We start from the raw sequence: 144179 nt of genomic DNA on the forward strand, positions 1-144179 counted from the left end.
GCTGTTCTGCTACACAATGGCAATGTTTACCATTCAGTACCTGTTGGCTATGTAGCACACATGAAAGAAACATATGATAATATGGAACTGTTGCTGAAGCATGTCCAGTATAGCAGGTACAACTGGAATATCTGTGGAGACCTTAAAGTCGTTGCTCTGTTCCTAGGACTGCAGCTCGGCTATACAAAGTACTGTTGTTTCATCTGTGAATGGGACAGCCATGCCAAAGAGTCGTACTATTCTTGACAGAACTGGCCACTCTGTAAAAAGTTAGTTCCAGGACAGAAAAATGGGGAACATGAATCTCTTGTCGACCCGGCAAAGATATTTTTGCCTCCTCTTCACATAATACTGGGACTCATGAAGAATTTCGTGAAAGCACTGAACAAGGAAGGCAAAGGTTTTCATTATTTAAGACAGATGTTCTCAAGAATAACTGACACCAAGATCAAAGAGGGCATTTTTGTTGGCCCCCAGATCAGACATGTTATGAGTGACAAGCAGTTTGATGATCTGTTAGATGGGTCGGAAAAAATTACCTGGAAAGCCTTCAAAGACGTTGTTGACAATTTTCTGGGCAATTACAAAGCCCCAAATTACATTAAGCTGGTAGACAAACTTCTCAAAACATACAAGACAATGAAGTGCAACATGTCACTCAAGATTCATTTCCTCCACTCACACTTGGACTTCTTCCCCACAAATCTCGGTGCTGTCAGTGACGAACAAGGTGAAAGGTTTCATAAGGACATTGCAACGATGGAGAAATGATACCAGGGCAACTGGAATCCTTCAGTGCTTGCTGACTATTGTTGGACACTGCAACATGATGCACCAGACGTTGAATACAAAAGAAAATCAGGAGCAAAACACTTTTAATTCTGTTGAGTTTAATAGCTTATGCGAAACATAAACGTGACTAACTACTTTATTTCTGTCTATTTCTCAGAGTTCCTATGTGATGCAATAAAACCAAAACTATACTTGTGCATACACAGTAGGTACCTGTCAAAATTGATACTGATTTTCAAAACAATTGTTGTGCAGTGAAGTGGGGTGAGGAGAAGGTGGAGTGAGGAATGGCTTGTGAGAACTGTGATACTTGTCATTTAACTGATTTCTGTTTAGTTTATGTAAGCATGGATGACCAGTCATAAAGTCAGACACCAAGAAAAGAGCAATGAATTATTAGGCCATACCCATTTCTTCATACAATGCTCCTAGCTTAACTTGATTTTCCATCTCATGTAGAATTTTTCTTTTAATTTGGATTTTTTTTCTGGTTCATATTTTACTTTTGCTATATGGAAAACTGTATGTTTGACTGCATTTGCAGGATAAGGTACATTTCTTGCCAGGGGTAATTTAATTTGCAGAACTTGATCTAACATTCAAATCACTTCATTAAAGTTAAGTTGAATATATTTTGGAATAAGGTGATGTCCATCCATCCATCCATCTATTATCCATTCCGCTATATGTCAGCTAATCCCGCACCTTTAGATTAGGTGATTCAAGGAATTCAACACATATAATTTAGGATCTAGCATACACCCCAGTAGCAGGCCAGGATGGAACCCTAGGACAGAAAGGGGCACTGCATGATAAGCAACAATCAAAAAAACATACTATGATTGGGCAGCAAATATTTTCTTTTTTCTTCACTTAACACTAGTGTGAACATAACTGTGAGAATAAAACTGAATAATAAAATAAAAAAAACACAAACTTTTCAAGCACCATAAATTTACACAGGCTGTTACAGACTCAAATCAAATGTATGTTTTTATTCTATAATAGTAACAATAAGACCAGCTCACTACTTAAATGGTAAATCTAGAAAACACTTGGAATCGAACTGGCAACCTCTTGATTATGTTGGCAGATCTTAACGCTGCACTACCCATGTGGTTGTGTCAGTGTCGTACTCTAATAGGATGTCTTTTTTTTAGTTATATTCTTAAACAAAAGCGCACTTGTTTTGATATACTTGTATCTTTTGTGAAAGTGTTTATTTGATATTTGGAGTTCAGTCTTCACACATTATACACTTTATGTCAAAATTTTTTCATTAGAACTACAACATGAAAAAAGTTTCTGTTTTAAATATATATTCAACATTTTCTTGCCTCGCATTTTCTGTCATCCTACATTTACCCAGGTCATTGTAGACACGGAACACACATGAAATGCATGTATTCCAAATAATGATATATTATTTACCCTATACACCTCCAGGCACCTCATACTCAGATAAAGAGTCTTGAGCTGGGACAACTTTTTTCCGAGTTGAGCTGAGGCGTTGGGCGAGAATGGGATAGCAGTCTGCCTGCTCCTGGTGCTGATCAACACATTTGCCAAACAAAAGACGCTAATGGACAGATGCAAAGGAATTTAAAGTGGCCTGGGATTACAACTTTTTTCATAGGCTTCAGAGATTCTAGTGTTAAACTTTGTTTTTTATCATAATAATAACATTGCCACACATTTTATGACTGATTTAACATTACCCAGAAATACATTTGTATGAAATAACAAATTTCTGTTAAGTTCTCAGGGGCACTGAACCAATTAAACCCTTCTCTTGCTGATGACTTTCCTGTTTATTGCCAAAATAAATATCTACAATTAAAATTTACATTTTACAGCCATCACTTGTGATGTTGCATCTGTCGATGATTGTACCAAAAAGGCGTATCAGGGCAGCCTTTGAATCACTTTCTTCTTACAAGAAAGTTCTAATGTAATTATGTAAGCATATGGTAAGACAATATCAGTTTTTCTATGCAGTTAGGGACAAAATTTTAATATTATAAGTGCACATCTGTTTTGAAGTGATGCAGAATGTAAAACAAAGGTACATACTAAATAGTTATGTATTGATTTATTTTTAATGATTTACATTTTCTAAACCTAAATGCAAAGTGTTAGTCTACATGTAATAAATGTTATTCATAAGACTGCCAAGATAGTACATTAGATACTATTATATTCACCCACATTTTGACAATAGAGATGTATATTCCAGGCCCCAATAAAGTGTTTAACATATACTGTACCTAATGTAATCAAACAGCCTAACCATTTGACCTTTACAGCATAGGTAAAGGAATATAAACAACTGTTTTAGTGCTTATTTGATGCTGTAAAAAATTCAAATTATCCATCCATCCATTTTCCAACCTGCTGAATTAGCTTCAGAAAAAAAAAATCAATACTTTATCATAAATACAGTGCAGTTTTATAAAACATAGTTTACAGTTACATGTTTAACCTCAGAATGCTCCTTATGCTATACAAAATGAAGATTTATTGTTTGCTTAATAGGGTATGAGATGTCAGGCACAGCAAATTATAAGAATTATAATGGCATGTTTGCTATCACTCATTTTACTTAAAATATTTTTTAATCTAATGAATCGCTTTTTCTGTAATATTTGTCATAAAGCTATAGGGATACTCATAATGGACACAGTGAAGCACTCATCAGATTTCTTTTTGGTAACTTTTCTAACTGAAGATACAGAGATCAATTTAATTATGGGTGAATGACAAAAGACTCAACAGCTCAGAAGAGAAAATAGAAGGGGCATTACATACATAGTGATTTAGTCTGTAATACCCACTTGTGAAGTATGAAGTGATCAACTTGTGCCACTCAGCAGTTTTTCTTACGGACTTTTTTGTTACATAGTTCAGGCTCCAATTAAGTGAAGGTTTGTGACGGTTGACTCGACAGCCCAGATGTAGATTTTTTTTTGCACATCCAAACATCAGTTTAATTAAGGTTCAGTGAGGTCAGAAGGACAGAACAAAGAATCAGAAAGTTCTATTAATGAGTTTTTCGATTACCTGGAGTACTGTAATATTGTTTGCCTTGTAAAGTGCCTTGTGATGCTGAATGTTTTTAATTGCACTGTATAAAACACTGGCTGATTATGAATTGTTTATGATTATAGGAAAGTGTCAAGGCTAGTGCTGATCTTAGTTAATGTTATGGTTTTCTAGAATTTATCAGCATACAAAATTTTAGTTTTGTTTGCCAAGGTTCCTCATTGAACATTATCCACTGAAAGCATGTTTAATAAGCCACACATTGACCATGTTATTTATTCGTTATTTTTAAGGTCTTCCATACGACCTAATCATTTTCAAAATAATTTTAATAAAATCCATAATAAGCCTGCTTATTACAGATTCACTGTAAAGAATCTGTACATTTTGGAAAAAGCTAAGAAAATTACAAAATTCATATAACTGAAACATTGTTAACTTTTTGAGTACACTCCTTTTTCTTAAATTCTGGCTGCACAAGACAATAAACTATTTTTAAAAAAGGTGAATCAATTAGTGGTCCTCTAGTTGAAAATTATATTACTTTTGTCCTGATTAGATAAATAGATAGATACTTTATTAATCCCAAGGGGAAATTCACATTATCCAACAGCAGTATACCGATACAAAAAACAATATTAAATTAAAGAGTAATAAAAATGCATGTAAAAGCAGACAATAACTTTGAGTAATGTTACCATTTACTCCCCTGGGTGGAATTGAAGAGTAGCATAGTGTGGGAGAGGAATGATCTCCTCAGTCTGTCAGTGGAGCAGGACAGTGACAGCAGTCTGTCACTGAAGCTACTCCTCTGCCTGGAGATGACACTGTTCAGTGGATGCAGTGAATTCTCCATGATTGACAGGAGTTTGCTTAGCGCCCGTTGCTCTGCTACAGATGTTAAACTGTCCAGCTTCATTCCTACAATAGAGCCTGCCTTCCTAACAAGTTTGTCCAGGCGTGATAAATCCTTTTTCTTTATGCTGCCTCCCCAGCACACCACCACGTAAAAAAGGGCACTCGCCACAACTGTCTGGTAGAACATCTGCAGCATCTTATTGCAGATGTTGAAGAACTCCAACCTTCTAAGGAAGTATAGTCGGCCCTGACCTTTCTTACACAGAGCATCAGTATTGGCAGTCCAGTTCAATTTGTCATCCAGCTGCACTCCAAGGTATTTATAGGTCTGTACCCCCTGCACACAGTCTCCTCTGATGATCACGGGGTCCATTAGGGGCCTGGGCCTCCTAAAATCCACCACCAGTTCCTTGGTCTTGCTGGTATTCAGGTGTAAGTGGTTTGAGCCACACATTTAACAAAGTCTTTGATTACCTTCCTATACTCCTCCTCTTGCCCACTCCTGATGCAGCCCACAATAGCAGTGTCGTCAGCGAACTTTTGCACGTGGCAGGACTCCGAATCGTATTGGAAGTCTGATGTATATAGGCTAAACAGGACCGGAGAAAGTACAGTCCCCTGCGGCGCTCCTGTGTTGCTGACCACAATGTCAGACCTGCAGTTCCCAAGACGCACATACTGAGGTATGTCTGTAAGATAGTCCACAATCCATGCCACCAAGTGTGAATCTACTCCCATTTCTGTCAGCATGTCCCTAAGGAGTAGAGGTTGGATGGTGTTGAAGGCACTAGAGAAGTCTAAAAACATAATTTTTACAGCACCACTGCCTCTGTCCAAGTGAAAGAGGAATCGATGTAGCATATAGATGATGGCATCCTCCGCTCCCACCTTCTTCTGGTATGCGAAATGCAGAGGGTCGAGAGTGTGTCGGACCTGTGGCCTCAGGTGGTGAAGCAGCAGCCACTCCATGGTCTTCATCACATGTGACGTCAGAGCAACAGGCCGGAAGTCATTCAGCTCACTAGGACGTGATACCTTTGGGACTGGGTTGATACAAGATGTTTTCCAAAGCCTCTGGACTCTCCCCTGTTCCAGGCTCAGGTTGAAGATGCGCTGTAGAGGACTCCCCAGTTCCTGTGCACAGGCCTTCAGCAGTCGTGGTGATACTCCATCTGGACCCGCTGCTTTGCTGGCACAAAGTCTTCTCAGCTCACCTGCTCTGTTGTAATTGTGGGTGGTGATGTCTCTCCTATGCTGGTATCAGCAGAAGGATGGTTGAAGGATGAAGTACTCCGAGGTGAGAGTGGATTCGGGTGGTCAAACCTGTTAAAGAAGTTGTTTATTTAGTTTGCTCTCTCCACGTCTCTCACGATGGTGGCACCCCGCTTCCAGCTGCAGCCAGTCATGATCTTCATCCCATCCCACACTTCCTTCATGCTGTTATTCTGCAACTTCTGCTCCAGCTTTCTCTTGTACTGCTCCTTCGCCGCCCTGAGCTGGACTCGGAGTTCCTTCTGTACACGCTTGAGCTCATGCTGATCACCGCCTTTAAAAGCCTGTTTCTTCTGGTTCAAAAGGCCCTTGATGTCACTTGTAATCCATGGCTTGTTGTTAGCATAGCAGCGTACTGTTCTTACTGGAACTACAATGTCCATACAGAAGTTGATGTAATCAGTTGTGCAGTCAACAGCCTCTACAATGTTCTCACTATGTGACCCCTGCAGTATATCCCAGTCTGTAGTTCCCAAGCAGTCTCTCAGAGCCTGCTCTGCCTCAGGGGACCACTTCCTGAATGAGCGTGTGGTTGTAGGTAGCTCCCTCACTTGGTTTGTAGTGAGGCTAAAGCAGAACCAGGTTATGATCTGCTTTCCCAAGCGCAGGCAGCGGGGTGGCGCTGTATGCGTCTTTAACATTTGCATACAGTAGGTCAATAGTCCTATATTCCTGGGTGTTACAATCCACATACTGGGAGAAGGCAGGTAATGTTTTGTCCAGCATTACATGGTTTAAAGTCTCCAGTGATTAGCACAAGCACCTCGGGGTGCTGTGTTTGTAACTTAGCAACCTTGGAATGGATGACGTCACTCGCTATCTCTGCATTCTTTCGAGGGGGGATGTAAACAATAACAACAATCACATGTCCAAACTCCCTGGGCAAGTAATAGGGACGCAAACTTACGGCCAACAGTTCGATGTCCCTGCAGCAAGTGAAGATTTTAACGTTTACATGTCCTGAGATCATACAAGTAGATCTACTATCTTTCGATTTCAACTTTTTTTGATTTTATAAGTGAAACAAGTCTGTAATTTAAATGTTAAAATTTCCAAACTGTATGGCATACTATACTGTATAACTTTAGTGCTCCTGGACAAAACTAGTGGACATCTGAAAACCAGGAGCAGTGTTTAAAAGGCTAAAACATCTTGACCAGTTACAGATTGACTCTTATCTGGATTACTTCTGTCTTCCTGATTTATGTCTAATGGTGACATTACCAACCATATCATTTTCATAGCCTGAGTCAATGACAAGTAACATATAAAGCATTAAATGGCCAAGGTCCGGCTTACTTGTCTGAAATTATTATGATTTACAAACCAGAGCGCACATTAAGTTCCCAAGATGCCGGTCTGTTTATGATCCCAAGGTATAATAAAATAACAGTGGGAGGTCGAGCTTTTAGTTATAGGGCCCCTAAACTGTGGAATGATCCGCCTTCTACTATAAGAGGTGCCCCTTTGGTCTCAGCTTTTAAATGCCAGCTGAAGACTCACTACTTCAGTTTAGCATATCCTGACTAGAGCTGCTGATTAACTGTACAGACTGAATCTCTGTTGTTAGTCATTAGCACTAAAACATAAGTAACATGATAGTTATAATTTTATACTAACCATCACCTATTCTGTTTCTCTTCTCGGTACTCAAATGTGGCACTTGGTGCCATGGCCCACCTGCCAACTTGTTTTGCCTGCCTACGGTAAAGTCATCCCTAATGGAGGATGCAGGAATCGTGGGAAAAAGGTGTCCTTTCATCGGATTAGTGCTATTTCAGCTGTGGAATGGTCAAATGGGGAAGGCAGCTTGATGAATGAGGTCTCCAGGATTCTAAACAAATCCAAGTCATATTATGTGATATCATCTACTGTTAAATTTTACTCTGTACTTCTAAAAATTTTATTTTATACTGTATTGAAGATTTGCTCTGTGCAAGGTATTGTATTGTATTGACTCCCTTCTTTTTGACACCCATTACACGGCCAACCTACCTGGAAAGGGGTCTCTCTTTGAACTGCCTTTCTGATGGTTTCTTCCATTTTTTTCCCCTACTGGGGTTTTTTTTTTGTCTTCTTAGAGAGTCAAGCCTGGGGGGCTGTCAAGAGGCAGGGCCCGTTAAAGCCCATTGCGGCACTTCTTGTATGATTTTTGGCTATACAAAAAATAAATTGTATTGTAGAGAGGGTAGAAAAATGCTATTGCATGGAACAGATAATCTTAAACGATAGGAAATCCAGTTTATTACTTAAGTGAATTGAATTTATTGCTATAGCTTTAAATTTACCACTACATATTTTTATATAGACTTGTTTTTTTCCAATATTTTAGAATTGATCTTAAACGACTTTACCATAGTAATAAATGCCTAATTCTACTTTAATAATAGGCTGACCAATTATCTGATAGAAAACTTACTGCAAGTATCTTTAATCATTTGCGTTTGTTCAACAGCAAGGACGGATTTGTTTTTACTAAAAAAAAGTTTACATTTGACACAAGAATCTTAGATCACAATGCACACTAAATATAATGAACTGCAAGGGTCACTTTTGAAGCAGTATATGCCTGTATTGATCTATGATTTCATGATCTGAACACTTTCTTTTGTGCGACACAGATGTTGGTACAATCATATATCCACAGAATGCATTTCCTATCAAAGTCATGAAAGTACAAACCTCTGCATATCGTATCAGAATCTGATACCATGTCAACTAAATGGATAAGATATTGGGATAAATTTTCAGCCTATTAGCAGTTTTTGTAAAAACTTAGAGGGAACATGCTAGTAAAAATATTGTCCTTACAATGTCAAACCTGGTCAGACATGCAAGGAAGAATTTCAGTTGTCTATATATTTACTTAAACTCTACGTGACAAGCAAATAATCTCAAGAATAATACAAGATTTTGCTCAGCTTTTCCCTATGTAAAGCACGTTTACAAATAATTTAATTCTGAATTTTATCAATGGGTGTGACAAAATTAATGCAGGGTTTTTGTGAAGATTTCATTTACCTAATGAAGTAAAATCACTTTAGTGTCTGCACTGTTTCTTCAAGACGCTTTTTACATAAACAGTTTGTGATTTTCATTCCTGTGCTAACCTGCAGTGTTCTAAAGTACATTGTATATGTTTATTAGTATATTTTGCAGTGTTCTCAGATCTTTCTCATTTTTCTGTCCATCTATCCTTTTCCCCTTTTCCAACACCAACTATTTCACGATCAAAGTCATGTCAAGTCAGAACAGTCAGACAAGGAATCATAAACAATGGACCATTTTGTAATTGACTAATTTGAAAATTTTAAGATATAATATTAAGATATATTATAATTCAATAGTGGCTTATTTAATCAAAATACATTTCTTCTCACATTAATCAAATGTATTTTTCAAGACCAAAAATCCAAACAACTGGATCAGATTTTTCCACAAAACTCTTCATATCGAATTCTAGTTCTTTTTCAAAGTTTACTTTAAACAATGCCTCAATAGACTTTAAAACAGTTAGGAACTGATTATTCATTTATTGTGCGGTCATTTTTAAGAAAGAAAATTAAACAGCAGTAGATATAAAAATGAACAATGGTAGAAGTACCTACTGAATACCATAGTCTTTTCAACGTCATAATCTTTTGTAATTGTTTAGTTTAGTCCTGCATTGTAATTGGTTCGGAAGGTTACAGCTTTGCTGTTTGTTAATATTTTGATATTCCTGGTTTTTATTCAGGAGATATGCAGTATATAGTATAAACAACATTTTTCCATAAATTTTAAAGTTGATTACAAATTTTCTAAATCAATCAAAACTGATAGTTTTTTGCGAAATATAATAACATTCTCAAACCAGCTTAAACCAATTTAGGACTTCTGAATGGAACTGGTATATATCCTGGACATACTGGGTCCAAATAAGTAGACAACCTTGGAAAAGTACAAATCTTTGTCAAGATCTTCTTGTGCACTCAGTCATAGAGGGATATGTTGGAATTAATCTAAGGGGAAGTTGGAGGAACCCACACAGGCACTGTGAGAATATACAAGATCCACATAGACAAGGACTGGGTATTGGATTTGAAGCTAGGATGCTGGATCTACAAGATAGCACTGGCTAACCACTGTACCACTGTGCTACCCAGGAAGTATTATTGATTTCAAAATGTTAAATGCCAGCCTGAGTACTGTTCTGTGTGCAGTTGGCACATTCTCTCTTTGTCCTGTTACCACATTTTCTCAGTTTCCTGCCAGTGAAACCAAAGTACCTGAAAATATTTAAAAACAAACACAGGGAGAACATGCAAAATCTACATAATGTCCTGGTCAAGATTTAAACCCCGGTGCCAAGTACTGAAAAGTTAAGCATTAGGCCACCATTCTGCCTGCACAGAATCTGACCAGAATAACATCATAATAATGTTAATAATCCATTTTTCTCCTTGAAAGCAGTATCATTTTATGACCATTACATGTGTCATTCATAAGTGGTCCCAAAAGTGAACTCTGTCTAGCTGACTCTTGGTCTATTCAATCTTGCTAGAGTTACTTCTGATAAAAATATTTGATGAATAGCTATCTCTTATACATTTACTCTCTATTCAGCATGATGCTTACTTGACATTTTGTCAATTTAGTGTTGGATGAATATGCATTTAATTTGTATTTCTATGTATAAACGTAGACTTGTTAAATGTGGTTAATATAAGGTATTCACTGTACGTCTTAATTGAAAATATAAGTAGATTACATAAATGTTAAATTTAACAAATATGCTGATATGACTGGTGAAACATTTTTAAAGTGCATAGACTCTTTTTGGATTTGACTGAAACTACCATCAAAATGATAGTGTTAAAGCTAAGAAAGTAAAACTAAAGAATTTAATTGACACAGTGGTGTCAGTTTTAGACATTCCTGTTAATTTAGTGCAGTGAAGTGCACTTAAAAATATGACATGGGTAGGGTCGGTACAGCAATTGACTCAAAAACAAAGAATTTTTTGGGATACCAACTGGGTCACCCCCTTTATTAGTCCAAGGACGAGAGGAAAAAAACTATGAAAATAAATAATGTAAAGAGTGTGTCTTTGTGTGTATCTCGTAACAGGAATTTGGTATATGCTTCTTAAGAAGGTCTAGATTTTAGAGAGTTTTGTCCTGCAGTTTGCTTGGGCCAAAAGTGATGCATCCTAATGGGACACCCAGGATTTATGTCGGCAGGACAGGAAGGGGCGGAGCTACTTGTCCTCACCAGGCAGTTTCTTAGCACTGCACAGGAAAAAAAAAAAAGAAGATAGCATTATTGGCAGCTCCCCCTCTCGCCCTGGCAGGTTATTACATACCTTGACATAGCCGATAAGGGAGTCCTCCAATGCAGTTTTGTGACATGGGACAAAACTGACTGAACATTTAATGTCGACAAACTATAAAGTTGAGGGATTTGCGTACAGCACCATTTCTCTCTAACAGGACACGTTCACTAGTATTTAAAAACTAAGAACATCTTTCAGAAACAGTAATATTGTTTGAAAATTTCACAAAATAGTAAAAAAAATCAAAAATGCAGTGTAAAGTGCAAGTTTTTGCATTTAACACTAGAATCACTAAAGCCTGTGAAAATGTCCATTGTCCCTGACCATCCTAATTTTCCTTACATACACAAGTAATCGTGTAGCTCCTTTTCACTGGGCCAGTTGCCCACTAATAAGTGCTTTTCTTTTGCAAATCTGTCAATTTGCAGATGGAACAAACTCGATCTTACATTATCTTCTGCACCCAAAATTGCTAATCCTTTATATAAACTGTATTGATTGTAATCGTATTATAACATTATTTAGAATACAAAAGGTGACCTGCAAGTACGGCTTAAGGAATATCTTTACTCTCAATGTATTGGGACACTCATAAATCAGGTGATTCTGTGGATTTTCCGGTGCCCTACATTGTCATTTAAATATAATTAAAAAATCTCTTTGAACCTACAGTAACTATTACCTAACTGGTAAAGCATGTCGCTGAGTTGTATTTCGTCAAGTTGTCTTTCACCGACTTGTCTTTTCGCCAGGTTGTCTTTCACCGAGTAGCCTTTTTGGCAGTTGCCATCGAACTGGTGGAAGGGTAATAATGTGGAATCAACTAAATTGTTACAGACGGACTTTGACTGTATAGAGGCTTGGCCAGATTTGTGGCAAAATGTAAAATATAAAATATTACACGTAGGAAGTAAAAATGTTAGATTTGAATACAAAATGCGAGGTCTAAAACTGAAAGTACACCTTATAAGAAGGAACTAGGAGTGATAGCGGACTTGTCACTATCTATTTTAAGACAGTATTATGCAGCAATCAAGAAAGCTAATAGGGTATTATATCAAGAGGTGTGAAGTACAAGACAAGGGAGGTTATGCTTAAGTTAGAGGGGACATGACTAAAGTGTTTAAAATTATAAAATAAATTACTACAGTGGATCCCATTTGTTACATTAAAATAAATTCTGCAACAAGAACATGAGGACATTTAGGGGTAGATATAACACAAATAGAACATTTTTCTTTATACAAACAACCACAGACATATGGAATAAATTAGCAAGTAGTGTGGTGGAGAGTAGGAATTTAGGCACCTTTAAGTCTCTAATTGATATTATGTTGGATAATCTAGCTCAGCGATTTTCAGCTGGTGTGAGAGGTTCACAGGTGTTTTTAAAACAAATTAAAGACTTCTTTAAAGAAATTTGACAATTTTTTTTACAATTATATATGATTTATATATCATTTTAATAATATACATATTTCATATGTGAATTATAAAGCAATAAATGTATATGCATTTATAACCAGTTTACATATTGCAACTTGTTAAAAATTACTTTGTGTAATCAATTTATTTGAAAATTTACTCCAGTAATATACATATTATGTTTATGTTGCATGCACGCTGTGCTGTGTAATTATTCCCATGAATGCATCCTATTGTCAAGCACATCTATTGTTCCAATTTATCCCCCACTACACTGTGGATGAATTTGATCATGCATACAAACATATAATAATAATAACTATTTACATTTATATAGCGCTTTTCTCACTATTCAAAGCACCTTGCAAAAAGCATGCAGGGAGGACATCAACCCATGTTCACCTAACTATGATCTGCTCATAACTGAAATAAAGCATTTGATCGGTCTTCTTTATTTTTCCTACATCCCTCACCGACCTTATCACAATATAGAAAGTTCCACTGTTAAGTTAAATGTAACTGCAACCTTAAAACACAAAGAACGTTCAAAGATTGAACTTGCAAATGTGTAATCATTGCATGAGTTATTGAAATGAACGATTTACCTGTGAAAAATGATCCTACACTATGGTGCTCTGGCTGTCAGGTCACTGCAAGCACTGGTAACTGAGTGGCTTACTGAGAAAGTACTCACTACTATCTCCAATAATACTGTAAAAAGAATGCGGCAGGGTGCACTATCATCTTGTTTACCTTTTAATAGAAGGTTACAGTGTAAATCTCCTATTTTTAACTCTTTATTATTTCTTTCTTACTTGAATAGTAATAATATGGTAGTTTCTGTCTGCAGACTCTTTAAAAGCCATATAGATTCAACCACTCACAAGATTCTCAGGTGGAGACAGCTTATACCAATTCTCATGCATATTTGCAAGCATCCCTTGGTTTGAGAAAGCCAGTAGGAGTCTCTTCTGTTCTCTTCTCACCAATGAGTGGTATTCAAGAAACTGGCCCCAAATCTCTGAGGGCCGCAGGGAGGGGACAAAGATGTCAGGGTCAACTGGCTAATCTGCATAAACCTTTAAAATGGTCATTAAACTATGATGATGATGATGAATGTTCATGTTTACATGTTTTAATTTCCTTTATGTTTCTAAAACGGTCTGAAAAGGCATTTTAAAATTTAGAAATTTTAAAATGTTGAATCCCACAGGATATATTATTATAAGGGGTAGAGCAACTCAGTGTTTAATACTTCCACTGAGCTTAATTTCATTTTATTATATTAAAAACAATCAAATACACAGTGGTGTAAGCATAAAAAAAATCAGATCAATTATAAATACAGTCAATGCAACATATCAAAGAAAAGGTTAAGAATCAGTAGCCACAATCTACAGCGCTAGGTCTGATTTCCATCCGGGTAAGTGCCTATTTTACTTCTTCTCATGAGGGTGGTCTTTGGATACTCTTAATGTTTCACTCTACATTTCCATAGTATGGTTATACCCTGCAGTGCATTGACTTCCCATCCAGAGTTGGTTTCAGCCTTGTGCCCAATGCTACCAGATAAGCCCTGGCATCCAGTGATGTTTTAATGCAAAAGTTTCACAAAATGGATGGATGGCTGGATAATATACTGATAACAATTTTAGCTTGTTTATCCAGTGTTAGTTAGTTTTCAAAACGCTGATCCTCTTAAGGTATAAAGTCACAATAAATTGTAACTATTTGCATTTTTTTTTCCTAAAATAAGTACAGTATTAAGGCAGATTTTGTTTGCTGTCTGCAGCTTGAGCATAGTTAATATAGAGCTCACATTGTTCATTCTGAAACATCCAATTATAGATACAAGCACAGTATTTACCCTTTTTAAATATTTAGTAGGCTTAAATGCCATAAATCAGTCATGACAATCTTTGTTGAAACAATCAATGCAGTGCAATAAATATTCTGTAATATTATATTGATATGAACATGAAACTGCATCTGCCTTCTCTGAAATTAGAAAAATGAGGCATCTTCTTTAAATCAATATTTTGCATTTTATGCCATTCATTACAGGATTATCAATAATACATAGCTTTAGCTAGGGTTATACCCATGAGAATATGATTGGTTTAATGAAACACCCATTTTGGATCTTTTATACATCACATTTTATTCTTCATCTAGTACCTTAATAGAGATTATAACAATAATAAAAAAATATTTACATTAAATAATAGTTTACTATTTGGAACTATTCTTCTACTTTATTACCAACATTAACTTTTTTGTCTAATGAAACAATATTGCAGAATCAGACAACATGTCAAATAAAAATATTTGTCCCATTTAATTATATATTAGATAGATAGAATAGAATTTATTGTACTTGTTTAGATTTTAAATACACTGATTTAAATTTGAAGTGATCGAGGCTTTTATCTAATTTGTAAGCAGTTAGCAATTACAATCATACATTTTTTAAATGCTCACAATTCCATCTCTGTCTAATATTAGCCTCGCTTTCAATGAAGCTTGGCTTGATCTAGATATTTCCTTGGCCTTTGGCATATTGATTCACTTCTGTCAAGAATGGATGAGTCTTTAGGTTACATTCTGCTTGAGAGCACTGCTAATGCAAATGCTTGCATACCTGCTGTGGGGGTTATTAGTCCACTCATTTATATGCAATAACTATTTAAACCCAGAATGTAAAGACTGAGAATGGCTGGCATTGAAAGTTTATAAAGTCTACAATTTAGAATGTTCCAATGTGTTCTTTAAAATTACATTAACCTTGGTATATATATTTAACAAATTGCTATATCATTAAAATATAGGTGTTTATTCAAAAGGATAATTCTGAAGTAGGCATAAAAACTCTGATGTAAAACAACATTTTAAAGCCTACTTAATCTAATTCAACCAGATCTGAGCAGCACTAACAAATTAAAAAAATATTTTTACATTCAGATACACACGGAGGAGTAAGTGTGACAAAGTGATGAGCAAAGCATTCCTTAAATCAGTAGGTTCGGGCATGAGAAAAAGCATAAAAATATAAAATATTCAAAGAATGTAACATGTCCGACAATATATTGTAGGTATATAAGTTGCAGGGAAGTAAATTAGAAAAATGCCTATATATATATATATATATATATATATATATATATATATATATATATACTAATAAAAGGCAAAGCCCTCACTGACTGACTCACTGACTGACTCACTCACTCACTGACTCATCACTAATTCTCCAACTTCCCGTGTAGGTAGAATGCTGAAATTTGGCAGACTTATTCCTTACAGCTTACTGACAAAAGTTAAGCAGGTTTCATTTCGAAATTCTACACATAACGGTCATAACGGTCGACAACGTCCGCCATGTTGAACTTTTTTATTTATGGCCCCATCTTCACGAAATTTAGTAGGCGACTTCCCTGCGCTAACCGAAACCGATGTGCGCACTTATTTCGATGGTATGATGCTACTGTCGCCCGCCATATTGAACTTTCCAACATCACTAATTTTCCAACTTCTCGTGTAGGTAGAAGGCTGACCCCATCTTCACGAAATTTGGTAGGTGGTTTCCCTGCACTAACCAAAACTGATGTACGTGCTTATTTCGGTGGTATGACGCCACTGTCAGCCACCATATTGAAATTTCCAAACGTCACTAATTCTCCAACTTCCCGTGTAGGTAGAAGGCTGAAATTTGGCAGGCTCATTCCTTACAGCTTACTTACAAAAGTTAAGCAGGTTTCATTTCAAAATTCTACGCATAACGGTCATAACGGTCAACAACATCCGCCATGTTGAACTTTCTTATTCATGGCCCCATCTTCACGAAATTTGGTAGGCGGCTTCCCTGCACTAACCGAAACCAATGTACATACTTATTTCGGTGGTATGATGCCACTGTCAGCCGCCATATTGAACTTTCCAACGTCACTAATTCTCCAACTTCCCATGTAGGTAGAAGGCTGAAATTTTGTACATATTTCAGTAGTATGATGCCACTGACGGCCGCCATATTGAACTTTTTAAACGTCTTTGTTACTTTTGGGCCCATCTTCAAGAAATTTGGTACGCGGGTTCCCAACACTAACTGAATCCTACTTGCGTACATATATACGTCCATAGCCTGCAGCTCAGTCACCGTGTGAGGCGGCATTGGCTCCCCCATCCCAACGCCTCCCACGTTGTTGGCTGCCTGCCTATATAAGGCCGTCCGTCGCTCCAGTCTCTATATTCCCTTCCTTGCTTTCCCCGGGATTCACGTCTCCCTGCTGATAACTACAGCATTTTTATTTAATCCACGGCTTCTGTGCTGTTTCATTGTTCATTTATTACGATTATAGTTATTGTGTAGGTATTTTAGACTTACTTTACATTGTTCAGGTACCCATTTCCTTTATCATTCCAACCGTACCCGCATTAACATGTCTATCGAGGTGATCACCATCGATCAAAGAACTGTCACTTACTGAGTGGTTTCCATGCCCGGAGATGGCACCTATCTTTTCAATTCTCTTTGTTACATATTGCACGGCCATATCAGGCTCACTCTTGATATCTGGAAAAACATTGTGTCTTATGTATTGAATGACTGGGATAGGTTCAAGGTGTGGACTGAAGAGGGTACAGGAGATAATTATACTACACAGGAGCACTATAAGAGTTAAATGCTTAAGCCCTTCACCTATGCATCTGCGTGTGAGTTGATGGCTGCCGCTGAATTGTTCGGTTGTCGCTTTCAAGTGTACTGAAATGGCCAAATATTTTACACCTTTGGACAACCGCCAATGCCTCTTTAACATCTTAGATTCACAGGTGACGATTTCAGTAGTGGACACTTTGATGTTTATGAATGTTTAAACTCTCAAAAGCTGGATGTCAAGTTATCGATCAAACTGGTTGTATACTTACAACGCTTGACAGATGCCGAATGTCACTTCAACACAAGTCCTGCAAATACTCTCGTAATTGAAACAAACCATGAAACTCAAACCGATTATGACAGCAACAATCCAACCTGTGAGATTTGAAACAAGATTACTGTTTGTACTATATATTGTTGGAGGCGCCCGGGACGGCATGGCGTCAAGAGAGGCCACGCAAAGGATGGTTCCTCGGTTGGACGAGTCCGGGGAGGTGAGTTCCCTGCCTATCGGCAGCCGGCCCGTGGGAGCTGGGCGTGTTTTCTCTTTTATAGGCAGGGACTTTCCGGATCCGCATCAGTGGCGGGCGCATACCGATCTGTGGGGCTCCGGCTGCATGGCGGCAGCCGTGAGGGCTGCGGAGGAGGAGATGCTGCAGCTCAAGAGGCGCCGGCAACAGCAAGGCTGCCAGCAAGCACGTCGCCGCCGCAGAAGGGGAGGCAAGATGGCCGTGAACCAAAAGTCCCTCCCCCTGACAGCCACGCGATTGGACGGTGTGTCTTGTGTGCCCGCCAATGACTGCAGAGAGGCGGGACCAAGGAATGTCCATCACGTGAAGGGGGAGACCCAATTGGGACAGAGGAGGAGGCCCACAGGAAGTTGCCGGCGTCGGAGGCTGACAGACAGGTAGGCTACGCGTCAGTTAACTTCCTGTCTTTGCCGGCTGCTCTGCTGGAGCTGGAGGCGTGCCTTCAGCCCATGGAGCAGCGTTTATTCCAGGTGCTACGTGCCCTCCAGGCAGAGATGCAGGTCCATAGAGGAGCTACGATCAGCGATCCGACGGCGCGGCACTGGATTCTCCAGCCGGAGCGGCACGGCGGGGAAGGTAGGTTTCGCCGTCCCCGTACAGCATGAGGGAGGGTTTGCTGAACATGGCTGTGATGCCAAAGATCAGCTTCAAGTAAGCAGCCCTCCGACAGTAGGTGCGGCGCAACGGGCTGTGCGCGCGGCGAGGGGGGAGTCCGTGAGGACACTGCCTGGACACGGGCTGCTGAGTGCCCTGGGTCCTAGCGCCCTCCACCCCGAGTCGGCTGCGGTCTTGCACCGCACTGTAGGGACGCAGACGGGAAAGAGGCTCTTTCTTTGTAATAGGGAGTCTCAAACCGTCAGGGCGTCCCAGAGTGACAAGAGGAATGGCAGGCTGAGTGCCGGTTCCTCCGATATGATGGGACGTGGTGCTGGGTGCACACGTCCGGGTGCTGGCCGCCATCTGCGGGGGCAGAGGGAGTCCCTGAGGCCGGTGGAGAGAGTGCAGGCGGTGCCGGCGGCTCCACCATCAGGAGGGATATGGAACCCACGGAGAGGGTACCGAACAGGCAAATGCCGGGGTGCCGAATGGAGGGGGGAACGCTGCCAGTGTATGGCACAGGAAGGGTGCCCAGGTAGCAGTTCTGCCCCTGTATTTCTCTTTCTTGCAGGGACGGACCCCAGACAAGCAGTAGGACCCCCTTTGTTGGGGACCTGCCCTCGGATGTCGGACCGTCTGTTGAGGGATCTCTCTGCTGGCGTGCGGGTGCCACCACGGCTGGAGGAGGCTGCAAGAGATAGAGTGGCTCAGAACAAAGGGGCACAGAGGCCTCAGAGGGGGTGCCGAACAAGGCGGCCCCGGGGTGCCAGTAAAAGGGGGGAGCGCAACCTGTGCGAGGCACAGGAGAGCACCGAGTGGAGGTGCTCAGGCCGCGTCTCCGCCCCTATCCCTGTTTGGAGAACGGGGCCAGACCTTGGTGGTCCTGATGTAGGACCCGCTTCGGGGATATGCTGCTCTCGCGGGACATGTCGCTCTTCCCGAGTGGTCTTTGCCTGCTGTGGGGCACTGTCAGGGATGCCAGGGGCAACGACCCGGCTGGGACGCCATGAGGGACCTGGATCACGTGGGGGCCACCTTCCTGGTTGCTCTGGGGGCCACGGGTTGAGGGCATGGAAGCCCCACCCTGTAGGGGCCCATGGTCACCGCCAGGAGGTGCCCCAATGCCTTGGGGACCTGTTCCCTTAGCACTTCCGCCACCAACACCAAGAAGTGCTTGGGGGAAGATTAGGAAGGACACCCGGAGAGCTGCCGAGAGAACAGCCGGCACTCCCAACGAGGGAATGCCAGGAACCACCTGGAGCTCATCCGGGAGAGAATAAAAGGGGCCGTCTCCCTTCATTTAGGGTTGGAGTCGGGTGGAAGACGGACAAGGCATGAGAGAGGTGTGGAAGCGGCCTGAAGAAAGGCGCTTGTGAGGCCAGGACTGTGTGTTTGGGGGTGTTTTGTGCACGGAACTAGGTCTGAGTGACCATAATATTGTAAATATTTGTAAATAAACACGTGTGGGGGTTGAAGAACAACATGTCTGCCTGTCTGTGTCCGGGTCGAGTCCACAATAGATATAGATACATATACTGTATATATAATGTGTGTGTGTGTGTATGTATGTATGTGTATATATATATATATATATATATATATATATATATATATATACTATATATATATGACAGCAACACTCATAACAGTGACAAAACAATTACATTGACTATCATGTTACGTTATTTTCAAGATGTTTCCTTTTCTTTTTCATTACTTCTTTAACACACTACTCTCCATGGCAGGTATTTTGCTAGTATATATATATATATATACAAGGGGAAGTCAAAAAGTAAAGGGGCATTTATTCTAATGATAGAAATGTGAAACATACCTTATTTTTCTACATAACCTCCCTGGACTTCAATGCACTTTTCCCAACGTTTCACAAGTTTTTTGATTCCGTCGGAAAAAAAGTTTTTCGGTTGCATTTGCAACCAATTTTGCAATCAACGACTATCACATTGTCCTCAGTGGTTGACGTTGATGGCCTGCCCAATCTTTCTTCATCACATAAAGAAGTTCTTCCCTGTTTGAAGTGCTTTATCCATTCGTAGATCTTGCTTCGCGATAAGCAGTTGTCACCATACTGTGCTTGCATTTGATGAATAATGTCTGCAGGTTTAACACCTTCCGCAAATAAAGTGAATCACTGCCCTCATTTCCTCCTTGGTGCAGATCGATAATGGAGCTGTCATGTTTAATGGTCTGCTACACTCCAACGAATAACGCGGGAATAAGAGTTACACGTTGTATAGAAGTGTTGGCGACTACACTCATTCAGCGCTGGGTTACCAAATTCAGTGTTACCAAACTCTGAAAAGAGAAATTAAAAAAATCCCTTTACTTTTTGACTTCCCCTCGTATATACAGTATATAATTAAACAAACAAACAAAAGAAAACAAAAAGCAGACTGAAGAAAACAGTCTGTTTAGAAAGCAAAGGTTAGTCGTTTAGGAAATATAGTACAGATGACAAGTGTTAAATGTTGCTTTGCGGACGAGGGATCTGATGGATTATTACAAAGCAAGCAACGACAACAGTCAGGCATCTAGAATCTTCAAAGGTTTGATAGAGATTTTAAATTGAAGACAATGAAATTAGCATTCATAGTATTTTGCATGGCAGTATCTAAACCACTTATTATCTACTAGCCACGTTACCTTTTGAAGATAGGTAATAGAATACATTTTTAAATATATGATATCTCTTGCCATAAGTGTACCTTCAGCAGCTTTCCTCTGGATCATTGTGTGCCTAAATCTCTCTTGATCAGCACTCATTCTCTCGAGTGTGTTACTGTAAAACCTGTTTCTCAGACTCATTTGTCATTTGGAGGTGTGTTTTTCATCACACATCACTACACATCACGTCCTACACCTTTACTCTGTCATGTGTCTCACACTTGCACTTCTTCTTTTGATCTCATCACCAAAGCCAAACTGACCAATCACATTGCTCTGAGGGACAGGACACACACATAGACCTTAGTGATTTATTATGTAGTAGAATAGCAGCACCACCTGGCATTGCCTGATTAAGTAATTTTAGGGCTATACTGTCATTAACTTTGTTCTCCATATAAACATGAAACGAAAAAATTTTCTTGGCCATGGTTACAACCAACATGGGGTAATTAACAGATTATTGTTTGGAGGGTGTATTCCTTTAAAATAAAAGTGCATACTATTAACAGAGGACCTATTGGATCAGGAATAATAAACAAAAAACAAAAAAAACTGTATCCTGGGTTCCACTCCTGTGCTGGGTAATCCAGGTTTCCTCCCACATGTCTAAAGATGTTGTAACAGTCCAGGTACACATAGGAATAGGGGCTGCATGAGAGGCAGACTGAAGTTGTAAACATGGAATCAGGCCACTGCACTTAAGAAGATATTCTGTCCACAGAGTGGAGAGAGTCCTCCCTTATGGCTCACTGAGTGTCCTTGTAGTGCAATTGTCTTCAGTTTGTAGTTGACGGGTGTTATTTACCCATGACACCACAGAGGAACTGAGACAGATATGCATGTTAGGTTGATAAGTTATTAAAAACTGACACTGTGTGAGTCTGGCTCTGTGTATGAGAGGACTATATAATGGACAGCTGCCCTATCAAGGAATGTTTCCTGTTTTTAGCCCAGTGCTGCAAGGATAGGTTCTGGATTCTAAATATAGGTGCAATATGTTTTTCTATTTAAAAATGTTGTTAATCTTTTACTGAATATAGTTTAAAGTACAAACTTCAAACTGGAAGTTCCAAATAATCTTCTCCTATTTTAAATCATAGGAAACACCATTAAGTAAGCAAGAAAAAAAATATTTGTGATTAGAGTGCTGAGTTTTACATCTTTATAACAAATTCACCATTTTTGTGTCACTGTACTGTCTTGTTGACTGAAAAACCTAAGGTTGCAGAGGCAAACCCAGTCATTCCTGTCCTGTACTTTTTTTAGATAACTATCTTAGTATAGGACAGTTTGCAATGGTATCTATGATTTTCTGTAACTGTATACTTATGCTGCTGCATGTCATGAATTATATTCAAGATTTCACACCACACTGTAAAAATGATACAATAAAACAAGAAGTCAAATATTTGTGGAGTAATATATAGAGACATTTCATCTTCCTTCACACTGTTGCTCAATTAGCATCAACATTTTACACGAATTGTGTATAAACAAACTACACCTCTTCATTATGTTAACACATCCACAGGGATTTTTGCACTACATAATGCAATGCATTTGCATGCTTTGTATAAATAAGAGCAATTTACAGAGTTGGCTGCTATACAATTGTATGCCACACTGTCACATACTTTATACATGCTACTGAATTCCAGATGGTCTAGGTCACATTATCAAAATTTTACAGAGAATCTACTGTTATCTCTGTCTTTCTGGCCTCCTGCCTAATGTTGTTTTTTCAGCATCCATATTCATAATGCCACGCAAGGGGAATGATAGTTAAGGTGATGTTCACTTGCTATCGCTCTATGTTGGTCTGGATTTATTTTCAGCCATTGTCGAGGTAAGGATGCACTGCTTTTGAATTTTTATTCTGAAGCAGAAGAAGAAAATGGTGTCATGTGGTATACTGCACACTTTCCCCATGACATTGAAATATTCATTTCAAGCTTCCATAACCAGTTAACATGTTTAACTTTGTCAGTCAGTTTGTTCTTCCAGGATGTACAAGAATTGGATCTTTCAAGTGCATTCATTTTTATTTTTTATTCTTCAACCCTTTGTTTTTTTTTTTCCAATCTGCTTGATAGTTTACAGTGGCACGGGGCCATAGAAGTATGAGGTAAAAGGCAGGAACCAACATACAGGGCTAATATAAATTTACCACTTAATCTAACATGCTTGTAGCTAAAATGTGGAATGAAAACATACAAAGTCACACAAAGTAAATCTGAAATTTAATAGACCAAAATTTTAAGTAATACATGTAAAAAAAAAAAAGTATAAATTTTTTCTGGAATAGTCAATTTTAAGTATCAGCAAAAATACTGATTTGTCAAAATAACCTTTTACATGGTGGGAGATAATCTGATGTTGCATAATAATTTCAGCTAAAATATACTCACAAAAATAAAAAAAAATCAAAAGGCGTGTTTTTATTAAAGAAAGTTATCTTGTAACCCTACCATCTTCGCCGTCACTTCCCCTACCTCTTCATATCTTAAATGATTCTTGAGGCAGGTGAAGACTTAAGTGCCAGCTTAAGTGAAAAATTAAAGAAAACATACTAAGTAATTGCAACACAAACACTTGATTTAATCAGTTTTAATGCGAAAAGATGCCGACGAAAGAAGGGAAGAAGCGGGCCGCTAGGGTGGAGAAATGAAGACCTGCTCAGAAAGCAGCAAGCATATCAACCTCTGAGCAAACGAATGATAAACGTACAGAGAAAGAGGATCAAAAGTCAAGTGTATTCACTTATCGCCGTTACTGGTCTTTCATATTTTGCATTCACTACTTTCATGTACAATTAGTCATTTTATTTATTTTAGTTATTTTTGTAACTGATAACTTCAGAGGAAAAAAAAAAAGAAGTTTTCATTCTTTTATGCATGTACTAATATCAAGATATCTTAAACACCTTTTTAAGATATCTTAATTATATTTGAAGATGTCTTAAAAAATTTCTGATCATTTCAAGATATCTTAGATTCATTTTGAGATATCTGAAATGAATTTTCAGATATCTCAAAATAAATTCCTGCCCATTTCAAGATATCGCAAAATATATTTCAAGGTATCTCAAAATAGCTTCCTGTGCATATCAAAATATCTCAAGTACATTTTAAAATATCTTGAAATTGCTTCTTGTGTATTTCAAAATATTTAAAAAATATCTTAAAATAGACAGGAAATCCCACTGAAAGAATAAGAAATTTTAAAGGAAGTGATTTCCAGATATCTCGAAAGGTATTTGAAATATCTTGAAATGCACAGATAGTTATTATGAAATATCTGAAAATGTATTTGAGTTATCTTGAAATGTGCATAAAGTCATTTTAAGATGTCTGAAAATATATTTCAGATATCTTACAATGCCTGTGGATGTATTTTGAGATATCTTGAAATGCATTTGAGATATCTCAAAATGTACAGCGCATCATTTCAAGATATCTTGAAATTTATTTGAGATATCACAAAATGCATTTCAGATATCTTGAAATATATGCATTTTCAGATGTCTTTACTTCATTTTGAAATATCTAAAATGCATTTACGGACATCTTAAAATGTATTTTGAGATATTTCTAAATGGCCTGCCATACAGCAGAGCACACTCACACAAGGCCAACTTAGTTGTGAAAAACAACCATGCACTTCTTTCGGGTGTAGAAGGAAAGCTGCACTATATGAGTTAAATTTAAAACTGGGCCATTATTCAAGCAAAGGGCTGTGGAACTATCAGGCAGCTGCAACGCTAACCAATGTGCATTAGGCTGCCCCATCATCCCTTTGTGATATCAATATTTTAAGTGGTCAACCTTAATACATTTGTTATGCAAATTATTAATGTGATTTAAAAAACAAGCTTGACATGATGCCATAGGATGACATGGCTCAGGAACGCCTTGAAACGTTTCCCTTAAATGCATGAAAGTGTGTCCATTTAAAGTTGCTAGAAAATAACAGCAGTGAATCTTTTGCCACACTGGTGAAAAAAACTAATGGCACTGCATGCACAGCAGCAGCTGGTTGGAATTTTCGATTTCAATGGGAAGTCTCTCACAAGGAAAAACAATGTACAGTATCTTCACCCTGAATTCTGCCAGGAAATGGAAAGACTGTAGTCAGAAAGTTTGGTAAATTGGACTTATGCCAGATAAACTGCAAGATACAGAGTGCAAGTAATTCATTGTGTTTTCTATATTGTAAGGGCAGGACTGGAAATGAGGAGATATCCTGTGACCAATTATTGTATTTTACCCTGAAGGAATCACAAAATGTAATTTAGTCAGTTTCATGGCAAATATGCTCTTGTATCATTCTTTTTACAAAGAAGGTTAATGTTTAATATGAATTCATAATGAATATTAAATATTATATTTGTGTAATATACAATGAAGTTACAGATGTATGTGTATTAGAGACAACTCTTTTTGTAATAATTAATATTATGTCATAACATAACATTCTTAAGTCTGCTTAATCCAATTTAGGGCAGCATTGGCCATCCAGAGTCCTTACTATTTGGGCAAGTCAGAATACAATGATTTGCACACCCAAATTGTGCCAATTTAGACATTTTTATATAATCATTTTTAAAATATGGGCAGAAAAACAAAGCAACCCAGAGTAAAATTCATGCAGACACAGCCAAATCAGACAAACTCTGCACAGACAGCAATCAGCCACGTAATCTGAGTACAGTGCATGTTATCTATAAGCCAACAATTGAATTTGTGATTGAACACTTGCATGTACAAGCCCAGCACTGATCAGTCCACTTTATTCATATTAAACAGTTCAATCTAGCCATGGAGTAATAATGTAAAAAGAGGTGTGTTGAAATTAGTGTAGGACAAACACTTCATTCATCACAAGTGCCAGTCGGTTTATTAGGATCACTCTGCTTCCCTGCCCAAATTTTACAAGTCAATGTGTTATATCTAGAGAGAGTTTTACCTCTGATGTCACATGCAAAACTGATTATTTTAGGAATATTCAGATCACTCTGTTGCATTTTTCTCCTTTTTTTCAGCTGATCTAAGAAATGTATTGTGTAATGTGATTTACAAACTTGTACAAAAGCATAAAAACTATGGTCAGTAAATCCTACCATGAACATATAATGTATAGATGAAACTTACACAATTTACATATCTTTAAATAATTTAATATCAAAATAATCTAAAAATATATTCCCAGTTCAAAATATTTGGTAAAATCTGTGCAATAACTGTGGCATGTAGTAAACTAATTATAAATTTAATAAGTGCAGGCAAGCATGGCATTGTGCTTTGAGTTGAACTAGTAACCCATTCAATGGCCACAGTTACCTTGAACCTTTCTGAAACCCTACAGTGCCAAAAGCATATTCAGTAAATGAATAGACATTTAGACTTTAAATAGTAAGTGCTGAAACACATTTAAAGAGAAAAGAGAAGCCAAGATGAATGAAAATTTCTTGTTTTTTCTAATAAAGCAGTTCAATGTGGCAATAACTGGAATGATTAATATATTTTCTGTTTGAGAAGAGTCAAAGTCAAAGTGAACTTTATTGTCATCTCAACCATATACAAGTATAGAGATAAATGAAATTGCGAAGCTCAGGGTCCACAGAGTAACAACATGATGTGCAAATAATAAATAAAAAATAGAATTAAAATTTAAAATTAAAACACAAACAAGGCAAGACATTGTGCAAAGACAAGACAAAGATGTAGCAGCAATATTGACGTGTAGTTAGCAATATGAACATTGATGTAATATATGGTATTTGCAATCTAGATACATAAATATAGTCAATAGATATGTAATATAATAAATAAATAATAGATATAGATAATACAGAAATGATCAGTGTATGATAATAGTTGTTTAAGACATGTGTAAACAATGACAGGTCAGAATGTTTCACAGCAGAAGGATATCAAGAGTGTCAAAATACTTAAAGGTCAGTATGAGACTTTCAGTTCTTTTCTACATGCACATTAGTCTTTGCAGGAAAGTTAAAAAAAAAAGTTCCCCTTCTAGAGGTGGTTGAAGCAGTGTGGAAGATCCCAGGGGCAGCATGGTGTTAAGGAATCTGACATCTTGGGGGTAAAAACTCTCCTGCAGCCTGGCAGATCTGTCTTTGATGACGCAGTATCTTTTCTTGGATGGCAGAAGTGTGAAAAGTCCATGTGAGGGGTGTAAGGGGTCCTGCACAATGCTGCACACTGCGTTTGTAAAATATGTCCTGTAGTGAAGGGAGAGGCACCCGAATAATGTTCTCTGCTGTCTTCACTATCCTTTGCAGTCGCTTGCGGTCAGATATGTTGCAGTTGCCATACCAGACAGTGATGCAGCTGGTCACCTTATGTGCACACCGAGGAACTTGGTACTCCTAACAGTCTCCACATCTAAACCGTTGATTCTGAGTGGGATGTGGACAGGATGTAATTTTCTGAAGTCCACGATTATCTCTTTTGTCTTGTCAACAGTGAAAGATAGTTTGTTGTCTACACACCATGCAGACAGCCGTTCTACCTCATCTCTGTATGCTGTTTCATCATCTCTGCTTATCAGTCCCAGCACCGTCATATCATCCACAGACTTGATGATTTGGTTGGTGTTGTGCGTGGATGTGCAGTCGTGAGTCAGCAGGGTGAACAGCAGTGGACTTCAGTGCTCAGTGTGATGTTGCTGGAGGTGTTGCAGCCTATCCAAACTGACGGGCCTCTCTGACAAGAAGTCCAGCATCCAATTGCAGAGGGTGGTGTTCAGGCCCAACCTGCTCAGTTTTACAACCAAATTTTGAGGGATGATTGTGTTGAAGGCAGAGGTAAAGTCTATGCATCCTGACATATGTGTCTTTTTTATCCAGCTGTATCAGAGAGAGGTGAAGGGCAGAGCGTATGGCATCCTCAGTTGACCTGTTTGAGCGATATGCAAACTGAAAAGGGTCAAGGAAGGCAGGGAGATTAACCTTTCAAAGCATTTCATTATGATTGGCGTGAGTGCAACTGGTCGGTATTCATTCAAGGATGTCACTGATGACTTCTTCAGTACTGGTATGATGGTGGTCGACTTGAAGCATGCTGGGACTGACGACTGGCTCAGAGATGTGTTGAAGATGTCTGTTAGGACACCAGACAGTTGACTGGCACATTCTTTGAGCACACAACCAGGTATGTTGTCAGGTCCTGCAGCCTTGCGTGGATTGACTCTGGATAGAGTCCTCTTGACGTCAGTTACGGAGAGACAGAGCAAAGAAATAGTTCAGCTTATCCAGAAGGGAGGCATCACCATCGCTGCTGTGTGGGTTGGGCTTGTAGTTTGTAATTGACTGAACGCCTTGCCACATACGGCATTTCTCTCTGGTGCTGCTGAATTGTTTGTTGATACTCTGCATGTATGCCCACTTAGCTTTCCTTATAGTGCGAGACAGGTTGGTTCTGGTCACCCTGAGGGTGGCCTTGTCTCCAGATCTGAAGGCTGCATTTCTAATCTTGAGAAGCTTGTGCACTTCTCTCATCATCCAGGGCTTTTGGTTGGCTCTTGTGGTAACATCCTTGGTACCAGTAACATCCTCTATGCATTTGGAGATGTAGCCAGTCACAGAGTATGTGTACTCCTCCAGATTGATGGAGTCACCATCCATAGCAGCCTACCTGAAAATATCCCAGTCTTTCAATTCGAAGCAGTCTTGGAGAGCTGAAACAGCACCAACCTGCCACACTCTGATGTTCTCGCAGGCTCGTTTAGTGTGCTTCAGCAGAGACTTGTATGCAGGAACCATAGAAATGCTGATATGGTCTGAGCAGCTGAGGTGGGGGCGGAGTAGGGCATTGTAGGCGTCAGGAGCGCTCGTGTAAACATTGCCCAGACCGCTTCCCCCTCTAGTAGCAAAGTTCACATTCTGGAAGAATTTTGGGAGAACTGACTTCAAGTTGGCATGATTGAAGTCTCCAGCAATAATGAAAAATGCCTTGGGGTGTGTCATTTGCAGTTTGCTGATGATCTCTTAGAGTTCCGCTAGTGCCTGGTTAGCATTTGCGCTAGGCGGGAGGTAGACAGCAACCACTAGCATGCAACTGTATTCCCTCGGCAGGTAGAAAAGCCGACACCTTACCGAAATACTGCATATGGTAAGGGTTTTAAAATATAACATTCGTTTTTAATTCATTTTAAAATATTTGAGTCTAGATTTTTAACATTACAAAAATTATGCATTTGGGTGTCATATTCATTTATTATTCTGTAAAGACATAATTTTATTTTTAGAGTTGGTGACAATTAACTTTAATGCCAAACTCAAATATTATAAAGTTGGAACTCTAAGAAAATGTATGTAAAATTTCTCAACAGTTATATTGCTAAGGTAATCCGATTTTTCAATTACATTATTTATTAATTATTAAACAATATTAAATTATGTGAAATTATGCACTGTTCTGCATACAATCCCTGCTTTATTATGTTACAGACTAATTTTAAATGTCATTGGTTGATGGTGAATGACTGTCCTAGGATGACAACTTTAATGTTTCAGGGACAACAGAAACCAAATGATATCAGATTGGTCGATTAGGATTAGCTGTACAATGTTCCTGTAAGACTGGATCTTGAAAAATGTGTGAAGCTTTCCTTATCACTAAAAAGTGCTAGAGAAAATCTACAGACAAGCTACTAGATTGATTCGAGAACTTTGGGGTTGTAGCTATGGGGAAGGAGCTGAGTTTAACATCCTTGGGCTCAGAATTCTGTTCAATTATGGTTAACCATGGGTCAAACTAAGGATAGTGTTTAATGATCTCCTTTACATCTTTAATAATATCCGGGAGAGCATTTTGTTGCCGTCTAGTGGATGAAACAATATCATGCTGTAAAAAATCTAGAATTTTTCTATGTATTTTGTACTCTAAGGTAACTCAGGTGTTGAGCTATACCTACAACAAAAAACACAACAGCAAACGAGAAGCCATAAAGACAGTTTTAGAATTAACTGAAACTAAACTATTGCTCAGATCCAGAGATAGTGATGAAAGCAGTATGTGATGTGATAAGTGAAAATGATGCATGCTTTACTACTATAAAACCAAACCACTGTGATATGCCTAGTGAATTCAGTAATGTGAAACTTCAGCATGATGCAAAAACTACAGTACTGTGTAACAAAAAGGCAAAAGAATTCAGATTGAGTGCAAGGACAAGCAAAATGTTAAACCCCCCAGCACTGTTCACAAAGCACCAACTATCAATGTTCATATCAGGTGAAATGTGGAGGTCACTAACACTTGTGCTGGGATGGATAGAGGGAAAAAGACAAATAACAGAAAATTCAGCAGAAAGAGAACAGATTTAGAACAGTTAATTTTAAAGTCAGACAAGTTCTAGAGAGAGAGGGGGGATCAGTGGGAGCTTTCCAAAGAAAATTCAAGGTATCATACACATCTGATGAAATGAAATGATAGGAGCCATAAGCAGTAAAAGGACTGATCAACTCAAGACACAAACAGTGATGGTGAGAGATTCAAGTGAGAGACTGAAAAGTAAGAGGAATAGAGGAGTACCTTCTCTCACACTTTTCTGAATTTTGAAAGACTGTGAGTTGGTTGAGTTGGTGAGCATTACTGCAACATTGGAGGACTAGACCATTTTAATCATGTTAATATAATCTCTCCAAAATACATTAAATACAAAACCTCTTTAAGAAAAATTTAGTTTATGGGGTCAAGTCTTTTATATTCATCTAGAGACACTAGTGCTGTAAGGTCTGGACTACACCCATAATAATCAGGAGACAATAGATGTTATTTACTGCATGGCAAGAAAGAATGAAAGTGGTCTGGTCTGGATAAATTAGTTTATCAATGACCGCTTCTTATTAGTATTCAAAAATATTTAGCTGTAGTACAGTCTGATGGTTCTTCCCTTTGTTTTAAAAGGAGGGTGACCAGGGCCAAATTAACTGAAGAGTTTGATTTGCTTGAGGAGACAACTGACATCAACATCTGTATAAACTGGAAGTGCTAATGTATTTCACAAAATGACTTTGGAGGTAGCTCATTATAACCAAATGTTTTTTTTTCATTGATCAAAAATTTTAGGTCCTGTTTAAGCTCAGACAATGTACTGTAACTGAGGAATCCAACATGGCAGTATCTGCCACAGAAAGTCTGCAAAGTATGGAGGAAAATTTAGACACAATTTAATAATTTAAAAAATATGTACATAAATGAATGCATTGTGAAATGTGACAATAAATAAATAATAACACAATGATATGTAGGCATAAATAATTAATTGTGCCACAAAATATACATTCTTTATTTACTGTTTTTATTTCTTTGCCTGTCAAAGTTGAGAAGGTTAGGTTTAGTGAGCACTTTTTATTTTGAGTAGTGAATCGTCAGTAGAGTGGACATAAATCTTCAAGTGTCAGATCTACAGCAGACACTTCAGATGTGGACACCTGCGAGTATGATAAATTCAGAGGTTCTTGATTTAAAGTAGCTACTTTGTGCAGTAAATCGGGGCACTTTTGCACTGAAATCCAACATAGATAAAAGCGCATGCTAAAAGGTGGATATCCACTCTACAGATGATTTACTGTAAAATATGTGACTCTGAAGTTGGATATTAGTGTGTCAGAATTGCAGGCAACTGAGAGAAGTCTTAGAGTCAAGTTAATGAATGAACAAGTACGGTGTAGCTGTGGTTAGTTGAATTAGAAGACTTACAACAGTTTAGATGGGCAACAGCACCGCCACAGATGTTCAGTGTACCATAGTTTCCCCATTTAAAGCTTTATTCAGCAGAGACCAAATACTTTTATCAGAGATCATCGATATACTGTAGTCTTGTTGCTCTCATGGGCAACGGCAAAATGTGAATATTATTCATGCAGACTATGCCAATTTACAGAGATTTCTGCATGGATTTGGGGCTGTCTTTCAGAAGCAGAACCAGAATTAGAATCAATTTCATTTGCTAGTACTTAATGTACAGGAATCTAATTTGGTCGATTTGGAGCTGCTTATAACATAACACAACATCACATGTGAATAACATAAATAAGTTAACAACATTCATCATAAACAGTTCCAGATTAGTGCAAATATAAAGTAGATGTGCAAATGATGTGAAAATTAATATGTGTTGTATACAGTGTGTTTGGACATGCACACACATTATTGTACATATACTGTACATATATACGCACTCATGCTTTCATACAGTATAACATACTAAATTACTGGTTTGTGAGGACTATGGCTCTGGGAAGGAAACTAAACTTTAATTGACCTAAAATGTTTACCAGTTTTCTCATATGTGATGACCTGGGTGAGATGAGTCATTGGTTATTCTTTTAACATGGTGTAATGGGCGTGACGCCAACAGAGTGGAACTACCAGGGGAGATGGCATTGGTGAGGCAATACCTCCTCTGGGACACTGGAGGGCAGCCCTCCTGGGTAGCTGTGGCACCACAAATTCCCACAGGGCATGCAGGGAGCTGGAGTTTGGTGAAGCCGTGTTGGGCTCCGTGGGAGCCACCAGGGGGAGCTGCAGAGCCCTATAGAGGACCTCCAGCATACCTGGGAGTGATTCCAGTTAATACTAATGAGCTACCTGGAAAACTCCCGGGACCTGAATAAGAGGAGCCGCCCCACTCCATTGAATGGCCAGAGTTGGGAGGAAGAAGACAAAGCCTGTGGAGGAGTGGAGGCAGATGGACTGGCGGCAAGAAGGGACTGTGTATTGGTGTGTTGGTGTTTTGTGCATGTTAAGCTGTAAATAAACAGGGTGTTGTGTTGAACCTGTGTCCTGCCTGTGTGTTTCCGGGTTAGGGTGGTTGTATGCCCCCTGGTGGCTTCACAATGGTTTATGACACAAGATGCATATGTCTCCAACAGAGTTAAGAGCACAGGGAATTATTTTTGTCAGCAGACCTTACAATATGCTGTCATTTTTTTTGGAGTCGACCAGAAAATAATGGAGGATGTGATCACACTTTCCATTATGACTTTGTAGAATTGTACTAGAATGGGGTAGGAAATATTTAATTTGTTAGCATAAACATGTACCTCTGCTGCTGAGCCTTCTTATTGATGGAAGTCATATTAATGTCCCAGCCTAGCATATTTGTGATAGTTGTGTCCAAAAATCTGGATGATTCCACCATTTTGACTGGAGAATCATTCACTTTTTGAGGAAGAGGTTGTAACTGTTGTTTGCAAAATTCAGTTACCATTTCCACAGTCTGGGTGATATTGAATACCAGGTTACAAGTAACACACAAAGACAGAAGACAAGTCAACTTCTTTCATTTTCATTAGCAATTTGTCCAATGATGGTGGTGTCATCAGTTAACTTAAATGATTTTTACTGTAGTGTCAGTCAGTAGGCCTACAGTCATTGATATAAAAGAAATGGAGTAGGTGGGGCATGTACATAGCCTAGAGGGGTACCTGTGTTGATATACAGACAGTCTGGGAAGTCGAAGTCGATCCAAACATACTGCTTTTTGTTTGTCAAAAAATTATAATTCAGTTTAGAGATGGAAGCATTCAGTTCAATTTGTAGAAGTTTAGTTAACAAAAATTCAGGGACAATAGTGTTAAATGCTTAACTGAAGTCTACAAACAATATTCTTGAGGAAGTTACTCAACAGTGTAGTTCCATGTTTACGGTAGCATCCACAGATTTATGTGCCCTAAATGCAAACTTAGACGAGACAAAGTAACAGTCTTAAGTTGGATTAGAACTCTCCATTCAGACATTTTCATTAGAACTGATGTAAGTGCAGCAGGCCTGTAATCACTGAGGCAGCAAATGGAACAGTACCTGTACAAGAAACTAGGTAAAGATGAAGTGAGGAGAGGAGCAAGCTGGATTGCGTAGTGTTTGTTGTGGTTGAGACTGAATCAGGACTGGCAGACTTTCTGCAGTTCCTTCTTGCAAACGGCTTTCAGGCATTGTCTTCCTTCATGGTAAAGGAAGAAGAGGATTGAGGCTTTTGAAGTGTTAGAACAACTTCATACTGGGGGAGAGGGGAGAAGTGGTTGATATTCAGCTCCTTGTTGATCGAATCTGCTGTAAAACATATTAAGTTCACTGGGGGGAATGAATCAGAGTGAGTACTGGGAGATATACTATATATACAGGGAATATATATTGTAAGGGACGCCCGCGATGGAAGAAATGGGAAAGGCAGATTTTCATGGATACTGCTTAGATGGCAGCTACCCTGGAGTGTAACGGTGCCCCGGATTCCTACAGGGCATCTTGGGAATTGGAGTTCAGTTTCTCAGCCCTGTTGGGTACCTTGGGTGCTCCCAGGAGGAGCTGTGAGAGGACCAGAGGAGCCATGCCTCATCCATAGCTCGGAAATACTACCAAGTCACGAGGACCGGAGCCCTGAAGTACTTCCAGGCTGAATTAAGAATTTTTTTTTTAATTTTATTAATTTTATTGCAATCATTCCAAACAAATCAATCAATATTTACAAAAAGTAGGATTGAGAACAAGTCGATCCCCACCCCTGAGAGAGAGAGCATGGCCAACGGAGTAAAACTTAAGGCTTGTAAACATACCTAAATTGATGAGTTTGATAAGCCAATAGAGATGAATGGAGAAGAAAAAGAAATACAGAAATAATTGCTTCCTCTGTGCTTTAAGAGCTTATTCTAAAATATTACTGATTAGATCCTGCCATGTTTTGAAAGAAATCTGTACAGATCCTCTAACTGAGTATTTGATTTTTTCCAATTTCAAATAGTATAAAACATCAGTTTCCCACTGACTTAAAAGAGGAGAGTTAGGATTCTTCCAGTTTAGCAAAATAAGTCTGCGTGCCAAAAGTGTAGTGAATGCAATCACAGTTTGTTTGTCCTTCTCCACTTTAAACCCATCTGGAAGAACCCCAAACACAGCTGTTAATGGGTTAGGAGGGATTGTGAGACCAAGGCTGTCTGAAAGGTAATTAAAATTTTGGTCCAGAATGATGTTAATTTGGTGCAGGCCCAAAACATGTGACCCAGTGAGGCTGGGACTTGATTGCAGCGTTCGCAGGTTGGATCATGCCCTGGAAACATTTTGAAGAGTTTTAGGTGAGACAGATGTGCTTGATATATAATTTTGAGTTGTATAATTGTATGCTTTGCGCATATGGAGCTCGAGTGAATTCTCTGCATTGCTATTTTCCACTCCTTTTCTGATATATTAATTGAGAGATCTTTTTCCCAGTGTCCTCTTGGATCTTTGAAAGGGAGGGACTGTAAAAAATTTTATATATTGCAGAGATGGTGTCTGAGTCCTTGAAATTGAGCAATATTTTTCCAGCATGGATGAGGGTGCAAGATGAGGAAAATCGGAAGGTTCTGTTTAACAAAGTTCCTAATTTGAAGATAGTGAAAGAAATGTGTAGCTGGAATGTTAAATTTGGAATGTAATTGTTCATAGGATGCAAAGACGTTGTCTATATAAAGATCTCTAAGCAAGTTAATCCCAAATTTTTCCAGATATTAAAACTGCATATGTTTGTGAAGGTTGAAAGAGGTGGTTCTCTTGCAGAGGTGCCACAGATAAAAGCTTCTCCATCTTAAAATGCTTTCTACATTGGTTCCATATTCTGAGTGAGTGAAGCACAATTGGGTTATTAGTATATTGCCGATAACTTGCATTTATTGGGGCACAGAGCAGGGAATATAAAGAAGTACTGCAGGATTTTACTTCTATTGCGGACCAGGCCTGTGTATGTTCATCTATTTGTGTCCAGGTTTTTATAGCTTGTATGTTTGCTGCCCAGTAATAAAACTGGAAGTTAGGTAGAGCCATGCCACCTTCTGCCTTTTGTCTTTGTAGGGTCGCTCTTTGGATACGTGGATGTTTTGAGTTCCAAATAAATGAGGTTATTGTTGAATCTAATTGCTTAAAAATGATTTATTAATGTATATTGGAATGTTTTGAAATAAAAAAAGGAGCTTAGGAAGAATATTCATCTTAACAGTGTTAATTCTTCCAGCTAGAGTGAGATGAAGGGTTGACCATCTATGCAAGTCTTGCTTAATTTTTTCCATGCAGACGGCAAATTTTGTTGATAAAGAGCTTTATGTTTACTTGTGATGTTTACCCTAGGTATTTAAACTGTTCTGCAATGATAAAAGGTAGGGTGTCTAATCTAATATTATATGCTTGAGAATTCACTGGAAAGAGTACACTTTTATTCAGATTAATTCTGAGACCAGAGATCTTTTGAAATTCTGTGAGTGCTGTTAAGACTGCAGGCACAGAATTTTGTGGGTCTGATATATACAGTACCATATCATCTGCATATAGAGAAATTTTCTGTTCCAGTCCTTCTCTGATAATCCCCTTTATCTGATCAGCATTTCAACAGTGTATTGCCAGTGGTTCAATAGCAATTGCAAACAAGCAGCGGTGACAAGGGGCATCCTAGTCTGGTACCACGTTCTAGTTTAAAGTAGTCTGAAGAAATGTTGTTGATACAAACTGAAGCTTCTGGATTGGTATACAGTAGTTTGATCCATGCACAAATGTTCGGGCCAAACCCAAATTTCTCCAATGTAGTAAAAGGTATTTCCATTCAATCATGTCAAATGCTTTTCTGCATCCAATGATAATAATATTTCTGGGGTGTTTGACTTAGTTGGTGAGTATATTACATTAAACAGGCGTCAAAGATTTGAAGATGAGTGTCGACCCTTGATAAATCCAGTTTGATTTTGTGATATTACGAGGAGCACTTTCTCCATCCTTCTAGCTATGATTTTTGAGAGTATTTTAACGTCATTATTCAAAAGTGAAATTGGTCTGTATGATGCACATTGTAATAAGTCCTTATTTTGTTTAGGAAAAGGTGATTAATGCTTGGCGAAAAGTTTGAGGAAGAGTTTGATTGTCTCTGGCTTCTGTAAATGTTGCTAATAGGAGGGGCTAGCTGAGCAGAATTTCTTATAAAATTCTGCAGGGTAGCCATCAGGGACTGCTGCTTTCCCGCCTTGAAGTGACTTTATAGCATCTAGTAATTCTAATAACGCCAGAGGTTTAATAAATTCCTCCGCACTAAAAGTGTCATGCATTAGATTGTGTGTTGTCTTCTTTAAACTCAGTAGAATATAAGGATTTATAGTAGTCTCTAAATGTGTGCATTATATTTTTGTGGTCGATGATTTTGTCTCCGTTTGTGTTGGTGATTACTGGGATTGCGTTGCGGACTTCTTGCTTGTGAATTTGTTGAGCTAAAAGCTTATTAGCTTTCTCTCCATGTTCATAGTAATGATGTCTGGATTTATAAATTAGTTGTTCAGTTTCTTTAGTTGTCAAGAGGTTTAGTTCTGAATGCAGAGCCTGCCTTTTCCTATGTAGAGCCTCGCTTGGAAGCCTGGCATGTTCTTCATCTATTCTAGTAATTTCGCTTTTTAGCTCTGCTACTTTTTTGGTTTCTGATTTATTTCTGTGGGAAAGATATGAGATAATCTGTCCTCTTAAGAAGGCCTTAAGAGTTTCCCAGAGTATTCCTGCAGAAATCTCTGAGGATGTATTTGTCTCTAGGAAGAAACTGATTTGTTTGGATATAAATTCTGTACAATTCTCATCTGCTAATAGAAGCGGTTGAGACGCCATCTGCTGAGGTGAGTGTGTGGGGCATAGTGACTTTAGCTCCAAGATCAGAGGTGCATGGTCAGAAATAACAATAGCATCGTATTTGCAAGATTTAATCGTAGGCAATAAATTATTATCTATAAAGAAATAATCAATTCTTGAGTAGCAATGATGTACTGGTGAGTAGAAAGAATATGTTCTTGAGTTTGGGTTTAAAACCTCCAGGGTCTGATAAGTTGTGATCAGTTATAAACTTTGTAATTATCTTTGCAGTGTTAGATGTCATCCCCTGTGATAGAAGTCCTATCTAAGAGTGGATTTAAAACACAATTAAAGTCCCAGCCATTATAATTTTATAAGTGTTCACATTGGGAATGGATGCAAATAAATTTTGTATAAATTCCTTATCATCAACATTAGGTGCATAAGCATTTATCAAAATCATTTTACAGTTAGATAAGTTTCCCATGACCATCACATATCTCCCTTCAGGATCCAATACTACATCTGATGCTACAAATGAGACTGTTCTATGTATGAGAATTCCCACACCTCTAGTTTTCTTTGTAAAGCTAGAATGGAACATTTGGCCAGTCCAGTCCTTTTGCAGCCAGAACTGATCCTTGCTTAGTAAGTGGGTCTCCTGTAAAAATACTATTTTAGCATTTAAACCTGTTAGGTGAGAGAGTACTTTCTTTCTCTTTAATTGTGATTCAGGCCTTTAACATTCCAGCTCACAAAGTTAACTGTCCCATCATGGAGACATTGATTCTGAATTTTTGATGTCATTTTATAGTCTTAACTGGAAGTTTGACAGCTTTAAACTTAATTTCCTATTTCCCCAAGAGTTATTGCCATGCAGCCTATTGTTACGTTGGTAGTTATAATTATAAAGATTAAAAGGATTGATTAGAAATAGATATAGCCTGCTCTCTTTCTCTCCCCCCTTAACCCCCCACCCTCCCATTTTGCCTCCCCACATGAGGCTGGACACCACTTTATGCAGTCCCGGTCCTCTGACATACCCAGAGACAGGGCATGTCCAAAGCAAAACAAGCCCCCATGCAGCGGCATTTTAGGATTAAAAAATAGAGATATCTATTGCCAATATAGTCTAAATACTATATGCCTAAAATATAATCATTAACAAACTATGAACTTAAAATATATATAATCTTCAGCAATCTTAATGTATTAAGATAATAAACCCAGGGAATGGTGTTAGAAAGTGGTCCAGAATAAGCATAGTAAGTCTTAATGCAATAATAACAATAACAATAAACCAAGGGTATGATGTTAAACAGTCTCCTTTAGGGTAGAGAAAAAAAAAATTATAAAACGTCTATAACTGTAATTAAAACATAAACAGATAGCGTCCAAGTAATAAAGAAGATATATAATTATAAAAAATCATATCTTAACAAATAGAGTTCAAACAGTAGGTTAATTATCCTTGCCATGTCATGACAGGCTATGACTCACTATTGTGTTTCAGAATAGTGTCGGATCAGCTTTCTTAATTCCTTTTCTGCTTCTTCCTTGCTGGTGAATACATAGAATTGATCATGCAATTCCACTTTCAGTTTGGCACGACACAAGAGGATGTATTTGATATTGGCTTGCCGTGACTGCTATTTCATGTTGTAAAAGGCTGCACGTTTAGTAGCTGTTGCTGGAGAGAAATCAGGGAAGATACGAATGTGGTTATTTTCATATATAATCTCTTGCTTGTGTCTGAGGAGGGCCATCACCTCTAGCTTAAATAATAATCTCTCCAAGCGAATAACAAAAGATCTAGGTCTAATGGTATTTGATCCGCATACGCGATAAGCCGCTGCTATCTCAGAATCTGCTTTAAAGTCCTCTCCAATTATTTTAGAAAATAGTTCAGCTGCGAATTTCACTGGGTTTGGACTTTCTCAATTCTCAGTTAGACCTTCAATTCTAGTATTATTCCTTCTGCTTCCATCTTCCAAAGCAGCAAGTCTGTCTCAAGTGTTTTTTGCATTCGGAGTTGGCATTTGTTGCTTTTTCTTCAGCACTGGCAGCTAGATTTTCGGCTGTTTCAATCCGAGTCATGAATGTCTCCTTGACATCCTCCAGTTGATCAGCAAGTGTGCTCAGTTTAGACGAGGTTTCCTGAATGTGCTCTTCAATTTTACCCAGCATATCTTTAAAGGCTGTCTCAAAGCGAATACATATGCGTTTCTCTAAGTCTTTATTATCCTGCTGCCGCAGCTTCTCATTTGCCTTTCTCTTTGCCTTCTCATTTGCCTTCTTGCTTTACTTTATCTTTTGCTTGAGCTCAGCGATCATCACCTTCAGTTCAGACAGATCATTTCTGCTTTTGTGCACCATAGGTAAGGTGGTGGGCTCTATTGCAGCCGGTGTTCCTTGCTCGCGTGGAGTAGTTGAAAGCGCGGACTGCAAGGCCTTTTCCAGTTTCAGATGATCTTCTCCAATCGGCGAGCTTTCGTGACCTACATCACTCATGCTCGTACACTCGCTCCCCATATCGCTGTCAGCCAGAGACGATGTAGTGGACCGTGGTCCCGAGGAGTCTGGGCTTTCGCCCATCTGATCCAAGTCAGTCTCTGAAAGGCTGTATCTTGAGCTTGAACTTGCCGATCTGAGCTTGGATGTAGCTTTAGTTTCGATTCTTTCTGAACCCCTTTCTTGTTAGCCATGTCTATATATGCCTGCATATACTGTAGTAGTGCCCTCAGGTTGGATAAATACAGGATATCTCAGGATAATAAGAAGATAATATGAAAAATGACACCGCTGCTAGCGGAGCTCCGCTTCAGATGTCCATCTCTCGCAACAGACAAGACCAATTCTGAATTAAGAACTTTGATTCTCTGTCTGACCCGGAAGTGCTAGCAAATCACATGGACGGAAGAGTGGAAGCACTTCTGGGTCAAGGACTATTTAAAGGACTGTTGGAGACCCAGCAAGTGAGCCAGAGTTGGGAGGTAGAGGACAGAGCTTGCTCGGAGGTGTGGAGTAGAGATTTTGAGAATTAAATATTATTGTGTTTATTTATTTATTGTGGTGGAGGTGCTTTGGGCACTATTTATTTAAAGAGAAGAAATTAAACAGCTTATTAGTGTTTTGAAAATGTGTTGTCAGTGTCTATGTGTCAGGTTAAGCACTGGTATAGCGCCATCTAGTGTTACTGTACACATATATACAGTATATATACAGTATATATATACAGTACAGGCCAAAAGTTTGGACACACCTCCTCATTCAATGTGTTTTCTTTATTTTCATGACCATTTACATTGGTAGATTCTCACTGAAGGCATCAAAACTATGAATGAACACATGTGAAGTTATGTACTTAACAAAAAAAGGTGAAATAACTGAAAACATGTTTTATATTCTAGTTTCTTCAAAATAGCCACCCTTTGCTCTGATTACTGCTTTTCACACTCTTGGCATTCTCTCGATGAGCTTCAACAGGTAGTCACCTGAAATAAAACCATTGAATGAGGAGGTGTGTCCAAACTTTTGGCCTATACTGTATATATTAGTAAAATACCTACTAGTGGAGAAGTAGTATGTTAAAGAAGTTATGAAAAAGAAAAGGAAACATTTAAAAAATAACATAACATGATTGTCAATGTAATTGTTTTGTGACTGTTTTGAGTGTTGCTGTCATCAAGGATTTGATTATCATTATTTCTTTCAATCAAGTTCGTATTTGGATGATGTGTTGTGTTCAAGTTACATTCCGAGTTTGTCAACCGTTGTAAAGATAACAGGTTTCATTCATCGAAGTGTTCACTACCCAAATCGGTACTCGTGGATCTAAGATGTTTAACAGGCATTCCTGGTATTAAGTTGTGGATTTGCCTAAGAATATTTAGCGGCAGCATGTCTATGAACATAATTTAAACTTAGGCTTTACACCTTGCTTTCCTATTGATATGTCTACAAAGGCTTGTTCAGCTTCAGAGGGTTGTTCCTTTCTTACTGCATCAATAAACAGCTCGTCTTCCTCTTTATCTGAGACATCACACACTGCATGCACGGGTTTACCTTTCCCAGTCCTACAAACTTTAGCGAAGTGGTTCAATTTACCACAATTTTTACCCTGCCTTTCTTTAGCTAGACATTGACTTTTTCCACCGTGTGCTTTGTTTCCGCAGTAGCTGCACTTATGAATATGCTTGTATGCGTCACTCACTTCATATTCTTTTGCTGCCTTCTCAATTGTGTAATGCGTTTTTTGTTCAGTGCTCTTTGGAGCTCTTGCTTGGTGTCTGTGTACTGCGTTCACAGTTCACGTGAGCCGCTCGGAGTACATGCATCGAAGGTCCTCAGCTGTGCTTGTGCTATCTCGTGCGATCTTGCGATGTCCACGGCTTTATTTAATGTTAGCTAAGACCCGGCACTTAAAAGTTTCTCTCGCACTTTCGGTGAGTTTGTGCCAAACACTAGTCTATCCCTGACCATCTCATCTTCGTTTGCATATGCACAGTCCTTCACCAGCAATTTTAACTGTGTTACAAAGTGATCAAAAGTCTCGTTTATACCCTGCGTCTTCTCATTAAACTTGTATCTCGCGAATATCGTATTCGTCTTAGGCATGACAAATGCCTCAAAACGGTCATAATAAGTTTTCAGTACCTTGGCTTTCTCCTGAGTGAGAGTCCATGTGTTAAAAATGTCTCTTCCTTTTTCCCCAGTCCACAGGAGCAGGTAGCTGCATTTCTCACTCTCGTCTTTGCCTTTTAGCGGGCCAGAAAACATCAGCTCCACGTATTGTTTGAACTTTTTCCATTCTCTCGGCAGGTTAAGAGAATCCCAGTCAATTCGTGGCGATGGAACTCAAACAAAATCCATGACTGTCCTCTATTCTGACACCATGTCTTGTTTTCACAAATTGTGAAAAATGAAATGATGACGAGACTTTCTTTTAAAGTATTCAGGGGGATTTTATTTATTACAGCTCTTACATTCACAGCATCCATTCTCTAAATTAACTTCCATAATAGTAACCCTGTGGTCCCTTTTTCTGGTGCCTTCCTGATGACATAGGTGCCTAAACCATGCCTGATAATAATACATTTAATGACATATAAATATTACAGTGATCACCTCGAACAGACATCTCACCACCCAAATCCATATTCGTGAATCTAAGATGTTTAACAGGCATTCCCGGGATTAACTTTTTGATTTGCCTACGAATATTTAGAGGCAGCATGTCTATTGGATTGCTGCTGACTGACGGCCTTATATGGGCAGGCACTCAGTTACGTGGGAGGCGTGGGTATGGGGGACGCAATGTAGGCAGGCTGCCAACTACGTGGGAGGCGTGGTGATTGAGGATGCAACTCCGCCTCAAACAGCGACTGAGCTGCAGGCTATGGCCGTATATATGTACGTAAGTAGGATTCAGTTATGACCGTTGCGTGTAGAATTTCGAAATGAAACCTGCTTAACTTTTGTAAGTAAGCTGTAAGGAATGAGCCTGCCAAATTTCAGCCTTCTACCTAGACGTGAAGTTGGAGAATTAGTGATGAGTGAGTGAGTCAGTCAGTCAGTCAGTGAGGGCTTTGCCTTTTATTAGTATATATTAGCTTGTAACAGGTTGAAGGCATCACCATACAGAGGAGGTATTTTTTGCTGAAAACTGAAGCTCCAGTTTTTTTTTTGTGTTTCCAGTAACTTATGTTATTGCATTGTTATGCCGATTCCTGTCATGTTCGTAGGCTTCCTTATCACAAGTTTAGTGGGCTTTTATTTTGCTTGGTGAAGAACCTTTAGATCTTTGGTGAATCAAAGCTTTCCATTGTTATAAATCACAATGGGTTTGCTGGGTATGCAAACCTCTTCACAGAAGCTAATATAAGATGACACAGTGTCAGTCAGTTCATGAAAATTTTTACAAGCATTTTTAAAGACAACCCAATCAACCTCATCCAAACAATCTTGTAATGTTTTACCGGACTCAGTGGTCCATGAACATATACATTTTCTAATGTATAGCTGATTTCAGCCTTTACTTATTAGTGGATTGCAACTGTAGCATTACTTGGTCAGAGTCACCCAGCAATGTGCAAGGTAAAGCTGGGTATGCATCATGTCTGGTAGGGCATTTATCTAGCTGTTTGTATCTGGAAAGCTGGATGGATAAAGTTGCCATTATAATCAGGGAGTTTGAGTTTTTCAAACTTGTGATATAATCTGCCAAATACTGTTGCGCTGCATTTGTGTTTGCCTCCAACAGGATGTAAACTCTGAGAAGAATTGTTGAAGAAAATTTTCTAATTGAAGAGAATGATTTACCCCTTCTGTAAGCAGGAAATTCCAATAAAGTTAATTGATAGATTGTTTAAGGGAGGAGAAATTTGGTGGGTGGAATTGGGAGATAAAGAAAAAATAGAGAAGTGTTATTTATGTAGCTCAGTGCGGCATCTCCATACTGGCAAATAGTCCACAAAACTGGGGTGGCCATCTCTTTGTGCCTTTCCACACATCAAAGACTCAGTCGGCTACGCTACCGAGGTCGCCCGCAAGCCAAGAAGAACCGACGCTGAATTCTGGTAAGAAGAGTAGCAGACTCTTAAAAATAACCACCCACTCCTGTTAGTTCCTTCATTGATTGATCAAGTCTGTGATGTGTCATAAATTACACTTGCACAGCACATACTGTACAATTTGCTCAGAATTGAGGAGCAGATGAATGGCAAACTGCTCTCAACACATCCTCCAGTCATTATGAATATTTAGTCATGCCATATAGTTTAGCAAACACACATACAATCTTTTATGATTGACGTGTTTCAGAACACGTTAAGAGTATATGTTTTGGATTACATTAACAACCTCATCATTTTTTTCATGCCACGTACTGCAATGTATAAATTACTTGAAAATACTTTGTCAAAACCTGTGATATGTGAATTTTACTACTGAATTCTGTTTTAGGTCTATTTCATTTTGAATAAAGGTATCAGCATAGATTCATCTACTGTATGTTAAAATAGATTTCAGTTTTTTGCAGTGGTTTATGAGAAGTTCAAAAGGATGAAATAACTAGTCTGGGTGAAGCGAACCCGTGAAGGAGATTATTAGTCTAGCTTCACTGGCCAGTTCCCACAATTTGTTGCCTTTGATCATAATTTTAGAAAATGTATTCAAAAGGTAAGCACACCAATCTGACCAATGACTCCTCTAACCAAAAACACTATATAAGCCTTAGATTGGACACCATGTGCTTATTTAATTAAAAATGTTTTGTTTAGACAATTTAATCTTATAATGTGTTTTCCCACTAGGTTTAAAATACTAAGGTCAATGCTTTATCTGAATAATTAGAGAACAAGAAACAAAAATGTAAACCTGAACTCTTTCTGTTTGCTGATTTTTTTTGTATATTGGAGGTGGACTTATAATTTTATTTTGAATTAATTTTGAAAAAAAAAATCATAAATGAATTCATCATAACATTTGAATCAGAAAAACGTACTCTCTGTTCCAGATGTAATAAAATCACTAACATTATTTAGAGGAATTGAAAATAGCTGGACCTTCAAGATAATTAATTTTCCATTTTTTTTGGTGACAGCACTTAAATAAAAAAGAGAATATGTGAAAGCCTGGGTGAAGTGTATTAACTGTTGTCTTTGCCCATTCCTGATAAAGCACAACAACATGTTATCAAAAGGGTTGCTCAATCAGTCAACCTGTCCTATTGTTGCATTCTGTATTTGTGTACAAAACTTCAACCACTCAAGAAAATAATTGCATAAAACTACGAAAGATTAGGTTTCATTTAAGAAGACAGTCTTGCGTATCACATGCTCCTATTAAAGTGGAGGTCATGTTTCACAAAAGGCCAGTTCCACTTATTATTGTCCTTTATATAAACTCACAGGGGACACTCACAATGATTTATACTGGGTCACTTTACAAATGCCATATATGTTTGTTTATTTATTCATATTTTCACCTATTGATAGTTTGTGGGAATTTGTTATATGTTGTTTGTGGTTTTTGTTCCATATGTGTCCATTTTAGTTTGAAGTATTGTGGCACAGTGGTTAGGACTGCTGCATCATAGCTCAGGTCACATTTATGGCCACAATAATCGGTCCAGCATAGTTGGTAGATATTACTCTAGCCCTAAGGATCACTTAAAAGACCATTACACCATTTTAATCCAATCAGAACTAGTTCAGCTTTCTCCTTTCCAATTGCACATTTCCCAAACATTTCCGCAATTTCACCAAACTCACAGTGAAGCAAACTCCATAGGGTTCACTTATTGCTAATTATTACATTGGTTACTTGTGCCCTTCATAAGTTATTTTAAAATACTTTTTACACATACTGTTTATAAAGCTCTGAATAATCTTGCACCTGTTTATGACTAGGATTTCTTGCTCTTTTATTTTCCCAGTGGTCCTCTTAGATTCTCCAAACACCAATTTGCTTATCATTCCAAGATGGTTGAGAGGGCTCTTTGCTGTCATGTACTACTAGGATTCTGACCCATCCTACCAGTTTACACTGGAAGCTGACACATACAATATTGGTGTTGGGGCTGAGCTATTATAAAAATATTCTGATCATGATCTGGTGCATTTACATACCCTCTATTAGAATAAATTGCCTGCAGCTGAACAAGGTATGGCATAGGCAATCATGAACTCTTAGCGATTAAGTTAGCTTTGAAAGAATTTAGACACTTAGAAATAAAAAAAGAATATATGAAAGCCTGGGTGAAGTGTATTAAGAAAGGGCAAAATATCCATTCATAATTTATACCAATCACAGGAATCTAACTTATCTGAAATAAGCTAAAAGACTCAATGCTTGGCAAGTCAGGTGGGCACTTTCCTTTTGCCATTTTTAATATAGTACAGTACAATTATAGTTATAACGGAATGGACACTGGCCAACAGGCATGTACTTATAGGAAACATGTCCGAATCTTAGAAATGGAGTGGGAAGATTCGACCTTCATTTCTTTTAAGACCCATTTAGAGAAACAGACTATTTTAAATTAAGAAATGACATGGAGTTCTTTATTATATATTATAATGAAATAGCTGGTTGTTTGAATTTAAAAACAGTCAAAAAAATCAAAAGTGCATCATTTAATTTTAATTCAAATATAAAAAGAAACAAAACTAGAATCTCATTCACCATATAAACTTCTGCTTGTGGAAAAAATAATTTAAGAAATTTAGTAAAATATTTTAAAATCACATTTTCATTTGAATAATTAAATCTGTATGAGTATTTAACAACAACAACATTTAATTATATAGCGTGATGCGTGAGTCACTGTCAACACGAGGCTGAGTCTCAGTACTTTAGAAAACCAGCTTTATTCAACTCGAAACAGGAACAGCAGGGTTATTTATTGCAGCGGGAGCTACCACTCTCCTATGCACAGACACAGTAAACGGGCACAGTCGGGGCCAGGTCAGTGGCCAAGGTATACTGTTCCTTACCTTTATAATATCTCTTGCATCACTCATCGACGACAGGCATGTATAGCGTGATCTTGATCAGCCCGTGGTTGTTTCCGTGGCACTATGCTGCTGTGCTACAAACCTGCAGTTGCCTCGGTGATGGATAAGCAGTCACGCTTTGGCGTGTCGTCCCATTGGAGGAGGTCCTAAAAGAGTTCAGAAACCTCACAATGATACATTTTCATACAAATGATGTAGCTCAATTCACAGGGATTCCAAGGCCAAAAGACCACTCAGCTCTTATTGGGCATTCCACCTAACATAAATGTTCTTAATTCATTCCTTACTGCTTCCATGCTTCATATGACAGGATTTGATGAAGTCAGTCTCATGGACAGCTGGGACACCATTCATTCTGGCATCACAGGTGGCTGCATGGTGCCATAAATCAGGTGCAGGTGTCGCAGATTGCCAGCACAGAAGAACCAGAAAAGACATCAGAAAAAAACAGAAATTACTAAAGATTGCTAATCCCTGAGTACAACTAAAATGTAACTATGAAAATGCCAAATTAAAATAATGGGTTTGGAGCATTTATTTAATGCTCCACAGTTTAGCATGCTGAATTCCTGTTGGTAAAGTATTCCAGAATTTAGGTGCATAACAGCAAAAGTCCGCCTTACCACTTCTTTTAAGCTTGGCTATTGGAATAATAAGCAGACCACCATTAGAATTTCTAAGGTTACAACTTGGAGTGTAGGGGGACAGGCATTCCAAAATATAGGAAGGGGGCAGATTATTTAAGGCTTTATAAACCATTAGTAGTATTTTAAAGTCTATTCTAAAGGACACGGGTAACCGCTGTAACAACGCTAAAACTTCTAGCTAAGGTTCTGGATGCAACATTCTGCACTAATTCCAACCAGTTGATGTCTTTCATGTGGTCCTGTTAGGAGTGCATTAGTTATCTAAAAACAAAAGTGGACTAATTTTCAGCAACTTGTGATGTTATAAGAGGTCTAACCTTTGCTATATTCCTTAAGTGAAAAAATGCAGTCATAGTAATCTGGTTAATATGTAATTTAACATTAAGGTCAGAGTCAGTGATTACCCCTAAATTCTTTACCTCCACAATGACTTTTAAACGTAAGGGATCAAAGTTATTTCTAATACCCTTGCTATTTCCATTTTTGCTAATCACTAAGATTTCTGTTTTTTCCTTATTTAGTTTGAGAAAGCTACTACTCATTAATTTCGAAATACTGCTAAGACATTGGATCAGAGAGCCAAGAGCATCAGGGTCATATGGCACTATCGATAAATAAAGCTTTGTATCTTCTGCATAGCTGTGGTAGCTCACCTTGTGTTTTGAGATAATCTGGCCTAATGGAAGCTTTGTAGATTGAAAAAAGCAGTGGACCCAGAATGGATCCTTGTGGTACACCACATACAATATCACGGACCTCCGAAGTGCAATCACCACAACTAACAAACAAATTTGAGACGATGACAAGGAAGCCCACCCATCACCTAAGATGTTTTATAAGAATACTGTGGTCTATGGGGTCAAATGCTGCACTCAAATCTAAGAGAACAAGAACAGATATACGGCCTCTGTCAGCATTAACCTGCAAATCATTTACTACTTTAACCAGTACAGTTTTTGTATTATGATTTGTTCTAAAACCTGAATGAAACTTGACAAGAATAGAATGCTTATTCAAGTACTTATTTAGCTGCTTAGTAACTGCCTTTTCTAGAATTTTATTTAAGAAAGGCAGGTTAGAAATTGATGCAAAGTTGTCAAAAACAGAGGAGTTGAGATTGTATTTTTTGAGCAGGGGTTTAACATCTGCAGTCAGGAAACACCCTTGTATCTAATGATCAGTTCACTATGCCAAGTACACTATCAATTAGGACATCAGATTCTTCTTTAAAAAAGCCTGTTGGTACTGGGTCAAGGACGCAGGTGGAGGGTTTCAGCTGAGAAATTATTCTGCATAGTTTAGTTAGATCTATTTCAGTGAAAGTATTTAACTACTTAAAAGGGTGTGCTGGGGTTCAACGGGATTATCTTTGGGGGATGTACTATTTTATTTCTAATATTTACTTTCTGTTAAAAAAATATAGCAAAAGCCTTTAAAGTTTCACTAGTATTTTTAGGAGGCATTCTACTGCGTGAGCTAGGTTTAGAAGACAATCAATAGTTGAGAATAAAACTGTTAGATTACCAGCATTATCATTTATAATTTTAGAGAAATAGGACTGCCTTTCAAGGTGAACTGCATGTTATATTCAGTTATCTGTGCCTTCAGTATTTCATAGTATACTATTAGTTTAGTTTTTCCTTATTTACACTCAGATCTCCAGCATGTTCTCCTTAAATCACACACTCTCTAGGTCTTCCAAGGTATGATAGTGCTGGAGGAATTTAATAGTCTTTTCAGGGGCCACTATGTCAGCTGCGGGTCTCACCTTAGCATTAACATTTTCCACCTTACTGGTGATACTGTTAGCTTTTTTTAAGGTAAGTACTCCAATTGGAATGATTGTTTAGAATATTAGAAAACACTGAAGCTGCAGATAATCATAATCAAAATAATGTTTTTTAGCAACACACTTCTCATTAGTTGTACAGTAGTTATCATTATTTCTACATCAAATTGTATGAAAAAAGGTCCAATATACTGATATCCATGACCTAACTCATATCAGCTTTTAATCCTTTTGAAATCACTAAATCCAGTACATGTTTTCTGTTATTTGTGGGCTGGCTGACATGTTGACTAAGATCAAAAGAGTGTAGTAAGTTCATGAATTTTCTTGCTTTCGGGTCACATTGGTTATCCACATGAAAACTGAAATCACCTACAATTAGGAACATGTCATAATTAGTTTTTACTATAGATGCCAAGTCTGAGAAATCCTCAATTAAAACCACATTATATTTTGAAGGTCTGTAAACAGTCAATACAAGAGTCTACAACACTCCTTCAATAACCATGGCAAGATATAAAAAAGATATGAAAGTACGAAAATTTGCATCTTTGCAGTTTAATCGGCTCAAGTACATTGCTAAACTGCTGCCTTTTTTGCCTTGGCGAACCTCATGAGCAACACTGTAATTCGGAGGTGTTGCTTCAATTAACAGTGCCTCACCATCGGAGTTGATCCAAGTTTCACTTAATGTAAGAAAGTCTATTTTCCTTTCATTGATAAGATTGTTAATGTACAAAGTCTTACTGGTTAATTTGCTAATATTTAGTAAAGCCGCTTTAAGGTCTTGGAAGAGCAGAACTGACTGGGAGTGTTACAGCAACTTGTAAAGGTAATCAAGTTATTCTTGTTTATGCCACTTTGTACAGGTTTTTTATTTAACCTATAATCTGTTATTTTACTTCTAAAAGAGTGCACATCTGTAGGTGTAAGGAAAATTAAGGTATTCGCATTTATAATGCTTTTCTGGGTTTTTTAGTTAGATCATGGTTCAGTATTATAGTGCTAATACAGTTGAATTCACTACAGAATTATCACATTATAACACGAGATTACAGTAAACATTAGGACTGAAATTACATAGTCAAAAAATACAGAGTAACTTTGAGATATTGTTGGAGTGGACCTGGGTGCCAAATATGTTTGGATGCAGGCCATCACATCTATAGAACAGCAGCCTCTCTCAGAAGAGGTCCCAGTTGTCCAAAAAGCCGATGTTTCACCTCTTGCAGAAGGTTCTCATCCAAGTGTTTAGGGCCAGGAGGTGACTCTAGGTTTCAACTGAACTACATAGTGTTGGTAGAAGACATAATATATGGATTCTCGTAGCCAGGTTCCTCTTTTTCGTGGCTTGAATGCGGGATGTTTGTCTTCAGAGTTCTGACTGTCGATATTGAATATCGTTGATGCCAGCGTAAATTACTATTGTCCAAATAGTCCTGCACTTGTGATTCTTAAGGACTATTGAAGCTCTTCTTTCTACCTTCTTAACTCATGGACCTGGGATGCACAACACAAACATGTTATGCTTGAGTAACCATAAGTTCAGGTGGCACACAATAGAGTCTCCTTTGAGTGGCAGCCTGACTCCTACCAGGCCTTTTCCGAGTTTTTAGTTGCTCGGCAACCGTGCCCCTTGGGTCGACCTTCATCCAACCAGCCTTATACTTTCGTCAACCTTGCAACGCATGGCATGCACCCCTTACCTTTAAGACTGCACCTGCAGATCTGTCATGGTTTGGGGGAAGTAATCATTACGAGATTCTTTTTGGAAATGCAGCCAGGAAGGCTTTCATCAGATGGCAGCCAGGGAGGCATTCTTTTTGATCACAGCCAGGGAGTCTTTCATTGGATGGCAGCCAGGGAGGCATTCTTTTCGACTGCAGCCAGGGTGGCTTTCTCTTTTGGTTTTACTCAGCCACGGAGGCTCTCAACACAACACACACATAGATCTGCTCAATTTGTAACAAGAAAAACAGTTTATCAGAACAAACAAAGCAGAAAGAAATTATTAACATTTTATTTATTTATTTATTAAAGAAAGCTGTAAGTATATCCAGGGAGGGCATTAATGTGAGTTTGCTAATTCTTTTACCCAAACGTGTGGTCTTCTTCTTACTTAGTCCCATTTCTTCTAGTGCATTTCCATTGAAGCTATACCACTTTCCTTTAGCCCCTACCACAATTGTATAGCACTTCCCTTTTTCCATCTGATGCAGCTCTTTTACTTTTTCAATTATCTTCATATATTTCCTCTCTTTTTCTTTTTTAGCTCTAAAAGCCATTTTCATGGAGCTTTCGAATCTTATAGTAACATCCACTATAATTACAGTTTTACCTTTACAGCAGATTAGGCCCGGCCTCAAAGTATTTCCATCTTCATCTTTTATGGCAGCTTCTTTGAATGTGAGCCAGTCATCTATTTCAAGTGCATCTCTTACTTTCCCACATATCTTATGGTATCTCTTAATTCTTTGGCCTTGTAATGCTGGACACTGGCCCAGAATATGCGAAACAGTTTCTTTGCCTTGACCGCATTTTCTACATGTCTTGTCTGCTATTCTCCGCCTTGAAATTGATTCTTTGGTTGGGTAAATGTTTGCTTTCATGAGGAGAGCTGCAATGTACTGGCCTTCTGTTAGACCATTGCTGTTTCTTATCCAGCTATTACTGATGTTGTCGTTTACAAACCATTCTATTCCATAACCTAGGGTAGGCAACCTTTTACATTTATCAAACTCCACTTTTCTCCAATCTTTGAGGATAGGTGGTGTGAATTCATCTATCGTTCTTGAACATATTGCTTGGAGGTTTATTTTCTCATAATCTTCTTCTCTACCTCCTAACTGTCTCCATATAATTTTAAGATGCTTATTGGCCTCTTCGATTTTTAGTACTTCATGTAGCACTGGGTCCTTAGTTAGTCTTATCTTACATAGACATATAAAAGTGGCTGTCAAAACCAGTGCTTCCAGCTTTAATAGACTTAAACCACCACTACTAGAATTGGCATACAAAATACCATTTGTGGTGTATTCTGGTAGATGAAACCATTTCTTCACACCAAGTCTAATCGTTTTGTCTAGTTTTTGTAATATTGAAATGTTTGTCTTGGTGTTTGTTAATGGATACAGTAACCTAGGTAGGAGATATGTGTTTAATATACATAGTTTTTGTGTTGGTTTGAGTGGTGCTTTACTTAATTTCTCAATCCAGATGTTGAGTGTTTCATTCAGGTTGTCTAGCATAATCCCTTTGGAAGGGGTAATAGTGAGCCCTAAGTATTTGGCTGGATGTCTACTAGAGATCTTCTCTATCTCAGTTCCGTTGATCTTCCAGAGTCTTTCCTTTTTACATTTCATATTTCCTTTTTTCCAGATGTAAAAGAATCCCTTACATTTATTGGGTTGTACTTTTAGGCCAGATTCCTGACAGAATGTCTGGATGATTTTAATGTTCCTTATCATGCCTTGCCAGGATCTACTGAAGACAACTAAATCATCAGCAAATGCCATGGTTGTGATCTTGGTTTTGCCAATGTTGGTACCACTACCCTCCAATTCTAGTTTTTCCAACAAGGGGTTGATGGCTATGTTAAATAGCAAAGGAGAAAGAGCATCTCCTTGCTTGACCCTTCTTTTGATGGCTATTCTCTCAGAATTCCCAGAAGGACCCTCTATGTACGTATACACATCTTCATATAAATTAGTAATCAGTGTTACTATGTGTTTATCTAAGTTCATTATCTTGTGTATTTTAATCATGTACTTATGCGACATTGTGTCAAATGCTTTTGCGAAATCAACCAGTATTAATCCTAAATATTACCTCTTTATGGTATCTCAAAATTGCTTGTAGAGTAAGTAGGTTTTCTGAACATCCTTGGCATTCATTAAATCCTTTTTGTCTTATATTGATGTACACATCTTCTTTTAGTCTTTTATGTAAGATCTTCGAGAAAAGCCTAAGAATCATAGATCCAATTGTTAATGGTCTCCAATTGGAGGATTTCATTAACTCTGCCTCATCGGTAGATTTCGGGATGAGCACAGTTCTTGCCGTCTTGAGATACTCGGGTACATATCCTGCTGCAAGCCAAATATTGAACAAAGTTGCAAGTTTGTACTGTTCATCCAGACTTTCACTTACTTCGTTAGGAGATATAAGGGAAAGAAATGATAGGTTGTCGATTAATTCTGGTGGAGAGTATTGGCATTTAATACTTAGTCCTTTGTTGCTCCATATTTTAGTACAGATATCTTGTAGTGGAGACATAGGAATTTCTCACTTCATTCTTTTTATTCCGTCAATCATTTCTTCCACTAAATGCGATCTGTCTCTTTTGTACAGGGATTGGGCTTTTTTATATTCATATTTGTTTAAGAATCGTGAGGGAATTTTACCTGCCACCCTAGTTTGGACCGCATTTGTTGAGTATGTAGTTTTTGGGGTTTTGTCCGGTGCTGTGAATTCTTCTAATATTTGGATTGTGCGGTTAGAAATACATTGTTTTTTGTTTGCTCATTCATTTTCAACTATATCCCAAGCTCTTTTTAGAGAGATTTCATATTCATTTTCAAGATTTGGGTTTTTAATCTTCTTTATTAGCATTTTCTCTGCTAAGTGAGTTGGTTCCAAATATTGATATATATTTGGAGTAATATTCAGAGACTGGATAGTTTGTTCAACGGTGTCAATATCTTCTGATTTTGCTGATTCACTAGTGTGATGCTTATGCCTTATATGTAAACTGAGACCTCTTTTGCTATTAAAGGAACAGGTGCACTGGGCACACTGCATTTTTCCTATCACTTTCCTCTTTTTGATTGGAGGGCATTTAGGCCTATGGCATGAAATGATATGATGGTTTACACTTGTTAAGTGTGTATGAGCATTTCTCAGTAAATGTCTACAAATCTAGCATAACTTGGTGATACTATGCCTACAGCTTTAGACAACATTACAGTAGATCTGAGCTATTGCATTTGTTGATGCAGGTAAATTAGAAAGAAACATATGAGAACATTAACATGTTTAAAGGTAAGGTAATATTATAATTTTTATCTAAATATGAAAGTTTTAATGTTGATGCAATTGCTGTTTTTTTTTTAAATTTAACTATGTTTTATTGTTTTTTTTTTTATTTAATACCCTTCCCACTTATCTTTCTGTTATATAGAAATACCATGATGGTTAAGCAGGCTTTATGTACTGATCAGCAAGGCTACACAATCTGCAAAGATGACATTTATTTTCTGTTGTTTTTTTATTCTCCCATTAGTGACAGTGTTCTGTTTATTAGATATGAATAATCTACATGTTAAAAAAATAAATAAAGAGGAAGGGTGGCTGAAGTAGTTTAATCTGAATTCTACTCAATAGGGACAGCTGTGAGTAGCACCTACAGTGAAGTAAATAAAACACTCAACAAAATACTTGGGTAAGGCAGTTACAAAAAAGCAGTATGCAATTACTCCTACATTAATGTGGAACGTGAAGCTGTATTTTTCGAAATTGCTAATTTGAAAACTTAGAATCTAATATTAAAATCAAAAAGTGGAGGTTTGCTTTGAATAGTTAATAATATAAACCTAATAATTATAATGGTTCTCTATATGTACTTTGTATAACATGAGTTTTTAATGGGATATCACCTACTCTGTTACAAGTATATGCTCCAAATATAGCTAAAGTCATAATTTATTGATAAGAACTGTTTTCTTAAACAATACTTAAAAATACTGCTTGACAAGAATAGAAATAAATATGCAAATCTTGCATACTTTGGTATGGAAAGATTCACTATCTAAAGTTGGTGCAGAACAGACTAGGAAACTACATTTCTAATCCTTGAAAAAGTAACACTAAAAACCACTTTCTGCTGTAAGGTAGCCAAAAGAGGTAGCTTTCTGTGAACAGGAAAACAAGCAACATCTAACACATTTTGAAAGACCTTAATGTTGATAAATATGGTAATAATGCAGATAATGTTTTATTATACCTACCATAAAATATTACTTGCCCAAAAAATGCCTCTACTTCTCAATGAAGATACCATACTGCATCATTACAATAAAGAAAAATTACTAAAGGTCAATGGTGTGAAGAGGAAAATCACCTATTACTGGAGCCCACATTTGTTCTTAACTGATCATCAGACTGTCAAAATGCATCTTTATAATTTTTCTCAAGGTGACCCTGTATGTGTTGCAGAGCAATCAAGCAGTAAGCTCAGGTATTTGACTATTTCTATAATTAAGGATTAATTCCTAAATATTTTAAAAGGCACCAAATTGAGTATTGTGTTGAGGAAATAATATGACAAGCTTATCACTATTCAAGTACTGAATGAAATATACTAGTAATGAAATATGCCCTGTAATAAAATATACTAAATCTAGATGATGTGAGAAAGATTTTCACATGAAAAAACTATTTTCAAACATTAATGCAGCTTTCTAAGCTTTACAAAAACCCAGCAAAGATTCTGGCTTCTTGAAGAAATTAACATTGCACTTAGCCTTTGCATTATGGGAGCAACAATTACTGTTGCAACAGGAAATAACCACTGGAACAATGTACCATAAGAGTGATTTATTTATTTATTTATTTATGAACATTCAAAGCTTGTCAGCATAGGTGGGAATGTGGACATTGTTTGTATATATACTGTGTATATCTACATAGATAGATAGATAGATAGATAGATAGATAGATAGATAGATAGATAGATAGATAGATAGATAGATAGATAGATAGACACACATATAACACATATAACTCCAGCCAGGCCTGGAGGTGGGGCTCGATGGCGAGCGCCTGGTGGCCGGGCCTGCACCCATGGGGCTCGGCCGGGCACAGCCGAAGAGGTAACGTGGGTCCTCCTCCCCATGGGCTCACCACCTATGGGAGGGGCCAAGGAGGTTGGGTGCAGTGTGAGTTGGGTGGTGGCGGGCGGGACCTTGGCGGTCTGATCCTCGGCTACAGAAACTGGCTCTTGGGACGTGGAATGTCACCTCTCTGAAGGGAAGGAGCCTGAGCTAGTGCTTGCGAGGTCGAGAGGTTCGGCTAGATATAGTCGGACTCACCTCGGCGCACAGCTTGGACTCTGGGACCAATCTCCTTGAGAGGGGCTGGACTCTCTACCACTCTGGAGTTGCCCCGGTGAGGCGCCGAGCAGGTGTGGGCATACTTATTGCCCCGACTGGAGCCTGTGCATTGGGGTTTACCCGGTGGGCGAGAGGGTGGCCTCCCTCCGCCTTCGGGTGGGGGGAAGGGTCCTGACTGTTGTTTGTGCGTATGCACCGAACAGCAGTTTGGAGTATCCACCCTTTTTGGAGTCTCTGGAGGGGGTGCTAGAGGGCATACCTTCTGGGGATTCCCTCGTTTTGCTGGGAGACTTCAATGCTCCGTGGGCAATGACAGTGAGACCTGGAAGGCGTGATTGGGAGGAATGGCCCCGATCTGAACCCGGCGGTGTTTTGTTATTGGACTTCTGTGCTCGTCACGGATTGTCCATAACGAACACCATGTTCAAGCATAAGGGTGTTCATATGTGCACTTGGCACCAGGACACCCTAGGCCTCAGGTGATGATCGACTTTGTGGTGTGTCGTGGACTTGCGCCATATGTCTTGGACACTTTCGGGTGAAGAGAGGGGCGGAGCTGTCAACTGATCACCACCTGGTGGTGAGTTGGCCGATGGTGGGGAAGATGCGGTCAGACCTGGTAGGCCCAAATGTGTTGTGAGGGTCTGCTGGGAGCGGCAGTCCCCTGTCAGAAGTAGCTTCAACTCCCACCTCCGGCAGAACTTCAACCATGTCCCGAGGGAGGTGGGGACATTGAGTCGAATGGGCCATGTTCCGTGCCTCTATTGTTGAGGCGGCTGACGGAGCTGTGGCCGCAAGGTGGTGGTGCCTGTTGTGGCGGCAATCCCGAACCCGTTGGTGGACACCGCGGTGAGGGATGCCGTCAAGCTGAAGAAGGAGTCCTATAGGACTTTTTGTCCTGTGGGTCTCTGGAGGCAGCTGATAGGTACCGGCAGGCCAAGCGAACGCGGTTTGGTTGTTGCTGAGGCAAAACTTCGGGCATGGGAGGAGTTTGGAGAGCCATGGAGAGCGACTTTGGACGGCCGAGGAGATTCTGGTCCACCGTCCGGCGTCTCAGGAGGGAAGCAGTGCAGTGTCAACACCGTATATGGTGGGGATGGTGCGCTGCTGACCTCGACTTCGGGCGTTATGGGTCGATGGGAGGAGTACTTGAAGACCTCCTCAATCCCACTAACATGCCTTCCAATGAGGAAGCAGAGCCTGGGGACTCTGAGGTGGGCTCTCCCATCTCTGGGACTGAAGTCACCGAGGTGGTCAAAAACTCCTTGGTGGCAGGGCCCGGGGTGGATGAGATCGCCCGGAGTTCCTTAAGGCTCTGGATGTTGTAGGACTGTCTTGGTTGACCGTCTCTGCAACATCGCATGGACATCGAGGACAGTGCCTCTGGATTGGCAGACCGGGGTGGTGGTCCCCTCTTTAAAAGGGGACCAGGGTGTGTTCCAACTATAGAGGGATCACACTCCTCAGCCTCCCTGGAAAAGTCTATTCGGGGTTCTGGAGAGGAGGGTCCGTCGGATAGTCGAACCTCGGATTCAGGAGGAACAGTGTGGTTTTTGTCCTGGTCGCGGAACAGTGGACCAGCTCTTCACCCTTAGCAGAGTCCTGGAGGGTGCATGGGAGTTTGCCCGACCAGTCTACATGTGTTTTGTGGACTTGGAAAGGCATTGACCGTGTCCCTCGGGGAATCCTGTGGGGGTGCTGATAAGAGCTGTTAGGTCTCTGTACAACGGTGTCAGAGCTTGGTCCGCATTGCCGGCAGTAAGTCGAGCCCGTTTCCAGTGAGAGTTGGACTCCGCCAGGGCTGCCCTTTGTCACCGATTCTGTTCATAACTTTTATGGACAGAATTTCTAGGCGCAACCAGGGTGTTGAAGGGGTCGGTTTGGTGTACTCAGGATTGGGTCACTGCTTTTTGCAGATGATGTTGTCCTGTTTGCTTCATCAGGCTGTGGTCTTCAGCTCTCTCTGGATCGGTTCGCAGCTGAGTGTGAAGCAGCTGGGATGAGAATCAGCACCTCAAATCCGAGCATGGTCCTCAGCGGAAAAGGGTGGAGTGCCCTCTCAGGGTTGGGGGAGAGATCCTACCCCAAGTGGAGGAGTTCAAGTATCTCGGGGTCTTGTTCACGAGTGAGGGAAGAATGGAGCGTGAGATCGACAGGCGGATCGGTGCGGCATCCGCAGTGATGCGGGCTCTGCATCGGTCTGTCGTGGTGAAAAAGGAGCTGAGCCGTAAGTGACCGAAAAAACGAGATCGCGAATACAAGCGGCTGAAATGAGTTTCCTCCGCAGGGTGTCTGGGCTTTCCTTTAAAGATAGGGTGAGAAGCTCAGTCATCCGGGAGGGGCTCAGAGTAGAGCCGCTGCTCCTCCGCATCGAGAGGAGTCAGATGAGGTGGCTCGGGCATCTGATCAGGATGCCTCCTGGGCGCCTCCCTGGTGAGGTGTTCGGCACGTCCAACGGGAGGAGGCCCGGGAAGACCCAGGACACGCTGGAGGGACTATGTCTCCCGGCTGGCCTGGGAAGCATGGGATTCTCCCGGAAGAGCTGGAAGAAGTGGCCGGGGAGAGGGAAGTCTGGGCCTTTCTGCTTAAGCTGCTGCCCCTGCGACCCGACCTTGGATAAGCAGAAGAGGATGGATGGATGACATGTACATTATTAAGATAAGAAAGGAAACTAGAACCATAAAAAAAAACAAATGCAAAGGAGGAAAGATCATGCAGAGTTTACTCAGTCAATCATAGAGTGAGAATATAAATGCATCTTCCAAAAATCCAAATTATGAAAATTATGAAACAGTGGGTACACTTGTTTCAAGAGTGTTAAAATCCTGGGAGCCAATATCACAATCACATCATCAAATCACCACCATCATTAAGCTGTACTCTCCCTTTACACCTTTCACAATGCATGACTGATACAACTAAAATGTTAAAATGTTCTCTACATTTATACTGCAATTACATTACAAAAAAAGAAGTAGTTCTTTAAATTTCTGTCCGTATCTAATTAGCTGTTATTGCTGCTGGAGATTTAAAAATGAACAGCGTATAAAAAACAGATGTGCTTCAAAGGAATTACAGTAAAAGAATTATATTGTTTGTCACACACGTGGACGTGGGAGGCAGTCTAAGGGCTTAACTGGAAGTAAGATGCAGAGTCAAGAGCCAAATGCCTTTTCTCCGTCTTACACAGACCACCAGAAGGAAAGCCCAACTAAGACTCCACCCACTTCCGCTGCTACATCATGCCCTCCTGCAGACCTCATTTCCATCTGGGACCCCACCCCTTCCTGTCATCCAGCTATATAACCCAAGCCTTCACTCTCCGGTTCAGTCTGTATTGACTCAGTCTCAAATGTCAATTTATGGCTATTATTTGCTGTTACTACATTATACGGGGTGGACTCCCCAAATCTTTATCTTTGTTTTTGTTTTGTTCACATGTTCTACATTACTTGTACTTAACAAGCAGTTTCACTTATTAAATAATGAAAGTAATCTTTAATATAAAATAGGACTATCAGATCTGAAACAACAATCATTCTGATTTTAAGTGGGACAATGTCTTAAGCGTATGGCAAATGTTTAAATAGAGAAAATGCATTTAAAGCAGTTGCAATGAAAATGAAAGTAATGTATATTTACAGCAAAAATGTGATTGGACATCCTTTGAACCTTGAATATTGAATTCATACTACTAAATTAACTCAACCACCTTGTTATTTACTCACAGCTATTGTCTATTTTCATGTGTTTACTATTTTAATTGTTGCTGAGGTACTCCATTAGTTCGGGCAATGTATTAATTTAATAAAGGAAGTCTAAAACAATCAAAGATCTACGGAAAAATTATTTTCCTCTACATTAGCAAAAGTCTTTAAATATTGTCTTTAAAATTTTTAACCAAATCATAAGTATTAAGGCCAAGGTAAAAAATGGCAAGTCTGTAGAAAAAAAATGACTAGGAAGCAAAAGAATCTTGTCCAAAGGGGAGATTAAAGTGAATAAAAAAAGCACCGACAGAGGGAAAAACCAAAATAAACACAAAAGAAATTATCAAAAGTTTTAACACTAACAAAATTCATATTGATGATATTCCAAGCAGAAATTTAAACCTGTCTAATGTATTTCCTTGTCTAAATCTGAGAAAATCAGAGTTTTGATTTTCATCCAAAACTGGACACGGACACAGAACAAATCCACCAATACTGAACACATTCATTTAATGCTTATATGGTCTAATTTTAAGGATCTTAGGTCAGAAAGACGTAAAACCTACTTCCTCAAAATGTTCTAAAATGTTAAAAAAAACTAGATGCTCAATTATTGCAAATAAAGCACACTCAAATTTTTTTAGAAATCCTTATATATAATTTGATAATATCCGTATGTATAGTGTTCACATCAATACTCCTGTATGAATGGTGTTCGCGTGAATACCCCTTATGTATGGCGTTTGCGTCAATACCTCGATTCAATACAAGTTAGAACCATGCAATGGGACTCTGCCTCTGTAGTTAGAACATAAGGTGGCAAACACGGATGTAGTATTGCATGATTGGCTAAGAATGTTCGAATGCTTCAGTGACGCCGCTGGACGGCCGAGTATAGTAAGTCGGTGTTGGTTCGAACAGATAACAGTAAGTTCGGTTGGTTTTTGGAACGTTGGTTTGGTGGGGGTACTTTCCAGGACTAACATTGTCGACTGACTTAAACCCTTCAACAGCTCTGGAATTGTAAGTAATTTAGAACGTATGACCCTTTGCTTGGTACGTCAAAATCTATCTTTAGGCAGTTCGGTTTTGGCATACGTCCTTCTGACATCTATTGGCAAACTGAGTAATGACGGCTGGGTATTAAGAATGGTCATTGTTAAAATTTTGGCCAATCTCAGATCTAAAATGACCACGCCAACATAATTATTCTGACTCTGATTAGAGTTGTAAAATACAGTTTGTTTTGGAAAATTTGTTTGCTGAGTTCACGTCTCGAAGCCCCGTTTAAACAGGAAGCTCTTCATTATATCGGCCGAAAAGGTCTATTTTAAGCACAAATCAGTGCCATGATAACAAAATCATTTCAAGGACTTAAGAACACAAATGATTCTTTGTAGAAAAAGTATGGATTTCCCAAACATAGAATTTGTAGCCCAATTCGATCGGGCTCCAGTCGCTAGTAAATGCATAATTATAAGTCTACAGCCATAAATTCAACTCTTAGTGTGAAAATATGTTTTATGACATTATGTGTATAATTAGTTTGTTGTTGAACTTTCAAAAACATTTCAGTCACACATTTAGTTATTTTCAACACAATTTAAGATATTACTGATCTACCACTATCTATTACTATAACTATGGAGGGATTACCACATCTGTGACTGGAATGAATAGGCTGCAATGTCTTTAATACCTCAGACGCATAGAAATATAAGAATAGCATGCCACTGTGTGGATAATCATGGCCACGTAAATTATTATGCCCATATTCTAAAGATAGCATTGGGTATAATAAAGAAGGGGAAGTCATTGCACCAAGGAAAGAATTGCAAACTTTGGGATCCATAAATGGAAGAATTTAAAAATATCAATCAATTTATTTTGCTGATCATTAAAGTTGTAATAGAATTAAGAACCTACTGAAAAAAAAATTAACAGGCATTGCGGGACACTGCATCCAAAAAGAAGAGCAGCATTGTTTAACAGTTATTCAGCTTGTATTGCCGCAGTCTTTTGTATTGAGATCGGATCCCCATTGAGCTGTATATTAAATGAGAAACTGCAGTTGTTTTTTATAGACTTTGATCTAGTAATCCATATTTATATTTTTAACTGTTAATTCTTGAAAGGCTTTTTTTATTCAGGTGTGCTTTAAAAAAGTTGATGTAGGTATCAATTGGTAGTGGCATTGTCACTGCTCTGCTGTGGCCTCAGACTGCTCGCAAGAGTCAATAATCCATTCTTATGCTGTGAGCTACGTTTGCGTGAGATGTGGATTTTACTATCTCATTAATTCTTATATTTTCCAAAAATTTCAAGCATGCAGTCTCAGTACACTTTGAGTTGCCTGCTGTTTGCTTTTATTCCATAAAAGAGCTGTAAAAAGACATTTGAACAGATGGTTGCTGGCCTGCTCTGTCCTGCTTCTCCTCAGAACTGCCACAAAGCCTTTGTGTTCATTAATCTTCCATAGACTTCCAGTAGCACAACAACTATATTAAACAGCTCGGGAGACAAAGAGACAAGCCAGCAGGGCTGTCAGGAACTTCAAACTAAACCATCAGTCGGCCATGCCAAGTTTTCTATTAAATGCTACTGTAAAACAGTGAGAGAAAATAAACATTTAGCCAGGAACCTGACCCTTTAAACATACTCTCCGCAGAAAGGAAGCGATAAATGCTCATTATATTAAGGGCAGTTTCTGAAGCAAGTGTAGGGCAGGCTTTGAAAGTGCGGTGCAGAAAGCCACAGCACATCTGGTTTGCATTGCAGCTGGTTCATTACACTTTAAGAAGATAACCATTTCCCCCTGTACAGGGCACTGTAAAGTTGGCTTTGGTGATACGTGGAGTGGTAACAAGGGCTTTGCACAGTGGGCAGTAACTAAATAAATCTTTTCTTTTTTTCTTTCCAGTTCAGAAAGCAGTAAATTCTGGCTTGGAGCTGACACACAATTCTAAAACTTTTTTGGCCATTAGGTATTGAGTGTAAGCAAAACCAAAGTCTAAGCCCATTGAAATGCAAGTGTATTACATTGCAGGAAATGTTTCTTTCACTCAACAAGGGTGTATTAATTTTACTGCTATAATATCACAAACCTTTTCAAGTATGCTAGAAATAAGACATGCACTGTAATTACATTGCTTCATGCCTTTTTTAATCTTAAAATTTTTACATGCGTTATTTATTTGTAATAAAGGCAAAAAAGAAAAGGCATCATCTGAATGATTGTGATCTCCTATTCTTCTCAGAAATAAAAAACGGCAGGCTTTGCTGACGACATGCACAGAGGGACCCCAGAGGTCACACCTGACGTGCTTTCTCAGCCTGAGCATGCTGTGCTAAAAATCTGTTGTCTGAGGCGGCAGCGGAGGAGAACACATTAAGGAGTCAAGCCCCTGTGAATTTATGAGGAGAGCATCGCCATGACAAATATTTCAGGACCACAACTCTATTCGGCCTCCTCTGCTGTGTGTCCATAGCAGTCAGCAGCTAAATTGAAAAATCAATTCCAATTTAAATTATTGGAATAAAGAACACCAGGAGTCAGAGATAAAAAGGCGCTGTTCTCCAAGATCCTCTTTAATTGGAAAGTCATTTCTTCAGGGTATTCTAATGGTTCTGAGGGAAGATTGCAAAATAAAGTTGATGAGCTGGGGGAAGGTTAATAGCTTATGTGCTTTTTCCTGCACAGCAGCCCTCTCTCTCATTCCTTATGACAGAGCCATCAAATGAAGAAAAATCCTAGGATTCACTACCAGAAGGACACAGGATATTACAGTTTGTTTCTCTTAATTTGATTTTTGAGAGGCTGTAACTTTATTGTTTGTTTTCTGTTTGCTTTCTTTTTTATATCAAATGACAATTTGGAAAAACTGACAATTTCACAGAACAGTCTAGCAATCTTATAAATGTTTTCATCCAGAATAATTACACTTTACTTAATGCATAATATGGAGCATTTATTTTTATCAAAATTTTTGTTTACATACCCTGTATGTGTATTATGGAATTTAACATTTATGCAAGACTTAAGTCATAGCATCTTTGTGTTTACATATAACTGAAAATCTTCACACATTAAGATATGTTGAAAATTAGCTAAAAAGCAAACCTGAATATGAACATATGCAGCAGCACTGAATGTCCAGAAATGACTCAGCATATGATGCTGTAGCATTACTTCACTTAAATTTCGGTTTGCCAGTTCATTAGTTTAATTTCACCAGGAGGTGTAAGCTTTACCTTTCTTAATGTGTTTGAAATAAATACAGTATACTGTATCTGAGATGTTATTAAAATAACAGAAAGATAAGCAAAGATAAATATATGTCTATTTATTTTGTAAGCATTATTTTAAAGGTATGCAAAAAAGAAAAAAAACAGGATAAGGTATTCCATTGAAATTATAATTTCTGGATTTTACATAATAGTTTAGAGGAAAGAATTTACAATAAAATTTTTCTGTGGAACATACTAACAAGGAGTACATTTAATAGTGTTAGAAAAGGCAAACAGAGCACAGTAGGCTGGGCCCCAAGTGGAAAAATCCATATTTAATGACTTGTTGTGAAAATGTGGAGAAAAGAATTTGGGTCAGCATGACAGCCATCGGCAAGTCTCTGTCAACACAATGTCTTTATCTGGTTATAAAACAATGGACTGGATCCAGGGGTGTTATATATTCTGGTGGACCACAGACAAAAGATGATGAGTGGCACTTGTCCTGGATCATGGATCTTCTTCTTCTGGCCGACTAAATCCTAACTGCAGAGAAAGAACACATACACTATATGGCTAAAAGTTTGTGAACACCTGGCACTTTCCTCATCAGAGCACTGTGTTTTTATGGATTATTTATTTATTCATTGAAAAGACCTTGCACTACGCTTTGCTTTTGACACTTAACTGATTGATTAAAAAGCATAAAGCATTTTGCTCTTCTTGTTATGTGTTCTTAATCGTCCTAGCCCATCATGGCCTATAACTGTTGATGGCCCTGGTTCAAGAAGGTGTATGCCAGCTACAAGCAACTAAGAGACCACACTTCCTCCTAAACTTCACTGGTGTTATGAAACTCAAGAGTTCCCAAGCACACATATTCCAAACAATTCCAAAAATTCCCACTGGAGTAGGAAATCCCTTCAAAAATCTTGGCTAGTGTCACAGAGGGCAATATAGAATCTTTATAAATATTTGTTTATAAGAAAGGCTATCTTAACAGGTAAGCTCCAAAGAGCACAAGAGGCACAGCAGGGAATACCGGCAAAGGCAAGGTCATCCAAGACAAACTAGTCCCAAACTATCTCAAAGAACAGAGCACAAGTCAAAAAAATCCAGAAATACACAAAATAACTGTAATTACAGAAAATCACAGCAAAAACTTACCAACTTCCAGGTGCATTTGAATCAACTGTATAGGTCTGTGGTTTGCAATAATGGACCAAAAAAAGGAACTGGATGAATGGTGTACAAACATTAAGAAAGTAAATAATCAGCAATGTATACATAAACAACAACCAAAATAGACATAATAATAGCATTTAACACAAGAATCTCAGAAGCCTACGAAAATATCCGTGATGCAGTGCTACTATAAATTCCCTCGCCCCTTGTTAGCAGCGTTTTTGTTTTGCAAATGTGTCAATCTGTGCAAGTAGCCTGCTCACTCATCCCCCACCGAGGCAGCTGAAATCAGCAAAATTCTTAAAGCTAAAGTTTGAAGGTGTATGGAATTGTATAGGGTAAATAATATATCGCTATTTGGAATACATACATTTCATGTATGTTCTATGTCTACAACGATCTGTGTAAATGTACTATGAAATGAAAAGTGAGGCAAGAAATGTTGAACACATAACTAAAACAAACTTTTTCATGTTACAGCAATAACTAACAAAATGCTGACGTAAAGTGTATAATGTGTGAAGACAGAAGTCTAAATATCAAATAAACAGTTTCACAAAAGGTATAACAAAGCAAGTACACTTTTGTTCAAGAATATAACCGAAGACAAAGAAATTGTTCAACTTACATGTTTACTGGCAATATGTAAAAACTGAAGTCCAACTAGCACTCAATATGAAGTAGAAAAGTCCACTTGGCTGGCGCAGAGGTTAAGGACTGCTGCCTCATAATCAAGAGGTTACAGGTTCGTTTCCAGATCCTCCTCGCATTTACCATTTTGAATAGTGAGCTGCTATTATTGTTAATATTATATAATAAAAACATACATTTGATTCGAGTCTTTAACAAACAGTGTAAATTTATGGTACTTGTAAAAGTTAGCGCTAAAGGGGTAAAAGCAGACACACAAACGATGGAAAAAAAAATGTTCAAATGACATATCACTTTCAAATAATTTTCATGAATGGATGTGTGTGTGCATGCATGAGAGAGGCAGAGGCAGATTTGATTTAATTCAAGTGGTTACTACAATAAAAAATAAACACTTTTGTAAAGGTATAATGAAACAAGTGTGCTTTATCTATACTAATAAAAGGCAAAGCCCTGACTGACTGACTGACTCACTCATCACTAATTCTCCAACTTCCCGTGTAGGTGGAAGGCTGACATCTGGCAGGCTCATTCCTTATAGCTTACTTACAAAAGTTAAGCAGGTTTCATTTTGAAATTCTACGTGTAACGGTCATAACTGGAACCTACTTTCATCCATATACTGCATATGGCCATAGCCTGCAGCTCGGTTGTTGTGTGAGGCAGAGTTGCGTCCCGCATTATCACGCCTCCCACGTAATTGAGTGCCTGCCCATATAGGGTAAATATTCGCGGGTAAGGGACTGTGCTTAGCATATTCATAAGTGCAGCTTTTGCGGAAACCCTCTGACGCTGAACAAGCCTTTGTACACATATCAATAGGAAAGCAAGGTGTAAAGCTTACGTTTAAATTACGTTCATAGACACGCTGCCGCTAAATATTCGCAGGCAGATCCACAATACCGGGAATGCCTGTTAAACATCTTAGATTCACGAGTACTGATTTGGGTAGTGATCACTTCGATGAATGAAACCTGTTCAAAAAACGCATTACACAATTGAGAAGGCAACAAAAGAATATGAAGTGAGTGACGCATACAAGCATATTCATGAGTGCAGCTACTTTGGAAACAAATGTTTAAATTAAGTTCATAGACAGGCTGCCGCTGGCGTTTATCATGCCCACGACAAATACGATATTCGCAAGATACAAGTTTAATGAGAAGACACAGGGTTTAAACGAGACTTTTGATCACTTTGTAACAGAGTTAAAATTGCTATAACAGAATTTAAATTGCTGTTATGTCAGGTCTGAGCTAACATTACATAAAGCCGTGGACATCGCGAGATCGCACAAGATAGCACAAGCACAGCTGAGAAGCTTCGATGCATGTACTCTGAGCGGCTCATGTGAACTGACTTTGCAGGACTGGGAAAAGTTAAATTAAATTCATAGACACGCTACTGGTAAATATTCACAGGCAAATCCACAACTTAATACCGGGAATGCCTGTTAAACATCTTAGATTCACGAGTACCGATTTGGGTAGTGTAAAAGATGTAGAAGGACACAACATAAAGGTTTGGGGTTTTCCGGCCCCGTATATTGTAGACGATCCACAATAAAAAAGAAAAGCAGGTCAAAACATAAACTAAACAGTTCATATGCGCGACAATGGACTGCTCAAGCAGGTCGTCAATGCGGGGCATCGGGTAGGCATCGAATTTGGAGACCTGGTTCAGCCGTCTAAAGTCGTTACAAAATCTCCAGGAGCCGTCTGGCTTGGAAACGAGGATGATAGGGCTGGACCAGGGTTTATGGCTCTCCTCAATAATGTCCATGTCCAACATTCGTTGCACCTCTAATTCCACTTCCGTGCGTTTTGCCTCGGGGAATCTATAGGGTCTCTCCCGGACGATTACGCCGGGGTCTGTGACTATGTCATGTGCAATCAGCGAGGTCCGGCCAGGCAACTTACTCACTACTTCGGGGATGGCTCGGATCACATGCGTTAACTCCTGCTGCTGTTTGGGTGTTAGCTCATCACCGAGGTTAAGGGCAGTCGTGCATGAGAAGAGGGAGCGGGACCTATGGGAGTCGTGAAGCTCCTCCCGATCTTTCCAGGGTTTCAATAAGTTTACGTGGTAGATCCTCTCACTTGGTCGACGATTGGGTTGTCTCACCAAATAGTCGACCAGTCCTTTTCTCTCCTTAACCTTGTACGGCCCTTGCCAGTGAGCGAGCAACTTGGAGTGGGAGGTAGGAACGAGCACCATAACTCGGTCCCCCGGGCGGAACTCCCGAAGGACGGAGTTGCGGTTGTAACACCGGGCCTGCGCACAAGTCACGTGGTCTTTTAGGAGGGGTCTGATTTTTGTGAGCCTGTCACGCAGTTGCACCACATACTCCAATATGTTAGAGGACGGAAGGGCCTCAGCTTCCTAGCCCTCTTTTAGTATATCCAAAATGCCATGGGGTTGTCGCCCATACAACAACTCGAAAGGGGAGAAGCCCGTAGAGGCCTGAGGTACATCCCGGTAGGCAAAAAGCACAAGCGGGAGGAGCGGATCCCAGTTGCTACCGTCCGCGCTGACTACTTTGCGGAGCATCTGTTTAAGCGTCTGGTTAAATCTTTCCACCAACCTGTCTGTCTAAGGGTGATAGACCGACGCTTTCAGGTGCTTTATTCTGAGTAATTTGGCCACCTCCCTGAACGTATCCGAGGTAAAGGGTGTACCCTGGTCCGTGAGGACTTCTTTGGGTATACCCACTCTGGAAAACAAATTAACTAATTCCCGTGCAATGGTTTTTGTGTTAGTGAAGCGCAGGGGAACCGCCTCTGGGTATCAGGTGGCGTAATCCACCGCTGCCACTCATTCCGGGTGGCCGTCCGTTCAAATATACCCAAGTAGGACTCGCGCGTTGGTCATAGGTACCAGTGGGGGAGGCGTCGGTCTAGGCGGGTCTGGTCTCGCTTGCTGGGCCTCTGCCAACCTGGCCTTCGTAGCCTCCAACTCCCGGGTGGTAGCGGCTTGCGCTTGCTGCAGGGCTTGGAGTTGGGTGTTCATCCCCTGCGGCATGGTGTTTAGGTCCTGTCCTTCGGTCATGGTAAAGGATCTTCTATCCTGTCGACTACGCCACTGTAAAAGATGTAGAAGGACACAACATAAAGGTTTGGGGTTTTCCAGCCCCGTATATTGTAGACGATCCACAATAAAAAAGAAAAGCAGGTCAAAACATAAACTAAACAGTTCATATGCGCGACGCCGAAACATGACGTCGGCGGCCATTTTATGAGGGAGGAGCCGGAAGTGGAGGAATGCTGGGAAGGAACCGTGAGGGAGGATGGGACTGATGACGTCAGGAAAAGATGGAGGAGGAAGGGCAGAAGTAACGTACTGCGGGCAAACCCGGCTTATGGTGGCGGAGCGTCTTTTTTCCTAAAAGAAAGCAGAGGGAGAAAGTTAGTACCCCGCCATTCCCTGCCGGCGAATGTCTTCCCAGGTGTGTTAAAATCCGTCCGCAGTCTCCTACTCGTGCATGCATGACAGTATTGAACATTTCGATGAATGAAACCTGTTATCTTTACAATGATTGACAAACATGGAATATAACTTGAACACAACACATCCTCCAAATATGAACCTGATTGAAAGAAATAATGATAATCAAATCCTTCATGACAGCAACACTCATAACAGTGACAAAACTATTACATTGACAATCATGTTATGTTATTTTTAAAATGTTTCCTTTCCTTTTTCATAACTTTTTTAACACACTACTTCTCCGCAGCGAAGCACAGGTATTTTGCTAGTTCAAGAATAAAACTGAATAAAAAAAGAATTCAAGTAACAACAAAATACCAAAAAGACATGATTCACGAGCGTTTGTGTGTCTGCTTATATCCCTTCAGCGATATCTTTTACAACTTTCAAAACTTTACACTGGCTGTTACAGACTCAAAGCAAATGTATAATCTATACTAATAAAAGGCAAAGCCCTCACTGACTGACTGACTGACTCACTGACTCATCACTAATTCTCCAACTTCCCGTGTAGGTAGAAGGCTGAAATGTGGCAGGCTCATTCCTTACAGCTTATTTACAAAAGTTGGGCAGGTTTCATTTTGAAATTCTACGCGTAATGGTCATAACTGGAAGCTATTTTTCTCCATATACTGTAATGGAGTTGAGCTGGATGGCTGTGGGGGGCGGAGTTTCGTGTGACATCATCACGCCTCCCAAGTAATCACGTGAATTGACTATCAACGCAGTACCTAGAAAACCAGGAAGAGCTCAGAGAAGCGCTGAAGAAAACATGCATTATATAATTGAGAAGGCAGCGAAACAATAAGAAGCGAGCAACTGACATATACAACCATATTCATGAGTGCTGCTACTTCGGAAACAAAGCACGGTGTAGACCTACAGTTTAAATTAAGTTCATAAACAGGCTGCCGCTAGCGTTTGTAATTTAGTGCCTGCCCATATAAGGCTGTCCGTCAGCGGCAATCCAATAGAAACACTGCCAATAAATATTCATGGGTGAAGGACTGTGCTTATGTGCCATTGTGAACTTGAACCTGGACACACACAGACGGACATCGTAAGTTCGCCCAACACACGTTTAATTTTACAATATTTACAGTGCACGAACCCCAGTGCCTCTTGCACCGATTCCCTGTTCTCCTGCTCTCTTCCCCCCAGCACTTCCAATACAACCCGGGCGATCGCCTGCTCACGGTCTGGAGGGGCACAAGCCCTCCTCTGGTCCTCCTGGGCGTCCTGGCCGGGCTCCAGTCCCGGCCGGGGACCACACGGGATATTCCGGCACTGGGGCGCCGCCTGGCGGTGACCACGGGTCCCTACAGGGCTGGGCTTCCAAGCCCTGTACCCGAGGCCCCCAACATAACCAGGACGGACGCCCCCTCGCGGTCTGAAGGAGGCACAAGCCCTCCTCTGGTCCTCCTGGGCAGGGACCACAATATATATATATATATATATATATATATATATATATATATATATATATATATGCCAGCAACACTCATGACAATGACAACACAATTACATTGACAATCATGTAATGTTATTTTTAAAATGTTTCCTTTTCTTTTTCATTACTTCTTTGAAACACTACTTCTCCGCTGCAAAGCACGGGTATTCTGCTAGTTTTATTATATAATAGGAATAATAACATATTTGATATTTTGACTTCAGTCCATTATACTGTACACTTCATGTCAGCATTTTGTCATTTATTATAACATGAAAAAAGTTTCCATTTAAGATGTGTAACATTTCTTGCTTCGCATTTCCTGTCATCCTACATTTATCCAGATCATTGTAAATCTGGAACACACATAAAATGTATGTATTCCAAATAATGATATATCATTTGGCGTATACAATTCCAGCCACTTCACACCCAGATAAACAGTCTTCAGCTGGGAGAACTTCAGCTGCATCGTTGGGTTATTGGATAGCAGGCTGCTTGCTGCCTGTGCTGATTGACACATTAACAAAACAAAGACACTGAAGAAGAGGTGCAAAAGAATTTAAGGTGCCCCGGCATTACAACTTTTTTTGTAAGCTTCAGGGATTTTAGTTTTAATACACACTTTATGTAGGAACACTGGCTGAAATATAACAACAGAAACCAGTACAGTCTTGTTTAACCTCACCTTTGGCAAATAAAATGTCCACTTGCTCCAAGCTTTTACAGCAGAGCTTCTGGAACAAGTCCTAGCAGATCACGCAAAGACCGCTTTCTGAGTTCAGCACTGCTAGAACTTCCTTCACTGTTAAACCTAAGGAGACATGAAAATGATCTATATTTTCTGTCCTGAATGTAAATATAGAACAATGCACCTCTGCCATGCTGGTCTCCATTGGATTGTTCTGGGGATAGTTGACAGTCATATGAGTGTGAGGCTCTAGAATAATCAGGAGATGAGCATAACCTTGAACACTTTGAGAAACACGTTGAAGATAAGGCTTTGGAACGTTCATAGTTTCTTCCGCGAGGAGCTGAACAATGACAGAGCAGTGCCTCTGGTCCAGGTGTCAGTCTAGAATAGGCCCTCTCTCTCCAAGTAATTTGCTTCCTCCAGTCTCTTGACCAAATTCTTCTGGGTCTGCAGATTGTTTGTAAACCTCTCATCATGGAACTCATCACTTAATCCATTCAGCATCCTGTTCATGAAAAGCTTCTCTAGGATATGTTCCACATAGTCATTGCAACTTATGTCCCTTGGCCAGAGAACCCAAAGCGGAACAAATGCCCTAGGTTTTAAATGCCCTGGAAAGTCTGTGCTTTATTGGTATGTTGTAACATTTTGCAAATCTTTTTGTTAGAGATCGGTAGCTGAAATTAGATCTGAGTCATTTGTTACCCTGATACAGTTTTCAAGGGATAAGTAGTAGTCAGACGTATTGAAAACAGTTAATTATTGAAGTATGGAATGAGTGCTAATCAATTTCTTCTAAAGTCTAGAAGTGCAGATATACTGCACAATAGTAAAACTGAAAATGATACTCTTACCCAGAAGAAAAAATAAATAAATACAATAGAATAGAAAATATTATTGAAGCAATTGGTGGCTCAATGAAGTATGAACGTGTGAAGTCTGAATAGTTATGTTGCACCAGATTTTGTTTTAGATATTGCACCAGTCGTTCCACCCGCTTTAAAATGCAAAGCATGCAAAAGATCATCAGTTCTCTTAGTTATGATTTTATTTAAATGATAATTTCTCTGTGAATACTTTCTCAGTATTAATGCTCTTTTTCACATTGGTAACGCTGCTGCCTTGCAGTTAGTAGACCTGGGCTCGCTTCCCGGGTCCTCCATGCGTAGAGTTTGCATATTCTCCCTGTGTCTGCGTGGGTTTCCTCCGGGTGCTCCGGTTCCCTTCCACAGTCCAAAGACATACAGGTTAGGTGCATTGGTGATCCTAAATTGTCCCTAGTGTGGCTTGGTGTGTGTGTGCCCTGCGGTGGGCTGGCGCCCTGCTCGGGGGTTGTTTTCTGCCTTGCACTCTGTGTTGGCTGGGATTGGCTCCAGTGAACCCCCTTGACCCTGTAGTTATGATATAGCAGGTTGGATTATGGATGAATGGATGGAGGTTAACTTATATTTCTCTGTTTTTACATATTATTTTTCAAAATATGTTTTGCTTAGCATTATGTAGGAAAAATCATTGCATAATTTTGTTTGCACTGTACCCCATGCCCACGACCATTTTTTGTGTGTTTGTTAATGGCCATATCTATATTGTTAGGGCAGCAGACTTAATCGATACAATGTTGCATAACATCAAAATGCTGCTGGTATTTGAATAAGCAGCAAGGAAAACCTGATGTCCAAGTAAATGGATTTTTCTAAAATCAGAAAATCGCCAATTATTAGTTTGAGTAGCTTAGAGAAAAGGATTGAAAGTAGCTAGGAACTGTTGATTGTTTGTTTTAACCAAGATATTTGACACCCTACTGCTAAGAAGGAAAAGCTAGCAACAATTAATAAAATGGATTAAGAGAAGAGACATTATCATCAAGCAAGCAAAGATCAAAACCAGGAATCTTTAAACAAACCTTAAATGTTAGCCAAAAAAATAAGTCAAAAAAGACATGCTTCAAAATTGATAACCAGACAAACAAATTATTAATTTAAAGGAACTCAGATAAAGACATAACATTGGCAGTGACCTTTTATCCTGTCATTCAATTGAAATCATGTGCTATGCCACTCTGGGTTATTACTAACAAAATACTGTAACTGGCTGAAGCCATAAGAAAACAAGAATGATAAAACTGCATAATATTTTAAATAATGATATAAAAAATGACAAAACAAGAAACTAACACCATAATCAAATCTTCATATTCAAAAACCCACACAGGCTGTCAAAAAGGCAAGAGAAATAAAAATGAATGGTAAAGAAAAATTAAATACCAAATGCAATCATACACACTTTTCTTTGGATTTGCTTGCCAGATTTTTCTTTCTTAGTTAAGATCTTTGTTTTTCCAGTCTACCTCTTTTTGTTAATCCCTGCTTGCAGGTTCAATTTCCTGGCAAATTCTTACATTTATATTTTTCTTTGGACTTCTTTGGGTTTCTTGGAAATACAAGAGTTTGTCTTTTTGACTTAATACTTTTTGACTTTTATTCCTGTGTGTTCAAATTATTTAGTATATTATATTGTCAGGAATAATTATTTTTGTGCTTTAGTTGTTGTTCATATTCTTATCTGTCTTGCCTTGCAATGCTTTTTTTCCCCTTGTGTTTTAGGAGTGAATTAATTTTAGGTTGGTATTAATGTTAGTCCACCTATAGATAGGTTAGTGATGAGCACCTTAGATGGTTCAGCAATAAGACCTTTCTATTGAGACTTGTTAGTTTTGTATTGCCATTTTGTGCATTTTTGATATTTTCTGGTTTTTTATAATAGTGTTGTGCTTCAAGATTGAAATTGGTAAGCCACAAGTAAAACATATGAAGAATCATAACCAGGACTTAAGCCAAGCCTAGCCCCCCAGCTGTCCCGTCAGTAAATGTCATCTGTTTTATCAGCCGAGAGGATTCACCGCCATTATAGTTGTTGCAGTATATACCACCCCCCCTGTGCAAATGCAAATGACGCGATGCATGACCTGCATGACGTCCTCAGTGAGAAGGAAACGGCCCGTCCTGACAGCTTTTTTATCATTGCTGGCAATTTCAACCATGCCAACTTAAAAACTGTAGCACATAAGTTTAACCATTATGTGAACTTTGCCACAATAGGTGAGAATATGCTGGAGCAAGAGATGCTGCCTCCCGATCAGGAGATGAAGGGGCTCTCTGGTCAGCACAAGTCCATCAAGAAAGCTAAAAACCAGTATGCACAGAAGATAAGCAGCAACCTCTCTGACATTAAAGATCCTCGAAGCATGTGGCAGGGCATCCAGGCCTTAACAGATAATAAAATCTCACCACGGGCCTACAGCACTGATACTTGCCTCCCTGACATGCTCAATAACTTTTAAACTTGTTTTGAGGTTCATATCAACACATAGGCATATAAGTACACATCCTCCCCTGATGGCAGGTGCCCCAATTGGACCCTGCCGATGTAAGGCAGATGCTTTCCAGAGTCAATCCATGGAAACCTGCAGGACCTGCCTTTGTCCATGGTCATTCAAATTTTTTCTATCTTGTGTTAGAGGTAAAATCAAAAAGACAAAAACTGAATGTCACATTTTCCTAGCCCATAATCTAAAAAATGGATAATCTAACATTAACAATTGCAAAAGACTTTCAGGATGTAAACACAAACCAGGATGATAGAAAGGCATGGGGCAGCAGTTTATATACTTTAGCAGAAGTAATTTCACACTAAGCAACATCCTGAAATATACACCCTTTTACATTTGTGGCAGAGCAACGGGCGCTGAGCAGGCTCCTGTCAGTCATGGAGAATCCACTGCATCCACTGAACAGTATCATCTCCTGACAGAGGAGCAACTTCAGCGACACTGACAGACTGAGGAGATCATTCCTCCCCCACACTATGCGACTCTTCATTCCACCTGGGGAGGGTAAATGTTAACACTATACAAGATTATACACTGCTATACCTGCATTTTTTAACTTGCACTGCATTTTTATCACTATTTAATTAATATTGTTTTTATCAGTATGCTGCTGCTGGAGTATGTGAATTACCCCTTGGGCATTAATAAAGTATCTTTCTATCTATCTATCTATCTATCTAAAAAGCACATGTTTAGTATGACCCTTCTTCCAAATGTTCAACATAATTGGAAGCCAAAGAAAACAGATCACAAAGAGACTATTCCTACCATGCTTTCTAATTAGAAAGTGCATTTGGGTACAGAGCATAATTTTCAAAACCATAGCAGCCAATTGTATGTGGGGGAGGAAGCTTTGATGCCAGTTTCTCTAAAAGGGAGTTCTGGAAAAATTAAAGGACGAAAAAGCTTGTTGTGACTTTGGGAATAATTTGCATTTTTTAATTGAGTTATCTATTCAATAAGATAATCACTTGAGAGAACTACATACTTAACATTAAAAAAGAAGCCTTTTGACTCAATTGAAAGTATTTTGATTCATCCTGTCCAATATAATTTTGATGGGCCAATAAAAATGGGTTGTTCTTTTTTGTGTAGTCAGAGAGACAAAGAGATTTACGTCAAAAGTATGTTTTACTGTGAAAATGCAGGTCATATCAAGTCAAATTCCTTGTTATTTGCAAGAAAAAAACAAAATTCATTGGATAATACAAAGAATATTCTAAGTTGTGCTCACTATTGTCACTGCTTCCTTGAATTATTCCAAATGGTCAGGTGTTAGCCACATTTAAACTAATATGCAAGCACCTAAGTGGAAAAACTTGTCTTCTAGTTAAGTAGCTTGTACATGAAATTATTTCAGATTGGTGGCAACATTTTTTTTGACATTTTTAAAAAGTTTTTATTCTAAGCTTGACTTGTTGGTTTCTATAACTTTGAACTGTCATAATTTGTCAAACATTCAAATAAGAATTAGCTGAGATGTTATATGTAATTTCTCTAAGATAACTGATGTCAGTTTTAGCTATGGATAAAATTTTCACATAATGTATTTCATTATCAGGCGAATGTTTACATACATTTAAATTAAATCTGTTTTCATTTATACTTTTCTCATTTGAAGGATGTTTGCATGCATTAGTGGCTTAATCTTGAAATTTCATTTTCTTCATATAATAAATCTGCTTAAAAAAGCTGCACAAAACCATATTTTTTCACTAGTGAAAAAGTGTTTCTTGCCAATATTAATCTAATTTTGTGCAGGGAATTGGTATTCAGTCTTATCAAGACATATACCATTTCTTGTAGAATTTAATTATGCCTTACCAGAACTTGGTTAATTTCAAATTCACTCTCTTTTCCTAGTTCAGTGCATATGGACAAAAGTGGAAATGTGCGTATGCGCAAAAAAATCAAATGCACAAAACCACGTATAAGCCAACTTCCAGGCACTTCAGCTCCATAAATCCGGGTCAGCGTGAAAAGTAACACATGTGTACACACCTGCCGCCCCACCTAACTCCTCCCAGAACTTGTCATATTTTAATATGAAAATTCATATAAATATCATTTTCTCTGTTCAGTATTTGGTTAAAATACAATGGCAAAAGCATGTGAAAAAAAGAATTTCAGCAAATGTGCAGTGGAGGCAAGGAGAAATGTACTATTTGTTGGCTTAAACAGTTGTATAAACAACAAAAGGAAGTTGATCAAGTGATACAGAGTGGCGAGAAATCTAAAAGTTCAAGTGCAGAAAGTCGCACAGTGCCCAAAAAACAAAAAAAACTGGTCAGATATTAAAGTCAATGTGAAAAGGCAAGTCGTAGCCCTCAGTCATATGGAAGCATATTATGGTACATAGAAATGAAAAAAAAGGTTGATATGTCCACTTTAATCTCATACTTTGTTTTGTCATTAAAGTAGAATGTCGTAAGCTTAATCTGAAAATCAATGTTAAATTTACTAGAGTTTCTCATATCCTATCATAACTAAAGTAGCATGTCAAATGCTGCGTATTGTATCTGTTCTTCTATGTGCTCTATGTGTGTGAATCACTACGTGCTTCTTAAGCAGGCTTTCTCTTACGCTGACAGGACATGGATAACATTACATTCATGACATTACAGCTCTCTGAACAATGTAAATACTAAGATGTATAATTGATATTTTCATGGTGGAATGAATTAAAGCATGTATTAAACATGGGTGGGGCACGGTGGCACAGTGGTAGCACTGTGCTGGCGCCTTGTCCAGAGATTGTTCCTGACTCCCGTGAGATGATTTTTGGGATGTGTGTGACCCTCTATGAAATAATTTATTGCAGCAGTACTGTCTCCTTCAAACATACCAACCCCCAATTCCTATCCTTGTTTTTCTTTCTCCACGTAACCAATTGCCACACAATAAGCTCTTTAATAAATATCAAGCCATCTGTAAGAATAGAACGCTGATTCTTCAAAACTTTTAAGGAACTTTGAAATATTTTCATAGTACATGTTTAATTATTTCATCCATCTATCCAACCAGGGTTGCGCCAGTTCCAGCAAGCATACAGCACAAGGCAGGGACAATCCCTGAACGGGGAGCCAGCTCATCGCTACTGCTGTGTGTGCCCACACATTTAATTATTAACAGTATTATTTAAAGGAAGTTAAAAATGTATCTGTATAATGCAATATACATACTTTAATGCATTTCATCTAAATCGACTTAGAAGCCAGTCGTGAATGTAAAAGAATAAGAAGAATAATAGTAAAACAAAGTGATTAAAAAAATTAAAAGAAAACAGACGCTGGACTTCAGAAGGACATGACTGTTTTTTTAATAAGTTGGTGAATCTATTTGAAGAGGGATTGGGGGTTTATCATGTAAATGATACATTTATGTATATTCTCTCAATTTTTTATCTGAATTAAAGAGTTACATTAAAGTTCAATACATTGCTGTTTAGGTTTGGGTTGAAGAATGAAATACCTGCTGAATTATGCATGACAAGCTTGTTTTCTTTTTTTTGTTTGTTTATTGATGCAGTTATTTTACATGAGAAAGTTGATGGGCTGAAGTTTTGTGTGTATTTCATCTCTCTATATATAAAATTCAATGTCTGTCTATATGACTGTCCGCTTTTCATGAGAGAACTACTTAAAGGATTTAGATTGGGTTTTTTTCTATAATTTGCTTGAACATTTGGTTGCTTTTGCGATGTCTCTCATCGTGCTAAGTATCATAGTTCGCTTGCGGTACCGATTTATTTTCACGAATCTGAGAGAAATGCAGTGGGCCGAGGGGAGAGGGACGGGGCCCTCCTTGCTCACGAGCCAGCCTCGGGTTGTACCTTACATCTGCTTAGCTTTTATATTTATTAGAAATTGTGTGTTTTATTTTATTTTTTATGAGAAATCAGTCTTTTTTTTATAGAATTCACTGTCACTCTTCCCATGCACTAGGAGAGAAATTACTAAGTTCTTTTTGTATTGGGGCAACAGTGAGAAGCTACAGTTGCCACTTACCAAAAATAACAAAAAAAAAGTGCAAAATCCTAAGAATATTTCCTTAAATGAGAGCAAAATGACCATAAAGCAGAGAATGCAATAAAAATGTAAAAATTGTAGTGTTTACTAATGCCACTATGGCTAGTTTATAGTGCCCATTGATTGGCTGCAGCACGAGGGTCCTCACATATAAAAGATAAGGAACATAAGAAACATATATGTAACTTGACTCAATAATGATATTTTGCAAATTAATATAACACAATCAATAAACAAAACAACATTCACATGCCTGAAGACACCAATGTGTTTGATAACAAACTAGTAGGTACAATACAACAAAATAATCAAATAAACTGCACATACTGTACATATGAGCCATGGACTACACCCCAGCAATTCCATGACATTACAATCCTTAACTAGAAAGTATTTGGCAGTAGAGATTTGGAAAACAAATGGGATTGAGTTGTTCGTTAGAAGAAATATTCTCAGACTTGAACGGCTTTATTAATTCAAAGAAACATTCAGTGACTATATAAGTATTAAACACCCAAAGCCAGAACAGTATTATTTGTCAATATACAGTTTATCATTACAGGCATTCAGCATATCATTTAAATACATCTATTAATTCTTTTAAATGTTGCTGATGTCTAGTTTTACATGCAAGTATTAGCAAAGAGTTAAGCATCATACTGTAGATATTCTCACTCTTTGACATTCAACAATGTTTTGAGTACACAATAGGGCTGGCAGGGATTTTCACAATTACTTGACCTGAAGCACACAGCCACCTCAACCTATGATTGGCTTATAAAAAGAAAGTTCAATGTTCTGGATTGGTCCAATCTGAGCTCAGACCTCAGTCCTGTACAGAATCAGTGGACTAGCCTGAAGGGTGATATACAGCACATAAAAGATCTCTTTGCAGATTGGCTAAGCTTAAACTCTACAGCAAAGAAGATTAGGATAAAACTGCAAATGTCAAGGTGTGCTACACTGATAGCAACCTATCCAAACAGGCATTCTGCTGTAATCTAAACAAAAGGGTGCTTTCAGAAAGGACTTGTTAAAGGGTACAAAAACTTAAACAAAAAATGCATAAAATAATTTACTAGTACAGTTATTGGTTCTATTTATTTAAAAAAATGTACAATTATTTTTTGCTATTTTTATTTATGTGGTCTTATTAAAAAAAGATTTCCCTTGAGTTGTACTGATTTTAGCCTTTACAACAACAAATGTTAAAGTTGTAACAAGGATGTGTAGATTTTTGACATCCACTATATGTTATAAGCAGGAAAGAACTTCTGAATTCATTTTATAGCAATGTAAATTTCCACCATAATCAACTCCTGGAATATCCCACTATGAGGAAACATGTTCATGATTAAGACAAACAAATGTTAAAAGTTACTGTTTTATTACCCATGATTACTGCAGTCCAAATGGCTTTCATGGACTGGGCAAGCAGCAAATAAGCATTAGTAGTGATTATGCATGCCACAAATCAGCCAAGACAAGGCTGTGATCATTTCTGATAATCTTACAACATGGAGTAAGAAGTCTCCAACTTGAGGTCCATAGAATGGTGGTTGCAAGTTTTCATTCTAGCCACTTTTATAATTAGCAGCTAAACAGTGCTACTATTGGAATATACTTTATTGCCTTGATTTAAACTCATTTTTTTAAGATTCCAAAACCTAAATTCCTTATTTTTTTCCTTAAGCAGCTGCCAGTTAACAATAAATACTGAGTTGCTCTAAGGTCAAAAGAATTTGGATGAGAAAGAAACTAAACAATGTGTGTAATGCCTGAGTGTACTGCTAAGCGCTAATGCAGGGTTCCAAACTCTGTTCCTACAGGGTCACAATGGTTTCTGTTTTTTTTCTGCAACAAGTTTTATAATTTTGCTGTTAATGACACAGGTTATTTTATTTAATTCTATGGCAGTGTAAAGTGTGACCCATTAGCAGCAATATTAGACTGCTAATTAAGAAAGTGACTGAAATGAAAATCTTTAGCCTTCCAAGATATGGACTGGAGACTCATGACTTACAACAAAAAGCCACTGCATGTTTACCTAGAAATTGGCAGCTCAGCTCCTTTTAACATATAAAGCATTAAATGGCCAAGGTCCGGCTTACTTGTCTGAACTTATCATGACTTACAAACCTGAGTGCACATTAAGATCTCAAGATGCCGGTCTGCTTAGGATTCCAAGGATTAATAAAATAACAGTGGGAGGTCGAGCTTTTAGTTACAGGGCCCCTAAACTGTGGAAAGGTCTTTCTGCTTCTATAAGAGATGCCCCTTCGGTCTCAGCCTTTAAATCCCGGCTGAAGACTCACTACTTCAGTTTAGCATATCCTGACTAGAGCTGCTGATTAACTGTACATACTGCATCTATGTTGTTAGTCATTAGCACTAAAATATAAGTAACATGACAGCTATAATTGAATACTACCCCTCACCTATTGTGTTTCTCTTCTCAGTACTAAAATGTGGCACTTGGTGCCACGGCCCTCCTGCCAAGTTGTTTTGCCTGACTATGGTAAAGTCATCCCTGATGGAGGATCGCAGGAATCATGGGATTGGCTGGCCCAGCACTGTTTCAGCCGTGGAATGGCCAAATGGGGGAGACAGCTTGATGGATGAGGTCTCCACTATAACATGACGTAAGCACAAAAGCCGAAATGTGCTTACGCACAGAAAAATCCAGATGCAGGAATCTGTGCGTACTCCAACTTCCGCGTTCTTCTGCTATATAAATCCCAATCAGCATGAAAACTAATGCACGTGCCTGCCCCTTCTGTCCCGCCCCAACTCCTCCCAGAATTATGCCTCTTTGAATATGCAAATCAATATAAATCGCCCTCAAGCTTAGCCTTCTGTGAAAAGACAATGGGAAAAGCACGTAGGAAAATATAAGAATTTTAGCGAATAACAAGTGGAGGCAAAGGAAAAACATACTATTTGTTTATTTAAACCATGGTATAATCAACAAAAGGAAGTTTATCAGTGACATAGCGTGTTGGGGAAACTTGAAAGCTCACGTTCACAAAGTCGCACAGTGCTGGAAATAAAAAAGAACTTAGATATCAAAGTCGCCGTGAAAAGGCGAGTCGTAGCCCACTGTCTGAGTGTCATATGAAAGCTTATTAGGATACAGAGAAAAGAAAGGCACACAGTGGGAAAAAGCACGAAATATCAACTTCAATCTCGAAATTTCCACTTTAATCATGTAGTTTATTTTGTCATTAAAGTAGAACATCATAAACTTCATCTTAAAATCGTTTAATTAACCAGTTTCTCAAATCACGTTGTAATTAAAGTAGCACGTTAAATGCTTTGTTTTGTATGTGCTTCTTAAACCGTCTCTCTTCCTCCGACTGGACACAGAATCAATTACATTCGTGATATTACAGCTCTGAATAACTAAAATACTGAGATATATACGTGATATCATTTTCATGATGATAGGAGTTAAAGCACGTTATTAAACATGGGTTTCACAGTGCAGTGATTGTACATTACTTTCGCTGAAATAATTTATTGCAGCAGTACTCAGGGGCGGCTCTAGGCTTGTGGCGGCCCTTGGCAGAAAAAGAATTCACCTGCCAATGTCTATATGGTATGTTATGCACAGTGGATGGCCACGTCCGTTGCAGACACTGCATAGCCGCCTCATGCTAATGACACAAGCGTTTAACTTTAGTCGAAATTTGCCGCTGCATTTTTAGCTGTGTCGTTATTTTCTTTTTCTGTTTTATATTCAATATGTATTGGCATGGCTGCCCCTGCAGTCCTTGCTTTTCTTTCTCCAAGTAACCGATCGGCACACAATCAGCTCTGTAATAGATGTTAAGCCATCTGTATGCTTAGAGCGGCGATTCTTCAAAACGTTTAAGGAAAATTTAAATATCTTCATAGTGCATGTTTAATTATTCTATCCTTCACGCCAGTCCCAGTGAAGAAAATATATTACTAGCAAAATACCCGCGCTTTGCAGCAGCGAAGTACTGCCTTAAAATTTTTATTAAGAAGAAAATATATTTAAAGAGGGAAAATATACCAATAATTATTTGTTAATGATCTCTCTGTATACCACATTGTGAGTTTGGCCATCCAGTTGTAATATGACCAAGCTGTGCGATGAGCTTACTCTTGAGCATGCAACGTACAGTTGGCCATGTGAACAGTAATCTTGTTTCAAATCTCAAATCTGCTGTCATAATCGGTTTGTTTCATGGTTTGTTTCAATTACGACAGTATTTGTAGGACTTGTGTTGAAGAGACATTCGGCATCTGTCAAGCGCTGTAAGTATACAACCTGTTTCATCTATAACTTTACATCCAGCTTTTGAAAGTTTAAACATTCATAAACATCAAAGTGTCCACTACTGAAATCGTCACCTGTCAATCTAAGATGTTTAAGAGGCATTGGAGGTTGTCAAAAGGTGTAAAATATTTGGCCATTTCGGTACACTTGAAAGCGACAACCGAACAATTCACCGGCAGCCATCAACTCACATGCAGATGCATAGTTATAGGGCTTAAGCATTTCACTCTTCTAGTGCTCCTGTGTAGAATAATTATCTCCTGTACCGTCATCAGTCCACACCTTGAACCTGTCCCAGTCATTCAATAGATAAGATACAATGTTCCTCAAGAGTGAGCCTGATATGGCCGTGCAATATGTAACAAAGAGAATGGAAAAGGTAGATGCCGTCTCCGGGCATGGAAACCACTCAGTAAGTGACAGTTCTTTGATTGATGGTGATCACCTCGATAGACATTTGAATGCGGGTACGGTTGGAATGATAAAGGAAATGGGTACCTGAACAATGTAAAGTAAGTCTAAAATACCTACACAATAACTATAATCGTAATAAATGAACAAAAAACAGTGAGAAGCCGTGGATTAAATAAAAAGGCTGTAGTTATCAGCAGGGAGACGTGAATCCCGTGGCGAAGCAAGGAAGGGAATGTCGAGACTGGAGCGACGAACGGCCTTATATAGGCAGGCAGCCAACAACGTGAAAGGCGTTGGGATGGGGGACCCAACGCCACCTCACACGGTCACCGAGCTGCAGACTATGGACGTATATATGTACGTAAGTAGGATTCAGTTAGTGTTGGGAACCCGCGTACCAAATTTCTTGAAGATGGGACCATAAGTAACAACGACTGTTGAAAAGTTTAATATGGTGGCCGACAGTGGCATCATACCACCGAAATAAGTACCAAATTTCAGCCTTCTACCTACATGGGAATTTGGAGAATTAGTGACGTTGGAAAGTTCAATATGGCGGCTGACAGTGGCATCATACCACCGAAATAAGTGCGTACATTGGTTTCGGTTAGCGCAGGGAAGCCACCTACCAAATTTCGTGAAGATGGGGCCATGAATAAGAAAGTTCAACATGGCGGACGTTGTTGACCATTATGACCATTACGTGTAGAATTTCGAAATGAAACCTGCTTAACCTTTGTAAGTAAGCTTTAAGGAATGAGCCTGCCAAATTTCAGCCTTCTACCTACACGGGAAGTTGGAGAATTAGTGACGTTGGAAAGTTCAATATGGCGGCCGACAGTGGTGTCATACCACCGAAATAAGTGTGTACATCAGTTTTGGTTAGCGCAGGGAAGTCACCTACCAAATTTCGTGAAGATGGGGTCAGCCTTCTACCTACACGGGAAGTTGGAAAATTAATGACGCTGGATAGTTCAATATGGCGGCCGACAGTGGCGTCATACCATCGAAATAAGTATGTACATCGGTTTCGGTTAGCGCAGGGAAGCCGCCTACCAAATTTCGTGAAGATGGGGCCATAAATAAGAGAGTTCAACATGGTGGACATTGTCGACCGTTATGACCGTTACGTGTAGAATTTCAAAATGAAACCAGGCTTAACTTTTGTAAGTAAGCTGTAAGGAATGAGCCTGCCAAATTTCAGCCTTCTACCTACATGGGAAGTTGGAGAATTAGTGATGAGTCAGTGAGTGAGTGAGTGAGTGAGTCAGTGAGGGCTTTGCCTTTTATTAGTATAGATTTAAATGAAGTTAAAGTTTTATCTGTATAATATAATAAACATATTTTGCTGCATTTCATCTTAAAAAGGATATTGTCATCATATGTAAATACGTGCTTTATAAAGTGGCTCAGGTTGTGTAATATTATAACTGTAGTGCAAGTTTACAGTGGGGTGATTGTACTTATAAGTACAAACAGTTCTACAAGGAGCAATTGATTAAGTGCATTTAAAGTTCTTGGGATGAAACTGTTTCTGAACCGCAAGGTCTGTACAGGACAGGCTTTGAAAGGTTTTGCCATGGCTGAGACAGCGTGTGCTTGATACTGTATACCGATAATTCTCTTTCCGATCAGCTGCTGCTGTGATTCCCCACTCAGATACAGTGATATAAATACTCCGAGTGGTGCAGTGAGAGTAATATGGAAAAAGATGATCCGCTGTGGCAACTCCTAATGGGAGCAGCTGAAAGAAGAAGAAGAAGGTGCAGTGAGATTAACAACGCTAAAGCAGCTATGGTATTTGGAATACTATGGCTATTCCCTGGACCATTATATTGTTACAAGTTAATTACAATCAGATGCATTACACTAATAAACAATATGTGGTTAGTTTCAGTGTATTTATAAACACGCGTCAGTAAAATAAAAGAGTAACCACACAGGAACAGTAGCACTCCTTTGACGCTGGGTGCCTCCAGTCTGCAAAACCGAGCGGAGAACTTGCATACGACAAGGTATGAGGTACTGTGGAAAAGTGTGTGGCTTTACGCCAAGTGTAGGTTTTATACATCGCGATTTGAATGTGGAAAAGTTCTTACGCACATTTCTGTGCGTCGCACCGTTTATACATGAGGCCCCAGGACTCTAAAATATCTTATTATGTGATATCATCTATTGTTAAATTCTGCTTACTTCTAAAATTTTTATTTTTATGCTGTTTTGAGGATTTGTTCTGTTCTGTATATTGTATTGTATTGACCCCCTTTCTTTTGACCCCTTCTTTGAACTGCCTTTCCCAAGGTTTCTTCCATTTTTCCCTATAAGGTTTTTTTAGGGAGTTTTTCCTTGTCTTCTTAGAGAGTCAAGGCTGGGGAGCCGTCAAGAGGCACGGCCTGTTAAAGCCCATTGCGCACTTCCTATGCAAAAATAAACTGTATTGTATTGTATTGTATAAAGAAATTCATCATAAAATCTTTTGTATATAATAAATACACAAGCTTCTTCTGGTAAATAAAACATAAAATTTTAATATGGCCCTTATACTCTGTTTTCTGTCTATAATCTTTCTTTGTTAGATTTAAGGGTGTTTTAATATAAGCAAGTTGTCCACTCTGTAAGCTGTTATTTATGATGGAAGAATAAAAAATATTTTCTTGCCTGTTAGTATTGTAAATTGTAAATATTGAACAAAAGTTTAAATAAAAGTAATTCATTATTGTTGTGTTTATGATTAGTCTTAAACAATTAGATGGAGTGAATCTTTTCCAGAGTTGGAGAACCATATTCCTTCCAACCTTCAAGCCAGCTGCACAGTATTTTGTTAGGATTGCAGTGGTGCAAATACGGCAGAAAACTGAAAAGAAAACAGAGAATAGTGGAGGTCAAGTCAAGTTCATCATCATGTTCACACAGCACAAAGAAATTCATTCATACTCGCTTATCTCCTCAGACAGTTGGTGAAATTGCAACATACAGCAAATAAATAAGTGAATTAAAAGTATACTTAGCAATGTGTATACAATGATGTTTTAATTATACTGTTTGCCTTCCTAAAGCAGCAAGTGTTATACTGTATGTCAGAAAGAAAAGGCAGCCGGGTGCTGGTAAAATTCTGTGCCACCTTCACCACCCTCTGCAGTGCTTTTAAGATCTTGAGACCAAGCAGGTACTGTATCATAATGGGATGCACTCAGTGAAGATAGACTCCACTGTGTACTGGGAAATCTGCTTTTCTCAGATATCTGAAGAAGTAGAGCTGCTACTGAGCCTTTTCACAAGAGTGTATCTGTGATACTCATTCTGCAAAATTTAAAGCTGCTGACCCACTCAACCACATACCCTCTGATGTAGATGGAGGTGTCGTCTGCTTTCTGCTGTCTAAAGACAAGGGGCATCTGCTTGGTTTTGTTGATGGTAAATGTGAGATTATTAGTTTTGGCACAACCGAGTCAACAGATACTGATTGCAAATCTATAATGTGTATTAGCCTGTCATATCTGAATTGGTAAAACAGTCCAGATATTCGTGCATAGCAGTAGAAGGCCATTTCACCACCTCATTTATGCTTTGCTTTTGGAATAATAAGCAAACCAGTGTTTCTGGATCTAAAAGTACGGTTTTAAGCTATGAATAAGAACAAAAGGGGCAGGAACTCAAAATTATAAGAAGGAGCATGATTACTCTGAGCTTTATTAAAGTATTTTAAAATCACTTTTAAAAACACAAAACAATGTAGAGAGTTGTCTGAGAGTTGTCTGAGAGATGTCTGAGAGTTGTGCTCAGAATTTCTTTTACTGGTTAAGATTCTTGCCTTCTGTTGCCTTCTTTCATAGGTAGTCCTATTAGGAGTGTATTACAGTAATTGTACTTGTCAAAGGTATAAATTCATTTTTCAGCATTTTGAGATGTCTAAACTTTTTAATATTTTATAAATGAAAAACACACCCTTAGTAGTATAGTTAATATGCAATTTGACATTTAGATCTGAGGCCATAATAACACTTCCTTTTTTAGTTTTGGGTTGATTTAAAAAGCCAGGTGATAAAGTTTATTTCTAAGATTCTTACTTATTATATTTTTCCAACAGTTACAATTTCTGTTTCTTTCTTGTTTTGCTTGCAGAGAGTACTACTCAACCATTCTGTGATTCTTCTTCAGGTGCTATAGATATGTAAAGCTCTCTGTCATCTGCTGCTATTCACCTAGCCTTTTGAAATAATGTGACGTATTAGAAGCATAAACAGTAGACTAAAAATAACAGTGGACCCAGAATAGATTCCTTCGTACACTGTATACTCTTGAGGAGAAACAAAGTACTATCTACAGTATCTGTATAGTTCATTGACCTCTGGCATGCAATCTGTACAACTTACACAGGCGTTTCTACCAAGTAGATTAAATTTACAACAGCTCAAGACACTACAAAACTAACTATTTCTAGCACATCAAAAATTTGTATGTGAAATTCATTGGAATGCAATACATCTTCTATCCAGGCAGTTTTCATAAAACAATATACCACAACTCTAGAAATAATGCATAGTCAAGCTGGACATACCTTAAGGACTCTCTAAGATTCAGGGTTATGATAAGGCATTACAAAACAGGAAAGTTTCAGGTCCAGTTGGTTTTCTAAGCAAATCTATTTTATAAAAAATCCTGAGACAAGGTGAGACTTTTATAGAGAGATAATTTCAGGCCCTGCAAGACAAGACTTTGTGCCAAGAGATTTAGCTTCGCCACGGTCCACTCACCTCTCATTCGTGTGCATGCTATTGTCAGACACAGTTCCTGTGCTCTTAGCTCTTATATATGTTTACGTTTTCCTCATTTTAATACAAGACATACAGTCTATCCGTTTCCTTCAATGTAGTCCTTTTCTGGACAATAATTTGATATGTTCTAGATGAAATGTCAACAACTAAGTGAAGAAGAAAGGGCAGCGCTTGAAAAAGGCCCAAAAGCGTTGCAGAGAAAAGAATTCAAAAAGAAAAATAATAATCTAAGTGCAAATTCAGAAAATAAGGAGAGTTATAATCAGCCCGGACCAAGTGAAATTGGGAACCTAACAGGTCCAAGCGGGAGCGAAATAAAAGATAAAGAGTAGAAGACAAAGTAGAACATCGTAAAAGATTCAATGACATTGGCGCGATACACATTCAGAGCAGGTTAGAGATTATGAAAGTACTAAAATTGGAAAAGTCTCAAAAACTGATAGCAAAGATCGCATTAGGGGTATTACTCGGAAAAATAAGGAAACAACGAAAAGAGATTGAATATATGGAAGTATGAATTATGTAAATATTGTTTGGCTTTAAAGTTTAAGTAGGAAACTTGTAGATTGTCTAATTGTGTTGCCATCAGGGAAAAATAGTGTTACTTCCCAATGAAGAGACGTATCCATGAGAAATGAAAGATTTGTTAATCAAAACACTAAATCATAATCAAAACCACAAACACTACAGGCAAAATATCCGCATCTACAATAATCTACAAGTTCGCACTTGCAGCATTCAATGCTCAAAACGTAGATTTACATGATTCAGGACCATACGCTATAAGAATCTGTGCTCCCGCAACAATTAAAGCTAGTACAAGTTTAATTTCAAAGAAACCACAGTTCAGTCAGGTTTATATTCATGATCACAGAGAAGTAATGAAACATGGAATCAAAAAGTTAAACCATTGGACGTATTAGAAATTCTACAGCCAATAATGGATACAAATCTATACATCCAAAAGTATCACACTTTTCCCAAAATGTATCTGAAAAACACAGACAAAGAAGTTTTCTTGGATTTCTATATGTATCCAAAAGATCATGCTTGCATATATAATAAACAAACGTGACGAACTGTCAGCAATAATAGTTTAGAAAGATTGAGATATCAAAGACAGAGTTGATATTCGTGTTTATCCAAAAGCAAAGCACAATTTGTCACAAACGGCAGATCCGTAAAATGACAAGCGCATAGTGCCCGCATGAGGTTTGGCGAATTGAGCATGGGGCAGAGCCCCTAGTTTTATAAAAAATAAACTAACCTGGTAATGTTTATCAAGTTCATGGACTCTACAAAATACAACATTTTACCTAAAACATTATACTAGGCATCAATCACTGTAAACTTTTAGAATGATATTATGATTTAAGTTAAAGCTTTAGCAAACAGCTATGATGAAGTATTTAATTTGATAACTCCATAAGATCAAACAAGATTTGTTAGAGGAAATTTACAATACATTGAAATGTGGTAAACATGGTATAGATTCCTGCACCAAGTTAACATCATTCTGAGCAAAATCTTGTAATTCCTATTAGATAACCTTGGTGTCACAATCCCTCATAATCCATTAACAGCTGTGTTTGGTGGACTCCCACATAGGCTTAAAGTGGAGAAGAACGAACAAACTGAAACTAGTAGCATGTAGACTTATCTTGCTCAACCGGAGAATCCTAGCCCACCTTTTTAACTCAGTAGTTAACTGATGTTATACTGTATATTATTTGAAATCTGGTAGCATATAATCAATAACATTTAGTATAAGCATTGTCACAAACTCGACTCAGAGTCATAGAAAGGTTTGGGGCAGCCACCCATATAAATGATTTCCTGGGTGCAAAGTCGTTCAAATAAATACAGCACTAATGTGCACAAAACAGAGTCCAAAACAGAACTGAGGGAATAGGGAAAAGGTGGAGGCTTTAAAGGGGAAGACAGAAAGTGAGATCAAAGTGGTCTGGCTCATGAAGGTCTTCAGCCATTTGTCTGAGCCCAGATGTGACATCACAGGGGCCGGAGTCGACAAGGTCTCCTTCCATAGGCTCAGTCCCGAAATGACATCAAGAGGGCCAGGTGGAATCTCCCGTGAATGGTATGGAGTCCTTATTCTTGGAGATTTTAATATACATGTATGCTGTCCTGATAAACCGATGGTGAAGGACTTTTAAGTCTAATTGACTCTTTTAGCTTTATGCAGTGGGTGTCTGGACCGAATGAACTTGGGCACACGGGCGGATCTTGTCCTATCGCTTGGCTTTTCTGTGGCGAATTTGACAATTTTGGACACAGTATTTTCAGATCATAAGCCTGTAATATTTGACATCACCTTGCCTTGTAAAGCTGGTAAACCCGCACTTCTGCGCGGGCGCTGTCGGTCATTAATCCATCCACTGCTGTACATTTTTCTGCTTTGTTTAGTCAATGTGATCTTCCTGAATCTGCGTCCTCCGATACGGAGGAGCTCTGCTCCTGGTTTCATTCCACCTGCCGAACTGTTTTAGATGCTGTGGCTCCATTAAAAACCAGACAGCCTAAAATGAAATCCGAGCCCTGGTTGAATGACACAACTCGTGCTGTCAGACGCGAAAGCCGAAGAGCTGAGCGCAAATGGAAAAAGGACAATTTGCATGTTTCATTTCCAATATTAAAAGACTGCTGGCGTCGTTATCAGTTTATTGTGAAAGACGCCAAAAGAGCGTATATGTCAAATATTATTCTGTCAAACTGTCATAAGCCTCGTGTGTTATTTGACACTATAGATAGGGTTTTAAATGCTCCACAGAATACCTGCATGGAACCCTCTTTTGAGACATGTGAGAAATTTATGCACTTTTTTGTGGATAAGGTGAATAATGTTAGGGCTCATATACCTCTCACTGTTTATGACCCCTTAGCCGTTCTCCCCTGCTCTGCTGTTTTTTATCAGTTTGAGCCGGTGACTCTATCCTGTCTATATGAGATTGTTGGTCAATTGAAGCCCTCAGGTTCTCCTTTTGATGTTGTCCCACCTTCTCTTTTTAAAGAGATTATTTCTGTTTTAGGACCATCTGTTCTTGCTATTATCAATAGTAGCCTTTCCTCAGGCATAGTTCCCAATTTGTTTAAACATGCCATAGTGCAACCATTGATCAAAAAACCAAGCCTAGATCCCACTGTACTATCCAATTTTAGACCGATTTCCAAGCTTCCATTTCTCCAAAATTTTCAATTGAAAGCCTTTTTAGATGAAAGTGATGTACTGAAGTGTTTCAATCTGGTTTTAAGCCATTTCACAGTACTGAAACCGCATTACTGAAGGTTTTTAATGACATCTTTTGGCAACAGACTCAGGGATTATGTGATTTTAGTTCTGCTCGATTTAGCAGCTGCCTTTGATACTATAGATCATAGTATTTTATTATCTCGTCTGGAGCACTGTGTGGGCATTCGTGGTACTGCCTTGGCGTGGTTTAAATCGTACTTGACTCAGAGATCTTTTTCAGTGAGGCTGGATGAGTTTAGATCTTCCTCTGCTTCACTATCGTGTGGGGTTCGCAAGGCTCCATACTTGGTCCTTTGCTATTTTCGTTGTATCTCCTACCTCTTGGCTCGATTCTTAGAAAGCATAAAATTGCTTTCCATTGTTATGCAGACGATACTCAAGTATATGTACCCTCAAACGCAAGGATGCTTACTCCATACAAATGTTGGTTATGTGCCTAGAAGAGGTGAAAGCTTGGATGGCAGTGAATTTTTAAGTTTTAATGAAAATAAGACAGAGGTTATAGTTTTTGGTCCTGGGGCACCAGTGGGTCTTTTCTACTTCTGCTCCTGTGGATTTGGGTCCCCTTGCACAATATGGTACGCCTGTCATTACAAATTTGGGTTTTAGGATAGATGAGAATCTTAGACTGGACGGTCAAATCAGTGCGGTGGTGAAATCTGGTTTTTTTCAGCTAAGACGTTTGGCGAAGATAAAAAATATTCTTTCCAAAGATCAATTTATAACAGTAATCCACGCCTTCATTACAACCCGATTGGATTATTGTAATTGCTGTATGTTGGTGTTAGCCAGTCCACCCTGTCTCGCTGCAGCTGGTGCAAAATGCTGCTGCACGCCTTTTAACTGGCACGCGAAAGAATGAGCACATCACACGTATATTATCCTCACTGCACTGGCTGCCTGTTCAGTTTAGAGTTCATTTTAAGATTCTTTTATTTGTTTTAAGTCCTTAAATGGGCGTGCTCGCCCTACCTCGCTGAGCTGCTGCATATGCACTCTCCTTCCCGCCACTCAGATCAGCTGGTCAGCTGCTTCTGGATGTTCCTAGGACTCAGCGAAAGTTCAGGGGGATCGGGCTTTTTCCGTTGTGGCTCCAAGGCTCTGGAATTCACTGCCGATCCACATTAGACAGGCCTCCTCACTGCCCATTTTAAGTCTGCTCTTAAGACTTACCTTTTGGTTTGGCATTTGATCCTGTGTGAGCAGTTGATTTTACTCTGTGTTAATTCTGTTTAGTTGTTTTTACTATGTTTTAATTTGTTTTATTTGATTGTATTTTATCTACTTATTTATTAGTTTGTTTTGTTTAAATTTATTTTAGCCTATGTTCAGCACTTTGGTCAGCAGCTGTTGTAAGTAAAGTGCTTTATAAATAAAGTTGACTTGACTTGACTTGACTTGGTATGCAGGAAAGGGAGAAAAGAGTCAGTGCACTCTGCCACATCCCGTATGACTCAGAACTGCCTTTACTCAAGCTCTTTAGCTGCCTCCCATGCACAAATGTGTGACTAGGCCAAGAAAGGCCCAGACCCGTCAGGTCGGGCAACCCTGACCAAGAGGTCTTGAACTCAAGAAAGAGCACCAGTGTTGGCGTGAAGAGTGCCCGGCGATGAACGAGCTTAAACTTGTATGGCTGGAGGTCAAGAAACCACCTGGGGCCTCATGTATAACGCCATGCGTAGAACTCGCACTATAACATGGCGTAAGCACAAAAGCCGAAATGTGCTTACGCACAGAAAAATCCAGATGCAGGAATCTGTGCGCATCTCCAACTTCCACGCCTTCTGTTACATAAATCCCGATCAGCGTGAAAACTAACGCTCGCACGCCAGATTATGTAACGCCCAAATCCTCCCAGAATTACGCCTATTTGAATATGCAAATCAATATAAATCGCCTTAAGCGCAGCCTTCTGTGAAAAGACAATGGGAAAAGCACGGGAAAATATAAGAATTTCAGCGAATACCAAGTGGAGGCAAAGGAAAAACATACTATTTGTTCAAATAAACCGTGGTATAATCAACAAAATGAAGTTGATCGAGTGACATAGCGTGTTGGAGAAACTTGAAAGCTCACATTCACAAAATCGCACAGTGCCGGAAATAAAAACGAAGTCACATATCAAAGTTGCCGTGAAAAGAAGAGTTGTAAGCCCACTGTCTGAGTGTCATATGAAAGTTTATTAGGGTACAGAGAAAAAGGCACACGGTGGGGAAAAAGCACTAAATGTCAACTTCAATCTCGACATTTCCACTTTAATCACGTAGTTTATTTTGTCATTTAGTAGAACATTATAAACTTCATCTTAAAATCGTTTAATTAACCAGTTTCTCAAATCACATCGTAATTAAAGTAGCACGTTAAATGCTTTGTTTTGTATTTGATCTTCTACTCGTATGTGCTCTATGTGTGTGAATCACTACTTGCTTCTTAAACTGGCTCTCTTCCTCCAACTGGACACAGAGTCCATTACATTTGTGATATTACAGCTCTCTGAATAACTAAAATACTGAGATGTATACGTGATGTCATTTTCATGATGATAGGAGCTAAAGCACGTTATTAAACATGTGTTTCATGAGCCTCGTGCTCATGACAAGCATTTATCTTTTGTCGAAATTTGTCGCTGCTTTTTTGCTGTGTTGTTATTTTCTCTTTCTGTTTTATATTCAATATATATTGGCGTAGCCGCACTGCAGTCCTTGCTTTTCTTTCCCCAAGTAACCGATCGCCACACATCTGTAAGCTTAGCTACCGATTCTTCAAAACGCTTAAAGAACATTGAAATATCTTCGTAGTACATGTTTAATTATTCTATCCTTCACGACACTCCCAGTGAAGAATATAGATTATTTAAATGAAGTTAAAGTTTTATGTGTATAATTTAACAAACATATTTTGCTGCATTTCACCTTAAAAATGATATCGTCATCATATGTAAATACGCGCTTTATAAAGTGGCCCAGGTTGTGAGATATTATAACTGTAGTGCAAGTTTACAGTGGGGTGATTGTACTTATAAGTACAAACAGTTCTACAAGGAGCAATTGATTGAGTGCATTTAAAGTTCTTGGGATTAAACTGTTTCTGAACCGCGAGGTCCGTACAGGAAAGGCTTTAAAACGTTTTGCAGTGGCTGAACATTGTGTCCTTAAAGCTGTATACCGATAATTCTCTTTCCGATCAGCTGCTGTGATTCACACTCAGATACAGTGATATAAATACTCCGAGTGGTGCAGTGAGAGTAATATGGAAAAGATGATCCGCTGTGGCAACTCCTAACGGGAGGAGCTGAAAGAAGAAGAAGAAGAAGGTGCAGTGAGAGTAACAACGCTAAAGCAGTTATGGTATTTGGAATACTATGGCTGTTCCCTGGACCATTATATTGTTACAAGTTAATTACAATCAGATGCATTACACTAATAAACAATATGCGGTTAGTTTCAGTGTATTTATAAAGCCGCGTCATGAAAATAATGAGTAATCACACAGGAACAGTAGCATTGCTTTGACGCTGGGTGCCGCCAGTTTGCAAAACCGAGCGGAGAACTTGCGTACGACAAGGCATGAGGTACCGTGGAAAAGTGCGTGGCTTTACGCCAAGTGTAGGTTTTATACATTGCGATTTGAACGTGGAAAAGTTCTTACGCAACATTTCTGTGCGTACGCACCGTTTATACATGAGGCCCCTGGTAACCCGCAGATTTGATTCCTTGTGCAGAGCCATCCACTGTAAAGGTGTATGGTCCGTGACATGGGTGAATTCCCATTCCAACAAGTAGTACGTCAACTGAGTAATCGCCCATTTAATCACCAAAGCCTCTCTCTCCACCGCTGCTTACCTGGTCTCCCGGTCCAACAGTTTCCATCTCAGGAACATGATGGGGTGTTCCACATCATTGACACTTTGGCTCAGCATGGCCCCCAGGCCTGTGTCCAAAGCATTTGTCTGGAGGATGAAAGGCAAAGAAAAGTTAGGTGCTTTCAAAATAGATGCGGACGTAAGGGCCTGCTTCAAGTCACCAAATGCAGCGCCTGTCTTTTCAGTCCATACCACAATGTTTGGGGCCCTTTTCTTTGTCAAATCAGTCAAGGTCGCTGCTCTCTCCAAGAACCGGGGCACAAACCGGTGTTAGCACCCTGCTAACCTGAGAAAGGCTTGGACCTGCCACTTGGTTCGCGGACGGGGCCATTTCAAAATGGCATCTACTTTGGAGCACTGTGGCTTCACAGTACCCCGACCCACCAGGTAGCCTAAATACTTGGCTTCGCTCAATCCAAAAAACATTTCTTGGGATTAATCCGAAGCCCGGCTTCACCAAGTGTCCGCAATACTGCTTTTACCTGCTGTAGGTGTTCCATCCATGTGCTTGAATAGATGACCATTCATCCAGGTAGGCAGCACTGTATGAGTTATGAGGCCGGAGCACTTTGTCCACCAGACGCTGAAAGGTTGCTGGAGCCCCGTGTAACCCAAATGGAAGGACACGATACTGCCAGTGTCCGCTAGGGGTGCTAAACGTGGTTTTAACCTTCGTGGAGTCCGTTAAAGGAACCTGCCGGTACTCCTTTCTCATATCCAGTGTTGTCAAATATTGAGCCTGTCCAAGCCCTTCGAGGAGGTTGTCCACTCGAGGCATTGGATAAGCATCAAATTGGAAGACTTGATTAAGTTGACGGAAGTCATTGCAAAACCTCCAACTCCCGTCAGGCTTAGTGACCAATACAATGTGACTGGACCAGGGACTTTGACTTTACTCGATTACACCTAGTTCCAGTATGTGTTTGATCTCAAGCTCCACTTCAGCCCTTTTTGCCTCGGGAAGACAATACAGACGTTCTCGGACTATAACTCCGGGCTCTGTCACAATGTCGTGCTCAACCAGTGAGGTCCTTCTGGGGTTTTCAATCACTACCTCCAGGACAGACAGGATAACTGTTTCCAGCTCCCGTCATTGTCTGGGACTTAAATCCGCACTAAAGAAAAGGCAAGCCGTGTGACCAGAGTCAGTGGGGCTGACTGGAGGAGGGATCGGGATCCCTGTCCTTCCACAGTTTCAGCAGATTTACATGATAAACCCGCTCCCTCGGCTGACGATTGGGTTGACTCACCAAATAGTCGACTAGTCCTTTCCTCTCCTTAACTTTGTAGGGGCCTTTGCCAAAGGGCAAGCAACTTAGAGTGGGAGGTAGGTACTAGGACCATAACACGATTTCCCAGGCTTAACTCTCAGAGAGACGTGCCATGGTCGTAATATTGGACCTGTGCTGCTTGGGCCTCTTCCATATGACTTTTAAGGAGGGGCTAAATCTTACCAAATCTATCACGTCATTGCGCAATATACTCCAGTATGTTTGTAGAGCCTCTTCTTCCCATCTTTCTTTTAGGATATCTAATATGCCCTGGGGTTGTTGCCCATACAATAATTCAAAAGGACAGAACCCCGTGGAGGCTTGTGGGACTTCCTGGTAGGCAAAAAGGATGAGTGGGAGGAGCTGATCCCAGTTCTTTCCATCCTTGTTGACCACCTTATGAAGCATTTGTTTGAGAGTCTGATTGAACCTCTCTACCAAACCATCGGTTTGAGGATGATATACCACGGTCTTTAGATGCTTTATTTTAAGTAACTTGGCAGTCTCCTTGAACGTCTCTGAGGTAAAGGGCGTCCCTTGGTCCGTCAGGACTTCCTTAGGAATGCCAACACGCGCAAAGACCCCTAGCAATTCCCTTGCGATGGCTTTAGAAGTAACTGAGTGCAACGGAACAGCTTTGGGGTATTTGGTAGCATAATCCATGAGGACTAAAATGTACTTGTGTCCTCAGGCTGAGGGCTCTAGAAGTCCGACTAAATCGACCCCAATTCTGTGGAAGGGAACATCAATCAGGGGAATAGGAATGAGAGGATTATGGTCCTTCCTAGGAATTTGTCACAATTGACAGTCCAGGCAAGAAATGCAAAAGTGGTCCGCGGGATTAGCAGTAGCCATCTCTCCTGCCCATCATGCTCTGCTACGCGATACAGAAGGTCTTTGTCTAACACAAAGTGAGGACCCTGTGGCATCGACTGGTAAGTGCGCTGGCTATTGACTAGGACCACTGCATTTTTGGCACACTTCAGGGAACCATCATTCCACTACTCTCTTTTAAAAGAAGCCGGCGTCTCTCTAAATTGAAACCACAAAAGGGAGAGAGGGTTTGGGCCGACCTCAAGAAGCGTCTATCTTGGCGTTGGTGGGTGACGTATTGGCATGCAACGGTCTGGGATTTGCCACGTCACTCAGGGAGGCCGCTTCGTCTCTGTCTGCCGGCTGGTGCAATGACATGGAGAAGGCTCATCCCCGTCTATAACTAGGCCCAAAAAACCAGAAGTGGTATGTGTCTCACCGCTTTTACTTTTAGACCAGTCCCACCCCAGTATCACCGGGTGTGGTGGATTCGGAAGGATGGCCAGAGTTAGTTTTTGTACCGATCCTCTGTAATTAATGAGACAAGCAGCGGAGCTGTACCAACAGATTTCTCTGTGGACACAGGCTATACTGGTCTTAATCCTTAACCACTGTCGTGGAGCAAAAATCCGGCGGGCAACAATGTTAATGTTGGTGCCGGAATTGAACAAGGCTGTCTTGTACCCGTTTACGATCACCACGCCTGTATGTGGGACTGCCAACCCCTCCTCCCTCTCCATCTGCATTCCTCTTGGCTTACAAGCGGTTTGCGCACCCGCAATTCCAGGGATGTCGGCACAAGCTCTGGGTTGTACGGGTTTAGGTCTTGGGATGTACTCCAGCTGAGTTTGACAAAGGGACAGTTCTGCTCCCTCAGATTGTGAGGCCGTCCTTTGTGTCTCCTGAAGCTGTATGAGCTCTGCCAGGTTCTTAAACTGCTTACCCCAGACCGCCTGGGAGAAGCCATGGGGAAGCTCTTTTAGGCACAGATAGCAGACTACCTGCTCTATTACTTGGTAGGGCTTGTTTTCATGCGGCCATAACCACTGCTCTACCATTGCCCAGAAGGACCAGGCTTGTTTGAGGATTGGCCACACTGGGTGCAACCTCCAGTTTCTTACCTTGCTCACCTGCCAGTCTGGGGCACCCCTAGATGGCAATCGGATTTCTGGTCTCACAGGGAGGTGGGCACTCTCCTCTGGGAGAGCATAATAAACACCTTTTGCCTCCCCCATCCAGAGCATTCCAACTCTGTGAACCCCACCCGCACACTCCTTGGCCTCGCTACGTGGCCTAGTTAAGCGTCCCTGGAGCGGAGCCCGTACCGGGTCTCGCTGAACCACGAGAAACCGTCTCCGCCTGAAAACTCGGCCCCAGTACGCTTCCACCTGGGTGCATTGCAGGTCCTGTCCCCTTCTCTTCCGGGATTTCTCCCTCCTGCTGACTACGCCAATGTCACAAACTCGACTCAGAGGTATAGAAAGGTTTGGGGAAGACACCCGTATAATTGATTTCTTGGCTGTAAAGTCGTTCAAATAAATACAGCACCGATGTGCACAAAGTCGAGTCCAAAACAGAACTCAAGGAATAGGGAAAAGGTGGAGGCTTTTAAAGGGGAAGACAGGAAGTAAGATCAAAGGGGTCTGGCTCATGATGGTATTCAGCCATTGGTTCGAGCCTGGACGTGACATCACAGAGGCTGGAGCTGGCAAGGTTTCCTTCTATAGGCTCAGTCCCGGAAGTGACATCAAGAGGGCCAGATGGAATCTCCCGTGAATGGTCTGCAATAAAGGGAGACAAAGAGTCAGTGCACTATGCCACATCCCAGTATGACTCGGAACTGTCCTTACACTTAGCTGCCTCCAATGCGCACGTGTGTGACAGCATTTATATTGGGGGAAAAGAATTCTCTTCTAATTTTTCTACTCTTAAAGTTTTACTCTGGCTGTTGGCCTTCCTCCTTTTGTTAAGATTGACTTATTTATATGGAATGTAACTTGCTTTGAATAAATTTAATAAAACAAACATAGTGTAACTCCGGCAGCAACAGAGATGTCTGAATGAAGAAAAAGTCTTGAATTGAAAGGGGTTGTGTATTCACCACTTTTCACAAATTCAGATTGTGTATTAAATTAATTATACTTCTTTACATTTACCAAAATAAATTATTTATTATTTTATTTCAAACTAGAATTTTTTTAATCTAGAATTTTTAATTAAATCTACATTTTTATTTCACATTGACAATGAACCCTTCCCCATTTGTTTACATAAACACTGATATCTAAGAGAATTGTAAGGGAAAGGACTTGAACAAAAAGTATGTTTTATATTATTACACTTTACTAATCCATATTCAACACATTCCTGTATACTAAGTGCATTAAAGCAGTTTTGTAAAATCTTCAGGGTTCAATATCAATCTGACAAAAAGTACTTTTGATGAACAGCCTTATACATCAGTTTAAGCTTGATTATTTCTTCCTAACTCTCCCACACACTCTAACAAGCTTAAAAATTACAATTACAAAACAGTTTAAAGACCCATTCAAATTTTATTTAAGGCACCAGATTGAAAATGTTTGGAAGAAGATATTATTCTCAGGTCAAATTTTCAACTTTTATTAGCCAGCAGAATTAATATTATTAAAATAAATATCATTCTTAACTTTGTATACCTTTCTCAGAGTATCACTATATAAATATAAATTATAGTTATTACATTTTACTTGAAACCTAAAGATGGCATATATTAAAAATCAGTCCTGCAGAGATCTACAGCAGAGGGGCTTTGGGGCTGCATAAGCTCTTCTACCAGATGCAAATGTAACTATCATGAGATTATGGAAGGCATCAAAAAGATGAAACCCTACCAGCTAGCTAATGGAATGGAATTCCGGCTGCTCCTCCTCCTCCTCTGCGCACCAATGTCACTGTAATCACTGTAAACTACAGTCAGTAGAAAATTGGTGGTTCAACACTCGCTTAAAATATAGTACCACTACAGTAAAAGGTGTTAGGCCTAAATTCTTAGTCTTAATTGCCCTTTTATGTGATACTCATATATTTCCACGATCTTTAAACCAAACTTTTTACAAAACATGGAAGGGGCATGGTATTTGGAATTGTATATTATTAATGTATTCTCACCATTAAATAACTACACTCCAAGTATAATCTCCACAGTTTATTTCCTTCTATACACACTAAATGGGACTGCGCTAAAAAGAAAATTGTCCAGTTTTTCTTATCACAGGATTTTGCTTAAAGAAATCTATTCAAATTTTATAAAAGTAAGCTTTAACATCTTTTAGTGGTGTTCAGCCTTAGACATTTTGAGGCAGGATTTTCATTTAGAACTTGTTTCATGTAACAAATGACATGCCTTTATTTTGCAATATAGCTAAGCTATGAAGAAACAGAACGAATAGCAACAATCCAATTATTTTTTTTTATAGTACTCAGTCACTTTTATTAAAAATAAGATAGAAAGACAGTGACTCATCATGTTTGAGTGAGTAAAAGGTATTAGCAGTTTCCTCCTAAAACGTTTTTATTAGTGGTTGATTAATGGTTGGAGATCCCATCTTCAAGGGGAAGTATAGTTACAACAATAAATTAAAACATTTAATCCACATTAAAAAAAATGATGTCCACAAAAAAGGCACAGAAAATTTTACTCTAACTTGATCACATTTTCTAACCTATTACTAGAAAGTGGCAACATGTTGCATGTTAATTAGCCCATTCAAGCAAGAATTTCCTGATCTTCTGTCCAAAAAAAGCTATACATAAATATATTTGTTAATTAGTTATTAACAACAGAACCTTCTCATAGATTTAGGTTGAAATTGGAATATTACATTATAAATGTAGTACAGTGGAACCTCGGTTCACGAACGTCCCGGTTCACGTACAACTCGGTTCACGACCAAAAAGCTCACCAAACTTTTGCCTCGGTTCACAACCACACACTCGGTATATGAACAAGCCAGTTTCCCTTGCCTGTCTGAGCTGAGATGAGATAGAGAGAGAGAGCAAGAGCGAGCGAGCACGTGCCTGCTGGGGAGGGGGTTTGGGGGGAGGAGATTGCTTCACGTGTTTGCTGAACAAGCCAGTTTCCCTTGCCTCCTGAGCTGAGAGAGAGAGAGAGAGAGAGCAAGAGCGAGCGAGCACGTGCCTGCTGGGGGGGAGGAGGATATTGCTGCACGTGTTTGCCTGCCTATCTGTAGGCTGTAGTGCAAGCGAACCACAACCCCAACCACAGGCAGCCTGAGAGAGAAAGAGAGCTGCCATGCTTTTTCATTTAAGCAACGCCGCTCCTTGTTCATTGTTTTCAATAAGACGTGCACTCTCTTTGTGCTCTACAGTATTTTGTGTGCTTTTGCAGTTATCTATGGCTTCTAAGCAAGTGGAGAGTGGTCAGAAGTAAGTTTTGAAGAAAATTGAAATCAAAGTAAAGAAAGAAATTACAAGAGGTGGAAAAACTGTTTACCAGTTTACGCATTTACCAATCTGAGAACCCTCGTTCTTTCAAGCAGCATAATGTAAACAAAGCCAGACTGCCAGTAATGTGGAGGGCAAACACGAAGGGTTGGGTCACAAGAACTTTATTTTTGGAATGGCTGCATGAGGCTTTCACTCCCACCAGCTAAACAGCTAAAAGCACCAGAAACCCAAGAAATTCACAAGAGAGAAAACACCTGAAGGAAAACACTTCATGCCAGAACTCGTTTCATGCAAGATTTATTTTCTTGGTGGTTTTTGTATTACGGATTTTTCAAAAGTTTAATTTTTTAGTTCATAATGCGATTTGTTGCAATGTTATTTTTCTCTTTTTTCAAATGTTCCCTTTTTTCCTTGTGCTTAAAACTCATGAAAGTGTTTACAGATGGAGTTTTTCATAGCGCAATTAGGTGCGATGTTACATTTCTCTTTTTTCAAATGTTCGCTTTTTTCTTTGTGCTTAAAACTCATTAAAAAAATTGTTTACATTGAGGACTTCATCATGTGATTTGTTGCAATGTTACTTTTTTGTTTGCTTGTGAGTTGGTTTTTGCAAGCGCTTCGGATTTGTTGTTCCTTTTTTTTCTGCTGTGCTTAAAACTCATTTTAGAAACATTGTTTACAGCGATCAGGCTTTAGGTTTAATAGCGTGATCTCCTGCAATCTTACTTTTTTGTTTGCTTGTGAGTTGGTTTTCAAGCGCTTCGGATTTGTTGTTCCTTTTTTTTCTGCTGTGCTTAAAACTCATTTTAAAAAAGATACTGCGCGAGCACGTGCTACAGAGAGATTACAGAGCGCCAGTGAGCAAGCACAGAGAGAGCACAGGCAGTTGACAGGGAAGGGATGGGGGGAGGATAGGTGTGTGTGTGTGTGTGTGTGTGTGTGTGTGTGTGTGTGTGCACGCGCTCGCGCTACACAGAGAGAGAGAGCGTGTGAGCCAGCCTGTTCCTGTAGCTGAGGGAGGGAGGGAGGGAGGGGCTTTGGTGGTGTGTGTGCTACAGAGAGAGAGAGTGCGAGTGAGCCAGCTCGTGTAGCTGATCAGGGAGCCTGGGTGTTTTGTGTCAGTGTTATTCAATGTTTTTACATTAGTTTACTATTACACTGTGGATTCTATGGTGTGATTAACTATATTTGTGCTTAATCTTTACATATTTTTACATATTTACATACAGTTTGTATGGTCTGGAACGGATTAATTGTATTTCCATACAATCCTATGGGGGAAACTGCTTCGGTTCACGACCAACTCGGTTTACGACCAAAGTTCTGGAACGAATTATGGTCGTGAACCGAGGTTCCACTGTATGTCATTTATATTAGTTAACTATGTTATACAAATTGTACCCAGGTCCAGACGCTAAGTACTCATTTTGAATGATGCCATATGGAAGTTGGTCCTTCACATTATATGTGAAATAAATAATAGTACAAAAAACAGTTATTAATTTCAAATGACAGTACAAAAAGCAGTTAAAAAATCATCCAAATCATCAAGATAGAATTTCATTCTACCTTAGTTGTACATTACCTTAGCCTTACATAACAAGGAAAATCCTAATGCACATACTGTAACACATGAATTTTTTAAAAATCTAATTCAGTAAGAAACGCTTCACAGCTTTTTTTTTTAATATAGCAGACATTTATTAATATTGCTCTTCATTAATGAAATATTCCAAGGATCCCCAGATCTTTGGGATACCATAATATTCACAACACATCCACTCCCATGTGTCTCATTTTATACTCTGGAAGGGTGGGGAGTGGAGGTCAGATATGAGTTTAACAGCGATGTACATTTGATTTATTTGTAATTTATTCATTATTATGCAATAAAATAAATTATATTGTGTATAAATTAAATCACACTCAATGTATGTGAGCTAATATTTACTATCTCCTAGTTTTCTGAGGTGAAGGGGCCTTAGGGGCCTTAGCTTACACACAAATTTTTTAACTTTAACTCAAGGATTGCATCTTAATGAATGTTAATCGTGATGTTAATATTCTACATTTACAATATACTTTTATGAGTTATTTTCTGTGTAAAAGTACTGCGATGTAAGCATTTAGTAAAGTGTAAATATAGAGGATACTACAGTATGCACACCTAGCGTTAGCATGTGATGTTTGTGAAACTGTCAGGGCACACTCATGCTGCTTAAATTAAAACTAATGGCAAGGATTCACGACAGCTTACAACAAAGAAAATATAAGTGAGATAAATAAAAATATGAATAACAATTTTTATTTAATAAAACATCATTCATTGTGTATGTTTTTAGCAATAGTCTTTTTCATTTTTTTGTTACTGTAAAAAAATGTGTACATTTTACAAAACAAATAAATAAAACAACTCTCAAAAGATCTATAACAGCATGGAAAAAATGATTTGAAATTTTAAAAAAATTCTGAAAAGGTTTCACAACTCAAAACAAGTATGCAATACAGTGATCCCTCGCTATATCGCGCTTCGACTTTCGCGGCTTCACTACATCGCGGATTTTAAATGTAAGCATATCTAAATATATATCACGGATTTTTCGCTGGTTCGCAGATTTCTGCGGACAATGGGTCTTTTAATTTATGCTACACACTTCCTCAGTTTGTTTGCCCAGTTGATTTCATACAAGGGACGCTATTGGCGGATGGCTTAGAAGCTACCCAATCAGAGCACGTATTACGTATTAAATAAAACTCCTCAATGATAGATTGATGCTTGATTGTTTGCTTTTCTCTGTCTCTCTCACTCTCTCTGCCTGACGGAGGGGGTGTGAGCAGAGGGGCTGTTTGCACAGAGGCTGTTTGCCTAGAGGATACGGACGCTCCTCTAAAAATGCCGCTTTATCGCGGTGCTTCGGCATACTTAAAAGCCCAAAAGCACGTATTGATTTTTTGATTGTTTGCTTTTCTCTCGTGCGCTCTCTCTCTCTGACATTCTCTGCTCCTGACACGCATTCTTTGAAGAGGAAGATATGTTTGCATTCTTTTAATTGTGAGAAAGAACTGTCATCTCTGTCTTGTCATGGAGCACAGTTTAAACTGTTGACTAAAGGGTGTTCTCATGTCTAGAGGGCTCTAATAATGTTAACAGTGTGGGAGAGTTTATAAGGGCTTATAATATATAAAAATAACAATACAAACATATGGTTTCTACTTCGCGGATTTTCATCTATCATGGGGGGTTCTGGAACGCAACTCCCGTGATCGAGGAGGGATTACTCTATTACCTAAACTTTATCATAAAAATAGTGCAGTATCTTAAGGATTATAGTAATATTTTACAGCAAAAGAAGGTAGTAATAGGGTGTTGTACCATGTTAGTCATTATGGATGTAATAAGAAGTCACGCAAAGTGGCACTTTATATTTGCTGACTAAAAAGATTACAATATACAAGCTTTTGAGGCACTTCGGGCCCCTTCCTCAGGCAAGATGAAAACATGATTGTCTCAACTGCAACTAATACATTTCTCTGTACCCCTCCTGGATTATTTTTCGAGCATGTTGATTGGCCCATTCAAGCAAGAATTTCCATATCCTCAATTATGGTAAATGACATAGTGTCCTCATGTTCATCAAAATATGCAAGTACAAGCAGCACTTTGTTGCTGATCTCTTTAAAGCTGTCACGTATCTTTTGTTTGGTAATCTAACCCCATGTTAAAGCCTGTTGAATGCACTGGTTTTTCACACTAATGTCATTCAGGACGTCCAGGAGCCTTTTTCCTTTTCTCAAATACTAGTTAGGAGAAATTAATGGATTTCCAGTAAGTTACTAAAAGTGGACCATCATGCAAACCTGTAGAAACAACAATGGTCAGTCCTTGAAGAGTTTAAGTTACAGTACAATTATTATATGTTCTTTTTCTGTTAATAGCGCATTGAGGAAAGGAACAAGAAGATTTGCTTGGTGAGGAAGAATCTGACTGGATAGCAGATGTTTTACTACTTTGCTCTGAGCTCAAACAAAATTGATGTGTAGACCTCTACATGTTTCTGATATACTATTACAGTTAAGTAGTGCCATGCCACCTTCTGCTTTAGATCTCTGTAGGTTCACTCTTTTAATGTGTTCTAGATAAATGATGTTAGAATTGAGTTAAACTTCTTAAAGTATTTGTTGATGTATATAGGTATACTCTGAAAGAAGTATAGAAGCTTTGAACATTCATTTTGACAATATTAATTCTGCCAGCAAAAGTAATATGGAAAAGGAACAACATATTAACAGTCTGTTTCATATTTCCCATCATACTACCAAAGCTGTATTTGAAGAGATCTTTGTATTTTCCTGTAATACTTATTCTAAGATATATATCTGTTCTGATATAATCACCTGAAAGTCTTAAGTGCCAGAGAATTTACTAGAAAATGCACACATTTATTTTAAATCAATTTTGAATCAAGAGATCTTATAACTTTCTCTTATCAAATATAGTACTAACGGCATAGATTAACATAGACGTGAAACACTGTATCATCTATGTAAAGAGATATTTTTTATTGATTAATACATTTTGTACTCTGGAATGTTAAAGGTCTCATTCACTTCCTTAAAGACTGAAATTGCATTTTTACAAGAGACCCACTTAATAAGCACGGATCACTTTTGATTAAAACCAGACTAGGTGGGTCAGATTTCTCATTCTATGAGAGGAAAACTAGTGATGTGAGATTTTTAGTTCAGAAAAGAATTCCATTTGTGACAAATACAGTAGTGTATGATTCTAAGTGTGGTATACATTGAAGAGATATGTGTGAAAGTACAAGGAAGTAGGTTGAAGTGGTATGACCATGTGATGAGGGCAAAAGAGTGATGGGAATGGAAGTACAGGGGATGAGAAAGCAAGGCCAAAGTGGAGATGGATGGATAAAGTAAAAGTAGATCTGAAAAAAAGAGCTTAACTGGCAAGACAAAGCAGGACTGAGCTGTATAGAGAAGACTGAACCAGCACTTTGACCCAACACAGAAGTGGAAAAAAATGAAGAGAAAGAAGAAGAAATGTAAATGTCAGAAAATTCATGCTTATAAATTTGCATAAATTCCCAGTATGAGTATACAGAATCTAGTATGAGTGTAGACTTTAACTGATTATTAAATTCAACAACTGCAACAATAACTTCTAAAACTGCAAAAGCAATTACATGGTTTATTAAAGATCACAATACCTTGTAGAGTTCTATATCCAAATCTAAGAGAAAATTATTTCTTTTCACCTCAACATGATAGTTACTTAAGAGTTAATTATTTTTATCAAAAGTAAGTTAATACCTGCTATTGAATGTTGCATATACAAGGTTATTGTTACCACTGTCTATGCTGCCCTTATATTGGAGTGCAAATCATTCTGCAGCTTAAATCCAGCTTACAGGTGGCATTTTAACATGAGTTCTAGATGATCAGAACTTTATAAAATTCATAACCACACTAACTGATATTACCACACCAACTGATAACTTGTTAGAGATCAACCCTTTTGTAAAGAATTCTGCTGGAACATTTTCAAAGAAACTGAAGGCAGTTTTTGGAGTCCAATTTATTTGTATTTGGTTTTTTGGATACACACTTTTAAGATTTTTTTTTTCTTTGAATTGTTGCTATTTCATTAGTTTCACTTTTATTTCAGGACTTCTGTAAAAACAATATTTGAAATCTTTCAAGTCCCAACGTGCTGAATCTTTTTAATGAAGTAAGTGAGACGTGTTTAATGACTTTGTACCATAATTCAGGATAGTTTTTTCTGTTTGGAATTTCAGCACAGACAAAATGATCTACATCATCAGCAGTTAATAATTTTTTTTGCAAAGTAACCAATAAATGCATGTGAGGTAAACTCCATTTTTGAAATTCTCTTGACTTAAACTTCAAAGCCTTACAATATTTACATACTTCTGACATACCACCTATGTCCATATATTCGATCTTTATTCGCCTTTTCATTATTTCTCCGAGCAATAATTTCTCTTTCTTTGTGCTAATGTGATGTTTACTTTCTTTGTTTTGATACTGTTGTTTTTTTCTGCTTTCATATTCTGTATCTTGCTCTGCATTTGTTTGACGCCTACGTATTTTTGAGTCTTTTGAATTCCAGTTTTCATTATCTCTAACCTGCTCTGCATGTGTTTGGCCCCCTTGTTTTTTAACCTCTTTATGACATTTTACTTTGTTTTCTACTTTGTCATTTATTTCTGACCTCGCTTTATCCTGCTTTTTTTCAATGGTCACCTGGTCCGTGGTGATTATTTTTCCTTTTTTGAGTAATAATTTCCATTTGTTCACGCTACTGCGATCTTTACTTTCTTTTTTTTATACTTTCTAATTTTCCTACTTTCATATCTTTAACTTTCTCCACATGTGTATCGCGCCAACGTTGTTTTTTTGAGCCTTTCAAATTCCATTACTTTCATAATCTCTAACCTGCTCTGCATGTATATAGCGCCAACATCCAGATTGGACGTGCTATTTTTTCAATTCCACTTGCTCCAAGCTGATAATTACTTTCCTTATTTTATGAATTTGCACCTAGATTATTCTTTTTCTTTTTTTTCTCTCCAACGCTATTGAGTCTCTTTTCTCCACACTGCTTTCTTCTTTGCTTAGTCGTCTACGTTTCATTTATAACGTATTTTCCTTATACGCTTTATATGTACTGAGAGCCCTGGATCTGTGTGTGCTCAAAGCCAAAACACAACTGAGAGTGTTGTTGCCCGTGCTCTTATTTGGTTGTAAGTAGGGCGTGTCTTGCAAGAATCTCATGTTCTACGTCATCGCGAGACGGTCCTGGGCCAATCTCTTGGCACAAAGTCTCATGTTAAAGGTCCCTGCGAGATGCTCCATATCCAATCTTTAGTCTCGTGGGTCTTTTAAGTGTCTTCTGTGATCTTAACGTGAAGATCATGTCTCGTCGCCCTACTGATAATCTCCAGGATTTTTTTCTATAATAGAGAAATATGTATAATATCTTTTTAGTCCAACAAATACATAAAATTAGGGAGCACAAAGAAGTAAACACATTTAAGGAATATTAAGTGTTATATCTCAGCCTGGGTTCCTCACCTTGCTGGGGTTTAGGTTAATGTTTTATGTCATCTTTGTTCATTTTTTATTCTTTACAGGTATTTATTTTCAAATGATTGTTTTCATGTTTCAGTGCCTAGGGGATGCTCCATGTATGTTGGGGGTGGTCACCCAAGAGGTGGGTCATCTGCCAATCACCACCAGGAACTGCCTTCTGCCTAACAATTTGGAGGGTTGCCCACAGTTTCTGGCATGCTTGTGTCTTTCGACCACTATATTTGGATTCTGTATTGGGACTTTGTTCACCTTGAATTGCATTTGCTGGCAACTACTTTATGCATTTTGTGCTCTTCAGAGCTTTACAGTATAACAGAGCATTTGTGATATTAGAACTTTATTTGTAAAGATTGTGGGTTTTGCCCTAATTCTAGCTGGGGTTTGACAGTATATCCAACTCTAATGGGCATTATCTTAAGTGCTTTTGGGACTTGTATGCTTTAGGACTCCTAATACTTGATAGCAAGTCCTTATCTTTTCATTTTTCTTTTGAAGTGGTTACCAGCCCAGTACATCACAGAGTACAAAATCACACTGACCATCACAGAGTTATAGAAGATGCATATCATCCACCTGAAAATCTTTGTGCTTATCCCTTAACAAAGGGGGCTGGATGACATTGAAGGCACGGAAAAAATCAAAAAACATAATCATCATATTGCTGCCATCTTTGTCCAGGTGAAAATTAGCCTTGTGGAGCAGATAGATAATCCACTCAAATCCTTGTCCCTACCACAAGAGGACTCATATAACCCAGGACCAGCCCTTCAGATGTCTTCATGATGTAAGACATAAGTGCCCACTGGTCTACAATCATTGGACCAGTGGGACAATGCAGGATTGGAGCCTTATTAACAGGCTGAACAGGTGACAAGAGAATACCACAGAGGTGGTCAGCACAGGCCTTGAGAACTGATAGTGCGTAGTTTCCTCGATTGTTTCTTTACTTGGTGTTCAGTTATGATGGTCAGAGGTCGAAACATCCCTGGGCCTTCCAGTTGATGTGGTAAGAGTTGTTGATATAATAGGAATGGTGTGGAGGAGATGTTCATTGGAAGGACATTCTACCTAACATAAATATACTTATCTCATTCCTCATTGCAAGCTGGATCTCTTAATATGAGTGTCACTAACTACTAATTTGACAGCAATTTTTTAATGTGTGCTTATTTATATAATGGTAGAGGTTTATATATCAAATATGCTAAAGAATATTTTAATAAATATTTTATTTAAAGATAAGTTATAAAGTAAAGCATATTGGTAAAGTAATGGAAAGCTCAGACAAAAAAAACATAGTCAACCAGAAATGTTAATTTTCAAATACTTAACTCCAGTAAAATGAAAAACAAACTAGCATTCTTTTTATAAATCTATTCTAAGTTTGGCTTCATTTCCTTTAAGGAAACTAAGAAATTTAAAAGGTGGCCCCTGTACAAATGAAACTCAATTTCACGGCACATTATCCCTCCCTGTTCTCTTCCCTCGGCTTTCATTTTCATTAAGACCACAGACAAGCATAAATTAATAATTACTACAGGATGACTAAATGCAGGCCATAGTTTTGTAGCCTTTCATTTTCCTCAGTGGCCTTCCATGTTCATGCTTGCAAAATGTTAATTTAGATAATGTGGCCTGCCCCTTGTCAGATAATACTGTTTTGCAGTTTCACTAATACATAATGGTCTGTTATGATTAGATGACATTAACTTTATCTTTAGTTCAATCAAGCCTTACCATTTCTTAGGAGAAGAGTAATAATTGTTCTGAGGTATCTGTTTAGCTGGTATTTAAAGGTGTAGTTAAGATACAAATGTCTATTTCTTGAATTTTCAGATTGAAATACATTTTGAAACATTTTTTGTTCTTAGATTTCACTTTCATTTTCATTTTATTTTTATATTAATACAAAAAACGTGCAGCATTTATATACATAAGCACACATATCAATTTAAACATGCACAAACAGTAATGATGTCTAAATTACTCTGCAAAGGTCTAAAGCCACCCAAGAAAATTACTTTTGAAGTTAATTGTCTGGGCAGTAAATGTTTATTTGCTCATGAATACATTGTATAATATTAAAATAATCACAAATAAATACTGATCTAAAAAAATAATCAACAATAATGTATTTTTTATATCAAGTCAGTATTTTGTGTAGCCTGCCTTAGAATGCAAAGCTGACTCAATTTGCTTTGGTAAACCACTGCATACTTTTTTCAAGTAGTCATGTTCTAAATTCTTCTAGTCTTCTTACAACATTTACCACAACTGTTCTGTTGGCTTTAATTGCCTTTTTTTCATTCTCCCCATCCAAATGATCCCACACAACTTCCGTTATGTTGAGATCAAAGTGATCATACATGCTTCGATCATTAAAAGATGGCCTGAAAAGAAATTGGTCTTATGGGGTGTCTTGCAGCAAAGAAGCCACTCTTCCACAAATGCAACAAGCAGAAGAGATTTTACCTTCCCAAAAATGTCAGCATGTCAGAAGAAAGGTTGATGAGAAGTACATTAAATCCTATTGGCAGCGTTCTGTGAAGCATGGAGGTGACTATGCCATGGTCTGAAGAAGAGTTTCAGCTAATTCTAGGGGTAGCAAAAAAGCATGGAATGTGGACTTCTGGGATATGTACATGGATTTGGATTCTATATGCTTCAAGAACATGACTTATAGGAAAAAGTAAATTTTTCAGGACAATATTGACCCAGAGCATACTGTTAAAACAAGACCTACTTGAAGCAGGAGTTTACAGTTGAATCACCAACAATGCAGTACCAGATTGATCACCTCAGAGTCCAATAAACTGATGGTCAACATTTTATTGCAGTCTACAATTTTAAACAGATTATCAAGAAGCATATTTTACTTGATCTCTGCCAGCTGTATATTATAAAACATGTAGGAAGACTTCCTTAAAATATGACATAGCATACCTGGTTCTTCTACTCATTCATTTTTCTACTCATTCTTCCTCATTAATTTGAATCAGTGCTTTTTGTGGAATGGCTAGTCATCTTGTCTCAAGCTTTCCAAAGGAGCAGTTTTCCTCAATGCACACGCAACATAAATTGCTAGTCATTGGTCATGTACATTTTTCACAGAAGTGCTCTTTTTTCAGGGCTAAAGTTTTATTTACATTTAGATACACTAAGCCATGCATATGTGGATGTCATATTTAATCTAGCATTGTTGTGAGTTCCTTTTTAATTATTAATTTTTTTAGTGGCATTTTAATATTTATACAGTAATTTAATACTTTACAATTTATTGTACAGGGATAATCTATAGTAGATTTTTAACAAAAAAATAAAAGTAAAAGCAAGTAAACTTTATTCTTATTAAAATCTTTATAGCAGCATTTAGTGTAGCCATATTAATTACACGCTGTAGGGTAATCATTCATAAATTTGTGAAAATAATGAACCAACACTTACAGAAACGGCAGACTTAAAGAAGCATGTAGTGTATGTTAGGAGAAGATTCCCCTAGGCTTGCAAGGTAAATGTATAACAAGTGTCAAATGCCAGTGGGTAATTCATGCTAAAAAAAAGAAAAGGAAAGAAAGTAAAAAGCTGTGTCGCCATGATTCCCAGCACCTGTCACCAGCTGTATAGAAGAAAAAGCAATTAGCAAAATTGTAATTGATTTTAGTCTAGGGGTCTGAATTTTAAATCCCTTCAAAGATATGCAGCTCCTTAGTTACCTTCTCCAGTGGACCATATTTCCTGTATCATTGAGTGCCTTTGTGGGTGGCACGCATTCTAATAAGACTTCTCTTTTGATCTCCAAAACCATTATTATTTTCATCATTCTGTTTCCTAATTTCATTACTAGTCCTTTATATAAGAGGAAAGCCACAGATCAGTCCAAACTAATGCAATAGTCGAGACCAGGCAGCACAAAGGGAATTACAGAGTACTTAGTCATTTAACCCTCCTTCTCCCAGCCTATTTTGATCTTTGTACCTACTTTACATATAGCAAGTACATCATACTTTGGCTCTGTCCATGATAAAACTTGTTTAATGCAACTCAAGATTGTGGTGTGCTGGAGCCTATCTTGGCAGCACTGTGTAGAGGTGACGGATAGGCTGCTGGTTCTACAACAAATTAAACCAAGAAGAAGTTCACAGCCTTCTTTTTGAAATGATTGAATGGACCATGCATAATTTAATTTCTTTTAATATGATAGCCTCTTCATTCTCTTAGTGTTGACTGCTAAGGTTTTTGACCATTCAATATCTCATTGCTTGACTTGGTGTTACGGTTGTGTCAAAGTAGTAACTATACTTCTGAAGGTTACAGAGAAGACAATGAGAAGAAGACAAAGGCGGTCACAACTGAGATCTCTCAGAGAGAGAGAAGAAACCACTCTAACAGTCATAGGTCAACCTTTTGCTCATCCCACTCGGTAGACAGAAATCAGTAACATCAGGAGTCCAGCACAAGATGGCTCCTTTACACATCCACAGAATGTTTTCCACCAGTCTTAGCAGTACAATGACTGGTATAATGAAATATGCATTCAAATGTTCAGTAAAGTCTGGGCCACAAGGAAACAGACCCTTATGGTCATCCCCTGACAGATAAGCATATAAGATTTCAAGATAAAAGAGAAGGGAGCACAATTCCCTGGAAGAAAAGTGAGAATCACTGGCATGGGTCATTAAAAAAACTACCCAAATGTGGCAGAGATGCTTAAATTTCCCACCACATACCCACCTAGGCCTAGAGAGGGAAGATTGCTCCAACTTTGAATAGGAGCCAGACTTAAGAACTATCTTATACATTTGGAAACAGCTTGTTATATGATTTCATGGTAAAGCTGTTATTTTTAAGAAAACGTTTTCCCAAATACCTAAACTTACCATATTAACTATTTGATTTAGAATCGTTGTCAAAAAATAGAGCAGTAGGTCAAAAGCCAGAAAAGGGTATACATAACCAAAGCAAAGATAAGCAAGACCTAAATCAAAATCTGATGACAGAATAATTGTTGTAACCAGAAATTTCAAAACTTACAATAAGAAATGATGTAAAGTTTTTTTTTTAGTTTTTCAAGCTCAATCTTGATCAAAATATTTGTGGTGTTGGTTTCTAAAGCATCAAACTAGTAACATTATTATGCTTGACTTCCTGGAACAGGGTATTGTGTCTTTGCAGCCAGTGTCCTCAATTGTGGGATCCATGAGGAAAAATAAGATAGTGGAAACGTGAATCATTTCTAACAATGTTTAAAAAACAAAGAAACAAAAAATAAATATAACCACTTGATTCCTTGGCATCGAAAACCCGGAAAACCATACTTATTTTTAATAGGCACAGGTGGAAAAGAACATTAAATCCATGAGTTTGATCTGGATAGCTAGCTTTGAATGGTTTGAATATTTCGCACGAGCAGCCCTATTCACTTCATGCTACAGTAGTATAATAGGATTAAGGTCAAGGCTTTTGCTTGGCAATTCCAGTAAAAATTACCTGTAATTTCAAGCAGTTCTTAGTAGATTGACTTAAAACTTTAAGATTATTTTCTTGTTGAAATATTACATTTGTGCCCATGTTGAGTTTTCAAACTGATGGCTTGACATTCTTTTCGAGAATGCTCCTGATCTTGACAACTTGATGTAAGTCACAAAGCTAAGGTTTCACTTCTACAGTTTCTGTGTAATGTACATATTATTTTGCTGCAGAAACATTCTCTTACAAACATTCAAATTGTGGAATAATAGTACTTTTTTCAAATAGGAAGAAACAAATTCTTATTAAATATACATTTTCTGCTTTAATTGCAACAAGTATCAAATTATTCAATGGTTAAATAATAAATAAATACATAATTAAACAACCTAGTCAAAATTGAAAGAGTGTTCTAAAAATATTATTTTGGTTACCAAAAGAGTGCATTATCACATAACACTTGGTCCATTTATCATGTCAACAGAGACAGAGAGAGGTACCAGACCACAGTACAGCAATCACCAGTGACCTGCCTGAGTACTTGACTCTAGGAGACAAGTTTTAATTTGGAGTCCTGTCTCAGAACAGAATAATGTAGTTGTTTACCCGTGCATTTTTCAATGGCTCAAGCTGCATGACTTCATTTTTTTAAGATATGTCCTCACGCTGGTTCCACTCCATGTGAACTAGTGTGGTGCTGAGGTGCCACCTGTTGCATGGCTGCACTCGAGTCCTGGGTTCCTGACTTGGTTTGAAGTGTCGTGAGTGTGGCAATGCACCGTATCAGCGTGTGCTCCTAACCTTCTCTCCTCCTCCTTGTTGAGAGGCTTAAGGACAAACACATGTACTATCAGTGTTGCATGCAAATTTATTATATATCCTCTAGTTGAGTGTACCACCATAGAAGTTTATTTTTTGAAGGTCCCTGTCTCACTGTCACCTGCTTTTTTGTGTCATAGGAAAAAGGAATCAGGAGGAAGTACAGGTATCTGTAATCCAAAATTCGAAAAGCCTAAATGCTCTAAAATCCAAAACTTTTTGAGCGCCAACACTACACCACTTGCTTTCCCTCGATTTTTATTTATTTATTTTTACTGCTGAGCAAATGTGAACAACATTTGTGCAAATTCCAAATGGAGTTCATTCTTAGCCAAGAGGGGCCAGTTGTTTTCCATAAAGCTCCATGAAGCCAGGACCCACAATTGACAACTAGGGCTGGGGTCCCCTACGATGTGCACAGCACTGAATAGAAGTATTGTATGTGGTTCAGTGGAAAAGGATGGGAACTACTGCTTTAATTGTTGAAAAACAGTGGAGGAAAAAGTGATTCGTTACCACTCACCATTGAGGCTCTAAGTGTCTTCCTTTCAGGTGGCTGGAGTGCCAGTCCTGCCACCAACCCCCAAGTTTTTCCTGCAAGTATGAGGACCTGCTTGCTCAGCTGGATGCAGATTAACATCATACCCAGGATGGAGCAATTGCTGGTTAAGGACCTTGCTCAAGGGCCTAACAGAGGGGTTTGTCAAGAGGTTTACTTACCTTGGCAGTGACATTCATGTCTCTGGTGACTGTTCCTATGAAGTCAGTAGATGAATTGGGGGAGCATTGGGGGTCATGAGGTCGCTGGAAAAGGGTGTGTGGTTCTCCCGATATTTATGCAAAAGGACGAAGGTCCAAGTCTTTAGAGTCCTGGGGCTTCCTGTCTTGCTATATGGTTGCAAGACATGGACGCTATCCAGTAACCTGAGATGAAGACTGGACTCCTTTGGTACTGTGTCTCCGGAAAATCCTTGGGTACCGTTGGTTTGACTTTGTGTCGAATGAGCGGTTGCTCATGGAGTCCCGAATGAGGCACATTAGCTGCATTGTGAGGGAGTGTTAGTTACGGCACTACAGCTATGTGGTGCATTTCCCCAAGGGTGCTCCAGCTTGTAAGATCCTCATTGTTGGGGACCCGAGTGACTGGACCAGGCCAAGGGGTCTTCCACGTAACACCTGGCTGCGGAAGACAGAGGGTCATTTCCAGAAGGTGTGTCTGGACAACATGTCTGCCTGGGGGGTTGCCAACTGGGATCCCGAGTTGTTTCGTGTGTGGGTGCGGTAACACACTGTACCAGTGCATGCTCTCCGACTTGACTTGACTTGACTTGACTCAGGGGCCCAACAGAGTAGAGTCACTTCTGGTGTTTATGGTATTCGAACTGGCAACCTTCTTATTGCTAGCCTAGCCTCAGAGCCACCACTCCACTCAGAAGTCACAAGGTTGTTGTCTTTCAGGTGAATGGTGGTGGCAAGGAAGTTGACCTCAGTTTTTGTGAAATTTAGCTTCAGCTTTAAGTTGGTGTAGAAAAAATTGTACTCGTTATGGAAATGGAGGAGGTCCTTCTCACTCGCTGTCCAGATTATGAAAATGTTGTCTATGTAATGGAAATATAACATTGGTTTTAAGATGTAATATGTTTGTATGGTGAAGTGTGAACCGAAAGCACATTTCAGTCCCCATTTGTTACAAGTAACTATCCAAATCAAAATAAATTGTGTATCAGACTGAATGTTATCATTTGTATAACTGACTCCGTGGGTAAATCATGTTGTTTTAGGTACATTTCACATGCCAATATGACATCATCTTGGAAGATATTTGTGTAAAATGCTTCAACATTCATTGTGACCAGTGAGGTTTCCTCATGTAAAAAGCCTATAGCAGACATCCATCCATCCATCCATTATCCAACCCACTATATCTTAACTACAGGGTCATGGGAGTCTGCTGGAGCCAACACAGGGCGCAAGGCAGGAGACAAACCCTGGGCAGGGTGCCAGCCCACCACAGCTATAGCATACATTTGTTTAGGAAATCAGTGGTGCCTTGGATATAACTGGTTGTATTGTGGGCAAGGGGTTTAAGGATGTGCTCCACCCAACCCGAAACAGTACCTGTAAGTGAACTAATTTCTGAGATTATAGGTCTTCCTGCATTCTCTTCTTTGTGGATCTTAGAAAACATGTAGAAGTAACCCATTTTGGCATTCTCAGAAATTAAGATGCTCACATGATCCCAGATGTCAAAAGGAAAGTTACTTACTATATTTTTAATTCCTTCTTGTAGAGAAGGAATTGTGTCCGATTTTGCTGTTTATTTAGGATCCCATTTTTGACTCTCTGTCGGACGCAGTCTATAAAATTGTCCAGAGTGGAGTTTCTGCTGGGTTCTGATGTCCATGTTGATTTTTATTCGGGTTATTATAACAGCTTGTTGTTGGTTCCTGTGTGTTGCTGTTTTCTATCTTGTAGAAACATTCTTTAAATGGGAGTTTTCTGAAGAATTCTTCCATGTCACTGGATAGTCTGATTTTGTCAATGGGCTTTGCAGGGCAGAATGAGAGACCCACTGTAAGTACTGAAATCTCTGCTTCATTTGGTGTATATGAGAAGAGTTTAACAATACAAGTCTATTGTTCTTCGTTTTTTGTGTCCAGCAATAAGCAATAAGGAGTTTCTGGAGTCTTTTGTAATATACAGTAGATGTAGCTCCTTTACCATATCCGCTCTATTCCAAGGATCAGAATGAGATTCTGGATCTCCTGTTGTGTGTTGTTTTTGATGTTGTAGAAACTTTCGATTTGGTAGTTTCTTAGCCTTTCAGATGTTCTAGTACAGAGTTGCTCTGCAAATCGAGTCTTGTAAGTGTGTCATGAGTAGTTAGATTCCTTCTCAAGATGTCTTTTGGAATAAGGTTTTCCTTTTTTCATTTCATTAATAAGATGTCACTGTCCAGGTGTGCCACTTTCTTTCACTGCATCTATATTTCCATGTTGTAGCGGTACATTTTGGTGTCTTGTATGTCTGCAGTAGAAAGATGATGTATCTTGTTAGCTGTTATGGATGACATGAGAAATGAAGCAAAATGACACATTTTATTTGCTAACTGAAGCTCACAAGGCAGCTCAGGACCCTTATTTGGAAAAGCTGTAGTACAGAAATTGGGGTTCCCTGTGTTTATACAGTATATACACTGGGAAAGAAACAGCATTTGAAAAACCTTTATTGTAATCTGTTCACTTAGCCACTTAGCTTCATTTTTAGCTTCTATTTTTCAGAAGTGTATTTCCATTAAAATATATTAGAACATTACAACAAATGATAGAAGAGAAAATCAGTAAGTATGGGAAAGATGAAAGTGTTAAAGGTCTCTCACTTATTTTGTATTGATGTTGGTGACTGGATGACAGGAACCTGACAATCTTTGTTCCCTCTGCTCTTACAGGCAACATCCACTAAAAGGACAAGATTTAGAGATTGGCTCTGTAGTATGGTGTTGCTTATGTTGACATAATGGTGCCATAAGTTGAAGTTTTGTTTTCCATGGCTGATAGGAATCTTTCCTCTGACAACAAAGAGGGAATATGTGTGGAAATCTCATGAGATTGAGAGGGCTTTAAGCTTCCCCCAAGACTGCAGATATAGTGTGCTCAGTTCTGTTTTCAATTTTCAAACAAATCTCCTGGTGCAACAACAGTAGAAACTGGAGTGATTATCCCCTCAATTTGAAAATCAGAAATAGTGGAAATCTGGCAGATCTCCACACTTAACTGAGTCGTTTGTGACAGTGAACTTACAGCAGTATGACTGCTAACATCTGAAACCAAGTGCTCTTTTGCAGTAGTGCCTTCTTGAGTATGGGTTTGAAGTGGATCAATTTCTACTTTTACCATGCTTGCTTTTGGTGATACCTGTAGATCGTCTGCTATTTGAAACACTGTTTCCAAACTTGCATCCATCTTTCTGCTCTCTTCAGGGGAAGAGGAGCTGGTATGCTGTCAGGTAGGACTGAACGAATTTCGACCACCTACTGAACATGGCAACTGGTCATAGTTGTAGTGAGGAAAAACATAAGAATTCTGGTGTGCACATCCTGGTATTGAGCTGATAGATGGAGAAGAGCAACAGTGGCATGTTCCTTTCTTGCATCACTCAATTAATATCCCAGCTTTAATCAACCTTCCAAACCAGAAAACACTATTCTAATGAATCACCATTTATATTTGTTTGTCTGTGAATCTCCTCTAACAGATGTTGACTTGTCTTACCCACACTAGGGATCTTCCTATATATGAATTGCAACAAAGCCATATATTATACTGTAATGTTCTTGTTTCCTACTTCTTTTATCACTGGTACCACATTACCAGGCCAGTGCCTTGACACAGTGTATTAAGGCATATACCAAGCACCTCTCAGCATGTGGAAGGAGAGTGGCAAAATGCAGCTAGCAGACACCACCCTGAAATGTGATATTCTAGAAGAAAAATTAAAGAAAGTGGCACTCTTGAACAATGGTTGAGCAAGTACCTAGGTGTGATGCTAGAGAGAAAGTAACAACAAGGAAAGAGATTGCTTTGCACCGTGCTTGCAGAGGCTGTGGAGGGTTGGCAGAAGATCAAATGACATCTTTTGGTGGCAACATGGGCTCCCAAGTTTGGAAAAAGGGGACTATGCTGCCCAATTGAGAACAAGACTGAAGAGGTCTGGCAGCATGTCAGAGAGTATAAACTTGTGGGCATCTTATAATCTCTACTTGGAAGTGAAAGATTGTGTTTCCGTATTTAAGAAAACTGTCAAGTATTGTTATGTAATGGACACCCAGCCACTTTCAGGGCTACACAGGGCTAAAGGGTTCCAGCCTGGTTTCCCAAAAGCCAAAGAGACATGTGACATGTTGGTTGAATGTGCAAGTAAGAATTTTACTTTACTCTGTCCATGTCCCCATACTGCTCTTAACATAGACATGATTCCAGGGTGTTGTTCAATTAAATTAGAGATGGGAGGAAAGCATAGGTCAACACACAGACTGACTGTAGGACATCTGGGGGAGAAGAAATGAGTACTTTGCACTAGCATTTAGGAAAGTAAGTGGAAAGCAAACCTACTATAAAGATGGGATTTATAAGCTGTATCTTCCATATTTTCCCTACAAGGGTTTGTTTTGGGAGTTTTTCCTTGTCTTCTTAGAGAGTCAAGGCTGGGAGGCTGTCAAGAAGCAGGGCCTGTTAAAGCCCATTGCGGAACTTCTTGTGTGATTTTGGGCTATACAAAAAATAAATTGTATTTTATTGGAAAGACAAAAAGTGCAGTATGTTTTCTTGCCATGTTCTTTTAGTACTTTATACTCTAATTATGCTTGATCTACTTTTTTGGTTTGTTATTTAAAAATAAACTCAATATTTTCATGTATTTGGGCTCCTTGGCATTATTATTTGTGGAGATAAGACAACAGTATTGAGCTCTTCTTTTGCTATTATAATGTAATATAATATATTGGAAGTTTCAAGTTACCAATGTGAACTTCTAGCACAGAGTATTCTTTTATTTTATCCTTAATAACAAGTAAAATTAACCAGCTTCTATGCAGGAAGAAAAATCTCCTTTCTAGGTAGAACACTCTTTTCAAAGCAAACGAATTGCAGCACCAGGGGGCGCTGAACAACAGTTAAATTGCATAATAAATGACAGAATATAATAAAAGCCTTCAGCTGCTTATCACAGTCTGTCATGAGTGCAAACCAATTGTGAGTCTGAAAGGTGGTCATATCAAACATTGTCAGCAGAGAATGATCTTATTGTGCATCGTACAAGTCCAGCACATGTAGAACATATAAATGAGTGTTGTTCAGAATCCCTGTGTGATTTCTTTTACTTTTCTATTCTGTTTGCCTGTCCTTTCAATACCATAGTCACTAAATAGTGTTTCACTTTAATATATACCACATCTGCATCTTCAGTTAATGTAATAAATCAATTTTTAACAATATAAATGCCCACATGGAAAACTGTAAGCTATTTTAACATGCTGTAATCTGGTAACAGCATTGCAAGCCATTTAATCATTTTTTAACCAACAGATAGAATTTAAATTCTGTTTTGTGTCTGATCTTTTGCATTCATATTTATTTTATATATTATTTTAAACAAGTACATTTTATCTAAAGAAAATAAAATGTTGACAGACTCTTCACAGCTTATCCAGTTGCAAAAACAAGCTTGTGCACACCACGGCTCCAATTACTATAATATATGATTAAAGCAATCCTTTGTAAATCCCAGTCTGGTTCAAATAAACAATTCTGTCAAACACACCATCGGTGATTCAAAGTAAATCTTAAACCCATATGTGAAAACAAAACTTGTACTTTTTTTTTTTTTTAGCACTCTGCTGGAATATTGCATGTGCTTAATGGAATTAAAGTATTTACTAAAGAAAACTGTCTTTCCTTAAAACGATTTATTGTGTGTTTAAGAATCTGCAAGGTTTTTATGCAATGAATTTATGTAAAAATTTTGAATCCTGCTAGCATTGCGAATTTCTACTTGTCTTTAAAAGCTTTATAAGCAGTAGTTCCCCAGCATTTCAGCATTGTGCTGTACATCCATCCAGTTTTCTTACCCGCCTGATTCATTCAGGATCTAGAGACTGAACTTGTTCAAGGAACAAGGAGCTCAACATGTGGACAATGCCATTTAATCCAGCACACACGTGTCCTGCAGCAAACACAGAGTGAGGAGAATATGCCAGTTTCAAAAAGGCAGATGCCCATGCGAGTTTTTCAAAGGCAGGACTCTGGAGTTGTGATGCAGCAATGCTAATCATTGTGCTACCTTTAAGTCCAGCAGTATTTTAGCCCCAGAAATTGTGATACTATTAGATATTTTGATACAGTGTAATAGTTTCCAAAACAATATTATACTCTTTCCAGCTTTAAAAATAATAGAGCACTTGGCAAGCCTTATGGAAACACTCTTGAACAATTCAAACAATGTAAGAAGTAAGAGTAGTCACTGGCTCAGTCAGCAGTTAAAATCTTCTTTCTTTTGAAATACATTAATTAACTTGCTATAAAGCTACCAGATATAACAAATAAAAATATGCAGGGTGGAGAATAAACATGCTTTAAAGTTTAGTTATTGCTTAAGGCAGCATGTCTGCTTTTATTACTATATATAAATTGTGAGTGCTGAACAGCGGCCAGTAAGACGACTGTCCTGGCAGTCATGTTTTTGTAATAAAGTCAATAGTCCCCTGAGCAAACTGCTCATGCACACTAAAAAAATCATCTTTGTCTTCATCTTTTATTAGTGTTATCCTGTCAGAATTCATGTGTTTAAATGTTGATAAATACTGTTCAGTGCTAAAAATTCTAAATGTTTGTTGCTTCACCTCAGTGATACTTACCAGGATATGAATGAAATTCAATAATTAATTTCGGCTGCATGAAAAGTATGAATATTTCTATATATAACTTGAAAACTGCATCGATAATAGTGGGATATTTGGTTCTGATTCTCTACGATATTAAGGCAGGAAAGTGGCTTTGAATAAAGCTCTATATAGCCTTAGACAACGCACAATCAAAATCCAGACCTAGTTAATCTTTCAAAGTTTATATGATAGTTTGATGGTAGAAGTGTGTGATGTGACACCTTCTTCTGTCATATAAAAGTTTAAGTGCATACTGTTCATGCATAAGTCAAACCTACAGCAATGCGGGATGTGTCTCTAGAAATGATTTAAAAAACAGACCATTCAATAAACTGAATGAAAGAAATTGTAAATCAGTAGCCAGCTGCAGCATTATTCTTACCGGGTATGCGAATAATAATAATATCAAAAATGATGTGAATCCTTCTCATTCAGTAGTTTATTGATTTTTGGCATTAGAAAAAAATCACTGGTTTGAAAACATCGCCAGTTTTTTCCCCCTTTAAGTGTTCAGCCTTAAGTGTCAACATCCCACACCATCCTTTCAGTGTTTTTTGCACACTCACATCCACAAGCACATTGCCACTAATCTGTTTACTGCTTGTAAAAAAGCTTATTAATGACGTACATTTATGTTTGTTAGATCTAATAATGCAGCAATTCAGTAAATGGAAAATTAAACAGATAATATGTAATTGACGACTGAGAAGTTGACAAGAGACTGAAGTTCCTTCTTGGAATGTCTGCTGTGCATGAGTGTTACCAAAAGAGTTGTGAAAATCATTTTATGTCATTATTTTATTGCCATATGCCACTAAGAAAACAGGGTTATTTTTTACAATTACACTCAAAAGTAAGCAAACAAATAACATTCCACAAAAAACGAGACAGAAACAATGCACCACAGTCATTAATCAGACGTACTTAAATCAGCAGTCCTTCAGTACTGACTTCAATGTTATTGTCAGAAAATGTCGAGGAACAAAGGAGAAGCACACACGAGGAACTCAACCATGTAGTCCAAAGGTAGTAAAGTATTTTGGTGGTGATGAAGATCATTACCCTGTTCACAAGGATCTTGCAAAAAATATGCCCGTATTTAAGCCAGTTGATAAATCAACATGAGAGGAAGAGTACAGCAAATGGAGTGATTCATGGAAGGACTGATGCATGTTCAAATTCCATGCAGTATATCAAGTTAGCCCTCCACCCTAAGCAACAATATCAAAAGACTGAAATGAGGCATTTTATGTAATCTAAATTGATATTTCTATTAATGCCTGGAACAATTTTCATATCAACAATTTCATATCATGGTGCATCTGCCTTTCCCGATGTCTGCATCTAGCTGTATATTTAATGGAGTTCAGGGCCAGGTGGGTTGAGATGTAAAAATCACGGCTATTAACTCAATGACTGATGCACAGTAGAAATAGTAAAATTATAACATGAATGTTAAATAATTAAGTGAATCAAGGAAGCTCTTTCACACAGTGAGAAGCAACCACAATTAGTTGTTTAATTACTACTAGCTATTTTTCCCTGGTTGGTCTATTGCTCACAAATCACTTCTTGAACTTTGTGTGTTTTTGGCCGTCATTATAATTAAAATCTGTTATTGTCACATTATCAGGTACCTCGATATATGAGTTCTGGTGTCCCTATCTTAGGTTCTTTCCCCCTATCTCTATCTCAGTGATCCTGAAAACAGTTCGCCCTATCTTCTCATAGCAATTTACCGTAGATACTCGCTTATAAGTCGAAAAATTTATGCCTTAAAATTCATTAAAAAAAACAGTGTCGACTTATCCGTGGGGCAATACAATTTTCCATAGAATTTGGGTAATGGCACAGTGCACAGTGCTTTTATTTAAAACAATCAATCAAAATCAGTGTTGAAAGTAAACAGTGCAGTGATTCAAAAGAACTCTTCATTAAATAAATAATCCATAAAGCAAACATGGAGGTTTAAAAATCAATAAAATAGAAAAACAATCCTTTAAAAACCTGGCCTAGCACCTAGGCTACCACACAGCTTGTTCGCCCACTTGCACACCCTCTCTCTCTCTCTCTCTCTCCTGCTTTCTCCAGCCCCCTCCGTCTTTCTTTCTCTTCCTTGTTTTTTTTTTTTACTCCGTTTTGGCTTCCACGCCTGCGAGCGCTCGCTCGCCCACTTGCACACCCTCTCTCTCTCTCTTTCTGTCTCTCCTGCTTTCTCCAGCCCCCTCCATCCTTCTTTCTCTTCCTTGTTGTTGTGTGTTGTTTTTTGTTTTTCTTTTTACTCCGTTTTTCCTTCCTCTCTAACGGACTCACGCTTCTCTTTATATGCAGAGAGGACATAGCAGCTGCAGCACATTAGCCACAGGAACAATCACGGATGTGGGTAGTCCCTCACCTGTGCACTAGGTGAGAAATGTCCATACCACAGATCGCCCTGCGGCTTGCTAAGTCATGAGCGTGGTGATTATTTATTTAAAAACTAAAACGGCCTTTGCTAAGAGATCTGTGGACCCATAACACCACATAAGCCTTTGTTGGAATTTCAAGCATCGGCTGGCAGGTGTATGTGGTTTATGAACAGATATGAGCTGAGCCTTCGCCAGCGAACAAAAATCGCGCAGAAGCTGACGAAGAATCTAGAAGAAAAGGTCAGTTCCTTTCATAAATTTATTATCAAGCAAAGACAAAAGCATGACTTTGATCTCAGTAACATTGGTAACATGGATGAAACGCCAATGACATTTGATATGCCGGGAAATCGAACTGTAGCAGGTATTGGTAAGAAGACCGTACTTATTAAGACAACGGGCCATGAAAAAACCCAAGTTTTACCCTCGACTTATACGCGGGTCATAACAAATTTCGTAATTTTCAGCTCAAAAAATACACTCGACTTATCTGCGAGATCGACTAATACGTGAGTATCTATGATAAGTTGCATCTCTTGATCTCTATACATATCAGTTCTTTCTTTGATGTCTGCAATTTTTCATTTCTTTCACTAAAGTCTTACATTTGAAAATGGTCATACTCATGAGTTCTTTTAATGTTGTTGAATGTTCTTTTGCATTAGTAAAAATGTCATTCCATACAGTACACAATGTCTCTGACCACTTTAATATATAAATCTCTAAAACTCCGGATAGCCCCCTTAAGTAGTTAACAGTGTTTGCCAACCTTTGTGGTGTCATGGCCTAGTTTTTGACATACCAGTATGACCGTGACCCACAGGGGAAATTTACTGCGATTGTCAAAGCGGGTTGGGGAGGTCCTGTGCGATTTTCTGAGCGTTACATGAATCAAGTGCGATTGTCAATGCTTTTCCTCCTTGGTGAATATAGCACGATCGTCATAGGAGGAGTTAGAGAGGTTGTCAATGATCGTCCATGATCCATTTGCTGCCACTGTGAATGAAGCATGATTGTCAAAATGGTGTGGGGACACAGGGTTTCATTTGATGTCGGGCATGACCCACCTGCAATGATGCCACAACCCACAGGTTGGGAAATATAGAGTAAGAATATGTAACAGGTCATATAACCTCTTACATCTGAGGTGCAGACTGGCTTCCTTGAGTTTGCATTTCACAATTTGTTACCTTTAGGAAAATCACAATCCTCCCCCTTTGTCAATAAACCTCATTAGTGCAGAATCATTACAGAATTTCTGCAAATGACCATACATTGCTCTCATTATGGCTTCTGAAATATCTCAATGGAAACTAACCAGTGCCACAAATACCAACAGTCATAAGACCTGTCCCCAAATAATTTCACAACTTTGGCTCAACATCGTCATTCCTTGAATCCACTCTTTGTTTGCACTGCCTCATATCTGTGCAGCGCCACAGACCACTCTAATGCACTTGATTTTGTCAAAGGAAATCTCACTTGAAAAATGCCTTTTCCTGAGCTATACATAATTGAATGCATCCTTCTCCTGATGGTTTAACCTTCAGGTTTAATACTCGGATGAGCACGTTTAATTCTGTTTTTAAGCTTTCTTATTTACTTTTTGTATTTTTATTGTGTTTTGGGTGGGGAATGCAAAGCTCCCAGCATCCAAAATGGCCACCTCTTTGTAACATCACAGTGAGTGTTATCATGTAATATTTAGATGGTGTCAGTCACATGGTGTTTGTGACCTTTCTGGCCATTCTGGCCAATTTCCAGTATTAATACTTTAAAAAAAGTGGTAAGATTGTCACTTGTTTTCAAGAAAGTCTAAATTCTGCCCTTTTCCTGGCTATGTTGTTTGCTAATTGTTGACTGTGCGTTTGTAAATTGTTTTGCTGTTTTTATCATTTTATGCCGTATTTTCTGTTTGCAGAACTGTGATGCTTTGTACCCAGTTGAGTACACTGAGTCAGGAGTTGTAGTAAGTACAAAGCTCTTGTAAGCTCCATGTAGTGCTGCCAGATAGCTACCATTTCTGGCTACTGATTAGTCCTTTTGGGAATTTTTGACATCACGTGTCATCTTCTTTGTTTGTTTCCCTGTAGCTCTTAAAATCCCTCTTCAAATCAGACACATTTCGTAATTATTAATTTTTTTAATTTTCACATGGTTGTGACATTTTGCTCGTGTTATTTTTTTCAGACATCATATACAGCAACTTGTATTTAACTCTCTGTTTTCTGTTTTAATCCGTTTCACTACTTGCTTCAAAATCTTAATCAATATAATCCACGCTCTAATCTACGCTGAATCACTTTCTTTGAACAATTCCTTTCCACTAATAGAGTCGTTTGGGTCTCTATGCCATTCAGGTGGAAGAATTTTATCATTCTGTAATATTTCAACACTCTCCATTTGGGATTGTTACTTTATCTATGCATCTTTTGTGGACCTTTTCAGTCTTTTCAGAATGTACACTGTCAGGTTCTTTTACAGTAACAATTTCCGAACTATTTTGTATGTTTTTATTTTTTGTGTTTTTGTGTTATTTTGCTGAGTTGGGTTCAACATATCTACAAAATCACAATGGTTCAGCAGGAAAGATTTTTGTGAAGTAGTGGTATGGCTATATGCGGAACATTTATCTACTAAAAGAAGCTTGAAGACTATAGTAAAATCATGATCTCCTCTGGGTCTTTTTGGTAAAGTCTTATTTTTTCATGCTGCCATTTATTTACCAAACTGTTTTTGCATCAAAGGCATTATTATTTGCACCTATGAACATTGTGTTTTGCACTTTGAAGAACAATTTATTTAGGCTCTAAATTGCCTGTTTGGTTTCAACACTAATGTTCTTGCTCTCTAGGAACTAGACTGTTTTGGCATGCATTCACACTTACATTGTAGTGTTCGGTGATAAAAAATGGCTTTTGCGTTTCTACAAAAAGGACTTCATCTTAGCGTCTTCTTTTAGGCTACTGGTTTTCAGTGCCTTTGAGTTTGCACCACAAGTGGTTTTTCTTTTCTAGTCTCCCTATTAATATGTGAAACATATGTTCAAACATACTGTACATTCAACTTTTTCCCATAGCCATATTACTGTAAAATTATATTTCTTTTCTTATTCAGCAACTAATATCCATTACATACAGTCTTTGTTTTAATATCTTCTTTGTGATACAAAATATATTCCCGTTTTCTTCTTCATGTTGTACCTTCTGCGGTGGGCTGGCGCAATGTCCAGGGTTTGTTTCCTGCCTTGCGCCCTGCGTTGGCTGGGATTGGCTCCAGCAGACCCCCATGACCCTGTAGTTAGGATGCAGTAGGTTGGATAATGGATGGATGGATGAATGCTGTACCTTTTTTGACTTTCCTACCATTTTGTCTTCCTTGTAACTTAACATTTTCCTCTATTTTTCCATTCCCTATAGTATACTGTTGGACTTCAAATTGCAATCATTAGATTTATTTGTTCTGTTTTCAATTTCATCCAAGTTCGCAGAGTTTCAATGTGAGATCCAACAAAAACTTGAGGCCATCACAGCTTTGTGTTTTTAAAAATGCCAACACACTAACCAGTATTATCACCACTATGAATGAACAACCAGTGTTAACCGCTTTTTGAGCTGAGCAAAATGCAAATAGAATTTAAAAAAATGCACATTATGCGATGGATCTAAGCTAATACTGGACAAGCTGGATCCCGATTTCTTCTATAGCTCATGCAGATGCTCTTTTTTTAGAGTGTGAGAGAAGCAGACCGACAGAAGATGACATTTTTCAGTGAGATCAAGTGAGTTCAAATATTTACTAAGTTAGCTTTTTTGGCTGGTAGACATTTATTCAAACCCACTGTACAAGAACTCAGTGCTAATTTTTGCCTTTTATGACAACTTTTTGGTCAGATTTTTAGTTTTAATGAATCAACTTTAATCGACTTTATACCATTAATAAATGCTGTTATTGCCACGGTCTTGTTTTGCCCCCTTTTCATAGGACCAACACACAGTACCCTCAGGCTTTTCATTTAATATTTCATCTCATTCTTTTGTTCCATGCTGTTTTCTTTTATTCAATAAAACACTTCTTTCATTTTGGACTTCAACATTACATCGCCACTGAGTGTTTTGTTCATTCCTTTTTATTCGAGGACCACACAAACACATATACAGTGTCAACAACTCCTTATCTTTGCCGTTCATTACAGTTTCTATTGAGACTCCCCCACAACATGGTGCCTACAAGATCAAAATTCATATTCAACTTAATCTTTATAATGGTGGGCTACACCCCTTTCAATTGCCTTTTACTTGACGACCGGATGTTCACGTGTTCCACTAGTTACAAATACAATACTTACACCGTTTATAAGGTGCATATTTTCAAATTTACAGGTGAAAACATTAGATATATTGAATACAGAAATATTGAATTTTAATCAGATGCACAGTCTCCCATGGCTACTACTATTGAAAAAATGTTTGCTAAGTTTGCACTGATGTCATGTGTCAAACTCCTAGCTACTTCTATCTCACAGCTCAAGGAAACTGACTTAAAAGTCCCAGCTTGGTCACAATCTAAGATTTGTTTGCATGTTCATCCATGAGTATTTGTATTTGCTCCCAGAGCTGAAAGGTGTCCAAGTTAGATAAACTGGTTACATTAAATTGGCCATGGATGAGTAAATGCAAGTATGGACTTAGGTGTGCTGTGCACTTAGGTGGACTGCTGCCTCATCCATGACTGCTTTCTCATTTACACTTAAAATAGCCTGTTTTCCCCCTGACCATGCTATGGAAAAAGAGATTTCAGAATAAAGATGGCCTGATGATGGGCACTTCTTTTTAGGATGTTCACAGTTCTTTTTAAGGTGTTGATATATTTTTGCAAAATAAACTAAAAAATCAATGAAGATAATTTTCCTTTCTTGTTAAATCAGCCCATTTGATTTTTTTTGTAATGTTCATCCTGTTTGTCATAATTTTACATGTTAAGTTTAACATTTCTTAACAAGTTAGCCATGCTTTGTGGCATTAATGGGAAGTGTTGAATCAGTGACATTTTATCCAGGTAACTGTAGGGTCAGAGTAGGTAGGCATAACAGTTCTGTCTGTCTGAGTGCCATAGTGTAACTTAAGATTTAACTGACATCACTGAATGACTATATTATGTATGAATGATTATATTATGTGGGCGGCCCGGAGGCACAGTGGGTAGCACTGCTGCCTCGCAGTTAGGAGACCCGGGTTTGCTTCCCAAGTCCCATGTTCTCCCTGTGTCTGGGTGGGTTTCCTTCCCCAGTCCAAAGACATGCAGGTTAGGTGCATTGGCAATTCTAAATTGTCCCTAGTGTGTGCTTGGTGTTTGGGTGCGTGTTTCTACAGCAGACCCCAGTGACCCTGTAGTTCTGATATAGCGGGTTGGATAATGGATGGATGGATGTTTCATAAGTACATGCCATCAATGATAACTACCCAACACAAAGCTCTTTACTTGCTTACTGATCAGACATAAACCCAGCCCCAAGTCAGAGAATGTGGTATCTCATTTCAAAATGGACCCCAAAATGGGTTACAGATAACTGCTCTGGGAAACAGGAACAATAACAGAAGTATCTATGTGAAGTAGAGTATATGAGCTTGATAAAAATAGTGAATGATTTATCAGGTGGTGCAGTAGTTGGAGTTTCTAGGTTTGAACTGTTACTGCCTATGTGGTGTTTGTACATTCTTTACTTGTCTGTTTTCCTAGTATGCATCAAAAATGTGAATAGAAGCTTAAATGGTAAATCTTCATTTATGTGAGCAAAGGTCTATGCTTAAGTGCGCCCTAAGATGTACTGCTCCTGTTTTTACTTGGCTTCCACCAATACGTTTAGTATCAGCCTTAGGTTCTTTTCCCAGTGGACTTACCTGGATTCCTACTTGACTTCTTTTAATTTGTAGAAGCAGTGAATCTGCAACAGGGACTTATTGCTGAGTTGTTGACCCTATCACAGACAGCGAGTAATCCTGTACAGGGATCTTGTTTCTGTAGCTTGTATTTGAGATTACATTACATTGGTTACCATCCAGAGCTCATGGATGCCATAGGTGAGGATATGACTGTAGACCAACATGTCAAAGTTTTCTCAGAAAACTTAGCTTGCACTTCACCATCATAGTCCCACAACCCTCTCCATAAAGTGCCTAAAACTATATGGACTCTATAGTCACTCTAATAACCACCTCTACTCTCACTTGAAAAAAAACCCTCCAAGGTACTTATATTTCTACACTTGGGACAGCTAATCAATCCTTACCGTACCTGCATGGAGTAATCCAGTCTTCCAAGATGATGATTTGGATTTGAAGGTGTTAATTCTCATTCTGACTTTATCACATTCAACTACAGACTACTGGATTCTTATGAGCGGAAGAAGACATCATCAGCAACCGGTAAAAGTACAAGTTTTGTGTACTATAACTGCAAGGGAATGTTAGGTAAAATAAGGGACAGAAATTTAGAGTAGATTTATCAATCCAGCCATGCACTATTTATTAAACAGTTTACGAATGTTAAGTGTCTTGTTCTCATTTCAGGCACCTCTTAGGCATCTCATTCAGACTCAGTAATGCCTGGAGCAGCCTCTCAGACAGAGATCTTTCTGTTTTGATAAGCAAGCTGCCATCTATCATGTCTCGTCGCATTTTCTATTCCCTGTAATACCTGGAAGGTGTGAATGTTATTGTGTTATCAGATCAACTAAGGCATGTGCTTAACACAAAAGGTAGTAACTAACCCCTTAAGTTCTTTTCTCAATGGGAGGTTAGGAAAATATGTCATAAACACAGGTAACACTTCAGTTCATGTACTGCAAAAATCATCTATTACTCATTTACTGTTATGTAACAAGACCATAACAAAGGCCTCTTTTGGTGTTCATAACACCTACAACACCTCAATAAAGTGGTTTTGCATCTGTGCAAGGTGGCCTACTAAAATAACTTCACATTGGAATGGTCAGATGTGGTTTAAATGAGACATATGTCTTCTAATATTGCATTCCTCATTATAAAACCAGCAAATACTTCATATTCATAAGTAATTTTACCAGCATATCAAGTGCCACTATGCAGAGATAAATGTTCTAACTGTAATTAAGACTAAAAGAACCCTTTGTTAATGTCTTGTTGCATAAGAGTAAATGAGTAATAGATGCATTTTCGCAGGTCCTAAACTAAAGTATTGCTAAACTATCTATAAAACTATTAGCTGTAACCTCTAACCTGTCTCACTGTCTATATTGTATTCCACGTATTCAGCCCTAATGACCTGTAAGGCAAAACTGCTTGATGACTGGGGCTGCCTTTTACCAGCAATACTTTACTTGAACCCAGTTTACCACCAATAAAAGGCTTCACAAGAGCAGCTTCTCATGCCCTTAAGAGACTGCAGCTAGACAAGGAATGAAAGATTCAACTTCTCTGCTGTGTTAATAGCAATAAGATAAAAAGAGGTTAACTTTTAAGCTTTCACTTCAAAATGATATTTATTTGCATCAGAACACATAACCGCAGATATAAGCAGTACAAAGAATTACAAAACTTGGGTGGGTTCATATAGTCTCCATTCAGTTCAATTAGCAAAAGCAAGGATTTTGTTGACACTTTCCCTTATGGCCCTGTTCCTGAGATACGAATATATCCTCAATAGAAATATAAAAAATACAACATTTCCTGTAAGACAGAGAACTCTTTGCAATTTATTTATAACAGCACAGAGCTGAGATTAAAAAAAACTGTCAGAAAAGCAACAACTGAATTAAAAAACAGCAGCTGAGAAAGTCAGCACTTTTTGAAAAAAAAATATCTAACAAAAGGCACTTGTTCTTCTTCTCCCTTCTTGTACACACAAAATAACTGGTTTACTTGTTTACATCTCTGTTAGGGTAGCACGGTGGCGCAGTGGGTAGCGCTGCTGCCTTGCAGTTAGGAGACCCGGGTTTGCTTCCCGAGTCTTCCCTGCATGGAGTTTGCGTGTTTTCTTTGTGTCTGCGTGGGTTTCTTCCAGGCGCTCAAGTTTCCTACCACAGTCCAAAGACATGCAGGTTAGGTGCATTGACGATCCTAAATTGTCCCTAGTGTGTGGGTGTGTGTGCCCTGCAGCGGGCTGGTGCCCTGTCCGGGTTTGTTCCTGCTTTGCACCCTATGTTGGCTGGAATTGGCTCCAACAGACCCCCATGACCCTGTGTTAGAGATGTCAGTCATTTTCCAACCCGCTACATCCTGTTAGTAGACATTTTTTTAAAAAATCTTGTTGAATCATTATCACTGAGTTCAGGGTTATTTTCCCAAAGCTGACCTTTCTAAACAATCAAGTATACTATAAGTCCTTCTTTGCCTTTCAACTTTTCCAGAATACACTGCATTCCTTTTTAGCTTGACAAGACATATATGTAGGCTTAGGTCTCACTAAGGTGCTATGTAGGGGTGAGACCACGTCACCCTGCATGAAAGTCTTTAGGTGGTTTTGACTATAATTAAGTAGTATTTTTCAACCTTCTGCTCAAGCTCCATCAAAAATGTTAAGGTCCTTTTATCGTCAAGACATTGAGCCCACCCAACCTCACTCATCACCTTATAGGATATAGCTTCACGTTACTTTTTTTTTGGGTTTAGTCCAAAAAGGTTAGGCGAAACACTCGGCAACCAGGCACTTGTTAATGATCACCATTCTCAGGCCTGGCTCCAGGAGAGGCTTCTGGTGTCCCTCTTGTGAGCGAGTTATTTTGAACTTGGATCTTGAGGCCTTTATTTTCTAATAATGTTATGTCTAACCCCTCATCTCAAAGCATTTTGTCATGCATAACTATATCAGATATACATTTCTCAAATAAACATAATTCTAAGGATTATTAAAGTATATAAGCTGCAGTGCCCTATGATCACAATCCTAGGAAGGGATAGCTCAATTACATTTTTTGTAAATATTCATCTTTTGTCAAATCAGCAGCAGATCACTTCAGAATAACACAGGTACAACAAAAAGTAATATTATATTCAAGAAGTTAGTTTTTATTGCATAACATAATTATGAAGAAAAAAATAATGAACACAGAGGACAGAAAACCAATAACACAAGGATATCAGAACAAATAGTAAATATCAGGAGTTCCAAAAAGGTTGCTTTAATTACCAAGAATACTGAAAACAAGCAGATGTTCTGTATTTTGTCGTGTTTGTCCAGAGGGTCACTGCCCCTTCCATCTGTTTTAAGCTCCTGCTGTAACTTTACTTGGCAGTGATTGCTAATTAAATATGGAAGGTGGCACTGAGATGCCAAGGCAGCACTGTAAGAAGAAAAAAAGAATGAATTGTTCCCTTTGGGTATAACAACATACTGTGAAGGACTGTCTATTCAAGTGGCATTTGAAAAAAATGTATTACTGTACAGTATTCAAACCATCACTTTGCAAAGCAATTAGAAATTTTACAGTACACAATGAATCAAATACATGGAATATATAATAATCAACATAAGAACATAAGAAATATGAAAAACAAGAGGTGGGCATTCAGTCCATCAAGCATGTTAACTAATAACTTTTTCAATATCTCATCCAGAACTTTCTGAAAGGTTTTTGCCTCAATGTCATGGCTTTGTACTTTGTTTTTAGATTCCCACAACTCTTTGAGTAAAGAAGTGCTTACTAGCTTAATTCCTTAATGCACTTAACACTGATGAACACTGTAATAACCACCCAGACATTACTTAACATTAATTGGCACAAACTAAGTATTATATTTTGAAAATGACATTTTACTATTCTCATAGTTCACTCCAACTCCTTGTGATGTCTGGTTTTGATGCACAGAGCAGGACTTGGGATGTCCAGCAGGAAGGCAGACCATCTATTTTAGCCATGCTACTTAAGAGAGAAATGAGTACTGCTTGCACCCTTCTGTGGCTCTGGAAGTTTTCCATACACATTTCAAGTGACAATAAAAATGACAAACAGACTGTTATTCAGAAGTATTTTGAATGAATCTACTAGAGCACCAATGATACAATGTTTCCTGACACAAATGTAGGACATAAACCTGAAGAAGAGGGTCTGAACGCCAAGAATAAGCCTCACCACAGGGAGCCTAACCCTAACTCAAAAGGCAAGCTTTTTGGCACAGGCCAAAAAATGTTGCTCATTCTTTTAAATAATGAAAATCTCAATAATTACACACAAAATATTATCAGCAATATTTTTATCAAAATGTTTATTTGCACCACCAGTTACCAACACTATACACAATTATTTATACTGTACAAAGCAGTTGAGGTCCAGATAAAGCAATCCTGTTTTGTGTGTGCAGGTGAAAACTGAAAGGTTTATGCCACCATTGTCTACACCAGGCAGAGTTCTTTGTGTGACACACAACTTTAGAAAATCCAGAACTCTCAGTTCACAAATACCAAGAAGGCAAAAAACCCAAGTGTAGGAGTGAAGCTACTTGGTATTATCCATAGAGCAACACCAGCTGCACTACCCTTCCTGGGACCTCAGTGAGAAATCTACCATTTTGTATTTCATCCTTTCACTCGTTACTATCCTAAAGCCATGTGTCTTTATTTAAAAGACATATAGGTATGCAGAGAAACCCATGACAAGTAAAAGACAAATATCTGTTTTAGATACTCCAGAGGCAGGAGAGCAGTCTAGGAGACTTTGTTCTTTAGGAGACAAGACACTTTACTCACATGATAGCTATTTTTATTTTATGTCTTGTGTTCTTTTGAAATGATATGTTATTGTAAAACATTAACATTATACAAACTTAAATGGCTTTTAGATCAGAGGTGCTTGCAAATACTTTTTAAGAACTTAAGAAAAATGTTACTGTTTTCTAGTTGTAGTTTTTATTGTTTTTCCTAAATCTCATAAACTCTTTTCTTCCAGATTTATGCTGTTCTTTTTTCCATAAACTAATGACTAAAATGCTCTAATGACTAAAATACCTTAATGAATGCAACACTGGCAGCATGTAGATGTGGTCTTTGCTTGCCATGCAGATTTTTATCCTCTTGCTGATATCAGTCCCTACTTTTGACTTTCATCACCCAGGTACTATTTGTCCTTAATGATACCTTTACAGTTGGCATGATGTTATCTTTTTAAATCTGAGTAGTCTTAAATAATAGGTGAACAGAATAAATTTAAAACTCAAAATAGAGAGAATGTTCTGAATACCCCTAAGTGCTTTCTTTATAAGTCACATAAATTTTGAACGATTCAGAAATATATGATTACTATTTTATCCAGCTTTTACTGCTAAGTTTTGTAATATTATGTCATATAGTTTTACTCATAAATATAAAGGGAATTTGGTAGTCTGTAATGAAGAAATCTGTATAATAATATGTAATAGTATATAATAATTGGAATATAACAGACTGGGTACTCTTTCTATAGTCATCTAAGCAATCTAAATATCGATATTTGTTGTTTATTTAAATTCAATCATTATATCCTTAATTTTAGCAATTTTTTTTGTCAATAAGAACCCATGCCTGTAGAAGTTAATCACTGGAAATTAGGTAAATTTTCAGATGTTTTAGTTCTTGTTGACTTTGCTACTTTTCAATAAGTATTCTCTAATAAAAGGCAAAAGAACTTGTACTTGCTGTAGACCTTTGAGATATCTTTATAAGAATGTCTTATAGTCATAAGAAGGTAAATAATCCAAATATCACTGACTGTTTTTCAGTGAAGACTGGTCTCTCCTACTCCTCCATTGCCACTCGGACCTTACTCTTATTCTATGTTAATTAGTGTTGTCTTATTTTAATTCTTTCTTTGTCTTTTTTTCTCTTTTCTTCATCATGTAAAGCACTTTTAGCTACATTATTTGTATGAAAATGTGCTATATAAATACAATGCATCCAGAAAGTATTCACAGCGCATCACTTTTTCCACATTTTATTATGTTACACCCTTATTCCAAAATGGATTAAATTAATTTTTTTCTTCAGAATTCTACACACAACACCCCATAATGACAACGTGAAAAAAGTTTACTTGAGGTTTTTGCAAATTTATTAAAAATAAAAAAACTGACAAATCACATGTACATAAGTATTCACAGCCTTTGCTCAATACTTTGTTGATGCACCTTTGGCAGCAATTACAGCCTCAAGTCTTTTTGAATATGATGCCATAAGCTTGGCACACCTATCCTTGGCCAGTTTTGCCCATTCCTCTTTGCAGCACCTCTCAAGCTCCATCAGGTTGGATGGGAAATGTCAGTGCACAGCCATTTTAAGATCTCTCCAGAGATGTTCAATCGGATTCAAGTTTGGGCTCTGGCTGAGCCACTCAAGGACATTCACAGAGTTGTCCTGAAGCCACCCTTTTGATATCTTGGCTGTGTGCTTAGGGTCGTTGTCCTGCTGAAAGATGAACCGTCGCCCCAGTCTGAGGTCAAGAGCACTGTGGAGCAGGTTTTCATCCAGGATGTCTCTGTACATTGCTGCAGTCATCTTTCCCTTTATCCTGACTAGTCTCCCAGTTCACTGCCGCTGAAACACATCCCCACAGCATGATGCTGCCACCACCATGCTTCACTGTAGGGATGGTATTGGCCTGGTGATGAACGGTGCCTGGTTTCCTCCAAACATGAAGCCTGGCATTCACACCAAAGAGTTCAATCTTTGTCTCATCAGATAATTTTGTTTCTCATGATCTGAGAATCCTTCAGGTGCCTTTTGGCAAATTCAGGCGGGCTGCCATGTGCCTTTTACTAAGGAGTGGCTTCCGTCTGGCCACTCTACCATACAGGCCTGATTGGTGGACTGCTGTAGAGATGGTTGTCCTTCTGGAAGGTTCTCCTCTCCCCACAGAGGACCTCTGGAGCTCTGACAGAGTGACCATCGGGTTCTTGGTCACCTCCCTGACTTAAGGCCCTTCTCCCCCGATCACTCAGTTTAGACTGCCGGCCAGCTCTGGTGTTTTCGAACTTCTTCCACTTATGGATGATGGATGCCACTGTGCTCATTGGGACCTTCAAAGCAGCAGAAATTTTTCTGTAACCTTCCCCAGATTTATGCCTCAAGACAATCCTGTCTCAGAGGTCTACAGACAATTCCTTTGACTTCATGCTTGGTTTGTGCTCTGACATGAACTGTCAACTGTGGGACCTTATATAGACAGGTGTGTGCCTTTCCACATCATGTCCAATCAACTGAATTTACCACAGGTGGACTCCAATTAAGCTGCAGAAACATCTCAAGGATGATCAGGGGAAACAGGATGCACCTGAGCTCAATTTTGAGCTTCATGTCAAAGGCTGTGAATACTTATGTACATGTGCTTTCTCAATTTTTTTATTTTTAATAAATTTGCAAAAACCTCAAGTAAACTTTTTTTCATGTTGTCATTATGGGGTGTTGTGTGTAGAATTCTGAGGAAAAAAATGAATTTATTCCATTTTGGAATAAGGGTGTAACATAACAAAATGTGGAAAAAGTGATGCGCTGTGAATACTTTCTGGATGCACTGTAAATGTTGTTGTTGCTGTTGTAGCTCTTCATAGCTCACACAAGGGCAATCTCAGGATGATGTGAAGTTAAAGACTATAAATCTTTCGGTATATTTTGTGCCTAGATACTTAACAAATTTTCAGAATATGGTGCATTTATTCTTTAGATGGTGGGTTTTGTACTTCACAGAGTACTACCCTACACACTGTGTTCTCCTGCTTCAGTTAGGAGTAGTTTGGGAAAAAATGTCATACTTCAGGAGGAATTCCACCCATTGATCTTTATCCAAGTGGCAAATACTTGTAGGAATAATTTGCTGTTTGTAGTCCATAATTTATTTAAATATATTAAATGTTGTAACCACAGCAAAGAGCTTGTCATCATATTCATATTTGTGTCTAAGGGGAAGAATTATTAACTACGCACAAATTTGAAGGGAACTGAATCTGAGTATGCCAATCTTAGAAAGTTAATGCTTTAAATTAAACTCATATTAGTATGTGCTTAATTTGAATATAATTTTCTTTCATAACCATAGACAATGGTATAGTCTTTTACCCCCTGTAAGTTAATGAGATAGAACTTTCTTGCGATATCTGTGATACAATGTGTTAATTGAGTCAATTGTTGTTTAGAATAGGTCCCATTGTTAACAGGAACTGAAACACCCATTTACAGTACGAAAATGGGATAAGAATACAGTTTTCTGAACGTTTAGAAATGGTTCAGCTGTATAAGCAAACTTAAAGAAATGAAACAAGATATATAAGCTTTAAACAGGATTTTTCTTAAACAAGAAATTTTCATTTCTTTGCAATACCAATCTTTTCTCTATTTTTGTGTGAACTGTTTTACTTTGAATTTTTACTAAAGTTTTTAAAACAAAGATATTTTGTCTGTTGAATCATTTCAACGCATCAAGCATTTGCCAGAATCCCATGAAGCAAACTAAAGCTGCAGAATTTTGGTAATTTGGGGTAAATGCAGCTACACTGAGGCATGTCATCTAGCAGAATTTATATGTCTCATATGTACAGTAAGTATGAACTAAGAAAACCTAGCAAATAACTCTGAAATAGATTTCTCTTCCAAGCACAGATGGCTAAACATACTGGAAATTTTGGAAAGAGTTAAAAACTTTCTGATTACCACAGAAATTAGTTCAGGTTGTATGTATTGTTTTCATATTTGCGCAGCACTGTATATTTTCTTTGTGTGTTCAATAGGAGCTAATTGAGTCATCAAAACATTGAGGGTCCCCTAGTATGTTTTTGCATTGTTTTCTCCAGACTCAAAATTTTGTCAAATAAAGTTGTACATCACATGCTTATACATTGATTTGTCCCTGTTTTGTTGCTTCAACGAAAATGATTTAGTGGCATAATAACATTGGTTGTTACTAGAGGTTTGTGGGTATCATTTCGCTTCAATATACAATTTGGGTAAAGAGCAATACTAGTGGAATGGCAGACCAGAGTGGTGTGTTCCACTTATACTCTGTAGGAAATGATACCTCTTTGTCATGATCCTGCCACTTCACATGCTCAAAAATTGTGCAGACCTCAAATACGAAAAAAAGTCCAGAATAGGCCTCAACACCCCATCTTTGGTAGCCTAACCCCAAAACTCCCACCGCACCTGGGAGTAACTGCAGACCTCCCTAACGAGCCATTGGAGATCTTCCAGGTGAGGCTTAAAAGGAGCCAGCTACCTCACAGAATGAGCCAGAGTCGGGTGGGAGAGGATGGAACTTGTCAGTGCAGGCAGAAAGGTTACACCTTGCCTGATGAAGGGGCCTTAGCTGCCTCGAAAGCTAGCATTTGTAATCCATTTAATAAAAGGTGTCATTTCACCCTACTTTCTCCTATTTACACTACTTGTCAAAAGTGATGGAGGAGTGTATTGTGAATCAGTGGCCTCAAGTAGAAGCTACAATGTGCTGACCAGTGTACATACAGTGTTACAGTGATGAAGAAGGAGGCCTATTTATTATTTAGTATTTCTTTTCAACCAGTCTATATCCCTTTCCTGACATACAGTCACAAACTATGGGCAACCGTGAGAATTCTAGTGCAAGTGGAGTTTTTTTTTTTTCTACAGGTTGACTAGACCTTATAAATGTAAAGGGACCTTGGAATAAACTCAAAAGAACAGAGGAGATCAATGCTACTTAATTAAACTAGTAAAATCACAAGGAAAATCAGTTTCTTTAGGGACTCACCAAAAAAGAGCATGTCCAGTTTAAAAGAAGATAAAAGGTAGCTTCCTGGGCATAGCTCTCCTTTTGAGAAGAAATTCCAGATATGAGTACTACTGCTGTCTTCTCTGTCTGTCTCTCCTTATTAAATGTTTACACCCATGTAATGTTAATGGGTTAGCCTATAACACTGTATGCTCTGTAAGACTAAAAGCATATTTGTGAAGAAATATTAAATCTGAGTGAGTGAGAAGTGTGGTGGATTTCTTTATTACATATAACAGGTGTAGGTTAAATGCTAAATTTACAAATGAGTGAGGAAAAACTTCACTATTTTGTAACATCATTTCAAGGACTACCTACATATTATCATTTGATTTACCAAGGCTCTTTCAAAATAATAATACCCATAAAACAATTTAGAGCTATAATATTATGCAAGAATGATTAAAAAATGTCTAATTAAAGCTCTGTCAAAGATGACTTTCTTAGAAAAAAGCTATATACATAACATTTATATATATATATATATATATATATATATATATATATATATATATATATATATAGTGGCAGATGTCCAGCACCCTTACCCAGCCGGTATAACTGTATATTGGAGAGATCTGGCAGAGATCATGCCGAGGGCATTATCTCCACTAGAACTCTAGATGGCACTAAACCCCAAGCTTGCTGCAGTACCACAGGTTCCCTCAGGGCTTCATGGAAGTTGGAGTCCTGCTACTGAGCCCTGTTGGGTCCTGTGGGTTCCGCAAAGGATGCAGCAGAGACTGGGTAGCCCTACTTTGTCATGCTTCCGGACCACTTTAACGACCGACAATAAGTATCTCCCAGATGTCACAAAAAAGAGGAGACAGAGTTGGGAGAAAGAAGATGAAGCTTGCTGGAAGGAGTGCAGGCAGAGAGAAAGAGAAAAGAAAGACGGGCTTGTCATTTTACTTTTGCTATACTGTACTTTAGTGGTGGGAAACTCTTTGGGAAGAGTTTCACACAGATAAACCTGTGTGTTGTCTTAAACGTGTGTCTGTGTCTGTCTGTGTTGTGTTTGGGGAGCTGGAGTGCCCCCTACAGGCCACTATTTAATTTTTTTTTGCTGCATTTATGGAATGGGCAGATTTACACAGATGCATTATGAAGTATACATTATGCCATAAAAGTTTTATGAGTATAATGAGTAAAAAACAAAAATAATTTCTTTAGTTATATGTGAAAATTGTATGTACAAATATAATAGTCAATTAAATGATTTGTTTCAATGTGATTTAAATACCCAAATTAAGGACAAACAACACTACAGTCCTCCACAAAAAATATCTGCATATTGTGACTCCTATAGAGGCCTGTAACAAGTCCATTATACCTCAGTGAGAAACTCTGCATAGATGGCAAGTTAAATTAATACCTACTGCTTCTATGTGATCAGCCTTAGTCCCATTCTCTTCTGTTTCTTACCAGAAAGGGGATGGTATCTTCTAGGAAGATTTGGTTGATCATTTGTGTAATATGCAGAGAAAAAGTTCTATATATGCCATGCCTTCACTAGTGGCATTTTGTGGGTCTGCAGAAATATAGACACACCAATCCGACTTTTCCAGGGGTTTCTGAAGGATATGTTTCTTTTTTTGTATGAGTGCTCTTTACACAAAAGTTTCTTTTATCATATTAATGTGAGCCACTGCATAAGCTGTTGCCCTTGTTACTTATGGGAATGTTTACACCAATGTAACACACCCTTTGGACCTGGTACTACAGGTGTAATGTGCATGGTGCAAATGGGCAGGGTGGGCTGAAATTGTAGGGGAGGGAACACATTTCACATTTGGCCTAAATAATAGAATCTGATTTCCTTTGCTTAGCTTCTTGCCATTCAAATATAAATTCCAGGAAAATGCATAATTTAATAAAAAAATTTAATTATATGTTGGAATTAAAATATTAAACAAAAATGTTTCTCATCTAGACTTTAGAAGACATACAATCATGCAAACTCCACACAGACCAGAAAGTGAAACCAGGTCTCTGGAGTTGTGAGGCAGCAGTCTAACCACTGGGCCATCATTAGGACATCCATCCATTATCCAACCCGCTATATCCTAACTACAGGGTCACGGGGGGTCTGCTGAAGCCAATCCTAGCCAACACAGGGTGCAAGGCAGGAAACAAACCGTGGGCAGGGCGGCAGCCCACCACAGGGCGCACACACACTTCCACACACCAAGCACACACTAAGGATCGTCAGTCCACCTAACCTGCATGTCTTTGGACTGTGGGAGGAAACCGGAGCACCCGGGGAGAACATGCAAAATCCACCGGGAAGTGAACCCGGGTCTTCTAACTGCGAAGCAGCAGCGCTACCACTGCACCACCGTGCCGCCCCACCCATCACATA

The sequence above is a fragment of the Polypterus senegalus genome, chromosome 2 (assembly GCF_016835505.1).
Source record: "Polypterus senegalus isolate Bchr_013 chromosome 2, ASM1683550v1, whole genome shotgun sequence".
Classification (NCBI taxonomy): Eukaryota; Metazoa; Chordata; class Cladistia; order Polypteriformes; family Polypteridae; genus Polypterus; species Polypterus senegalus.